This window comes from Amblyomma maculatum, chromosome 2 (genome assembly GCF_055883805.1).
Source record: "Amblyomma maculatum isolate TAMU_Amacu chromosome 2, ASM5588380v1, whole genome shotgun sequence".
Lineage (NCBI taxonomy): Eukaryota > Metazoa > Arthropoda > Arachnida > Ixodida > Ixodidae > Amblyomma > Amblyomma maculatum.
The window spans coordinates 116532379-116676557 of NC_139345.1; the positions used below are offsets into that span (position 1 = coordinate 116532379).

The 144179-nt window shown below is 44.7% G+C and overlaps 4 protein-coding genes across 4 annotated transcripts; 2 read left to right on the plus strand and 2 right to left on the minus strand.

Annotated features, from left to right (window-relative positions):
• Nucleotides 1-12611: 12611 nt before the first annotated feature.
• LOC146199648 (uncharacterized) lies at nt 12612-13834 on the minus strand. The gene is made up of 2 exons (XM_084592164.1): nt 13430-13834; nt 12612-12965 (listed from the first exon to the last, which is right to left on the minus strand). Exons 1-2 carry the CDS (start codon nt 13832-13834, stop codon nt 12612-12614), a joined length of 759 nt encoding a protein of 252 aa, XP_084448290.1.
• A 23409-nt stretch (nt 13835-37243) lies between these two features.
• On the plus strand, nt 37244-62929 carry LOC146199649 (cholinesterase-like). The gene is made up of 8 exons (XM_084592165.1): nt 37244-37295; nt 38189-38467; nt 41031-41155; nt 46621-46961; nt 51361-51595; nt 52488-52676; nt 55295-55578; nt 62514-62929. The coding sequence occupies exons 1-8, from the start codon at nt 37244-37246 to the stop codon at nt 62668-62670; spliced, it is 1662 nt and encodes a 553-aa protein (XP_084448291.1). The 3' UTR covers nt 62671-62929.
• Nucleotides 62930-72389: 9460 nt separating this feature from the next.
• LOC146199650 (uncharacterized) lies at nt 72390-74802 on the plus strand. The gene is made up of 2 exons (XM_084592794.1): nt 72390-72568; nt 74502-74802. Exons 1-2 carry the CDS (start codon nt 72416-72418, stop codon nt 74784-74786), a joined length of 438 nt encoding a protein of 145 aa, XP_084448920.1. The 5' UTR covers nt 72390-72415; the 3' UTR covers nt 74787-74802.
• Nucleotides 74803-79848: 5046 nt separating this feature from the next.
• LOC146199651 (calcitonin gene-related peptide type 1 receptor-like) lies at nt 79849-107030 on the minus strand. Its single transcript, XM_084592795.1, has 17 exons — nt 106998-107030; nt 100076-100211; nt 98392-98502; nt 97110-97195; nt 96201-96363; nt 95994-96113; nt 94306-94412; nt 93735-93826; nt 92992-93118; nt 92741-92894; nt 91351-91417; nt 89192-89258; nt 86513-86598; nt 86003-86135; nt 83957-83998; nt 83257-83346; nt 79849-79923 (listed from the first exon to the last, which is right to left on the minus strand). Exons 1-17 carry the CDS (start codon nt 107028-107030, stop codon nt 79849-79851), a joined length of 1689 nt encoding a protein of 562 aa, XP_084448921.1.
• Between the last annotated feature and the right edge of the window lie 37149 nt (nt 107031-144179).

A 144179-nucleotide genomic window follows, 5' to 3' on the forward strand; every position in this document is an offset into this window, starting at 1 on the left:
TGGCAGAAGATAACAGGGAACATTTTGTTTCCTGGGCCACCCTTTTTTGCACACTGTGCGCAAGCTTCGACACACTTCGTCTTTTGCTTGACCTTCTTTTACTCTTTTCAAGAAATCGTCGCCTGTTTCTAAACCCAGTAAACAAGCTTTCGAGTAAGCGGTTACCTCTGAGACAGTTAAACAGCTTTCCACTTTCGTACGAGCTAACGGCGAACGTGAAAGAGTATCAGCAGTGGTTAGCGATTTGCCTGGTACATATAATACAGAAAAACTGTATCGCATCAGGCGCAGACGAAAACGTTGAATTCTTGGCGGCATAGCGTCGATTGCCATGTGACCCAACAGCGACACCAAGGGCTTGTGGTCAGTTTCAAAAACAACTTCCAGACCACGTATATACTCATCAAACCTTTCCGCTGCCCACGTCAACGCCAGCGCTTCCTTTTCGATCTGAGAGTACCGTTGCTCGGTTTTGGTGAGCGAACGAGAAGCGAATGCAACTGGTCTACGTTGCCCGTCTTTTTGCTTTTGAAACAAAACTGCTCCCAGACCGAAAGACGATGCGTCAGCTGAAAGAGTGGTTTGTAGCGAAGCGTCGTACAAAGCCATGCATTGCGCTGAACAAATGAGCTCTTCTTGGAACGCTTTTTCCTGATTGCTGTTCCAGACCCAGTCCCTATCCTTGTGCAAAAGAACACGCATGGGAGCAGTCACTTGGGCTAAATGTGGCAGGAAGCGGCCCAAATGATTCGCCATGCCCAAGATGCTTCTAAGCTCAGTAACGTTTCTGGGTGCTCTCAAATCTTTTATAGCACCGACTTTCGCTGGATCAGGATGAATACCTTCTTCATTCAGAATGTGACCCAAAAAACGCACTTGCCTAACCCCGAATAAGGATTTCTCTTTGTTTAATGTCACATTTGCCCTTGCTAGGCGTGTGATCACGTTACTTAAAACGCTCATCGTGTTGAGCTTTGCTTTCGCCAAACACTACGACATCGTCCATGAGATTAACGACCCCCGGCAGGCCACCTAGTATCTCAGACATTCTCTTTTGGAAGTACTCCGGAGCGGAGGTAATTCCAAAGGGTAGTCGCGTGAAACAGTATCTACCGAAGGGCGTTAAGAACGTGGTTAGCTCTTCCGAGTCTTTACTGAGTCACACCTGGTGGAAGCCTGAGTTGGCATCGAGCTTTGAAAACCATTTCGCTCCCGACAGTGACCCTAGAGCTTGATCCACAGTTGGTAACGTAAATCGCTCTCGAACTACGCATTTGTTCAATTTAGTGAGGTCTACGCAAACTCTCAGGTCTCCCGAGGGCTTCACTACCGGAACTATTCCGGCGCCTAAACGCTCCATTTGATCTATTTCGCGCTTCAGGGACTGCCTCAGGGGAATTGGTACCCTGCGTGGAGCGCTTATGGCATGCGGGATAGCGCCGGCTTGTAGCCTGATGGTGTACTGCCCTGGCATCGTACCTAGACCGCGGAACATTTCTGGAAAACGCGTCTCGTACTGCAGGTTTCCCGACTCGACCGCGTCTGCAAATTTCACGATACCTAAGACCTCAAGTGCAGGTAATCCTAGAAGGACGTCGCGTAACGAACTGACAACGTAGCATGTTTGATACACTGTTTTCTCTTTCCATGCGATCTCTGCTACGAATTTGCCTAGTACGTTAAGCTTACTGCCTCCTGCACCTTGCAAGATTTCATCGGTTTTTACCAGTCGGGACGGTAATCCCGGAAACGTTGATGGCAATACTGACACTTCAGCACCTGAATCAACCTTTGCAAAAATGGGCACAGAATTTATGCGCACCTGAACAAATCGCGCTTTTCTGCATGCATCTATTGATCCCACGAAAGTCTCCAGTTTCCTGGTTGACCGCTGAGACGCGTAGCTCTCCAGTTTCCTGGTTGACCGCTGAGACGCGTACCTTTCGTTGAGCGGAAGCCGTTGCTTTCTTCAAGCAGGCCTTTGCGAAATGTCCCTTCTTGCAACACTGGAGACACTTGGCAGCTCTGGCTGGGCACATTGTCCTGGGGTGGGCGTCGCCACTGCAGAAAGGACACCGCACCTCCGGCGTTCGTTGCCCATGCTGCCGCACCTCCGGCGTTCGTTGCCCATACTGCCGCACCTCCGGCGTTCGTTGCCCATGCAGACGTCCCTTGTGCCTCTGTTGAACCACCGCGTCCACATTGGGGTCCTGGTCACGAATTTCCGATGACTGATGGCTGTGTTGTCCTCGTAGAGTACTTTGCTGCTGTTGGACGCTTTCCTTTAAGCGAGCCTTCGACAGCGCCGAAGCCAGCGTGAGCTGAGAATCCATTTGCAAAGCTTCCGAGAGCTTTGCGTCGCGGAGCCCGACAAGTCTGTCTCGGATCATCCGTTCTTTTAGTTCACCGTAGTCGCAACGTTCCGCCAAGCCATGTAGCGCAGTCACGAACTGGTCTACCGACTTTCCTGGCATTTGTACGCGTCTGTGAAAACAGGCGCTTTCGTACACGATGTTCCTCTCTTTTACAAAGTGCCCGTCGAACTTTTTCTTTACGGTTTCATAGTTCTTGGCGTCTTCGTCAGATAGTGAAAACGTTTTGAATATGTCATGAGCTTGCCTCCCCATTGTGTACAACAGCGTTCGTACCTGAGTCTCCCCGGAGCATTCGTTGAGTCCCGTTGCATATCGGAAGTCGTCGAAATGTTCGATCCACGCCGGCCACTCTGACGTGCGGTCAAAGTCCAGCGGTGGCGGTTGCTGCAGTCCATGCAGCCGCATTGAAGGCGTCTTCGACATCGTGGATGGAAGGTGCCTGGCTCAGTGGGAAGATTCTTGACCATCTGACATCATGTCGTAGACGGCCACTTCTGACACCATGTCGTGTTAGCCCAGGCAGGGGGGGAGGGGGGGGCGCAGCCGCACCCGCGCCGGAACGCTGTCCGAGAAAGCAGTCCAGAAACCGCGCTCCCAAGCGACGAAAATGACCCCCGTTTATTATCGCACTCCGCTTTTATACACTTGCGCCACAGATCCACTATTGCAGTCGCAGCTGCCAGCCAAGCCAAGCCAAGCCAAGCCAAACCAAAACAGATGATAACAGCACACAATCGATGCGCACAAATGGTAACCCGATGATACTCTCTTTGGGAATGCAATTTGCGGTAACGAAGTATAAGCAACAACAACGTCCATAATTTTCTAGACCGGCGTAGACCAGTCTTCTAGGCAAGAATCATTTGCAAATTATTCCGAATTCGGAAGTTCTGACATAACTGTAACGCTGTGTTTGAGTGCTCACTTTATGCACGAACGGCACGGAATTTCAAGCAAGTACGCAGTTAGCGCCCGCTATATAAAAAGCGACTCAGTTGAAAATAAATAAAAAAACCAACAACATAAGAACGGATTGGGCATGGGGCTGACGCGGAACCCGAAAACATTTCAGTTGGGAGGCCGGATAAGGGCCACGAAAAATATATTCTGATTTGCCTTTGATTTGTCATTGGTATCGGGCGGTCACAATGAATGTGTCCTAGCCTAAACATCAGTTAAATATATATATATATATATATATATATATATATATATATATATATATATATATATCGTTTCACATGGGACGGTTATGTCAGAATCAGCCTGCCAGGACCCTGGCATTCACGTAAACCCTATAGGCCCCTAAGGTACGTTCATACGGCTTGGGTAAAGCGGGGCTTTATATGTGGGCCGAGGAAGAAGAAAAAGAGAAGAAGAACGCTCGGTCATCCTCAGCTAATGTTTTTGCTCCATATTTGGTTCAGCATGCGTTGAACCTTTCTAATTGTTTTGGTGATCGATACTGCAGCGAAATCCGGCTGCCCTTCTGCCGTCACAGCCCAGCAGCCTCGTGCGGCAAGCAGCAGTAAATGAGCGGAAGAAAGAAAGGTTTCACATTTTCGGCTCCTAAACAGAGATAAGAGCAATCTTGTAATTTTTTGCTATAGGTCCTGTTTTCTGATAAAAAATTAAACATCTTCCATGCAATATATGACCACAGGGACTCATGGGGGCGTATTGCATTTCCCGAAACCTGCAGCTACGGAAGTGCCAGAAGCGTCACTAAAAATAAAACACAACAAAAAACAAGTCAATAAAGCCATATCTTTTGTTAAGTATACAATGCAGTACATAAATATAAATGCATACACAGTAAAATAGTTTGCTGGATTAAATTTCTTGCAATAATCCGCTGATTATGCAAGTTGCTTCTATCGTGCCATCTTTTGGTATGTTGAATCAAAACTAATAACAGTGCATTTAAAGCCCGCAATTCACGTAGCTTCTGCGGCGCAATGGATTAACAGTACTTATAGCAGCATTAAAACATGAGTTCGAATGCCGGGTGTGCAGATTTTATTTCTTTTTGTTAATTTCAGAACATTAAAATAAATTGCTAAAATCTTTCCTTAGGTGTGATTCCCTTTAGTTTGCATAATGGGATGTGTTTGATTCTTAATAGCCACAAAGCCAGCCGTCAACTCAGCCAGGAGGGAACGGTATGACAACGGTTACTTACACTATGCAGTTACCTTCACCGTAATCAATTACTGCCTTCAGTGAGTCTATGTTACCTTTAAGTTGCGTTCAAAGAGACCTCTCAGCAAGAATCGCAGTTTAACACGCTGAGAGACAACCAGTAAGGAGGAAGTTGCGGGACCCTACCATTGAGAAAACGAAATTGCGCCGCGCCAATATCCAAGTTAACTTATTCAACATAGCAAAGATGGCTTGACGGACGCAACCGATGTATTAACCTCTCTACTGTAAATAATTTTATTCCAGACAACTATTTTATCAATAGTCCATTCCAGTTTGCGTACTGCGCTGTATGCTCGAACAAAGCGTAAGGCGTTGCCGACTTGCTTTCTGTTGTTTTATTTTTTAGTGACCTACTCGGCACTACCGTTGCTGGAGTTTTCAGGAAACGGCAATATGCCTCATGGTGTTCACAAAGCCTTTTTCACTCTTTTTCAAACCATACGCACGTGTCTTGTAGAGAATTTGATCCCAGATATTCGACTGCATTATAATCAGTTGGAAAATGAGGACGAGCATCATCAACTCGATTTTTATCCTCCAGAAGGATTCCCGGTTTGTTCAGTGGCAGAACTGTGGCAAAAGGGAAAATATTACGAAGCGCCTTCATTTTCTTCATGCTGCTGTCTACGACATGGCAACAACAGCATTTGGTTCGAGCAGTTCGTAAAGGAGGACGACGAGGAGCCAGGCCCGAGGCGTCGCAAGGAAGAGCGGCGGTCAAAGAGGGAGCACTGAAGCTCAGGCCCCGCCCATGACAGCAACTCCCCAGTGAAGTGTCACAGTGGTAAACACTTACCGAGTGACATGCAGAGCACTGGCCGGCAGGATCAGGCGGGTGCAGAGACGGACTTGCAGCTTCAAAGGTCAGCAGCTCCCGTGGCGCTCGGGCCCATTGATCTTCAGCTGAGCGCGATGACGCAGCCTCAGCTCAGTCCTTCCTTGACACCCAACGAAACAGGCTTCACCAAACCCCCGGATGAAGCCGCTCAGCTGAATGGCTCTTCAGTAGCAATGGAAGGGAGCCAGTCAATAGCTCCTGACCCCAGCAGTGCGTCGGCCATGTTGGTCGCTTTGCCGCAGACGTCACCTCGAACTGGTTTGAGCGAAGCGGGAAACGGCGACTCAGCAAGGGACGATCAGGGAGTCACCGGAAGCAGTCCATCCCGTCAAGAGAACGAGAAAATTTGTTTTATGGAAAGTGAAGACCAACCTGAACCCGAGGACCACCAGACGGAAAACACGCAAGCTTCCACATGGAGCGCTCCGTGGCCGCGTCGTCTTCTGGGCCTGGACGCGTCCGGTCGCTCGCATTGGCCCGGGAATTCCCCTCAAATTAACGTCTTCTTAACGAGGAGCAATTGGCCCGGCGTCGAGTTCCCCTGGATCAGAGGCAGGCAGTGGGAATCATCGGTTCCGCCAATTTTCATGACTCCCGAAGAGAGCAGCTTATACCTCTACGAGCAGCTTCTCCATGAGCGTTCTTCGGCTATCGGAAACGAAAAGAAGAGGTCTACGGCGTGCCTAGGCGTATTCATTTTCTTGGTGTCCTTGTTCTGCGTGTGGATGTTCTGTGTCGCTGGCGAATACCGGGCGCCACTGGCGGGGCCTCCTCCGAGCATCTTCCCCGGTTCCCAGCTGGCGCCCTTCGACCGCTCCAACGGCGTGGACATTTCTGGAGCGCGTTTGCCAATAGATGCGGCTCGTGCAGCAGAAATAGGACGTGGCGGCGAACCGCCTTCGCCTCACGACAATGCGGCGGATCCGACCAGTGTCGGAAATCATAAAGGAGGGCCAGAGCAAAGCACGGACGCCGGAGGAATCACACATCGAGTGGACCCTAAAGAAGGTGCCTTGAATCCTCAACAGCGCGGGAACTAGACGAGCCGGATATTTGACGCTGCGCATGTGCTAGCAGGATTTAGTGGTGAGCAAATGCGCTTCTACGGCGGTCATAGTAGAAGCTCAGATCATCCGTCTACGCCCAAAAAGAAGGCTAATAAATGCACGGAAGGCGGATGTTCCGAGTTTCATGGCATGCTGGCTTCCTTGAGTGAATAATGAACACTATGCGGCTTATAAAGTGTTAAACTTAAGTCGTAATGGCTTGTATCACGGCAATCAACAACGAATTACAGCCTTGGAAAGTTGGTTGCTGGCGAAGAATTTCAAAACAGTAATTTCTGCAGTTCATAGGCCACACTTTGCTGTAATAATAAACAAGATTCCTTACTTGCTTGAATTGACAGACATCAATGAAACGTCATTACCTGATAGATTATCTGCTATATGGCAAAATATCGTAATTTTTGTGTGGCTCAGTGCTTAGGGCACTCGACTTCTGAACTCAAAGACGCGGTTTCAATCCCGGCTGCGACTACCCGTTTTCGAAGGAGGCAAGAAGCAAGACGCCAGTGCTCTGTGCGATGTCTGCACGTTGAGGAATTCCAGGTAGTAGAAATTTCCAGAGATTCCACACTATGGTGTTCCTCGTAACCCGAGTCGCTTAATTTGGACGTTGAATTGCATAAATCAATTTCTTTTGCTTCTACATGTTCTTAGAGCTAGGATATGTGAAATTGTTATGCACATTGTCCGCTTTGCAGGAGGTTGTAGCGCGCACTCTCACGAATAACAAAGTGCAGGTCCCTCGGCGTGCACCATCTACCTTCTAGCAAAATAGTAGATGAGTCTATCTCTTGGAAAGGCAGAGAAAGTGGAGTATCTGACCTGCAGCTCTGCGCTTGGGACAGAGAAGAAAGAAGGACGCCATGGACGACGATGCGACGAGACGAGGTATGCAAACATACACAGGCGCGGTAACTTGTATCATGTGCACAATCGCGAGTCGAGTCCAGTGTTGCTCTATAGAAGCGAGAAAAAACCCGCATTGCCTATAGAACGTCCTTTCAAATTCACCGGCCAAGCGCCTAGTAAGTCCTCCGAGAGAGGCTTGCTTTGAAAACGCTTCAAGGAAGCGGCTGGCGTTAGCATTTCGCGCTTATACTGGGCACGCCGCTAGCACACCGGGTGTTTCATTTTAGCACATAAAAAATTTTCAAACAAGGGTAACTGACATTAGGTTAATTTTAGCCCTGGGCCGATATGCGGGGTACGGTGGAAACCGGGTAAAACTCGGAAGGCTTCAATTAGTTCAATAATTAACTAAATACGTTATTTAACCTTTTTTAACTTTCATGTTACGCGTTACATTGCATTCGCAGAATTGGAGCTCGTCCTCCAACTAGTATAGCCGCGAAAAAAAAAAAGATTTTCTTGAAAGAAATTGCAGCGGGAGTTACAAGGCCTGGGAATCTGACACCGATAGGTGATTTCACCCATGAACACAACGCCAGCGGCGCTTACGGCGTGGATCTCTCGGCCAATGCCCACTTTGAGGCCACACTGCAAATGCAATGACTGGGCGCATTGGGTGCCGACGCGGATGCTACCAGCAAGACCGTGGTCGAAACAAAATTGTCAACGAATCACCATTCGCCCGTCTGGCTCTCTGGTGATGCCAGCAGAAGAACGAAATCTCTGGGTGGACCGATCTATGTCACAAGCGCTATGCTGGTGTGTGAAACTGCTTACCAAGGTGAAATTTGAGAGCCTTATAGCGCACTCTATATTTGGACGTTATCGCTTATCAAGAATGATTGAGGCTTACCAAGAATACTGGAAAGCGAATATAAGCGTGTGTAAAAGTATTTGTCTGCTAGTGGGGTGGAAAGAAGCCTATAAAATGGTAGAAATATATGTTATCTTCTACGAACTACCCTAATGATTTTTTTTTGCTCTGAGTACCACGCATATTGAGCTGCTACAGATGGAAGCGGTGACACGTTTCGTTGCTATAAAACCTGTACTAAATATTATGGGGACACTTAAACTCCGGTAGCGTTGGCTATCAGCCCACATATGACCCACATGTAACGCCCCACTTTAACCAAGCCGTATATGAATGTGCCTGCGTGGCCTATTTTTTTGCGTGGCCTATGGGTAAAATTAACGATCCTGAAACAGGCTGATTCTGATCGCCCTCCCATATGAAAGGAGAGACCCGAGTTGGCAGCTCCTGCCAGACATAATTTGAAGAGAGAGAGAGAGAGAGAGAGAGAGAGAGAGAGAGAGAGAGAGAGAGAGAAAACTTTAATTGTTTAACGGAATAGCGTGGGTGGTTTCCTCAGTCCAGGATACCATTGGCCTGGGTTGTCTCCCGGGCCCTGGTGAGCAGGCTGAGCTGCTGAGAGAGACCCGTGTGGGCCAGCTCTGCCTCCCACTCCGCTTGGCTGAGCGCTCGAGCTTTATATTTCTCTAATTGCTCTTTGCAGTTCCATTTCATGTAAAGGATGTCCGAGACTTCACCCCATGCAGTTCATGTGTTATTTTTAAAATTTTCAGGCCAGATTTTGTGGTACTTTGCTAGGTTTGGGAATGCCCTAGCCTGCATGTTCCTCCACGTTATTGCCTCCTGTCTGCTGAGATCTTTGTGCGGTTCTGCGTATCGTCTTCTTTCTAATTTGAAGTACTGTATTAGTTCCGCGTATGTGAGAGGGGTTGAAGGCTCTGGGGCAGCTGACGCGGGTGCCCGGAAAGTATGCCCTCGGGCTATTCTGTCGGCAGCCTCGTTGCCGTCGATTCCCTCGTGTGCCAGTATCCACATGATTGTGTGCTTCATTTTGCCCGTCTTTTTTTCCTGCTCCATTATTCGGTGTGCCTGTTTGCATACGCGCCCCAGGAGGAAGGCACGGCAGGCCTTTTGGGAATCGCTCAGTATTATGTGTTTTCTACCGTGGCTGCTGGCGTGTTTAACTGCAAGGGCGATTGCGACTTCCTCTGCGTCTTCTATGTAGTTATTGGTCTTGATCGATGAGCTGGTCACCTCTCTTCCGGTGTGATCAACTGTGGTGGCTACCGCCGCTTTTCTCCCCACATATGGACTGGCGTCTACATAGAGTATGTCGCTATTGTTTCTGACGACGTTGTTTTGTATGTGGCGACTTCTCGCTTTTCGTCTTTCGCTGTTGTGTAGGGGGTCCATGTTTTTGAAGCAACCCAGTCAGTGAGCAGTCGTGTCAGCTCATGCAGGAAGGAAACAACGTAGGAGAGGCCCTTGCCATTCCCAATGCATTGGAGAAAGTGTGGCGGAAGTGACGTCAAAATTTAGGGTTAGCCAAGTCGGGCCATTAGCAATGGCGACGCTGTTGCTATGAAAACTCGGGCCACTAGCTACAGCGTTTCTAAGTGCCCTAGGTACGTGAGCGTCGCGGAGAAAGAAAATGCGGAGGGTAAAGAAGGAGGAGAGATGATGCAGCGTCCGGTCGCGGCGCGGCCGCGCCGGCTTCACAAAAAAAAAAAAAAAAAAAAAAAAAAAAAAAAAAAAAAAAAAAAAAGACGTCAGCGCCCCTTCCTCCATGTGTCAGCTGCTACCGCCTACCAGCGCCATGCTCATGATTGTTCGCTCACAGCGCCAACGCCAGCGCCGACGCCTAAGCCAAATTTTCGGTGAACGGGGCGTTTAACTATAAGAAGCTTGGCTGTAACTAACTGGCTACCGTGAGAAGCCGTGCAAAGTGTACACGGCAGTAGTTAGTGAAACGTGATTAGAAAGGGAAGAAAAATATAGATGATAATAAGGTTCACTCTTAAATGTATCACACTTTAATGCATGGCTCCCGTCTGCGACTCTGCTTGCGGTTCTTCGTTAACGCCCGTGTAGTTTTTGCTCTCTTAATTACACATTTTTTAATTTGTGCCTATAATATATCACGCATTATTATTAGCCTAGAGTCGTAAGCTGCCACGTTATCGAGATACCAATCGTGAGCGATCACCTGACATAGATGTAATGTCCCGCTTTAACGAAGCTGCGGGAACGTACCTGCGTGACTTCTATTTTATGATAATGATATAAACCGTATGAGAGTCTATGCGATTTAATGAGATTTTATTAGTTTTTTTCCACGTAGAACTTTTGGTTTTTCAGTAGGGTTATAGGAATAGTAGTAGTCTCAGTGGGCGTACAAGATCATTATAAAGTTTTTAATTCCTGTCCCATGCTCCTACCTCTGATCAGAACAAAGAGTTGGCCGCTCCTTTCAACTTTGTGATATAAGGGCCATTTTTTAAATGTGCACCAGCTACACCAGTGCAGCAAAAATTCATTGTAGGTATAAGAGATTTCTTACACATGTGTAGCTGGTGTAGGTTAAACAAATGGCGCTATTATGTTGTCTCGTTACGTCACAAAACCCATCGACGAATCAGCGCCCTGCCGTATCACCTGCCATGTACTGCCTTCCAGAGTCATGCCAAATATTTTTCGATCATGATGACGACAATGCCTGATTTTAGGCAGAACGGGGCTTTTAACGCTGTCGCAGTAATATACTTATGCAGGTAAAATATGTAGCTTGTTGCTAACTGGGCAATAAGGCTTGACTTGCCAGTGAGCCTGAAAGAATAGTCTACCTATACCGGCACACCAGTGCTCCGGAGTTTGCCGAGCATGACTACGATATTAAAAACTCTCGCATTCGCACATTGAAAGAGATCGGACAGAAACTTTTTTCGCGAAAAAATCGGCACTCCTTCTGTCGATGCTTCTTCATTGTTGTAGCTAATTGAAAAAGAAAACAAGAACAAAAATCAAACAGGAAATGTTCGTGGTAAAATTGCGAGTAATCGTCATGAAGGCCTATTCACGAGAGAGGGGAAGTGGGGACAGGGAGACCGCATTTGGACGCCAATGCCATCTTCACGTGCATACTCTGATAAGTATAGCAGCGTGTGTCATATTTCTTGCCACAACATACAAAACCGAACGCATTTCGGGAAAAGTTTTTTTTATGCTCTTCTGTTAATTAGCGGCCTGGCACATGCGCTTGCCTTCCGAGAGCTTATATTTTTGACTCCCAAAATATCTGAAACAAACGAGCTATAGGTTAGTTCTGGCTGTGTTCTAAAATTCGCTCTTCCATTCAGCTCACGCACAACGCATAAACAAACATAAATAAGAAAGTTCTTTTGAAATATATCATTTTGTTCTTGTTTCCGCAAAGGTCTCTTATAGGGTATTTGGCGAAATGAGTCTAGTCATAAAAATAACAATACCATGTGAATTCAGTAAAGTGTTCGTCGTCGATTGTGAGGGGAGGGTTTCATTGGCGTAATATTTTGATAGGCTTAAAACTTTCTTTTCTTCGTGTCGCGTCGCTCATGTCATTGCATTTGATCTGCGTGAGGGGGACCTCGACTCCCTAAATAGCGTAACGTTTGCACTTCTGTTTCGACCATGAGTGCATATAACTCCTGGTCTATACTCAACAGAAAATTCTGCTCCTGTTCTGTGATTCTGTCCAAATAGCAGGCACTTTATTGCAGTTCTTTTGAACATATAAAAAAACAAGGAGTTGCTGCTGCTTGCTAGAATTCAGCTTCTTTATGCACTGCATACTTTTTTCTACCATAAAACACAAAAAGCGGGGGCGAGGGGCACGTGCAAGTTTGTGCTTAATAATACAGACCGAAGGTGCATAACCGTAGTCATTCTTACCATGGCAGCGCGCATTTTAACGTGTACCGTAGCCCGTGCAAACTTGGGACTGAAACACGTGCACTTAAAGCGGATCTTCATTTCTGGTGCTTGCGAAGGTTTAGATTTTGGGTGGCGCAGGCGCAGTCACACATTGGCACAGATTAAACTTGTTGCTCATCCATATTACTCGTTGTAGCCTGCGGATGTCAGTTAAGAATCCTAAAATGAGGCCTTGCATGTGGTGACTCAAAACATATCGCAGCAGTGGAAATTGCGTAAAACAGGGAACGTCAATATGAGATGCATCATTTTCAGCGCCCGGTGAAACTAGAAGCAGTATAGGCTTTTTTTTTTTTGAAATCCTGGTGACTTATATTTCACGGCCTTGTCCGATGAACAAAACATGTTAACGCGTTACGGTTTTATTGCATGCTCCCACTGAGGTTCTTTACAAAAAGACGCTTTATCATCAGTCGTAATATCCGAAGATTCACTCAGTGGCTCGTAGTCGCCTCCCTGGAATCACTGGTGGTACGCATGCGTGAAGCATTGCCCTCGTGGCCAGCTGGCAGGTTTCTGCCGCGGTGTGCTTTGTGCGCACCGTCCCTGTTGGACGGACCAGGCAGGCCGAAGGGTGGCGGGTTGCGAAAGCTGGCGTCAGGGAGCAGCACGATCCGGAGGGTGGTGCGGTCCAAACGGTGACGCCCGGAGGTGCTCAGCACGCGTGACCCGAATACGACCATCACGAAGACAATTCCCACAAAGAGAATCAACAGGTTGGCTAAGAGCCATTGCCACCAACTGAGACCCTTTGTTCTGCGATTCCCAGCCTCTCTGTTCCATTCACCCTGCGTGAAGAAATGTTTGAGAATAAAACAGCATTTGGACTAGAATAAAGTGGCCTAACTGTCCGTCGCATTATGATGGCCTGGGCGTTTGCATAGGTTCACACAGTTGCTCGGCTGTAGTTACGCGACATTTAGGCATGCAGCTATGTCAGTTTGTACATAGAGTTTCAATCAAGTTCAAGTTCTAGCAAAACCTTCCAATGTGCATTCATGAAAAATAGAATTTTATTCCATGACCGATTTTTATCCACCTCCGCATCCCCACTTGGAGCCAACTCCGAGTAGCTTGTATCAGCCTTGTTAAAGCAAATGCTTGGTACCATATTTTCTAGAGCTTTGCTCTGGAGGCTGGTGAAAAGCCTGCCGAATCTGAGCCCACGTCTTGGCAGGATTTGGGAATCCTTGGTCCAAGCGGCTCTCTAGGAATTACAGCAAGCTTGATTACAAACCATGAGAAGTCGTACCTCAGATTCTTCTTCGTCCGAAGGAAAAAAGGCATTGGCTAATGGCGGGGGCTGGTTCCCGCTGGCTAATGGAAACGGCCCGTGGGTAGGGTAATCCAGCTTGAGAACAGCTGTCCTGACCACGCTGTCAGACGGAATGTGGCCGGTTGCCTTTACTGACGAACACGACACTGGTACGGGTCGGACGACGAGTCCGGTCTTAGTGGCGGGGGCCGTACGCTGGGACTGCTGTGATGAAAGTCTGCGGCGCTCGTAGGAGTCGACACTCTGGGCTGACGGGCGAGCCTGAGGAGCTCTGTACTGCTCGCCACGTCGTGCCAGTGAAGGCGGGGCCGGAAGCCTTGCAGATAGGGCATAATCATCGAGGTCCTCCGTCTGTGAGCTTGTACGCTCGGAACTGTTCATGTCGTTGCTGTGGCTTTGAGGAAATGCATAACTCGGCTTCATTCTTGATGATGATTCAACCTTCTTCGTCGACCTATATTCTTCTTTTTCCTCGGTCAACTGACTGAGAAAGCTTCGGTCCTTCGCGATGTCTCAGAAAATAAAATTACCTGCCGTGGTGATGAAGTGGCTAAGGAGCTCGACAACTCTGCCCAGGGATGCGGGATCGAATCCAGGCCGCGACGGCCGATTTTCGATGAAGACAAAAAGCAAGGTACCAGTGTGCTGTGCGTTGTCAATGCACGTTAAAAAACATCAGACGAATCATTTCAGGAACCCTCCACTACGGCGTCTCTCATAGCCAGGGCCACTTTGTGATGTTAAACCCAATAAACTAAACCAGAAATTAAGATTGAAAAACCGGAGGCACAATTTAGTCTCATTGTTCCAAGTTCAAAACCTTGTCGGGGATGAAACAACTTTTGTGGGTCCTAACTGAAAAAAAAAAAATGCTATAAAAAAAAGGCTAAAACGCTTGACCATGCAGCTCTGTACATCAGTATCTACACTTCGTATCTATCTCTCAATACAGCGATTCAATCTATGAGCCCGCGCACAGAGGACGTGGCGAGCGCACAGTCTGTGTAAGGTGTGAATGGCAGTTCACAATGCGCACGTGGATGTTCACCATGCGAGGCAGTACTTTATTTAGAGCATAGTTTATATCAGAGATCTTCTCAGGAGCCAAAGTGATCCCTCTAAATAGATTTGTATAATGGATTATCTTTCAAATTCGAAACGATTTTAATCAACCGCTCCACCAGGTGGGGCTAGGTGGAAGAGTTTTTTAACATATGTCGTACAGTTCCTGCCAATCTGACAATGAAGAAAAAAAAAAAGGGTATAACGAATCAATGATGGAAAGAGATGGCGACCGACTAAGAAGTAGAGCAAGTGGCCATTATTTTCTCCACAATGAGCTGAGGAGTGAGAATTTGAAAACGTCAAAAAATTCCTGTTTTTATTGCAAAAGTTTCACGCTAAAAAAGAAATCACAAAAATAAATTCCGTCGCAGGAAGAATAGTCGGACAAACGAAGACAACCTTAATATAAGTACCCAGAATCATAGGTCTGATCCCTCATCCTTTTTGTGCCAAACCGGAGAAACAGTATCCGGGTCAGTGTTTAGTACACTCTTAATCTGGTTCTACCTACGTTCCGGTTATAAGTGGAACTTTGAAAAATGTTGCACTTATAAGCGGAACTTTTTTCAAAGTTCCACTTATAACTGGAACCTATGTGGAACCAGATTAAGAGTGTAGCTTAGGGCGTGGGATGTGTTTGCACTTATGCATGTACACTTTCGCACTAGCACTACAAGTAAGTACTTGTGAATTGTGAATTTGAGTACTTGTGATTCTGAATATTCGATTAACCGGGCGGAAAATCTTATGACACCACAATAGCGCCACTCGTGACGCGGCATAGTTAATCAACCTAGCATTTTTCACATGAGCTCACTTATCATGCCATTATACTCCCATCAATCAGTGCAGCGTGTTGCACCTCTAGTGATGCACTCCCTACGCTGCCACAGGGAGGTCGCAGAACCTGAGTCGTGCTCACTCACAAGAACTTAACGGACATCGTCTGTTGTAGAGAAGTTGTAAACGAAACTGAGACCTTCATATGTTTCTCTCATGTGTGCAAACAAATGAGATAGCGCGGTAGTGTGTAGAAAGATAAAAGCAAGCGTGGTGTTAACGGCGCCATTAAGTATAGTGCAGTTCTCGCTACTTATTTTTATCTTTATTAAGTTTTTGAGGCTTATAATTACAAATGATTGCGAATGATTTGTCTATTGCTAGCAATAAAATGCGCATATAGAACACATACAAGACACTGCTCATTATGTTCATTACATGTGCACTGTGGCGACCACATAGTCGAGTTGCAATAGCCAGCCTTAGATTTAAGGCTGTGCTGGTAAAATAATTATGTGTTTGTGTTCGGCAGTAATTGTTCTTCTGATCAGCAGTCGAATTTGGGGGCACCTGCATGTTTATGGTAACCAATGACGCTCGAATATAGTCGATCATGTTTGAGAGGACTTAGGGGGCAATATTGTTCATAATTCCACCACCAGTATTACACTCGACCACATCGGTTCCTTCAATTTTTCATATTCAGTAATCTATCGATTAGGGAAGTTACACCGTAGTGGGAATTTATCGTAGTGGAGCATTCGGGAAATAAGGACTTACGAACAACTTGCTATGAATGGGCCCAATGAGCTGTTAATTGTTTTGCATGCTTTACGCATAAAAAAAAAAAAAACAGTTTGCGCGTGGAGATTGATACAAGAATCTTGTGTAATGGCAAAAGACAAAATAATGCTTTCAAAGTTAATGTAGTACGAACCTGGACGTACCTTCAGGCACATAAAGTTACGATCGCGCAGACTAGAGCTAACGGCGCATTGATAACACTAGGGGTAAACGAACTTTATTAACCAATGCAAGTTAACCGTGACAAAAATATCACCGGTCCACTCGCTTCTCTGGACCTCTATACGTTTGTTAGTAATGCCTGCTGTTACGTGGGAAGATTACAAGGTTTATGAATCTGACAGAACTTGCTATTTCCCCGATTTAGATTACGCAGAAAAAAGTGTGCCATGCTCTGTGTCGAAGAGAACACTTCATGGCCCAGAGAATTGTGTGCAACAGTTTAGGACTTCATGTTGCGAACGCGTTTAAATATGCATGTTTCTGTTGAAAAGAACCCATAAAAAATTGTCTTTCGTCGCAGCATATTTTTTTGCAGTTATGGCCATGTGCTTGCCGTAACAACACACATTTTCGCAGTAGCAATGCAACTTTTTGATGGCATTGTGTTGTCTTCTGTCAAAGAAAATCTACAGAAAAGTACTAGAGAAAAATGCTTCAGCACTAGAGAAAGAATGCCGCAATTTGTGAGAAAAATCTGTCTTAAATTAGGCCGTCGAAATGTGAACGAGGTTCTGTTCTTCGTTTTCGACTAGGTTGGGGCATGATTTAAAAAACATGTCATGCTAGTGTATAGACAAATACTCGATCTTTATAGCTTTCCAGTGACAGCTTCGCTGATGAATAAATCCAGCTTTCTCGGACGCCGCCTTGATTTGCTAGGAAACTGTGGAATACCGGCGCTTATTGTTATGAACATAATGTTGGACATGGTCTAACCTTTCGATGCTTAGCTGAATTTTGTTTATAAAGTTTGTCCTTCACATGCACCGAGTAGTGAGGACTACCATAGAAAGCCAATAAAGTGCGTTAGGGGTAATAAATATGGGCAAGCTTCCCGAAGGTTTATCTGCGGATATATTGACTCTTATTGCGCAACCTTTCGTTATGTGAAAAAAATTGCATTCATGAAAAGCGATCAGGTGAAAAAAAAAAAAAAAAGAAGAGGCTTGTGCAGAATGTTCGGGTATTATGGCAATAAACGTTATTAAAAAAAAAAAGCCGTAAAAGAGGCTTTCGTTGACAAGTACTCGTGGAAGCTCTCTAATCTTTCAGTTTCATTCCCTTGGGCACAAACCACAGTTGCGTATCAAAAAAATTGGCAGTGGCTTAGCTTGGTTATAAGCCTGGTAATTGCGAAAGCAATAGCTGTGGCTACGTCTAGGTTCAGCTGGTGGTGTAGCTGGTTGTGGTGCTTGTGGTTATGCTTATGGTTATGCAGTATATCACTCTGGCCACGGCATATGGTTCAACTGTTGTTTATTGCGGGGTGCTACCTGGTTATTCTATGTATAAAGCGAGGCAAGGAGTGCCGTGGATGCAACGATATACTTGGTTGTGGGTGAGGTTAAGACAGAATGTACAACTGCCGCTCCGGCACCGGCTGCAACGGCATTCTTTACGCCAGCAGAAATGAAAGCATCCCTGGAGACTGCGTTGAATCCACCTGCCGCTAGTCCACCTATAGTATCCAACGTCGCACCCCCGGCGGTAGCTGCGGTAGGAGGGGGAGTTAGGCCGCGGTTGGTAGCTACCGCCTCGCGAGCCGACGGCGCGAGCTGGGGGTCCTGTTTTTGCGGCAGATGGGATGACGTCACTCCGGCTGTAGCGCTCCCTCACGGAGGGAGCGGGAGTCAGGCCGCGGTTGGTAGCTACCGCCTCGAAAGTTGACAGCGCGAGTTGGGGCCTCTGTTTTTGCGGCAGATGGAATGACGTCACTCCAGCTGTAGCGCTCCCTCACGAAGGGAGCGGCAGTTAGGCCGCGTTTGGTAGCTACCGCCTCGCGAGTTGACGGCGCGAGTTGGGGACCCTGTTTTCGCGCAGCTGTGCTTGGCGGCGCGCCAAAGGTCACGCTAAAGGTCAATGGTAGCTACCGCCTCGCTACGCGAAGGGTTGAAAAGTGAAAGTAGTATTGCTTTCGCAATAAAAGGTGGACGGCCGTTACTTTTCGCGGCCACAAAAGGCTATTTAAGCAACCGCATGGCCTTAGTGGTAGAAGTGGTCATTACGGAGAGGCACAATTTTTTCTTCACTTGCATACGAATGCCTCCGCTACTTCTGATTCGTGCCATCGTGCCATCGTTACACCAAAAGGGCTTTTACATATTAACCAGCCTCTTAGGCATGTAGTCACCTGATACGTCGTCAAAACGTTCAAAATGCACGCAGTTATATACGCTTCAAGGTATACATGATTACCCGGCATGCCCTGCGAATAGGCACCTGTCGTCTGGCCATTAGTGTCCTTCACGTGGACACGAGCTAATTACGAGTGAAGAAGAAGAATAGTCCCAAGATCAGATATAACGCCATTGCGAATTGGCTGCGAGAAATTTATCACCAACATCCGGCACCTTGTGTCCCGTGCTGCCTGCGTTGCAAAACGTTTGCCACATGCAAGATCTGCGAGAAGCGCCTTTCAAGACTCGAAGTCAAGCATGCACCCTTCGATCTCGGATGACCGCCGGCGGAGTAGCAGCAAAGGGGAAAGCTACGCCAGCAGCGCGATATCCATGACGGTACGAAGTATTCAGGTTTCTGCGGAGTTCAGATATTCGGTGTTTTAATCGTCGCTTCGGGGTTTTACCTCTCTTCATTCCAAATATCGCAATGAAAACGGAAGCAGGCAGTAAACCAGACGGCTGCTCAATAACCCACTGCGGTGGTCTAGCGGCTTTGGGGCTCCGCAGCTCAGCCTAAGGTTCGTGGTTTAATCACGCAGGAAGACGAGGCATGACGAAGACACACAACACGAGTGCTGATTCGCAACTGTTTTCTATTTATAAAAAAAAAAGTTTCTGTATAAACGCGTTTTCATTATTCGCCAGCCACGAAAAAATAACAGAGAGAGAAAAAAAAAAAGCTGACATTACTTCGTTTTCACCGGGTGGAAGAATTTAGGGAGGTTATATTTTCGCCGGATGAATAGCTTATCTCTTCATCTTGGAAAAAGTTGGGCAGAAAAATAGGACGATATGGGACACATACGAGCGCTGACTAGCAACTGTGTCTTTCTTCCTTTGTCCGGCTTTTTTTTGCGCTACTTTTTTTAAGATCAATAGAGAACTTACCCAGCAACATACCTTGGAGCTGACTCTTTTCTCATTCAGTGTAATATAATTTAGGAAGCAGTTTACGGAGGGAAGTATAACCAATACACATCATGGGCTTCCTGTAGTAATATAGCTATAGAAATTGAAGCAACCAATGTTTGCGAGCTCAGTTGCGACGTAATTTCTTACAAACATCTACGAGCCGTCTCGTAATGTTCTCGTACACTTAATTTTGGTTACACATAAATGTCGCCAGTTCAGATAATTTATCAGGAACCAGACGCTATCAGATTGCTCTATGTGGAACGCTACACTTATGTCGCGTCTCTGGCCCTCTTTTTAACTGGAACGTACTCTATTTAAATGGAACAGTCGTTTTTTCAACTTCAGCGCGTTCTACTTACCTGCAACGTGTTCGAAAGAAACACTGTGGCGTTCCAGATAAACCCGGCAATGTCCAAAAAGAAACAGCTGATTCCACTAGAAAATTTTCACTTGTGCTTATCCCTCAGAGAAGTTGGCACCATTTGGAATATGGACCATGCCCACTGGTGCAACAAAAGGAGCAAACACAATCGGGTTTACGACTCCACAGCGCACTGCATACATTTGATTCCAAGTTTGAGATTTTTTATTATTGGCTTGACATTTAGAGCAAAGACATTTGCGTAATGTTTGGCACTGACGAGGACTATAGCAAAGGAGATGAAAATATTAGGCTTGATTTGGATTCTTTCTTTTATCTTGTTTATTGGTACAATTCTAATTCCGTACACTGATGTCGTATGTGTCTCGTATATTCTGGGGCTGCAGATTTTTATTACATAAATTTTATTTTTATTTTTTTCCCGGCTGTTCGTAACCGGAAAAGGAACTCTGCTTTTAGAGAAGCCGCTTCGAGTGCTGAATTAAAAACAAAAACAAAAACGTTTTCGTCTGCCAGACGACCCGCAATGCTGTTATGATTCAATGTCGAAGAAGGCCAAGTAAATATACATAATCCAAAGAGAATTGAGGGACAAAATATTCGTGCACATTATTTCATGCACTAGAAAAATGGTGTTGGACGGTTGGCCACCCACATTTGAAGAAGGTCACCATTAAATTGCCAATATTAACTGTAGGTTGAACACTATTTTTGGTTAAATTCGGACGAGGTCAAACTTCGGGTGTCCATGTGGCCGAATTTTTATGATGCGGGCAAACTCTCTGATGACACGTTCTGCGGAAAGATACTGCACATAAGGTCTGTTATACTAACGAATTAAAATAATTAAGGCCTGCAGTATTGCATGGGAGCCGCTCATTTCATCGCCTGGGTTCGGTATATATGCGCGCAGACACTGTTGTGCCACGGCATATGCGGTCAGCTGCGAGCGCGCTGCCGGTGCTAACCGCGGAGACAACGGCACAGCGCACCGGCACTCTTTACGAAAGTTTCGCCTTTATATGCAAACGCGGCTGGCACGATTGGGTTCGAACATTAATTGGTACTCCGGTTGAGGCACTCTGAGAGTTGTGTATGACGCCCTCAATATCACATTCGCCGCAGCGGCGACCTTTCTCAACGCCGATGGAGGCTAAAGCAAGCCGCCGCGTGCGTGGGTGGAAATGAAACCCTCCATTTTACAGGCCAAGTTGCTTTGTTGCTAAAACTCATAAGCAAAACCAAATAAAATTATTTGGTGTCGAGATTCGGTCTGGAATGTGATGCTCCTAGGACTAATATAGTCGCCTATACGACGATGTAACCGCTCTGAACACTGCAAATTGGTTTCCTGCCTCATTTCGGCTTTTACTAAATTTGCAACTAATTTTGGTACTATATAATTATAATTTGCGAGAAGGTATTGAGCTCGTTGTGCAGAAAATTATGAAGAACATTTGAAAACAAATGAATAAATATCTGTTTCTACCCGTGCCAACAGTTGGATACTGCACAAGTCTGCAGAAACCGCCGCACATATTTTCTCCGTTTGTATTGCATCTTTTAAATGTTCAAAGCCTCACTTCAAAGGAGTATGCAAGCGGACTATTCCTATGTCCTTGCAAAGGAGTATGCAAGGACATAGGAATAGATTGGTGCATAATTGCAAAGTACTAAAGACTGAAAAGAATAAACAAGAAGTGAATTAATGTAAAGCAGAGGATGTGACGTCACGCAATCGGAAGTCGAGTAAAAAATGACATAGGAAGGGCTTGGCGCGCAATTTGAAAGTACCAAAAACTAAAATGGGTAAACAAGGAGTGAATTAAGCAACTACAAGCAACCAGAAGCAACCAACAGCAGCATCCATGATTTCGCGTTGCTCCAGTGCAGATTCTGCAGTGCGCTTTAATTTTTTTAATGTTATTATTCTGCTTTGCAGGGAGATTTCCAAATTGCCGGCTTCAAAAAAGTCAGTGCGAGCGAGATGTTGTTGTGGCTGTAGGAAGAAGGAAAAGAAAATGCGCGGGTCTGCTACTGGCTCTGTAGCTGAGCCACCTCCGCTGCCTCGTGCAGACAGAAGAGATTGATTGATTGATTTATAGGAAGGGAAAGGCACGGTAACTGTCTCACTTGTTTCCTGTGGACACCTCAACCGCGCCGTATGGGAAGGGAGGAAGGTGGGGGCGAAAGTGGAAAGAGAGAAAGAGGAGCAGTGGAGGGCTACGGAGTAATTTCGACCACCTGGGGATCTTTAACGTGCACTGACATCGCACAGCACACGGATGCCTCTTCGTTTCGCCTCCATCGAAACGCAGCCGCCGAGGTCGGGTTCGAACCCGGGTACTCCAGCACAGTAGTCGGGCGTCTTACCACTGCACCACCCCGGCGGACAAAGAAAGAAAAGGAAGAGGGAGAGAAAGACGCGCGCCGCAACAACAGCCGTCGTCCACCACCGAAGCGGTGGTGGGTGCAATGACGGCCTACAACCGATAAAAATTCGGTAGCAGGCTAGCCCCCGCCGCAAGCGGCGGTGACCTACGTGCCCCAGCCCCATCAAGCGAGATCGCGAGCGCGCGCTCCTAGATGCAGTTCTTCGATCTCGACCCATGTCAACATCGACAGATATCGTGAATCATTAACGCGTCGTGCGCAGCGCATTGGGGGTAATGGTGGCGCAGTCGGCCATTTTTGTGTCCACCAAAAGAACCGGGTGAACGTACGTATCAAGTGCTGTCGCGCACGCGCGCGGTTCCACAAGCATGCAGTAGCATCCGCAGCTATGGTTTATTGAGCTGTCGTGGACTGCAATAGTCGTACTAATCGTACACGGTGCAAGCAACAGAAGGTGAAGAGCTGCGCCAATAATAATAATAATAATAATAATAATAATAATAATAATAATAATAATAATAATAATAATAATAATAATAATAATAATAATAATAATAATAATAATAATAATAATAATAATAATAATAAACTGGTTCACAGGAAGGTAAAGGCGCCGTATCTGTCACACTTGCTTTGTGGACACCTGAACCGCTCCGTAAGGTAAGGGAGGGAGTGAAAGTGAAAAGATGAAAGGGGAGCAGTATTGGAGGGCTACGAGTAATTTCGGCCAGCTGGGGATCTCTTTAGCGTGAGCTGACATCGCGGAGGTGGTGAAGGGTGGCAGTTCCTGGCCCTACGGGGCTGGGACGGTAGGTCAACGCCGCTTGCGGTGGGGGCTAGCCAGCCACCGAATTTTATCTGTTGTAGGCCGTCATTGCAGCCGCCACTGGTTCGGTGGTGGACGACGGCTGTTGTTGCGGCACGCGTCTTTCTCTCCCTCTTCTTTCTCCTTTCTTTTCTACTTTCTCTTCTGTCCACACGAGGCAGCGGAGGTGGCTCAGCTACAGAGCCCCCTGTTCAGAGGCCTCGCTCCGCGCTGGAAGGGCACGTCGGGCGATACGTTTAGAAGCAGAAGAACGTCTGTGGCGCCTGCAGAAGTAGACTTTCGTCTGCTTGCACAGATGCCACAGACGATCGTCTGCTTCACGTTTTTTCGCTTTCCTCGCGACTTCAAAGTGATATTGTCTCGGCTTGCTGCTGCTCAACCTACGCTTTGTTTCATTTCAGTAGGCGGTGCTGGCAAGCACTTTGAATATATCCTCAATCGCCGATACGTCATGCAGAATAGTGTACGGTTTGCTAAACGCTATACTAAAATATCTATTTATTTAGAACTACCGCCTACCATTACCGCGCGAACGTCAATGCGCATGCGCAGGTCACGCTAATGACGACAGATGGCGCCCCGTTCCCGCATCAGTTCCCGCATACGCATCAGCAGGAGGGCGACCCGCGCGTGACAACGAAAGCGGCGCGAAGCGCTTCATCACGATGAGCCAAGGGCACGTTCCCGATGGCCACGAATCAGGGCGTCTTATCAACCACGCGATTTTGTTTTGTTGGCCTCCTCAGTGCTCTTCCTTTCTTGTCGCACCTAAATCAGACGAAAGCTCACTGATTTCGAAGCCCCTTTAAAATGGACTATTGCGACTTCGGCATCTAGTTCCTATGGTCCAGAAGGCAGTGGAAAATTGATGTCAGAAGCGAATGAAGAACACGCAAGGTTTATGCCGCCACGACACCCCGCAGCCTGCCTAGTGCCTAGGTAAGTGCTGACTGCTTGAAAACGTTGCGTTTTGTTTGAAATCGCGATGGCTTGTCACAAACAGACAGTATCGTTTCCCTAACTCGCGCAAACCAAGACCCCTCGCACACATTCATGATATGCTGTGGGATGCTAGTCGGCCTTTGATTTTTGCTCGTTGTTACAAACTTTTCGCAAAAGCAGCCCTACAGAAAGCGCAGTCTGTGCTGTAAGCAATGAACTAAAGGCTGCCGGATGGAAGTACGCAGCTTCTATCCTGGTCGTGGCGGCCGCTTTTCGATGGAGGCAAAAATCGTGTCTCCCACGTGCTGCGCGAAGTCAAAGAACCCCTCATGGTACAAATTTACCGAGGTGCCCACAAAGGCATCCCTCATAACCTGTGTCGCGCTGCTGTGTTAACCCATGTAAGACAAAAAGAACACCGAATTGCGCAGACATATTACTATGCTGTTGGGCTCATTTTACTCTGATTAATTTACTATTGGGTCTTTAGGATTAAAGTTGTACCCCGTTGGGATCTTAGTCTATTTGTGAATTGGTCGTTTATATACCACTCAAGTACAAAGCGTCATCTCCTTGGTAACTCCTGATTTAGTCGATAAGTGATATTACTTGCATGCATGTTGTTGTCGTTATGTACATTTTCACAGCTGTTTTACATCTCGTTAGTGTCCGTCATTCTAACACCACTCTTCAAATAATATATTGGCCAAGTTTGGCAGGAGATAAGCGGGCAACGAAGAGGTCGCTGCACTGAATGACACACATGCATGTGGCTTCAAACGCACCTCGGCGTTTGAATCCCGGCCTCGGCGGCCACTTTTCGATGGAGGCGAAAAGCAAGGCGCCCGTGTGCTGTGCGATGTCAGTGCACGTTAAAGAACCCCAGGTGGTCGAAATTTCCGGAGTCCTCCACTACGGCGTCTCTCATAGCCTGAGTTGCTTTGGGACGTTAAACCCCACAAACCAACCAACCATCAAACGCACCGTGGAACTGTTGACCAATGCAACATTGCCCTTGGAATGGTGTATTTTATGAGGACACTCGCCTGTGGCGCATGGAACTTTACCAGGCGAGGTAAGTAATTTCTGAGCGACAGCTTATACAACTTGTTCGGCCGAGAAGCCATCGGCGTTTTGGTTGTCAGCAACGCTTGTCGGAAATAACCGAGGGCTGCGTTGGAAAAAAAAAAAACGTATCGTAGTAATTTATCATTGTATTGAGTAATGGTTGATTGTTGTGTAATATGCAATGGCAATTTAATGAAATCATTACAATGGAATAATTAGGAAAATTAAGAAGTTATCAAATTGAAAGTGGTTGTTCAATTGTGTCGAAATGCCCAAAATGAAAAGGCGATGATTGATGATGGTAATCATGAATATTTGTACTGTCTAATTGATTATTAAAATAATTGAAAAAGAGGTATTCAAAGCTGTTAAGTTGTCAAAATGGTCATAATGAGAAGCCAGTAATTAATGATGCTAAACGAAAAAAATTAGTGTGGTTAATTGATCGATTGTTATAGCTGAAGAAATGAAACCTTTAAAAAAGAGGGATCAAAGTTGCTCAATATGCTTACAATAAAAAGGCAATGCTTCAATATGCTAATGAAGAAAATTTAGTGTGTGATTGATGAAATAACCATTTTAATTATTCAAATTCGAAACATTGCTCATAATGCCAAATTGCACAGAATGGAAAGCTAATGGAATTCCTGATGCTAAATATCGATGTACAAAAATTAATAATAAATAAAAAGAAACAAAATTTATGAAGTACAAAAAAGAAAGGTACAAAATTATCAAATTTTGTTTGCTAAATGGAGACTCGTTCTAAACATGGTCAATAGGTGATAGCAGGGAGGTGCATGTTCTGCTGACAGTAATGAATAGACATTTCTAGTAGAGAACCAAGGATTCAAAAGTTTGTACATTGCTGTCCATGATTATTGTTCGATTTCAGCTTACTTTTGAGCCAAAACTTCGTTTTGAGACTACGGTGGACATACTGGAAGCCAAGCTCATCGAAGGGAATCAAAAGCTACAGTTTGAAGACTTCTTTCTGACAGCTACCTTTGCCCCAAAAGAGCTGCGTTCCATCTCATCACAGAGGTATTAAATTCAATAAGGCTATTGAAGGTTTGAAATGCAATACACATAAATCGTTGCATACAAAGGAAAATGTCACGAATATTACTTTGCATTGTGTACCCTTCCAAGTGGCTGGCACAGAGCCTTACTAGAGAATGCAATGCATAAATACCAATCTTCTGCCGCTAATATTTGATTCTTCTTGCTTAAATTCAGTAGTAGCAAGAAAGTTTCTGTATAGAAGTGCAATGCATAAATATGAACTCAATATCTGTTTCATGTACGAGAGACAGTATATACAAATATACTGACTTGTATATACCAGCACGTAGTCGTCGCAAATAATGCTAGTAATTGATGATCTTATTTCCATCATTCTAACCGCAATTAAGAAACATTTCTATTTTTTTCGTTGAAGGGACCAAACTCGGATGGAGCTTCACCTGGATCGTGTATTTCTGTGACAGAGGAAGAATGGAGTCATGTGCGGGAAACATGCTGTTCGCTTAACAGCGGGAACTAGCATTGATCAAGCTTTGTTCTTGTGTTTGATGACGCACTTTATCCTCGCCCTGACATACCCCAATTCTTTTGGCCAACCTTTGGGATTACTTCAAACCGTAGTCTGTGAATGTCAGCCAATTGGGATCTATCTCATGACTTTAAAGCTGAAATCTGTTTTAGAGAAGCTAGAACTAATCTAGGTGCAAAGTGCGCGCTGATTACGAAATGTTCCAGTGCCACTGATGTATTATCGTGAAAGCTAGTCACACAGTTTAGTTGCTAAGTTAAATGTTTTATTTATTCAAGGTCTACACATTTTTGATATGCTGTGGCTAAGATACTGATTGCTTTATGAGCCACAGAATGGGCACCAACAGCAAACCTAAGTGAGCAGTTCTTGGAGTCTGCTTTTTTTGTTAACATAAACAACTTGGTTTACAGATTATTGTGCAAGAGCAATTTTTGCTCTGCAATGTGGCAACCTTTAATGAGCATGATCGCATGTGATGAGAAATCTTTGGAAATGCTCAAGAAATCAACTGATACTTGTGACATACCTTGTGACCAAATTCTGTGTCACACACACCTTTGTATTCTTACTCAAATTACTTCAAGAATAGGTACTTTAAAAATTCATGTCACCTACTGGTTCAGAAATATACAGCGCATTAGTGACAGGAACAAGAAATGGGGACGCATACACAGGCACTGTGTTTACATCCCTTTTTTTGTCCCAGCCACTATTGCACTGTATACGTCTGTATCATGAACCAGCAAGCCAGCCACTGCATATTATCCCCATTGTTTCCTTAATTTTCATATTTCCTCACGTTATTCTTTCAGTTATTACTTTCATGTTATTTATTCCCCTTACGGTTAAGCCACTATCCCAGCTCGCCTTGTGCCTTTTCAATGATATTGCATCTCATGGCTTGAAATTACGAAACACACCGTAAATATCGCTTTATCGCGTAGGAAAAATAATACAATCTAACGATAAACAATATTTTATTTAATAAAAATATGCACACATTACTGTGCGAACCCCATTTCAAGGCTTATTCCTGATGTCCCCCTCTTCATCTTTGCAATTCGCGGAGATCATGAATATTTATGATTGCATTCGTTCAACAGTTTTCTCACATTTGTTATAATTCACATGCAAGCATTAGTAGTGATATGACACAATATTTGTGTCTGCATATCTTTTAATAAAGGGCATCATTTGTGCAGCTTTCATTATGTCGAAATCGAGTGTCTCACTGCACATAACGGTTGTGGTTCATAATAGTTGCATGCTTTGGTCTCAGACGTTCTCGAAAACCTGTTTCCAAAAACTATAATTTGCCTTACGCGGAATGACAAATCTGATTACCTGAAAAGGAAAATAAAAAGGCAACAGCAGCAAGGAAATGTAAAATGTTTTCTTAATGTCTAAAACAATGGAAAGCCAAATTTATTTCTTCTATTTAAAGGCTCTGCCCGGCGTTGAGGGGTGGATTGTAAAGGTCACACAAGGAAGCGATCAAAACACCATTCTGTTCCTTGCCGTATGCGTAGATTTGCGACAGTTTAATTTTTATTCTAATTTTGCTGTTCTGTAGGCTTTTATGGGCGCTTGTATATCAAAAGTGCAGCTTAGCCTTGCATGTTTGTCTCCTGCTGTTGCCTCCTTATTTTATTTTCCAAGTTATGGGTTCTCACTACTGAAAAGCCATCCTTAAGAAAACATCATTTCATTTTTTGCTCTGCTCGTCTGCCCTTGACCCCATTTCTTCTTTTTGAGGCAAAACGTACATGAACCCTTCCCGTGATATTCGTAATGCCCAGCTGAAGAGAAGTCATGTCTAAACGTTGGCTTGCGAACTGAGGCTCACTTTGAACCATTATTCACTTTTATACTGTGCACTGTCTTCTGCTGATCGTTCTACCTAATCAACATAATTCTAATTATTTCATTCTACTATTCACGAAACCCCTGCACGTTAGTTTCCTGTGATTTCAAGTACTTCAGCAGCAGCTAACATAAGACAATTATGACCATATGTGGGGTCACGTAAACACTAAACACTGTATACCTCTCAGTTTATAAGTAATGTCGACGGTGGAAACGTTTGTCTCACATGTACAAGAGCTCTTGTAATGCAGTTAATTGCTGCCTGATACTGAATCAGTATCATTGCCCCCAGCACACCAAAAACTGCAGTGTGATTGCACTCAACTGCCAAGCACGTTTGGCTCCCCTGTTAGGCAGTGATGTCGAGCAGCCATCGAGAAAATCAACGAAGTTGGACACTCCTGCCGGGCATCGACTTCAAGAAGTGAAACTATCGAATGGCTCAACCACCAAGCAAGTTGGGCACCCCTGTCAAGAATCAATGTCGAGGAGAGAAGCCAGCAGATAGGTTGAAACAACGTCCAGAATACGTGGAACGGTTTTCCAGTTACATGCATGCTCCACATAAAACCCTTCAAATTCAACGGGAACGTTGTTCTGCATATACAGTCTAGCTTTATCTGGATCATTGCCCCACATATATAAGCGGAATTAAAAAAAAAGTTCCGCTTACTAACTGGAACTTTATGTGGAACCAGATTAAGAGTGTATGAGTGCAAAATACGCCGTCATCTACATATCGAAGCACACTTTCACTGGCTGCTATATAGTTTTTAAATATTCTATGACAGCTTCGGAATTAGGAACAATTAAATAATATTCGTCTTTCGAAGGCTCCGGGTGCCTAAGACAGCTAGACACGAGAAATTGCAGTATGCCGTGTTCAGACACGAGGGAACAAAATGGAATTTTTTGAAGCATCTTCACAGTAAAGAATAACTGCAGGCGCCTTTTCTATTATTTTTTGACGGCAGCCGATACACGTGGCAGGTCCTTTTCTTCCATAAGCCGAACAGCACTTGCCTTGCTTTTAGTTGTTTTCAATTATATAGACTTTAAATTCTTTTCTATGGCTGCGGCTGCTGTTTCATCAAAGGTCCCAGCTATATATACTAGGAAGCTGTCTTCCTTCAGAAAATCATGATTATGAAGTTGATAGGTACTGTGATATTCATGAGCTTCCTCATGCCATTGGGGTAGCCTTCTTTTTTCTTTTTCTTCCTGCTTGCGACGTTTGAGTCCAGATGCTTTAACGGGAGATAGTTCTTGTTAACTCCTTTTGCTCGCTACTTCGCTTGTTAACTACTTTTACTCGCTAGTTTGCATGAAGTGATGATCTTCCCGGCTGTTTCCCGCTCCTCTTTTTCATTACGATGGTAGTGAGAGGGGAAACGAAGGAGATTTTGTTCTGCAGATGCAGGCGATAATTGATTTTATATTTTGATCTTGGCCTTTTTCAATTGTACGCCAAATGACTCAAGCGCAGAACCTGTTTGTTGGTTAGGTAAGTAATTACAATATAAACATACCTCACTGAAGTCGATCGTTCATGCCTGTTCCGTTTCTTGTCGAGAGATGAGCGCTCACATTCGCAATCCCGCATGACTCAAAGCTAAGTCGAGACGCTGATGGGAAGCTAAGTTATTCACGGACAAAGAGTTACAGTAAGCTTTTTATTTTTTTTCCTTCGCAACAATGTCACTCTTTAGTGACCAGCATTGCGTAGTGGAGAATTTCAGAGACGCTTTATGCACCCGCAGTTCTGAAGCATAGAAGAAACGTGAAACAAACAAAACACATTACTGATTCCAGATTTCGTAGTCACCAAAATTCTGCTGCAAAAGCATATTTTACTGAACGCCAAATTCTCCCAAGCATGTTACCAGTGCTTTCGCCACTTCATGTTGTTTATAAGTTCGCTCTTCCTGCTGTCTGATGTACCAGCTGTGTCGGTTAGCTCACTGACTACCACGGAGTGGTCTGAGTTCAAACTCTGGACAGGATGAAGTTTTTATTCGACGACGAAGTTTATGACAAAGTTGTATATAGCTTTCCTTTGAGTAGAAAGTCCTCCGATAAATACTTGCTCTCCAAGCGGCCAGATTTATTATTTTGTGCGCTTATACTGGGGCATGCCAATAAAACATGCTCTTCAGTCTCCACAATGCCGCAATATCATTATTTTAGGATTCGTTCAGCACGATATCCAAGGCGCGGGATCGAATCCCGGCCTCGGCGGCAGCTTTTCGATGGAGGCGAAAAGCAAGGCGCCCGTGTGCTGTGCGATGTCAGTGCACATTAAAGAACCCCAGGTGGTCGAAATTACCGGAGTCCTCCACTACGGCGTCTCTCATAGCCTGAGTTGCTTTGGGACGTTAAACCCCACAAACCAACCAACCAATCCTTGTTTGATGAGATCAGTATTATTGAATTCGTTAGATTTTTCTACGTGCTCATTTTGCCTGCTTCTCTGCCAAAAGCTAAATAAAGCTATCGTCCAACTATTGGAGAGCTCCCAGAGGTGGATAAGATAGCAATAAGGGAGCAATTTCTCATTATCATCCACGCAAGCGCATCCATGCTTATACTTGATTGGAGAAATGAAAAGCTCTACGGGAGATGCGGACTTTGTGCCGCTTCCTAAATGGAACAGGACTCGACAGGCGATTTTCATGCAAGTTACGTGTCTGTATATATTTTCATACCTCATCTCACCACGTGCTCAAACATCATGATTATATTACCTCTCACGTTTCAATTTAGAGCAGCAAGCCACACAATGCAAATATTTTTACACTTTTTTTAGGTGTAAAAGAGCGCTCGAGTACCAGGGCTCACACTTACCTTAGTGAAAAACTGCAAGGCAGAGGTAAGGCACGGCGGATAACCATGATGAGTTTCCGGTTGGCTAACCTATGTTGTGTAAAATGGAAGAGGGGCATATAAAACAAAGCTAAAGAGATAGAAATTTACTCTGAAAGCCAAAAATGGATATAGCAGTGCCCTGATCTTTGAATACCGCGCGCTGCGGCCTCAAGAAAACACAGCACTCGCTTTTCGACGCCTAAGGACATTTGCACAATGAAGGATGCTCCACAGTGAAGCAGTGCTGCTCTACTTGCAGGGTGTTTGGCCGGCGACTGCGTTATACCTTTATGGGTGTAAAATATTTAGAATGTATGCTCAACTTTCCCGCCGATTTATCGTCCTTTCTAAGCAATAAGTTTATTTATGTCTGTGAAAAAAAAAAAGGTGGTATAGAAGACAGAACACTTATCTGTAATCAGTAATCTCTGCATATATTATTAGTCGCTATGAAGATGTGATTTATCTTCGTTTACTGTCATTGCAATGTTGACATGAAAGCTCTTCAGCATAGGGAAGGGGAACTCGTTTACTTTTTGTCTAAATGCCGGTGCCGTTTAGTCTCTGGTTGAACAAGCGGTGGGCCATTGTCATTGGGCGCGCAGTGCCCGAGTACCGTCCTACAGCGTACATCTTTCTAAAAGCGCCTTCCTGTTCGCATATGGCGGTACACCTTCGTTCTAGACGTATTTGAGGATTCAGCGCCTCGCGGAAGGCTTTAGTCTCCCTCCTTATAGTGCGAAGTACTCGCGCATTTTGGAGGTATGAACAACGAATAAGCTGCGCGTGTTAAAACTACTAGCACTGCGTGGTGCAATAGTTCTTTTAAGAACTTCTGTAAGCTCGCCTTTCTGGCACATACGCCGCCAGTTCTGAATAGAAAAAAAAAAAGGAGAAGAGAGCAAAATGGGAAGTCATGTCCTAACAGCTGTAGCGACGCGCACCTTCTTCATGAAAAGTCCTCGCTGAGTTGCTCTTAACTAAAGCCAAATTTACCGCGCTACTAAGTACAGAATTAGCCTGCATATAAACATAATGACTTAGCACTCGTGCACATCTCGAGAAAAGAAACAGTACATGCGACGATAGATAACTGTCGCGACTGCAAAGAGTAATATCTTCCTGTCTACGAAGCGCTCGCGCCTGTTACGACTACGGTGTATGTTGAACATTTGCCTTTCGACTTGCAGGCACCCTTCACCATGAGAGGAAACATTGGCGCTGTTCAACCTACAAGGTGGATCATGGGGCCGCGCCGCACCTTGGTGTCCGACCGGTCTGAGTGGCTATTCTCGGAAGGGATCCACTCTTACTGGAGCATGCGCTCGGGGTTGGATTCCAGGCTTTCTTTGCTGTAAGAAACACGACTGCATTTGCATATTTAAAGAGGCAGCTGACACTGGATACCATTATCTCAGTTTACAGTACTCGCACAGGAGCACGCGGAACATTGGGTCACTTTGCTCTAAATGGCGCTGCTCAGAGGACGGTAAAAGGTGACGTCACCATAGCTCTCCTTGCCATTTCTATTAGTATATGATTTGGCCGGGAAAGTAGAATACCGTTAGAATGCGCGGCTGACCATGTAGGGCGGCATCATGGTATCGCCATGTTGGGAGCTGTTATCATGGCACTGAGCGGTCTAACCAGTGCAAATAGACCGTGATATTTATACGATCCTATAATATTAGCCTAACTAATGTAATCATTTCTATTAGCTTTTCGATACGCTGTGTTTACTGAACTAGGTACGTAAAACTATATAATCTAATGGTTTTTCGAATGTTATACATACAGCTGCACGTTATCCGTGCAGCAAACAGGCTCCTGTGAAGTATAAACCACTAGGTTTATACTTCATGCGCATTCCTGTAACTTTCTTTTATCCTTCGCTTTTATATCCATTCACCCCCTATCCTCAGTGGAAGGTAGCTTCTTTCTTCGCTTTCTTCTTCCTGTTAGCCTCCCTGCCTTTCCTCCTCCTCCTCCTTATTTATCATCGCTTACTTAGTTTGCTATTGCTTATCGCATTAATCGCCAATGCAACAGATCAGTAATTGTTAGCTCTCATTGCAACGGCTATTAGTGGCCTTCTACCGATAAGAATGGTTTGCAGTGTGCTCAGGCGCCTTTTTAAAGGTATTACAATGACAGCGAGAGAAGGCGGAGAAAGAGAAAATGAAGGGGGAAACCAGCAATAGGGGCGAAAAAACAAACAAAAACAAAAACTAGAGGCATTTTGCCGTCACGCGAATACAAAAATGGGGAGCGAACACAACAAAGAAGTGGATGCGCGCTGATAAAGGGGGAAACAAGCAATTCAAGAGGGATACGGGGCGTCTCCATGGGTGTACACATTTGCTTTAAGTGCAGGTATTTGCAGCGCCTTTCGGGCTGGTGGGGTGCAGCAACTAGACACAGGTGTACCATAAGACAGATAAAGCATGTAAAAGGCATCCAGGAAGTAAAACAGAGGAAAAAAAAAGAAGAAAAAAGAAAGAAAATGAAAAAAGGAAGCTAAAGCGGTAGAGATAAATGAAAATATCACTGTAAGGACCCTCTACCTCGGCTGCACCACCCCCTCCGACGTCGATGACTGGCTCGACACCTATGGACGCTGCAGTGCCTACAATCGATGAGTCGATGCTCAAAAATTTATCAATGTTTCCTTCTACCTCACTGAGGTCGCCAGAACCTGGTTTATTAACCGCGAACCCCATACCACTAACTGGACCACATTCAAGCAGTAGTTTCGCCAATACTTCGCGGACCCGGCAGTTCGGACTGAGATCGCGAAGAACAAGCTCGCTTCCCACCTCCAAGGTCCTGATGAGTGATATGCGTCTTACATAAGGGCCATACTTGCACTTTGCCGGCGGAACCTGAACGCGTACACCACGTCTTGAAAGGAATTAATTCTGTGGCTGATTGCACCCTAATTGCCCAGAATCCTTCAACTGTTGATGCCATTATTACGACCTGCCAACGCATCGACCAGCTGCAGTCCTCCCGGTTGCAGCCCGGCATCGCTACTGGCCCGACCTCTGCTGACCTCGATCTGCGGGCACTGATTCGAGCCATCATCCGCGAGGAGCTCCAAGCGCTCAAGCCTGTCTGTCGACACGGGTGCGATCATTCTTCCGTAACTTCTAATGACGCCGGTCTCCGCAGCATCATTAAAGAAGAAGAGTGGCAACAATCACCCAACCTATGGCATCCGACCCTCCTGCACCCCTCCCAGCACCGACTTACGCGCACGTCGCAGCATCGCCCCCTTCCGTTCGTTCCGCCGCCCCGACTGGTACCGCCCTACAATCACATCAATACAATGGCGACGGCTCAACGTGCATCACCCTATTACACACCTTGGCGCCCCTCGCGACCAGTCTGCTACTACTGTGGCATTAGAGGACACATATCCCGCTTCTGTCGCCGTTACCTTCAGAACGATCGAGCGCCGTGGTTACGACGCCTTCGAAACTGACCTGCCTTCAACTTCGTATATTATCAACGCCGGTCTATTCTCAGCCCACCTCGTCGGTCCTCTCCGTCTCCAGTGTCCTCGTCTGAGCCTAGTGGAGCCCATGTATCTCGACGCCGCTCCCCATCCCCATACCGCCGCTCAGTTTCTCCTCTCCGTCCCGCAACAACTCTCCCTGTCCGCCATACGGAAAACTAAATGACGCAGTTGCCGGAGGTCAAACTGCACTCTGCGAACTTACTAAAAGTCCTCCTGATTGCCCGTACAATATGATTTCTGTTTTCGCTGAAAAATTATTGGTCGAAGCTTTGATTGATACAGGGGCTGCAATGTCTGTTATTTACGCTGATTTGTTCTACCGCTTACGAAAAGTGACGACACCATATGATGGACCTGAAATACGTGGAGCCAGTAACGTTCCTCTGCGCCCTTCAGCAAAGTGTACTGTACGAGTTGTTATCGACGGCGTCCGCCAGCATGTGCAGTTTGCTGTGCTCTCACCTTGCGCGCAACTGATTATTTTTGGATGGGATTTTTTGTCAACTGCTTCAGCATTAATTTCTTGTGGCGATCGTGTCATTCATATGACAGACTGATTTTGCATCTGATGTTCTGAACGACATTATCCCCTTAATGCCGCAGCGCACACTATTTTGCCTCCTCAGTGCGAAAAACTACTTACCGTTGTTTCTGACCGCATCACTGACGGAGACGTACTCATCGTACCATCTCATCGTCACCATGAACGCGGCATCACCTTCCCGTCAAGCGTTGTCCGGTTCCGAAATGGCTCAGCGACAGCATCGGCTACTAACACTTCACGTGAATTCCTCGTGCTCCCAAAAGGAACTTCTCTGCCTTGCATGGTGGATGTTAAACCTTTGTCCCTGATGGTGCTCACCGCCCCTCTGCTTCAGTAGCGAGTTTCGACAGACGTCTCTATTTCTGTTCTCTCAAAGACTATTAATCCGAACCTCATGCTTAACCAACGCCAAAGAACTGCTGACATTGCTTTGACATCACCAAGCCATTTTTAATGCCCCTTCCCCAGCCCTGGGACGGACTAGTGTTGCACACCACCGCATCTTTATTGAAAGTAACTGTATCATTCGCCGATGGCCTTATCGGGTTTTTCTCTCTGAAAGAAAAGGTATTGAAGAAAATGTAAATGACATGCTCCGTCGCAATATTATTCGTCCCTCAACAAGCCCATGGTCCTTTCCAGTAGTATTAGTTAAAAAAAAAGGACGGGTCGGTACGCTTTTGTGTTGACTACCGTGCACTCAACAAAATTACCTGCAAAGATGTATACCCGATGTCACGAATTGATGACGCCCTTGACTCTCTTCAAGGCGCTGAATATTTCTCGACCTTGGGCCTCCGTTCTGGTTATTGGCAAATACCTATGCACGAAGATGACAAAGGAAAAAAATGCTTTCCCAACTCTCGATGGACTTTACGAATTTAATGTTATGCCCTTCTGCCTTTGTAACGCACCAGCGACATTTGAAAGAATGATCGATACAGTACTTCGGGGAGTAAAATGGAGAACCTGTTTATGTTACTTGGACAACATCGTTACTTTTCGTCAACGTTTAACAACCATCGTACGCGCCTGAATGAAGTTCTCACATGTCTCGCTTCAGCAGGCCTTCAACTCAACACTAAGAAGTGCCACTTTGCACAGAATGAAATTAAAATATTGGGATATCTAGTTAGTCATGACGGCATTCGTCCAGACCCTGAAAAAAGTATTGCAGTCCTGAAATCCGCTCGTCCTCAACGGACTGCAGATTTGCGCAGTTTCCTCGGCCTGGTATCCTATTTCCGCCGTTTTATTACACATTTTGCAACTATCGCTGCTACCCTTTATGAACTATACTTAAAGCACGCAGCGCTTTCGTGTGGACTGCACAGTGCGAAACTGCATTCAAGAACCTCGAGCATGTCCTGATATCGGATCCTGAAAAGCTGAGGCTGAGCACCAGTAATGACCGGTGCAAGCGCATTGACCTCAGTCTGCCAGTACCCGCTCTTCAAGTCAATTGAGGAGAAGCACTGGGCATGACGAAGCCTGTCGAGCGAATCGTCGATACGGCGCAGCGGGTAGACGTCTTTTTTAGTGATGTCATTCAACTTTCGATAATCAACACTGAAGCGAAGGGTCCCATCCTTTTTCTTTACCAGCACGACAGGGGACGACCGCGGGCTATTAGACGGTTGTATGACGCCATCACAAAGCATCTCCTGAACCTGTGTCTGAATCGCTTCACGTTCCGTCGTTGAGATAAGGTGCGGCTGCTGGCAGATAGGGCGGGCGTCGTCGGGAGTAATGATGGGGTGCTCCACAAGAGGCGTTTGCCGTACTTTCGATGAGGACGCAAAACAAGCGCTGTACTCTAGTAGGAGGGTCCGTATGTCACGCTTATGTGTTTCCGAGAGATGCGGACTAATGTCAAGACGGCCAAGGTGCACAGTGCTGACAGCCTCAAACGTAAAACATTCAGGAACATCTAAGGAGTCGGCGAATGCGATGGATGTAGCACGAAAACTATTCCAGGATTTGTTGGTGAAGTTAGTCACCAGGAGCTCAGATCGGCCATTGCGGAGGTGAATGAGGCTGCGCTCTGTACAGGTGCCGTGGGTGAGCAAAAGAGCGACCCGAGTTCGCAGCTCCTACCCGTGGCATAGGGGTAACGGGAATTCAAATGTCATGGCAGGCTGATTTTGCGAAAGCAATACTATGACAGCCAAAACGAGACCTCGCGTGGCCGCATCTACGTCGTGAAGGGGCGTAGCTACGGTGTCCTCATAAAAAAATCAGCCCACCATGACATTTGAATTCACGGTATACCCCTATACGGGCAGGAGCTGCCAACTAGGGTCGCTCCTTTCATATAGGAGGGTGATATCAGAATCAGCCTGCCAGAAGCATCTGCATTCTCGTTACCCCTACGACACACAGGCACGTTCATACGGCTTGGTTGAAGCGTGACTTTATATGTGGGCTGGTAGCTTACGCTCTCGCGTCATACCCTCAAAGGATGAGCTTAAATGTCCCCAATAATGTTGCACCCGACACTGATAGAGCGTGATAGGGGAATAACGTAGCAGGCAAAAGATGCTTCCGTCATTGCTTTCGCAATTCAACTAGGATTAATCAGAGCTAGACCGCAACTAATTTTTTTCTTTATGAGGAGACCATAGCTACGCCTCTTCACGGCGTAGCTGTAGCCACGCGAGGTCTGGCTTTGGCTGTCGTAGTATTGCTTTCGCAACAAAAGAAATCGCTGCTTCGCATCGATTGTGGCAAATCGCGCGCGCTTTACTTCACGTCTCTCAGGCATGATGTGAAGACATGCGACCTGGTGTGCGTTGTGGCCTTAGTATTGGGGATCTCAGTGGGTGTGGTGCTGTTGACCACTGCTTTGAAGAGTCGTCCTGACGTCGACGCCTCGCGAATCGTGTGGGTGGCAGGCCTCTCCGGCTCCTACCGGGGCACAGTTCTATCTGTGGCCGGCGCGCCCGTGAGCGCCTTCTTGGGCGTACCGTATGCGGACCCACGCACTCAGCGTTTCGCCGCCCCCATCCCTTGGTATCACGAGCGACAGCGATACGACAACACCGCGCCTGCACCAGGGTGTGCCCAGGCAACGCCGAACTTAGGTAAGTGCAGCCGGCTGCGCTCGTTCGACGCAACACGCTGCGGTAGCTTAGCGAATGTTGCATTCGGTTGCTACAGTCAATGTCGCGGGGCCTAACCTGAATTCAGATGGGTAGAAATAGGGAAACTTCCTGGCGCGGCATGAGGCCAGTAGAGTTAGAGAACGCGGTGAGGGGTGAAAATCCCAAGCCTTCCACTACGGCGCCTCTCATAACTCACATGGACCTTTAAGACGTTAAGCCTCACACGCAGTTCCACAGCATATTCGATTGTTACGGGTAATATTGCCTACACAATTCTGTGAAAGTACTGTTGTCAGGATTGACGTGCTTATTCTTCGGTTACGGCGCCTTATTAGGGCACACAGGTCTGTATTTGCTGTATTGTTAATCAGGACATTTCCCTTTGTATGCATCGTAACGTGTTGCCTGTTGCGAGCTGCTCATGGAAGACGAGGCCTTGTCAGGTTACACGCCTTTTGCCTCGTCTTCCACTTTCACTTGAAAGGAAAAAATAAAGTGAACTGAACTGAACTGAACGTGGGTGGGCGAAATCACTCAAGAGTCGACTCACTTGGGATCACCCGTTCACATTTAGATTAAGACCTGAATTGTGAGCCCGGGCTAACAATCAGATAATGGGCTCATTTGTGAGTGAGCCCGGACTCATGTTCAGATCGAGATCAGAGCTTTGAGGTCGAACTCGAATTCAGATCAAGATTTCAGTCGTGAGCTCCTGACTCGGGCTCAGATTGTTAATGACTGCGACATTGCAACTAGCGTGGAAAAACACAAAGGACCGCGAAAAAAGGTACCGACGGGACAGCACGCTAGACTGTCCCTTGGTATACTGGTAGACTGTCCCTCAGATCATAACCTTTGTTGCGGTGATCAGCGCCTCTTTTTCTTCATTTTTATTCATTGCCTTTCTCCTCCTCAGCGGAAGGAAGGATATGTTTATTCCCGCGAAAAACGATACTAGTGGGCACTATGGCTTGGCGACTCTCTCCGTGGTGGGTGGAATTGAGATTTATGTGAAACGTCTTCCTGCGTGCACTCCTTGCTGTATTGTACGCATTTTGCCCATGATGAATGTTGCCACTGATATACAACCTAATATATATACGGGATTTTTCAAGTTATTCAAAACTATTTGTTTATGTGTGCTGACAAGCTATATCATTAAATATTTATTGTGTTTGATATCCATAAGTAAAAATAACATGTCCCGCTCCACCTACATGAAAAATGATCGACCAAACCAAAGCATAAAATCGAGGCTTCCTACCTAATGACAACTAACTTTGTCAGAACCACTTGGTGTCAACAAATTCCTAAGCTCAGCGAGTGAGTGAGACCAAACAACTCGAGTCGAAATCAGTGAACGCAAGTGAGTGTGGCCAGATGAGTCGTGAATCGAAATGAGTACGTGAGCACAGGCGAGTCATGAGACGAGAGTAGTGACTAAGCCAAAATGCGATGCCAGTTGAAGTGAGTTGCGATTCAAAATGAGTGACTGAGCTCAAACGAGTCAAGTCAAAATGAGTCGTGAGTCGCAACGAGTGGTTGACTCTGAATGAGTCGTAAGTCGTAGACGCCAGAGTGAGTTGTGAGTAAATCAGTTTGAGTTCACTGAGCCCGAGCGTGCGTGAGTGAGTTTTGAGTGAGTCCACAGGCTAGCCAGTATTTTCGGAGTGAGCAGGAATGAGCACTTGTGATTTTGCCGATGTAAGGGCCTCAGCACATATAATTATAGGCATCGTTGCAGGATGGTCGAGTAAGCCCGTAGAGGCAAAGTTCCTTCAGCGCTCGTGCTTATCCTATGCTTAATTTCAGTTAGAAGTGATACTTATTCATTATGCTTAATTATGTGACACGCTACTAAAGCGGGGACAGCAAAGAGAATTACGTGAGCGAACCTAGTCTTTGCGAAAATTTGAATGCATAGAACGTGCATGGAGAGCATATCTGCACGTATTAGCATTGCACAAATGACGTCACAGTCTCGAATGGCCTTTCTGGGATAAATGTAACATTGGGTGTCAGGTCATATACAATTTCCAATTTTAAAAGCATTGTCTACTGACGGGTTGCCTAAACGGGAATGGCGATGTAAAATGATGCAGTATAGATTTTGTATGAGACTTCGCGCACATTATGGTGTGAACGGTGCTTATATATAGGGCCAACGAGAAAACGACAGCGATAAAATATAGTACCATCGCGTAGCAAGTTCACACCATTTTATTGTTTTCGACTAGGCTAACAGCACATTTTGAGGCTTCATCAACGGGCAGCACTCGTTGCACTACGTACATGCTGCAGGCGTTAACTTCGTACCTCACTTGAGATAGATAAAATGCCTAATTTTCAGGAGTTATATTAAGGAGCGACATGTTTATGAAGAGACGAGCAACCTAAACTCCTTGTATCGTTTTATTGAACGGCATATTAGTGATAAACATCTGAGGTGTTGATTACGACCATGGTGGATACACCATGCCAGTATGATGAGAAACGAAGAGACTCTTATTCATAACTTTGTGTCCTTTTGAACAATTTGTAGATGGAATGAACTCGAGCACGTCGGAAAACTGCCTGAGCCTCAACATTTGGTCCCCACTGTGTGCCAGCTACCCATGCAAGGGAAACAGGACGGTCGTCGTCTTCTTTCACGGCGGCTTCTTTCAGGTAAAGTTCCATTTTCACCCTTGATGAATCGTGCTCATTACTAACAATAGGCGGCCTCACATTCCTGATAATCAGTCTAAAAAGTTGCCTCCTCGCGAGAAGTCATAAAGTCCGCAGAAGTGAGAACATCTGCAGATGCTGTCTTGAAATTCTGGTTACGGCGCTCGACTATACTGTTCCCAAGGATGCGGGATCGAATCCCGGCCTCGACGGCCGCTTTTCGATGGAGGCGAAAAGCAAAAGGCGCCCGCGTGCTGTGCGATGTCAGTGCACGTTAAAGAACCTCCACTACGACGTCTCTCATAGCCTGAGTTGCTTTATGACGTTAAACCCAACAAACCAAACCAAACCAAACCAAACCAAACCAAACCAAACCAAATCAAACCAAACTTTTCTGAAGGAAAACAGAGCGCTGTGCTGAATTAGTTGCAAGAAAGAAATGTACTGTCTCTGTAAAAGGTAACTAGGGAACGGGGCTAGACTCTATCCGTGGCGCTGATCACCCCTTAAGCTTTAAACGGGTCTTAGGCAACGAGAATCCTTGTCCTATGTTTCGATAGTTATTGGTTTTAGGAACGCTGTACAGACTATGGCTGAGAAGCAAACGCCATTTCCGGGTTGCTTCAGGTAAAGAGGGTTCATTAGTACTGATACGCTACAAGTAGAGACAAGAAAGAGTACGATTTAAACAAAGCGTTAAAATTACATATGTTGTCGAAAGAGTCGCTGTTTCTGCGTGCCTCTTATATCCGCTTTTAACCATTTTATGATCGCAATATGCGTTCAGAGGTAAGCTTTTAGGGACTCCGAGAGAAGAAATGTAGTCATACAACAAGCCTTCGCGAGGTCATCTATCCGCAGGACTCGACTGTGTTGAGAGTATTGACAGAAGCAGGACGTAGTCACGTGAAGACTGGCTTCTTTACTGCTGATAAGGTAATAGACTGCCGCTGACCTTATATGCACTTTAAAACGAAGTATGTCCTATGCATGGAGATATTAGCTTGACTGTGCGCGTCGTTTACTTGTCCTTTAGCGCACAACATTAGAGGCCTCATCTGAAGAAAACTCGCTTTATTTCACCTAATTCCCATTGGCTAGCGAGGGGTGTGACGTCGCGCACGACGTCATCTGAAGCTCGTGGCGGCGGACTGCAAGGGGGCAAGGGGAGGGGGGGGGGGGGGGCGTTTGGCGTGAAGCGCCAGTCGGCAGCTGTGCTTGTTTATGAGGTGACTTGTGTCGACGGCTCCGTGCATCTATTTGGCATGGAGCCAGAGGCAAGGGAATCTATGTGAGCATAGGCGAGACTGTATAACAGTGGTCTCAAACATTTATCCTTACGCAGTCCGCGACAAGAAAACTTAAGGCCCGACCACATGGCAGCGTTTCTTCGGCGCCGCGTCGGCGTCGCGGATATCGGCGTCGCCGGAGGTGCAATTCTGGCCCTTGAAGCGAGACGACGCTGAAAGACGCAGGTATCTGGAGGGGCCAGATCTCAGCGTCGACGCCGAAAATTATTCGCAGGTGGGGACCAACGACAAGCCACGCATGGGCAGCTGCGGCACCAACCGCCAAAGGCTCAACTCGTTTCCGCAGAAGCAACAGCTCCTCTTTTTGTCCGCGTGCATGCCTGCGCCTTTTGATGCCCTTGCCTCCCCCACCCTCCCCAGTAAGTTCCCGCCGTCGCTGAATAGGACGATTTTAGCTACGGACGGGGGACAATTGTTCGAACGTCCAGGATTCTCCCACGCCTTGCCTTGCAGACGCCAGTTCGTACGCCGTCATGTGTTTGGTCGCCCTTTCCGGCGCGCGCCGAGCGACGACGCTCATAGACGAGACGCTGACGAGACGCCGAAGAAGCGCTGCCATGTGGTCGGGCCTTTAGGCCCTCGTGGACCAGGAGACCGAAACTACCAATACAAGCAAAAATGAATGTAAACGAAATGAAAGCGATGATTACGAATAAAGTAAACAAAAGTTAACCTTAATGCCATGTTCTCAGACCACATTTCACCTGTTTTTGTTTGTTTGTGGAAAGGAAAAGATGCGTACACGTGCTCCCTTCTACCTAAACGCCGGGCAGTCTCAGCTTCAGGATGGCTCAGACAGAGTTACTGAGTGGGCTAAACGGCTAATACGACTATCACTTATTCTGTAAAAATATATCCGGAGATTCAGCAGAGGGCAGGGCTGTCCAGCGCCTTACTTTTGAAGGCAGCGGACGCCCGTCCAAAGTTCTCGCAGATTAAGAGACCAGTGCTTCTTCATTTCCACAAATACCGCATACCACACCCGCGGATGAGGCCTTGTAGATTTTAGTTGGAACGCGAGTCTGGCTGTAAAGCTGACTATTGAAACCGGCATGTGCTTTCGGAATAAAGGCTAAACATCTTAGAGCTGGCGAGCCGGTGTCTGAGACGTCTGCTCAATGCCACGTGATGTAATAAACCGTCCTCTCAAGTATTCTTTTTCTCATGCAGCCTGCCCATACTTTCACGTAAGACACACCTTGAACAAATAAATGCTTATCATTTCGGAAAATGCGGAGCATATGTCATTTTCGCTAAATATGAGACCTTTTTCGGAAGCGAGCTTTTGAATGTTTTTTTCTTCATATATTGTTTATAATTACGATACCAATGAAGTATAAGTATTTAGAACATACCTGTGCAGGCTACTAGTGTTTTGCTAGTAATTATAAATAAATACACCCCATTTGTTTTAAAAATGACATTCTGGCACAATTGTTGCGAGCGCAGGAGAAACAGCAGAATCAAAATTCTGCTACGCATTGAAAACTTGATCACTTCTATGAATATGTTTACAAAGGTATCACATAATTTTCTAGAGTTTCTTCAATTACTTTGAAAATGCGCCTCATTGCTTTGCCATAAAAAAGTACTAAATACTCGTTGCGAGCATAGGAAAAAGCTTCAGAAGCAAATTTTCAGTACTTATCGGAAGCTTAGACCATTTATGATAATAAGGTCATAAAAGACACATTACATTGTTTCATAGTTGCCTCCCATATATCTTCAAAAACGTAGCTCATCGGTTTGGTTGGTTTGTGGGGTTTAACGTCCCAAAGCAACTCAGGCTATGAGAGACGCCGTAGTGGAGGACTCCGGAAATTTCGACCACCTGGGGTTCTTTAACGTGCACTGACATCGCACAGCACACGGGCGCCTTGCTTTTCGCCTCCATCGAAAAGCTGCCGCCGAGGCCGGGATTCGATCCCGCGTCCTTGGGAACAGTAGTCGAGCGCCGTAACCACTGCGCCACCCCGGCGGGGTAGCTCATCGGTTTTCTGTAGCAGTTTTAAGTATTGCTGTGAGCGCAGAAAATCTATCAAGAACATGTTTTTTGCCACATATCGGAAGCATAGGCAATTACAATCAACACGAGTATAACAATGCTATATTATCCCAGAGTAGCTTCACTATCGTCCAAGAATCCTGTAGCTTCGTTCTACGTTCTGAGCGCTCTCGATATCCGGTTGTTTTGCATGTGTTTCGACTAGCATCATTCAATATACTTTGTCATCGAACTCAACGCTATAAGCACTGCATCTTCGCTGTGCTTTGGGCTCGCAGAGAATGGAAGGATTGTAACTCTGTAATTTTCGGTGAAACGCTCTGTAACCGTGAACACTTGGCTAAGGGCACGTCGTGGATGGCTTCATGTGACAGTAGTACCAATGTTTTTAAAAACTGTTTTGCTTATTCTATAGTCACTGCCGTATGCTACTATCCCGAGTAAAAGACGATAACTGTTCCCTAGAATACAACGATTTTGTACCTAGATTGTTTGGAGGTTCTTACGCTAGGAATTCTTTTAAATACCTTTTTCGGTACACCACTGGTGGCCTTGGTGCCAATACGACAGAACGAAAAGGCGTACCTAAACGAATTTGTCTACGTGCGTACGCGCTTCTGTGCTTTCTTGCCAACGCATATATGTCAACACATCGCCGCAACCAGTCTGATATACTAACAGTATGTAGGCTTAATTGGCCTCTGATACGGTAATATTCTAACTCAATAAATTCATCGAGATGGTTTTTATGAGTATTCGAGTTAATTTAAAAGCTTTGGAGCTAGGCTATTAATCACAAATAATTTTTGAAAAAGTAGTCCTGGCGACTGCTTGTAACCGATTAGTCCGACACCTCCCCGCGCACTCCCTCTCTGATGACGTCATCGGACTTTCAGGACGCGCCAACTTATTGGAGGCTCTAAAGTGTTGCGGGCGGTACAGGGACAGATGGGGCGAATAGTTTTCTGCATTTTTCATTGCGCGCCGACATGAGACAAGTTGAGCGGGAGAGGAGGAGCACGACTTTTGATCGCAGATATGTTCGATGCTAATGAAGCTAGCTTAAAAATGTTTGCTTTGCGGAGAGGACTGATGGGATACTTCTAGCTCGTGCACGTTTTCGTTATGAGTTTAAGCTTATAAGCTTAGTTATGTGAGCGTAAGAATTACTATTACTACTGAACCTTAAAACAAGGCAGAAAAAGTCTACTGACAATTGAGAGGCCACACTTATGCAAAGATGGAACAGCTATGACATTTACTTTCTTGCCACAAGTGGCCGGGTAGGTGGCCAGGACCCGTTTGTATCTAATTTTATTCGTGCAAGGCTTCCTGCAGCTTCGCGTTACTTTTAATTTCTGCGCTGCAAACTTGGGCTTGTATATCGTTAGGCTGTAGTGACATTGGGTACTTTGTGGAATAGCTGATAATTAGCCTTTACGAGGCCACGTCTAGGATATGTCTTAGGTTGTCCGTGAATGACAGAAAAGAAAAACTGTAGTGTTTTTTTTTTTTTTGACACCTGACTACGGTGCCGGATTACCCGGGTTCGAACCCGACCTCGGCGGCTGCGTTTCGATGGAGGCGAAATGAAGAGGCGTCCGTGTGCTGTGCGATGTCAGCGCACGTTAAAGATCCCCAGGTGGTCGAAATACTCCTTAGCTGTACACTGCGGCTCCTCTTTCTCTCTATCCGCTTTCACTCCCGTCCTTAAACCGTGCTCCCACCTTCCTCTCTTCCCTTAGGCGCGGTTCAGGTGTCCAAAGAAACAGCCCCGCCGGGGTGGTGCAGTGGTAAGACGCCCGGCTACTGTGCCGGAGTACCCGGGTTCGAACCCCACCTCGGCGGCTGCGTTTCGATGGAGGCGAAACGAAGAGGCGTCCGTGTGCTGTGCGATCAGCGCACGTTAAAGATCACCAGGTGGTCGAACTTACTCCGTAGCCCTCCACTACGGCTCCTCTTTCTCTCTTTCCACGGGTACTCACACCTTCCTCCCTTCCCTTACTGCACGGTTGAGGTGTCCACAGAAAGACAGTTACCGCGCCTTTCCCTTCCTATAAATAAATCAGTCCAGATAAATAAGTGTGACAGATACTGCGCCTTTCTCTTCCTGTTAACCAATCAATTACTTGTCTTTTGCTGCTCGACAGACGGGCAGCAATAACAATCCGCATTACGACGGCCGTGTGCTGGCTGCCCTCGGCGACGTGGTCGTGGTGGTTCCCAATTGGCGGCTGGGCGTGCTCGGTTTCCTAAGTCTGACGCACTCCGACGAGGCCCCGGTCAATGCCGGCCTATTGGACCAGGCCGAAGCGCTGCGATGGACTGTCCGCAACGTGGAGTTCTTCGGCGGCAACAAGTCTGACCTGGTCGTCGTAGGCCATGGGTCTGGCGCCTCGTCTCTGGCCTACCACCTGATGTCGGCTAGCAGTCAGCATAGCTTGTTCAATATCCGCAGGGCTGTCTTTATGAGTGAGAGCCCATTGACCAGGTTAGCCTGCATGTGTTCCGTGTGACTTAGTGTACAGTCTGCGTATCATTTTCACTGAGCGAAGGGAGAGACGTGCATTGCTAGTTTAGATTTTAGATATACTGATGACAGTGAGCAGGATCGTTCTGAAGTTTAATAATTCTACCGGATCAAGGAAGGAATCCGACCATAACATTTTTTTTTCTATCGCTGACGAAGTTCCCTGCCTAATGGGGGCCTTCCTGCTTAATGAACTGTCTTACCTTATATCGTCTTTAATTCGCTGGAATGTAGTGGAATATTAAACGAAGAAAAGCTGGTATAGTAGCACATTTTTTCAGATGCAGTTTTCAAACGTAAAACAAAATCTTGTAACACTTACACTTCGCGTCTGAGGGCATGACGGTACACACACATATAAAGTCCCGCCTTAACCAAGACGTATGGATGTGCCTGCGTGGCCTAGGGATAACCTGAATTCAAGGGTCCTGGCAGAGGCTGATTATGATATCACCCTCTCATATGAAAGAAGAAGTCCGAATTGGCAGCTCCAGTGAAAAGTAAAGCCAGGCAACCCTACTTCCAGCCAGTGTGCGGGCATGTCAGCTGCCAGACACTAGGGTGCCTCGATGTTGCCCGCGCGCGCGGGCAACATCGAGGCACCCTACCAGATACCGACTGCCAGCTCCATGCTCATTGTGTTTCGCTCACAACGCTAAGAGTGACACTGGCGCCGAGAACGGATATTCGGTGAACTGAGCCTTTAACGGAATCGCGCTAAAGAACCTGCATATTTTCCACAACAATAATATGAGTTGTAGCCGAAAACATTTCCTCAGGTATTACGCAACCAAGTAGGCGCCAAGTTATACGATAATTGTTTTCTTAGATTATCTGATTTATTGAGATAAGTGACATGCGTCAGTAACAAACCGTAATATTCCCAGGCTCTTCTGCCTGAACATTTTCTCGGCGTGTATGTGTCCCGAGATATTTGATACCAGTCTGACAACTCTCATCGCGGGTAGTGAATGCTAGGCGGTAGATATCGGCGCAGTACCCTTTCCGAATTGATGCAGCTTTTGCGTACGACATTTCTTCGAACAACGGTGTTCTATACAGAGACAGGTGCAGCTGATAGCTGTTCATCTTGCGTTAGCGAGGTAAAAGAAATGCTGTTAAAAAACAACCGCATCGTATCGTTGAGGAGTTTAGCACTGATCGTTACCATTAGTTATGTGGTTTCATATTCGAATTGAAGGTAAATTAACGTATGCAGTCGGCTGATGGCAGTTTTTCAATTTTACACCTGTATTCCTGAGTAGAAACTTTTTTATTGTACCTTACAGTACGCCCCACATCTGCTGCATTGTTGCTGGTACGCTAAAGGTTCTCTATCGCAATCACTGCCGCCATTGCTCGCAACCGGCTGTTTATCACCATTATAATAAGTATCATCTTCGGTTGCAACCGTTGCATTTCAAGTTTCTTTAGCTTTAGAGTTTTACCAACAACGCTCGGGAACCACGCAAGCCAAGGATTCAAAACATACAAGCAGATGAGCTGGATTGGTGCTCTTGTTAACCGTCTAGTTGATATCAACTTGTGGTTGTCTTTTCAAATAAATAGCACACAGTTGCATAGGAAGCATGAACCTACGTTACAGTGGGGGCCATATTGTGGTGCATGAAGCGCGGGCAAAGGTTGCAGGCATACCTATTCGGCTTATCGTTATCTGGTTCGGCTTGAACTGCTGAAGCAGTGCTCTGCACCAGAAAATGGCGCCAGTGACGTCACTTCAATGCGCCCTATAGCGGTCAATGCTGTGAGTTAATAACGAGGATAACAGATGACAGCTGTCGCGTATTTTAGGTTCCCCAGAGAGCGGGCCGCGAAAATAAAAGTATGCTGATTAGAAACGCAGTTGCGCCTTGCATTTTATGAACGTTTAACTGCCATTTTGTCGGACAGATCCATACCTGAGCGTTGCGTTCAGTCGTGTGCCAGCAGTTGTAAGAGCACGAACAAGATTTAAACGCTTTACCAATTTCGAAAATGTGCAGGAGTTCGTAAGTCAACCGGCGCTGTTGTGAACCGGACAACTTGTCAGTCGCTGAGTGTGATCACGTGCAGGGCATAAGGCTCACGTGTACCTACCGACAGCGTTTCTTAGCAGAAAGGTCAACCGGATGTCAAGACACATTCTGCAGACGCCTAATGGCAGGTACACGCTCAATTGTCATCGCAGGAGGCACACCCCTAAACTGCCGTTTGTCTATGTGAATTCGTCTCCGCTTTGCTCAAACCCATCGTTGGTGTTGTGGCTGTGCTTCGTCGTCGGAGCGAAAGGCACAGCGCGCCCGTGTAAATGAACATACGGTTTCGAGATTGCGCGGCCGAAAAAGCGGCTTGCTCGCCTCGGGGGAAAAATGCAGGGGATGCATCATTCTTAGTAGAAACATAAATCGGGAAATAAGGGAAGGAATGAAGTAGAGAGGAATAGAAGAAATGGAAAGGAAGCGCCATAGCTTAGGGTCAATTTCAATGACGTGGTTGTTTAACATGATTTGCCATCGCAATTGCCCAGTGGTGCTTTTTTTCTTAACGCGACACTGCAGGAAAAGACCCGTTACCAGATATTGCGGTGTTAGCATAGTCGGCGTTGTGAGAAAAAATCCCGGGTGTGGCGCTGACAGGTGGTAGCTGGAAGCTGGCAATGCCGGGCACGGAATCTTCAATGGTTTGCCCCACTTGATGAGACAACGTTATATCAGAATTACGTTGAGAGCAACTGCCAAATATTGCCGCTCATTCGAGATGGGACGGCGGAATAACAATAACACTTCCAATGCTCTTGGATGCCGATTCGGGCATGTTCATACGGCTTGATTAAATCGAGGCTTTATACGTCGGGTGGTCGCCTACGCTATCAGGTCATAGCATTACTCGAGGAGCTTAAGTTTTCTTTTGTTATTTTGTTTTTTGCATTTCGGCTGCTTTGAAATCCGCCTGGCATGAGTGTTTTTTTACGGTCCTCGTACTTGGGCCAGCTGAACAGCAGGAGCGCTGTTGCAGAAGCTTGCTTGAAGGAGCTGGCAAATAATTTGTGGCACTTTCCCTCTTTTTGGCCTTTCCGAGTCTGCCCCATGAATCACCGAAGTCCACCTTTGCGGCATGATTACACCCAACCACAGATGCACACACACACACATGTGAACACACGCCGCAGTGACGTTTTTGCCCTATTTGCTGTTGCCTGTGCGGACAATGCATATGAATCCGTAATCATCACTCCTCCCAGCATCTTCCTTCGTAGGTCCACCCTCTGCTCTCTTTCTCCCTGCTGGCCGCAGTACTTACTTAAAGGCTGTAATGTCAGGATGTGGAGACTTAAGGGAGAAGGGGGAGTATGCTTAGGTGACCAGGTAAAAGAGGCTGGGCGAGAGGCAGAGAACGGCTGCATTGCAGAACATGTTGCTTACGAAGACCTGGAAATACATTAAGGCGAAATTGTTATTGGTCCTATTAGAAGCGGAATCCGATAACGTTGTTAAATGCAAAGGATGTTACCAAAACCTGAGATTAGCCAAGCAAAACACCTTAACGTCATAACCCGGAAACCCGCCGCCAAATTAAAATGGGAAATTAGAAAGTTTAGGGGTGGGTACCTTTCAATTCAGAATTGATTACAGGAGATTGCTTGTGCTTAACGGTGGATCGCGTCAGATGAAGGGGGTATCTCGGTGAATTATTGCGGATTGCGCCAAATAAAGACCTGCTGTTGTGACATTAACGTGAATTAGTGTAAGATGAGGGAAATATAGAATGGGTTTTGTTGGTTATAGAGTCGATTACGTCGGATTAAATTGCAGGAGGGTGGATGACGTTGGATGAGGTTAGATAGATATAGAAAATAAGAGTAAAATTTGCTGAATTTTGTAAGATTAGTGTAGATTGTGGTGAATTATGGGTCAACCCAGAGTGAATTGTATTGATTACTATGGCTTGCTGTACCTCAAGTGTGGATTATAGGGGATAGTAGTGGACTACGAGGAAATAATTTAGATAGGTTGCGATGAATTTAGGTGGAATGAGTTGGAGAACAGTGCATTAAGAATTAACTGTGATAAATAACGGTGCTCAAGATCTGGATTATAATGGATTAAATTACTGTGTGGTAGATCATGGTAAATAAAGTGAATTAAGTAGATTCTGAATGATTGCGGTAGATTAAAAGCAGTCAGCCTTCTTTCGCCTTCCCAGCACGTAAGTAGTCTAAGTGTCCTTTGTTATTTTATGTTTGTGTCTAATGGCTGCTGCTTTTGACGCTGCAACCCGCTGGTTGTGCTTCAGATGGTTGGTAATCTAACTGCCGTGGTGTAAGAGCAGCGACATGCCCTAGACACTTCGCTCTTTGCAGGTATCCGGTGCACACCGATCACGAGATGGAGGAGGGCGCCATTCTTCGCACAGACATCCTGGCACAGCTTTTCTGCAACCAGGCGTCACAGAACTACTCGTCGCTGCTGGAGTGCTTGCGTAATATCCCCGTAGAGGCGCTGTTTGAAAAGCCGCCAGGGGCGCTACGAGAGCTTCCGGCCTTCTTTCCCGTGCTGCCAATCATGTGGTCGCCCAGCACGTGGAAAAAGCTCACGGTGGGTGTGCTTCAAATGCGCTTCACGAAGATAATGAAGAGGGTACTTCATCCTCTCCTACTTTAAGGCACCTCTTATTAAAAAGGCTGCAAATAATCGGTTCATGCAGGCGTCTACTTCGATGCTTGGCAAACCTACGGTGACCAGTACATAACGAAAAGGACAAGCTCAGAAGCAAATAGAAATACAGTTTTTCAGCATACAAAGAGGGGTATGCGTGTAGTTTTTAAACACGACAGTGCATTTTTTGTATAAGCTTTAACTTCTTTATGTGCGCCATTTGTTCGCTAAGGTCACTGTTTGGTGACGTCTAACAACGCCGTTGTCAGGATTACCTCCCACTGACTGGCACTGATCAACACGACAATTTTATTATTGCGAAATTTATGTGCGCTAATTCAACGAATCTAAACGTTGGGCATAGTTTTTGTTGGAGGTATTGACCTGATAGCTTTTTATTGTAGAGCAGACTTGAGAATAGCAGTAAATTTTGGCTGAACGTATTGCAATGAAGTCAAAATTAGTGTTGTTCGCTCCATGAGGCCGCGGGGGCAATGTTAGCTCAACTTCCGTCGTTAATTTAATTACATTGTAATGAAGACAAAGAACACTCAGCGCCACGGCATGTCTGTCGCCATCGCTTTTCTACGGCGTCCATCTTGTGCGCTGCAGCTGCGACCTGCGGCTGGTAATTCGACACTGCTGTGCCCGAAGTTTTGACAGCTTTAGCCGTCGGACGAAATAATTAACTTCTATTTTCAACATACGCAACTATATTGTCACTACACAGCTATGGAAGCGTTACCGGAGTGCTATTAATGACATTACTTGTAATGCAGCCATTGATTGTAGTGAAAATAAAAGTAAATCGCCACTCCTTTGATACCCCCAGATACCTCGGAAAACGAGCGTACTCCTAGGCTTCTCGGACGAAGAAGGGCTGGCCTTGCTGCTTTTCTTCTACCGCTCACTGACACTGCACGAACGACGAGGGCTGCTCGAGGCGGTACTCCCTGCTCTTCGCTTGCTCGGCTTTCCGTCCTCTGAGGCTGAAGCGATCCTGGATCACTACCGCCGTCAAGTAGACATTTTTGTCATGATGCTTTTAAAAGCTTTTCAAAAGATGCTGACTCATATATATGGTCATACCTTAAATGAACTTCGAACATTCTGATCGACTTTCTTCTATGGTTCTTTCAATTTTGGTGCTTGTGTTTCATGGCAATAAGGTGTCAAAGTGGCTAATTTGTGGCATTTGGAACAAAACGCCCCTTTCCTGCAGAACGGGAGTGCTCCGGTGAAGCGTGAAGGTGAGAAGAGATGTTGACACACTGGTTGTGTTAATGAATCTGAAATGCTATGAGCCCTGAACATTTTAAGCTGCGAAAAAAAGGAGGCATCGGAGTGGTTAGGCTGAGAATGCAGCTGGAGTTTTGACAAGAATTATGGTGAGAGTAGTAAGAGTTCTGCCTGTTAAAGATGGAGGGCTGCGTTATTCGGCAAAAAATGAGGACTAACGGGGCTCACTAGCGATGCGCAGGATAGTGTTGAAATAAGAAAGATACTGGAACCTATTTTATTGATGTTGCTAACTCGCGCCTACGCAGGGGTACCCTGAGGCTTTATACCGAAATCAAATGTGCATGTCCGTCAGAAGATATGTGCATTCATTTATTTATTTTATACTGTGACTGGTATCACAATAGGATTGACAATGAAAATATACAGGGACACACAACTACATTATTTAGCTTTGTATATATTTTTGTACTTATATCTTTGTGCATATATACATAAAGTATATATTTTAACTTTGCCCCAAACTAATCATCCAGGTTAGGAATTTGGCAGCTATAACAGGCATCATGTGAGAACAGTGAGCGCATATTTGATATCTCTCTATCACTAAATTAATCAGTTAATCAGTCTATTATTGAGTCAATGGTTATAAGAGTCATTGGACTCTAGACAAGAGTAGGACAACGCTAATTTCTACTTCTGCACTCAGGAAAGAGAGACTTAACGCTTTATTCAAGACGAAGGTTGGTTGGTTTGGTTGGTTTGTGGGGTTTAACGAAGGAAGCGGCTTTTATTTCGGCCACCACCACTGTCGCGTTGCGCTGAAACGTATTGAAGCAAGTGCAGAGGGTGTGCAGGAGGCTACCACCACCCTAGGTTCAACTAAGGCACTGCGATAGTAGAATATTTCCTGACCATGACAACCGAGATAAGGATCGCTGAATCGTAGCTGAGCGGTGAGAGGACAGACGATATACAGAAGAACTGAAATGCTTGCACAGGCAAAACCCTGAATTCCTTGTAGGCCAAATGAGGATGTACTGGGTGCCTAAAGCATGTGGTAGAATTTTTAATATAGAAATTAGAGGGGCTATTGATTTCTCTGGTAGAGCAAGCGAGCAGGTGTACTTAACCTATGACAGCCACTCGAAAGACGCCGGCATAATGCGAACAGATAAAGACAAACACTGCGATGTTTCTTCGTCAAGTCAATAATTAATTAAAACTAATCAGTCTTATATATTAATTAGCCTCGGCGTCTGTAAAGGTGGCTGCCTTCTTTGTAAAATGTTGGGGAATATTTCTTTAAAACTTGGTGGCATGTTGGTCTCCATGCCTGTTCATAAGAAGGCAGTTGCTAGACCGCTGATATTAAGGCGCTATGCTCATCTTAGCCATCAAGGAGCATTAGAGATGGTCTCGGGTATCGTGAGATTCACGCGGCGAACTGCGGTAGTAGCAGAATAAAAGTTGTGTGTCTGCAATGAGATCCGAGCCACGACGAACTGACTGGTCACCTGCGTCCAATGTACGCGAAAATTCGGTAGTTAGAGGGGGAAAGATTTCACAGGGAGCTCAATTACCGGGCTTATCTTGCTAGACCTCCGCGCTGATCATCATTTCGTGTTGTCATTTGGTGAAGTATGTACCACGTTGGGGGCGGGGGGGGGGGGGGGGGGGGGTTTAACATAAATCAGGTATTCTGGGCAGAAAACAGAGCGCTATGTATTGGCCATATGTGAAGTATGGGCGCTATTATGTCGATTTCCTCTTCGCCTTCGGTTCGAGGCTCGAGTTTAAAGGTTAGGCGTCAGGTGAAGATTGACGATAAAGGCGACAGACTTGGTGGTAGTGCAGTGTGATATTTTGGGACATTTTAAAGCAACTTAAAATGCCAAATCGATGGTAGTGTGTTTTGAATCCATTGCACGCGTATGAGTTACGATGATGACTTGATTCCCAACGCAAGAGAGTTGCAGTGAACCATCATGGCTGATCGCATAGCGCTCGATATAGTGCTTTCGTTCAGTGCTCGGCGAAGGTGATTTGCTGGAGCCACCGCGAGTTCTAACAGCGGGCTCGGCGCTGTCCTAGCCATGTTTTTATATTTTTCTTTCTGTGGGTCACAAAGGTGTAATGTCAAATCGGCTTCGGAAGTATGGTTTTTGGGAAAATGCGGGAAAAAGCGCTAACGCGGAAATAAGAATCTGGGCTGGCTGCAAGCCAAGATACGCTCTGAACAGGATGTCTCGACAGCTTAGATCGATTAATGCTAGAGTAGCGATAATCGACCTCGGCGATGGGCTCGACTACGTTTCATTTTTCTTCGCCGGCTGATTACTGATTGTAGGTTCTTATAATGTAGAATTGTTTTCTTTCTTTACTCTTCGCGTTTTCCAGCGTCCTCAGTACGGCACGGATGGTGACTTGGCCGAGCACTTGTTATCCGACCTGCTGGCGGTGTGTCCCGTGCGCTTCTTCGCGGAGCAGTTTCGTGCGTGGGGCAACACGGTGCACGGGTACGTGTTGCACCGGGCTGATTACGGAAGTCGCAGCACTAGGGCGCCGTGGGACTACGCTGTACGGCTTCTCTTTGGCTCCCCGTTACTGCTGGGCGCAGCCCCTGCGGAGCAAGCTTTGAGCCGGCATGTGATCTCGCGCTGGGTGCACTTCTTCAAGTCCGGGTAAGGAGGTGTCGAAGCAGCATAGAAACAATGCACGTGAAGGGTTTCACACTAATCGTCAGTGGAAGAGGCGTGCCTTGTTACAGTACTACGAAACTTGTCACGTGAACACTGTCACCAAAACCATGAACGCGAGGACTGCTATGATATCATGGATCATAATATCATAGCGGATGTGATCGTACCGCTTTGTAAAAAAGGGTCCATACATACATACATACATACATACATACATACATACATACATACATACATACATACATACATACATACATACATACATACATACATACATACATACATACATACATACATACATACATACATACATACATACATACATACATACATACATACATACATACATACATACATACATACATACATACATACATACATACATACATACATACATACATACATACATACATACATACATACATACATACATACATACATACATACATACATACGTCCCGGTGTCCCAGCTAAATTTAACCAAGGTTTTAAAAATACTTCACACTAAGAGCTATTCAGAGTCGCCTATGCAAGTTGGAAATATTTTTTTCGCTGACCAAAGTCAAATAATTAATTAATAAGAGCTAACTGCCTATATTTAATTCTACGTTTTAGAGAAAAAGCGTCAAAGCAAAAGCTGTAGAAAGAGCCGAATTAACGGTGAAGAGGGCCCAGTTCAAAAAAATTAAGGGGCCCCTATAACCCCCTTTACCTTACCCCGCCCCTGTTATTATGTTCGAGACGTGAAGCGTTTTAGAGTTTCCTACAGAGAACACATGCCATTGTACTGTTATTAATAGTCCACGGACTGTTAATGAACAATGCCTGATAATATACTATCCCGTAGATCAAATGGACAGACTGACACCGAGACTGAGTGATTCTAGGAAATGACAGGATACGGAAGATCCTCCATCAGAAATCAGAACGCTCTGATTCGTGAAAAATAAACTCCTTGAGTAGATATTTTCTTGGCTAATTCGATAGCGCATGACGATTGGCTGCGTGTGATCCAATCGCCAATCATTTAAAATTCCTGTGAATTCATTCAGCAAGACGAATTGAAGCGAGTCTAATCCCCGTATTCACGAACCAACCTTTACCTTCCCTTTCGAGGTTCTCACCTTTGCGGCTCCTTATCGCGTTTCAGAAACCAGCCTTCCCTTTAAACTACACCTTTAGCCGGCCTTTCGGCCTCGGAAAGGGAGCGTTCGCTAAGGTAGCGCCTGACCTACCTTCAGCAGCTCCTTTATACCACGGTACCGCTTCGGTGATCGGTGGAACGAAGCTGCATTTACAAATATCATAATTTATAGCGTGGTTTCAGGAGTACCGGAGTGCCGTCCGACGAGGCGTCAACAGCGCTGTCAAACACCCCACGATGGCAGCACCTCCTCGACCGCCGTAAACACCGCCGTGGTAGCCCCTCCTCCCGTAAACCGTGCGCGAACGACACGGCGGATCGCTAGCGCCGATGTCCGAAATAAACGTTATAAATTTGTTGGCGTCTGGAATACTGAGCCGAATATCAAGAATGAAGCACTCGTGAGGATCGTTGACCAGCAGCAAATTGCTGATATGAGCGATAGCCGCGATACAAGCAAGTTTCTGCTCAAGCCAGCTGCCGCCGGTGCATTGCGGTTCATTCGATCTGCTTGTACTAGCTCTGCGATTAATGCGTCGCCATGCAGACATAATCCTATGATTCTTTTACTATGGCAGAACAGGTCAAAAATAAGGCAGTTTCATAAGTAGACGATTTACGTTAGCGTTGATGAGTTCCAAAGCGCCGACCGCCGCGGCTTCGAAGCGAAACAAAATTAGGCCTAGCGACGACTAGGGACGGTCACGCACGGCGCCGTCGTGCGCCACGCTCTCGGTAAGTGTAACGTAGCTCAGCCTGCTCGCTGCATCCCGAGCTGAAAGCGTTGCAAACTCGTGTACTTTCATGACAGAGCTAAGGCCGCACATTTTTTTGACGTTCCGTTCAGCAACAAGCCGTTCAAATGATGCTGCAGGCAGGACGGGGCTTCAGTACGCAGTCGCTGCGCTGTCGGCCGTAACCGAAGACGTCGGGCGGTAGAGTAGACACCGCCTGTTTTATGCATCGATCTTTAAACGTGATGAAGTTGGAAAATGAATAACATTGTGAAGCAGACCCGTTCGATACGCTTCGCGCACTCGGGCGCCGACGATCGAGTAGCCTCCGTCAACAGACGCCTCGCAGTTAACGACGCAAACCGAGGTCGCCAAGCTCGGTTTGCGATAACCGCGGAACCGCAGTTTGGTCCACCGCAGCATGGTTTCGCGTAACCGCGGTTAACCCTGCCCGTCCGCTCCTGTGACTGCTGATCGTCCTGTGCTTCTATGGTGCAGGGACATTTCAAGTTGCGACAGATGATCCCGTGCTGTATGCCGTACCATCTGCGTACTGGTGATCTCGCAGCCTGGTTTGCCGTCTGCATGCCCCTGTCGACTTATTCTCAAGGGAATATGCAGACAATAAAATAAAAACGATACTCGCGGAGCTTTACCTTAAATTCTTCTTAAAAGATAGGTTGGCGTTCGCGCAATGATAACCACGATTCCACTTGTACTACGTTTTCCGGCTAGCAGACGACGCGCACACTGTCTTGTAGTACTGTTGACAAGGTCTACTAGAACGCCTCGCTCATTCTCCGTAAATGAGCGTCTTTTTTTTTTTTTTTGGTTCCCATTTTGAGACCACACAAAAAAAAAAAAAAAAAAACGAACGCTCACACAATGCAGCACGAAGCACATGGCAGCTCTTGCATATATTTAACTGCAATTTCTAGGACAAAAACAAGCTCTGCGAACATATGCTGCTGATTGAAACATTATTATTTGTTTAGCCTCGCTACCATATCGCTTACAACCGCGCTAAGGCGCCCCTTCCGGAAGGCTGCCCTAAGGTGGGTCTTTGAAACGCGGCTTGGCCTTTGCGTTACCATCCCCTTTCCGTTACCTTTATGAAGGTCGCCTTTGCAGTTGCAGGAAGGTAAAGGTTAGGCCGGTTTGTGAATACGGAGGTAAGGCAGTCTTTCTACAGAAGCTGCGATATTATGTTCTATATGCTGACCTAATCTACAGCAAATAGTGTGTATTACTCTAAATGTCATAATGCGGGGAGCTAAATCTTTTCAAAAAAGTGGCACCTGTAGAAAATGATAACGCTACTGAAATGGTATCAAAAGTGTTTTACCAAGCTCAAATTTTCAGTAATATATTTAACAGTTATACAGATTGTCTGCATTTACAAAGACAGCCCATTTACGTTTTGCACACAATTTCCACTCTCAAAACGAAGGAAGCACCTTTGTATGTACCGCAGATGTTTGCTGCATTTACAGAATAAATTTACATTTAACGATGTAGCGTTTGCAGCTCGTTCCACTCAGAAGATGCCGCTGCCGCCGTAGACGACGGTCAGGAAGGAAGCTTTCTTTGATAACTCAAGAGGCAGTGCCCTACTTTTTGAAGCTAGATCAGGGTGTCTTAGAACACGCAGCTACAAAAAGAAATTTAACAATGAAGATGACGCATGTGCGCTAAGTCGGAACTCCAGTGAAACAATTGACCATGTTATACTCGAATGTAATGGTGTCCATCCGGAAGTCGATGCCGGCGCAGGCACTCTTCCTGAAGCTCTGGGGTTTAGAGATACTAGTGGCCGGGTGAATAAACCGGTGGTGGAAGCTAGCAAAAAACGACTGGAAGATTGGTGGCTCAAAAGCAGAAAAGTGACATAATGTTGGTAATGTAGATACAAAAATTCAATAAACAGAATAATGATATCGTTGACCAATCTAAAACAATAATTAAGATATAGGGAGAAAAATGGGCACGATATCTACTGCTACCACCCCGTTTCAAAGGGGATGCTCCTATATTCCATCCATCCACCCACGGTCGGAAAATATAGGGTGGGCACTGAGTATAGGGTGGACACTGAAGCTCTACCTGGAAGTGTATTATGGGACAGTTTAGTGACTCCTAATTGCCAGCTTCCTATGTAGATTCTAATTCGTGTACATGCACTTTCCTTTAAAATAGGTTGAACAGTAGTGCTATCGCGTTTACAAGGTGAAGCTTCAGCGTCGCCCTAGTCTTTTGAGGAAACATTACATGTTTTACAGAAAGAAGCAAATGTAAGTTTCAACATTTGACAGGAATTCAACTTTTAAATGGGGCATGCATTCTTATAGCCTGTCTACGTTTTTCCTTCCACTCTTAAGCAAGCGAAGAAAAGTATTTACGTTATAAGCGTTCTGGAGTCTTTTGCAGGTAGAGTTCCTTGATGAAATCTTCAATATTGACCCGCCTGAGAATCTCCGTCTCCGCTCTCAGCCCGGCAAATTTCTCATACGGCTGTCAGCTATGAGTCGTCATAATCTCTAAACAATAATTTATTGGCTTTGTTACAGCTTTCACTGCTTACGCTCGGCATAATAAAACACACAACTGACCTCAACAGCAGTAATGATAGATGTCAGTTTGCCAGCTGGTACGAGCTGACCTCCAACTGAAGTCAGCTAGAATCTGTTGATGGCACTTGACCACCAACTGAGACCCTCTCACTGTCAGCTAGTAGGCGTCCTGAGCCATTTAATCCTAGTTGAGTACCGCTGGGATCGGCCGAACTCAAATGAATCTATTTAAAACTAGCTAAAGCTATTTGGATGTTTAATCTATCTGGGCGAATACAAAAGTTTGTGCTTTGCCTGGTGAACAATGAGGCTGACTTGAGAAAGCCTACCGTGCCACGAACAGATTTTGAAGCATTCAATATTGCAATACAAAACCTCTAATTTTAATGTTGCAAAATCAGAAACAAATATGATTAGACTATTTTTCGGACAAAACTTTGAAATATTCACTTTTTTACTACTCTCGGGGGCCCCTTGGAACGGAGGGCCCAGGTTATTTGAACCTTTTTAACCCTGGATCATCCGGCCCTGGCTGTAGATACCGTAAAACGGCTAGCTACGCTGCTTCAATCAAGCTAGGATATACTAAAGTGATCATTTTTTTACTATCCGAAAACAATATCTGGCGCAATAAAAAATTCCGTGTGCACTCGAGCCTACACTGCAGAAATGCGAAAGCCTGAGCGTTGCTGGTGCACACGGTGGATCAGGTTAGCTCTCATTATCATTATCAACATAATACACCGTCATTATGATTGCTAACGCGATCATTGTCATTGTCACTAATTGCAGCTCGTCATTGTCATTGCTGCTATCATCCTCACGGTAGACAAGGAGAATTATGATGTGCGTTTCACGATCCAGGGCTTGTCGTAATTGGTCAAAGTGCTCGGCTGGGGATCCGTGGGATGGAGGCTGCATTCCCGATGGAGATCGGATTCTTATTTTTTCGATGATGTTACTTTCGGTTTCAGGTGGTGACGTCATCTGATTGGCAGCGATAGTGTGACCGAACGAACGCAGACAGTATGAGCCATTAAAGGCTTTCGCCTTAAAGAAACTTCGAGACAGCGGTGCCACTTACCCGCGAGACACGTGCCAGACAGCAAAATCCGCTTTCCTGTGATGTGCTGTTTCCGATGAAGCTTGACGAATTATTTCTGGTCTCGTGACATTTTTAGAGACCTATAAATAGAGCTTGCGTAAGTCGTAGCGTGACGGAAACAACGTAGCTAAGCGTTTTTCGAGGCATTCTACAATTGCTGCATTGACATTTTCTTCGTCAAGGCAATAATTAAATTTAGCTAATTAGTCTTAACATATTAATTAGGCTTGGTGAACGAGAAAATACTGCGCATTAGCGTAGGCGAGACTGAACAGCTGTAAATTGTTTTCACTAGGTTAGGGCTCATTGCAGTTGTTAAAGCAATGGTTATATTGATTTTGCTGGGACACCCGGAATATATGAGATTAGTCTTTCGAAAATGTTGTTGCTTGTGAGTGCATGTGAATGGTTATGCGCACAGAAATAATGAGCAAAATAAGGGATTGGTGATGAGGCGAACGACAAAATGTATGTACACGAAATATAATCCGGAATGGGAGCCGCAGATGAGAGCTATTAAATTGTCGCGTCGCAGCCTTAAAAGTATTAGACACCTAATTTCTGCGTACGGGTTTTATCCTCTGTAATGATGCCGAATACATTACTGTTGACGTATCGGCACGTCATATTCGCCTACGACTGCTGAATAATTTACAATCGAATTTCTTTTCTCATCTGTTTCGATTTCGGTTTCAACAGCCGAGCAATGGCTGTGACGTCACAGTCAAGTCCAGGTCACGCGATGGGATAAAAATACAGCGATATAATCATTTCGGTGTCATTTGAGTTCACTACAATGATAAAGCCAGCCTGCCTCAATAACTAATCACTACAAGTGAAGAATGAGCGATGATATCGCTGTTTTTCATGCCGCCCATAAAGACTTTATTGTGGCACCACAGTCATCTCTCGGCTGCTGAAACCGAAACTGATAAGAAAAGAAAATTCTATTATAAATTATTTAGGGGTCGGAGGCGAAAATTGCGTGCGGATCAATATACAGTAATGACTTACGCATCATTAACAAGAAGAAAAATGCCACCAAAATTTGGTATTTATAGTCCTTTAAAGGCGGAGCTTCAGTTCCCCAGAATGTTTTTTAAGATCTCCCGTTGTTTGCTCCTGTTCGCAAAAACGCTTGTCAGTTATCGGGATGCTAATCTGTGTTAGTCTATAAATTGTGGCGCGTGAACTGAAATTAATAATTTAAAATTAAGAGAACGTGCTTTTTTTGCTCCATGAAATCTGCAGCTCTATATTCTAATTGGTCACCGTTCTTGAATGTATGTTCTATACCTTACCTATGGAAAAGCAACGGGGCCTCTAAATTATAAATCAGTTTTTTTCGTTTACTTTTTTTGCAGTGAAGTCAAGGCGGAAGAGTATTCAACCAGCGAGGGAGAGTTTGCTGTTAGCATGATGCCTTTATCGGATAGAACGTCGGCCTGGGTGCCGGATATGCGTAGAGACGCCTGCGAGAGGCTCAGACCCTTCTTCCAAGCTTTTATGAGCGGCGCCTGATGCACAAAGCCATCGGAAGTCACCGTCTTGACTGCTTTCTTTAAATGGTCGCTTAATTTGCGAATGTTCATTGATATTCGTCGTGATTTTCGCTTTCCTTGTAATTTAAGCTACTTACACGATAAATATTTTAATGAATACCTTCTTGCTGTATAGCGATATTGACACGTAATGTACATGCTGTTTACAATTTAGCTTCTGCTGCGCTGTGTCTATCGCTCGAGATTATCTTGAAGCAACTTTTACTTCGAGAAGCCAAGCCCAGTTAAAAAATTGGTGAAGGGCTTGTTTTTGTAGGACCTGAACCTCTCATCGTTCATGTAGTTATTTAAGTTGACTTGTATATATATTTTTCATTCACATGTAAAGGTTTCCTACTGGATGTGTTCAATATAACATATATATTTATTTTCGAATTGAAGATAAATGAGTATACTGCCCTCGAACCATGCCCGCACACCTTTACTCAGAATCTAGTGAAGGCTGAGGTTTATTTATTGCTAGTCGCCTACTTTTGTCGATAAGTGTTGGTTCACCCCCATTCGACTTCGATTGCTTCACCATATCTGAGCGAGTACGCCTGATATTATTTTGAACAGGACGACTTTTTATCAATTTTCTAGCACCTTTTTATATGCCCCGAAATACAGTCGTGATCAAAAGTTTACGTGACGCGAGTGCGCGGAACAAATTTCATATCACTGCTCTCATATAATCCAGTCGCATGAAATTTGTCAAGGTCTGACGGGACGCTTATTATTCATTCGCTGGTGTTAAAAGTTAGTACATCTTGATATCGGCCGGCCACTCTCACAACGATCTTGCGCCTAAGCGTCTATTCGATATTGTTAGTTCATCGGAGGCGTCTTTGGAACTTCATTTAGCCAAAGTTAAATCGACATCTGTTGAGTTAATTATAGTTTTTAGTCGGCATTAGTGCTTCCTATGCTGGTAATTTGTTTTTAATTGCATTAGTTTTCGCTCCATGGAACGAAAAATGGTAGGGGCAACGTTAAGAGATAGGAAGCGTGCAGAGTGGGTCAGAGAAATAACTCAAGTTACTGACATTCTAGTGGAAATCAAGAAGAAAAAATGGGCATGGGCAGGGCATGTAGTGCGAAGAGAGGATAACTGATAGTGGCTTAGGGTAACGAACTGGATTCAAAGGGAAGGAAAGCGGAGAAGGGGGCGGCAGAATGTTAGGTGGCTGGATGAGGTTAAGAAGTTCGCAGGGGTGAAGTGGTTGCAGCTAGTATACGGTCGGGTTAATTGGAGGAATATGGGAAAGGCCTTCTCGCCCTGCAGTGGGTATAGTCAGGCTGATGATGATGATGAGTTTTCGCTCCTTTACTTGATGCGCGGATATAAAGCCGCTAGTTGTTACGTTTTGTATTATTTGTTATTTTATTAAGCTCATTGTTTTGCAGTTAATTAGTCGTATCTTTTGACGCCTGTGTTGCATAATGTTTGCATTTGTGTAACTACGATAATGATGGCTTCCCGAAAGTTGATTTCAGGTGCTCATAACGTGCTGCTACTGTCGATGCAATTGAACATCGTCTCCGAGAAAAACTTGGCATCTTACGAAGTGTCGTACATGGTTTGTTGATCTCGTTATGATGACGTGTCAAGCATGCAAATCAAGTATTCTTGATATACTTTCTCGGCAACGATCATAGGAGTTTCATGTAGTAACCACGTAGCAAGGGTTCTTCTACTCCGAGCATTTGAGAGCGCGACTATGTTTCCCCGAGGTAGAGTTTTCGTGATGCATCCGATAGGTGGCCTCATGTGATAACGCCTTTAGGTATACACGTGGCAACGTGTAGTGCGAAAGCACTTTTACTCTAGTAAGATATATTTCAGTGGTTTCGGGGTTCTGTCCCCCTAACGAATTGTTGCTATGACAGCAACCTAGCTTTGCTATAGGTGGCTATACTGACTTAATGTTATTAAGCATGACGACTATGAGTACCATAATCAAGGTCAACGCTAAATCTAACTAGACATAACTGACACTAAATAAGCCTGCGTTAGTCACAGATTAGGTATTGTGACACAAATGTGTCTTAACACGCATTGGTGTATTGGTGCCTCAGTGATCTTAGCTGAACGTGTTAGGCTTAACTAAAATGGGCAAAGCTAAATGTAATGATGTATATAAGGCCACATTATGGTAGCACGATTCTGTCTTTCTTTCTTTTTTTTTCCTTTCTTTATTTTTCTTGAAAATACAATAAAGATGTGTCCAACACTGTTTGGACCAGTAGCCATAGGCTAGTTATGGGTCCAAGAAATGAAATACAATGATGCAGACACTTCGTCACATGCATAATACAAACTAGGAACAGCGGGGAGTAGGATGTATACACCAATACAAATTCTAAAAAGCAAGCAGAACAAGGAACAATCGCAAGGAACAAGGAAAACACACTGGCCGTAATTACACTTTCCTTATCCCAATTAAGCTTTATTAGGCTTATTTAGGCCGAGCAGATCGAATTAAGCCTATTACGAATGCAATTTTTGCTTTATCATTAAAAACTTGCATTTAAGTATCGCTAAACTGCTGCCATGTTTGTCTACACGTTTGTTTCATGAAATGCATGCTAATGAGCATCTCTTCTAAAACTGCCTAAACATCTGGTACTTCCAAAACAAACGTCATTCACGCCATCATTGTTGCCCTTTATACATTGACTACATAAGTGGCAACACGTTCAGACGTTATCGAAGGCCTTAGTAAAACTACTCCGTGCCCTCGTCCGCCACTCGCTGTTGTATATACCTCTTGTAGACAAAGTCGCAGGCGGCGCTTCGGCTTGGTGAAAAGAGCATGCGCAAGGGCTTGTCAACGGGAAATGGAAAGCGGAGGAGGAGGCTATACAGAGGAACGCTGGTACGCATGACGTGAAAGTGACCTAATCTGTATCAGTCGAACGCTCTGAGGCGCACTCGCGTCCGCACTGCTGTTTCTGTTCTCTGCGTTCATAGCAGAAAACGGACATTGGCCTGGTTTCCATAGACGGTCGACCATGTGGCCTGAGCCATGAAGCACGTGTTCTTTGCTAGATTCGCGCAGCTGTTGTCGCTTTCAGCTCAACTCCATTTTTGTCAGTTGGCAGAGTGGTATTTATGTCCAGAAATCAGGCGTATGTAGTGGTCCCATGTCGCACCTTTGCCCAGTGGCATTTTTCTCTCAACTGGATAAGCTACTATTACAGCCCTATTTGGAAAACATTGGCTAGAAGCATTTCAACATGTTGACTAATTTGTGTGGAGGAGGAGGGCTCAGTTAAGTTTGCACAATATGTTTATGATCTTCAAGGTGCGCGGTCAAAGCATGTCCTTCAACGTGAGAATTTCTTAAGCGAACTATTTAGATTTTACTGATTTGAACTCGTGCTTCGGAGACGACCACGTATTTTGGGTTACATCACGGGTTGCAATCGCGTGCTTTACGCAACTGATGTCGTCACCATGTTGACGACGCTTTCCCAGAGCAGATTTCTAAGCTATATAATGACAGCTGGGTTTCTAATTTCCCGTCTCGCCCTCCTGTCAGATCGTGTTTCGGCTCGCTTGAGGAAAATGAACTCACTATACGATGATGATGTGGTGGCGCGGCGTAAAAAGGTGGCTGCGGTACCTCCACAATATATAGCACCCACTCAAGAAAGTCGCGGCAAAGTGTAATTTTGCTGCTGTCTTCACAGCTAAGGCCAAAGTAGGAGGCCCTGCGCCCCCGTTAAAAGCAGGATGCTTAAAACTGCAGAAAATCGTCTTCAGTGCACACAAAGCAAATTAAATACATTTAAAAAAAGAATATGGCTTTATTGAGTTCCGCTGCCTTGCGGACGAAACTTCTACGGGGAGACAATCAGATATCTAAATACGCGCCTGACTGAGCAAACTCCTAAGTGGACAGGGCGACCTGTAATATCGTATTGCATTGTGAGCCTTGTAAATGGAAATCGAGGGACGACCTGTGTTTTTAGATGCCTGATTGCCGCGACACTTGAGTGGTTTATGGATAGAGATCTGTCTGAAATAGTTGAGGCATCAATATCGAAAATGCTAAGCCACGCATGTGGCTAAAACCGCAGGTTAACCTTTACCATAAGGAAATTGTTGTTGTTTAGATTCAGTAGAACAACGATGATCTTCATTTGTTTTTCTGCCATTAAATGCTTTGGTTGTTTTGTGCGCACGCATCTCTGCGCGAGACTTTATTTGCTTCTTTCATTCAATAAAATTTCAGTTGTTCTGCTCTTCTCTTCTCCTGTGTTTTCTTATGCCTGGTTTTATGATGAATAAGACCTGCCATCTCCCTCTAGAGAATCAATGCTATCCCCTGCGAAAATCAGGTTCGCATGCATTCCGGCTATGTTGTGCCTCCTGAAGCTGAGGACAAAATGCGCCCACGAAAGAAAATGAAAACATGCGTAGTAATGAGACGACTAGCGAGAAGGAAATGAGTCATTGTGAAATTAAATAGGAAATATATTGATAATGATGTTAAATAGCAAACAGGCGACAATGAAATTACTGATAAATAATCTATTCTTGTGGAGTTTATCGCCCAAAAGCGGTTCTGGCTACGAAGACGTCATAGTGGATTGCTCCGGAAATTTTGATCACCTGAGGTTTTTTAAAGACCACCGAGATCGCACCGCACACTGGCGCCTTGCTTTTCGCTTTTATCGGAACCACCGATAAAAGCTTCCTTAACCACCGCACCACGCTTTGGGTTAAGGAAGTTAGTGATAGAGATAAGAGTGGCGAGGAAATAGTGATATCGGCATTAATATATATATAATTGGTTCACAGGAAGGGGAAGGCGCAGTATCTGTCACACTTGCTATGTGGACACCTGAACCGCGCCGTAAGGGAAGGAATGAAGGAGGGAGTGAAAGTGGAAAGAGAGAAGGGGGAGCCGTAGTGGAGGGCTACGGAGTAATTTCGACCACCTGGGAATCTTTAACGTGCGCTGACATCGCACAGCACACGGACGCCACTTCGTTTCGCCTCCATCGAAACGCAGCCGCCGTGGTCGGGTTCGAACCCGGGAACTCCGGACAGTAGTCGGGCGTCTTACCACTGCACCACCCCGGCGGGGCATATCGGTATTAATGATAATTAAATTGGTGATGAGGAATTAGTGATAAGGATTTCTCATTTCGCCACTGCAGGTTACCGCAGTGATCTCAAACTAATTTTAGGCGGTAGAAGGAAATGTGGCACTAAAGAAGTGTTAATATTGCTTCCGAAAGTATTGGTGTGTACTTAATATTCCGTGCGCATGTTTGCATTTTTGAATGTTGCCGAGTTAAGTGTTTCCGGTATATTTTCGGCGTTATTTTTTCGATTTTCACTGCCACCTTTCTGACTGAGAGATGCAGTGTACCTGACAGACAGTTTTTTTTCTAAAGTTGTTTGCCTATACAGAGCGGGTATAATTGATATGGAGCCAGCAAATTATATGTTTCGATGTAGACGCAATTAAAAAAAATTAAGTTTATTAATTTCTCAATGAAGGTAACAATGTAGGAATATAAGAATGGTAACAAAAACTCGTCAAAAAGATTGACCTAGACTTTTCAGAGCGCACAAAACGAAAGCGGGTGACATCACTAGGTATACCAGCATGTATGCTTTTAACAGAGCTTCTATAGTAACCTTAGCAGTGGGTAGCTTCACTTCTACGTCTCAGGTAAGTCTGATTTGTTTGGTGTCAATGACCATGTGCTGTGCGATGTCAGCTAGCGGTCATAATGAACAACCCTGCCTTCCGGCGTCTCCCATTGCCAATACATAGCTTTGGCGCATTAAAGCCCGTATGCCTTACCATAGCATGCTATACTATAACCGCATCATATTACGCGATATCATGATGCCATAGCCACACTATATACCGTAGCATTTCATAGCATACCATACTACACCCGTACACAAAAAATCTTATCATATAATTCCATAGCATACCATAACATACTGCTAATCGTTTCATATACTATTCCATAACCGTACCATAATATAACTATAAGATACCCCCATACACATATCATAACACAACCATTCCCCACAATACATAACTATATGCTATGAGCTTCCTCTTCAGCCTGGTGGTTGGGGTCACACTTGTGATGGCGGCCTCCGGCTTCAGAAGACCTCGTGCAAGAGGCAAGGCGGTGTTTCGCGACAACGACTTGCCCTACGATGCAGTAAACGTCTAGCTCACGCTGCCCGTCCATTGTGTCACGGTCGTAGTCAAGATCAGTGCTGCGTGTCCGTAAGTACGCATAATTATATACATAGATGCGTCAATTTTCGAGATTGAATAAACATTTACTGAATGCCTTAAACAGCATTGTCTCATTCCTGGCTACAATTCCGGGCTTACGCAAAGATCCTGAAAACATAATGCTTGAAAGAGAAAAAAACAATCTTCACGAATGCATACTGTCAGCCGCGGTGGATTTATGTAATCCTGTTTATTAAGCAGACAATTGCTAGCAGTCATTAAAACCACAATCTGTGATCGCGTTTCATAAGGACCAATTATCAAGTTTTCATCTGCATCCATTTCTCTGCTCAAGTTGGCCGCTGCTGTTGAGTGGCGTCTTCGTGGTTATCAGACGTCATTGGGAAGCAAGCGGGTCATTTTATTATTGGCGACAAGACCTCTCAATTGGCTGTCTGAGATTACTATCGCTTTTGACTGCACGCGTATGGTGCGACCCTAATATATATTATACTAGAAGGTACAGCCGTCAAGAAGTAACGTTTGCAGGTATAATGTAATCTACGTTACATATAAAGGTATCGGACGGAGCCTTTTGGAAGTTTTCAACGTGCATGCGTTAACGTGAAATCATGAATGTTTCACAAAATTCAGAACGTAGACCATTCACGCGGTTAGACTTCTCACCCTGAAGAGCAGAAATGACCGATTTGACCAATTCTAGAGTAATGAGCCCCTCTGTGACGGCATGATGCTCATGAGAATACCGCAGTTGCAAAGGCCGTCAAAGCGCGAAATTTTATTCAAAGGAATCTGAATTCCTCACCTTTTATTCGGAAAAAAATTGCGTATATTGCATTAGTTTGACTTGTCATGGACTCATAGTTCACACGCACACAGATTATAACACATACAGAGGACGTATAAGTTCTGTGTTTTGAACTTTCGACTTTGATTGATCAAGTAGGATAACAAACACGAAAAGTGACATGAAATGAGAAACGTTCCCTATTTACCGAAGAAAACATCGCTTAAAATTGCTATTTCGAATGTATAATGAAGTGTGGTTTTAACTAAGCACGCTATTTATCTAAAAGAACCATCTGGTCATCACTGTAACATTCGTGAATACAGGAATAGAACAAACCATTGTCCTATTTCATTTTTCGTGCGGCCCATAACCGACTGCCTTGTAACCAAGTGCGATGCACCGATGAAGGTCTGTTCGTTTTTAAGTTGCAGCATCATTGGACTTACATCCCCTAGGACAAAGCGGGATATCTCTAAACAAAGGGGGAGAATCACTACGCTATTTGGTGACATGGAAAGTAGCTGCGCAGGTTGACATCATCATCATCATCATCAGCCTGACTATACCCACTGCAGGGCGAAGGCCTCTCCCATATTTCTCCACTTAACCCGGTTCTGTGCTTGCTGCATCCACTTGACCTTTGCGAACTTCTTAACCTCATCCGCCCATCTAACTTTCTGCCGGCCCCTTCTACGCTTTCCTTCCCTTGGAATCCAGTTTAATACCTTAAGCGACCATCGGTTATCCTCTCTTCGCACTACATGTCCTTCCCATGCCCATTTCTTGTTCCTTATTTCCACTATAGAATGTCGGTAACTTGAGTTATTTCTCTGACCCACTCTGCACGCTTCATATCTCTTAATGTTACCCCTACCATTTTGCGTTCCATAGCCCTCTGGGTTGTCCTCAACTTAAGTAGAACTCTCTTGGTTAGGCTCGTTTCAGCCCCATATGTGAGTACAGGTAAGTTGAAACTGTTGTATACTTTCCTCTTGAGCGATGCCGGTAAGCTGCTAGACATAATCTGCGAGTTCTCGCCAAATGCGCTCCATCACAATCTTATTCTTCTTGTTATTTCCTTTTCATGGTCCGGATCTGCGGTTACTACCTGTCCTAAGTAGGCATATTCGCCTACTACTTCCAGTGCTTTGCTACCTAACGTAAACTGCTGTTCCTTCCCTAGGCTGTTGAACATTACCTTAGTCTTCTGCATATTGATTTTCAAGCCTACCTTTCAACTTTTCCTGTCTAGGTCATCAATCATTATTTGCAGTTCATCCCCCGAGTTGCTTAGCAAGGCAATGTCATCAGCAAATCGCAGATTACTGAGGTATTTTCCATCTACCCTTCTCCCTAACTGCTCCCATTCCAAGTCTCTGAATACTTCATTCTCTGAACACTGCAGGTAGATATATTATATCTATAACAAACAGAAGCGCGAGATTGAAAACACTGTGCCCTACCTTTAGTATTCGTCCGCATTTCTCTGTTCTCCTCCTGCTTCTATCATGGGTCTTTAATTGGCCTCGTTTCTCTAGCAAGACTATGACTAGCAGCTTACCGGTATCGCTCAAGAGTAAAGTATACAACAGTTGCATCTTGCCTGTACTCACCTATGGGGCTGAAACGTGGAGGCTAACCAAGAGAGTTCTACTTTAGTTTAGGACAACCCAGTGGGCTATGGAGCGCAAAATGGTAGGTGTAACGGTAAGGGATAGAAAGCGTGCAGAGTGGGTCAGAGAAATAACTCGAGTTTGTAATATTCTAGAAGAAATCAAGACGAAGAAATAGACATAGGCAAGCCATGTAGTGCGAAGAAATGACAACCGATGGTCGCTTAAGGTAACAAATTAGGTTCCAGGGGAAGGAACGCGTAGCAGGGGGGAACAGAATGTATTAGGCGGGTGAATGAGGTAAATAAGTTCTCAGGGGTGAAGTGGATGCAGCTAGCACAGGACTAGGTTAATTGAACGTGTAGGGGAGAGGCCTTCGCCTTGCAGTGGGTATAGTCCGGCTGGTGGTGATGATGATGATGATGGTTTCTCTCATTTTGTTTTATGTTTACCCAGAAATGCTCAACACCGGTCGCTGAATGTATACTTTTAGTACTTTCGGTGAATAAGTTCCAGAAAAAAAGCCAGGCTGACAAAGTAGTAAAGGCAGTTCAGTCCTCTTCCCCTCAACACATTTTATTTTTGATCACGTAAATATTAGTAGAGAATCCTAGCTATAACGCAGTTTTTGGCCAATCTCCCAGTGTTGTGCGTAATATGCGCTATTTTGCCAACGATAGCAACAATAACGACACACTCCAGGCGGATGACGGATAGCTGAGTGCCAGAGGGTCCTACGTGAACTTAACTCTGTTGCTATGTATATTACACATTAGAATTGTTATGTAAATCTGTATTCATACTTTTGCTAGTCTGCCGTTAGTCCAGAAACCGCACCAGATACTGCTGCTGGGTCTAGTAGCATTCTACCGTGCCATTTAGAGTGCGTAACTCTCAATGTCCAGCAAGTTTCTAGCTCTCTATTTAGCGTTATTATTATACAAGTTCTCTTTCACGCAAGACAATATTCCTGTTGGAAACATCTAGGCACAGACCTGTAACCATAAGAGCGTTAAAGCGGAGAAGAGGAAGAAGACCGTTGAGGCTTGCATTGACGCCTACGACCGGTAACCTGCAATGGATCCCGCCATGTCCTCGCCGCAGCCACACGATCAAGAGGCGACACCCAGTGATGACGTCGCGCCTACCGACGTCCCGTCTGCCATGCGTCGCCAGGCAGCATCATCTCAGCGGGTCGTCCAGCCTGTGCTGTACTGCAGCGATTTGCTCGTAAGTCCGTCACTGTGTCGGCCACTAAGTTGCGACAGAGTACTAAGGCTTCCTTTTCTTTGACTACGCTTTGCGTAGCATGCTTGTGGGTATGCGTGAGGTATCCAGTAGCGCTCGAATAGAATAGCAGCGATCCGTACCTTTAAGGGAGCGAAATAAAAAAAAATAATAAAAAAGTAATATATGCTTGCTTGATTGCGCAAGCACTTTCGTAAGACGTACATTTTTACACAGAAAAGCAGTAATCGAAGTGGTTTGCGTGGTCTGTGCACTTTTGCGCACGACTGTACCTGTCACAACAAGCACTGCAATTTACCTTTTTAATTAAGCGAAACATACTGTCGAGCACTTCGCTTGGGACCCACTTGGCTGGAAAAGCCGGTCTCTTTTGTGCGGGCTATCGTTCATCTTTTACTTTGTGTCGAGTGTCCTCGTGGAATTCCAATGTTGGCTCAGTGGTGGGCCAGCTAGCCCATTGCCAGCGTATAAGAACTGCTACTTATACCGTGCCTACAGCGTGCATCGTAAATTAGGCTGAACATCAAAGGTGAACGAACTTAAGCCAGGAACCGAGGAGAGAAATCTTTTTAAAGCTCTGATGTTCTAGTTCTGTTTAGGTATTAAAGTCTGACTTTTGCTTGGTGCTCCAGTTTGGCACTCACAAATCATTCCTGGAGATATTGGCGGTGTTGGGTGATTATAGAGGACGCTCTCGGGAAGCATTTAGGCAATTTAAAAAAATAATCAGTTCAAAATAGGAAAAAAAAAATATTGGCATGAACACATTTTCTGCGGCGGTGGGAATAATATACTGCAAAGCTCTCCTAATTCTCAACATAATTAATTAGAACTCGCTGCTTAACTTCTGATTTTTGCAGTTGGGTGGTTAGTTCTACAATAGGGAGTTAGAAGGCGTGAGCATGACGATGCCACATCAGTTTTTGAAACGAAAAAACAAAACAAAAAACTCATATTTTGAAGCCCTGCAGCGCAAAGGATTCCGACACCTTTTTCGTAAGAAACCGAGACAGACCGCAGAGAAGGGCAGAAGGCGGGGTACAGAACCGACATGCGGTGATGACGTGACCAATGGCTACGGCGCTCAGTTTGGTCTACCAGTGTTATTGCACCACGTCGAGTACATCCCACATCAAAATTTTCCAGCCCAAGGGGTTTGCTTCCGAGTTCTGCAGCGCGCCCAGTTTTGGATTCTCCACAATTATATTCTCTCGGAAGCAAAAAGGCCTCGTGTCCTCATTCTTCCCTAACTTTGGACTACCAGATATGCTAGGGTGCCCCGCTAATCTATTAAGGCAAACCTCTTTTGGGCTGCATGCTTTTGACTAGGGCTGTGCATTCTTTTTCCGCGCAGTTTGTTGCAAGGGAAAGATCAGTCATTTTCCGCTGCGTTGGCGTTATTTGTAAGAGCGACGAAACGAAATGAAGTGTATGACACGTCACATTAGAGCAGGTAGTTCGAATTTGGCGCCGTTGTTACTCCATCACGTCATCACCAGACGTCGCTTCTGTACCAAGCTCTCTGCACGTCTCTCCGCTCAGTTTCCGTCCCGTACGAAAAAAAAAAAAAAGAAAGTGTCGAACTTCCTTGAGCCACAGGACTCAAAAGAATGAGTCCTCCTTCGTTTCTAAACAGATTGGCACCGTCTTTTGCTCGGCTTCGGACTACATAGGGGCACGAATCATCCAACTGCGTTAAGTGAAAGATTAATTAGTGGATTTTAGTTCATTAGCTGAGTAATTAGGGCATGTTTTCAGCATGTTGTGCCCGCCGCGGCAGGGAGTTCGTCCCCGCAAATCATTATTTTCTTGTTTTGAGCCAACTATTTTTACAAATTTACCTAAGCCTTCCCTGAGACCCTCAGGAGAAGCGCATTTGCGGGCTGTGAAGAGCTCGCCGTTTCCGTATTCGCAGGCCACGGACACACCACCGCGGCAAGGCGCACCGGCCAGCCATGGAGCAGGTGATGGCGGAGACGTCGTCACCGTCGGCTTTCGAAGTAGGCGCAGAAGCAGCCGCGACTCCGAGCGAATGCGCACAGAAATGCTGGCGCTCGTGCGTTCTCCGCTGTGCTGGCGTCCATTGGTGGTCTTCCTGTTCAGCCTGGTGGTCGGAGCCACGCTGGCGATGGCGGCCTATTGCTTCAGGGGCCGTCGCGTTGTAGGCACGGCCATATTTCGTGGCAACAACACTTCCTAGGACGCAATAAATGAACAACGCGCTCTGCTTAGAGCTTTCTTGGCGAGGCTGGAGAAGCCATGTGGCTGACAAGGTTTCGTCAGCTGCAAGGTTTCGTCCTGTTGTCAGCTGCTTGAACCGCAAGCACTTTTGTAGATTGAGAAGTGCTCATTTTCTCAAACAATGGGGTTTTGAGCGATTGCTCCAGGAGGCTGCTTTTGCGCGCAGATTGCTTCACATCCTACTTAGAGGACGTGTCGGCTAAGAAATTAGTCTGGCTGTTTGACAGCTACTGCAAAACCTGCGTTATTATTAAACACTGTATGCTTTCGCGAGAAATGCATTTTCAGCGGCTTCTTAAATCGGCAAAATTTAAATTTACAGTGCGTTTGTTCAGAATTATTAGTTTGTGCAGCCTGATTCTGTGTAATTTTGAAGCATGATGGGCGGTTTAGAAGGAAGTTACTTTAATTCAGCATGAAATTTCACTTCTCCAATGACTGCTTGTCGAGAAGGAATCTGTGATATCTTGGAAAGTAGCACTTTACCTTGAAAATGTAGTTAAAATGAGTTTGGAGTTTTAGAAAATGTGCTCTTTTACATGCTATATTTACTCGCTTCTAAGCATCCATTTGTTTCACGATCTGATGGCCAGAATTGGGAGGGGAGTTGGGTTGTGAAAAGTGCGTAGGTACGTAAAATCTCAAAAGCGCCCGTCCACATCTCCCTTCCTCCACGTTGCGATACCTCGACTAGACGGGTGAAGGAGAAAAATATTTGGCGGTCAAATGTGACAGCATATTCCGTACACGTGACTACAGTTAACATAGGGTTCCAGTTGTTGCCAGCTCTCTACAAACGCGTTCCGACTTTAATGCCGGTTCTCAAACAATTGACACCAAACCAAGAAACACTCGCCTGCGATGGCCGAGAAACCTGCTAAGCTCCGCCTACACCGGGCCCACTTGACAACGTACTGATAAAGCTATCGGGTTCACTTTCGGCCAGTTCTCGGTAGGGTGCCTCAATATTACTCGGCGTTCTGTGCCACCACATGAGGCCGGGTATGACGCCACGTCAACCAGGGACTTTTCCAGCTCCGGCTCGACAACACAGTGAGCAAGAGCTTTGACGGCTTTAGATACGCGCTCTCCCTTACTAAAAATGGAGTGCTTAATTCGTACGAAATGTTTTTAGAGAGATTTGAGAAAAGAAGCTAGGGGGTGCTCAGATTCGCTAAAATACGCTAAGGGACAGAAGGGGGGGGGGGATGTCTTCGAAGAATCTTTGCAATAGTAGTTGGTTGGTTGGTTGTACAACTTTTAATTCCATCGGAAATGGGCGTCCTCTTCCCCGCCCCCGGCACGCTTGCCGGGGAAGACGGGGAGTCGTGCGCCCGCGGATTAGAGGCTGGCAGGTAGCCCTTGGCTTGTCGCGACCTCTTCCGCCAGGTGGACGGTGCGGTGCTGGATCGCAGGGTCCGCGCTTCGCAGCAGGGCATCCCAGGCTTCTCTACTTGTAATATTTTGTCCTATCCTTGGGGATTGTGGGCACTCCCAAATTATGTGGTCGAGGGTCCCTCTCGCCCCACAGTGTTTGCAGAGATCATTGTCCCTAGGGTCTGGTAGCGCTTGAAACGGCCAGACTGGGTTCATGAACGTATTAGTTTGTAGCCGCCTCCACGCGACAGCTTCTCTATTATTTAGTCTAACATCTGGCGGGGGTACCAGTCTACGTCTCAATATATAATGGTCGATGATTATTGCAGACGACGAGCGTCTGCAATAATAGTTGTAATTTTTCCTCGTATTAACGGGTATGTGCGACAGTGAAAACATAAGCGTGGCAATCTGGAGGAATTCGCAAATATTTTAACGAGGTAGCGTTAAAGGTCCCGTTTGCCAGGAAGCCCTGCGTCGGGGTCGTTGTCGGCGTAGGCATTGTGAGCGAACAGTCACAAGCACGGCGCTGGCGGGTGGCAGCGCACTGGTTGCGCGTAGCGTTGCATGACGTTATACGTCTTGGCAGCAGCTAGGGTCTCTCTTTTCATATTGTAGAGTGATATCAGAACCAGCCTGCCAGGACCTTGCATTCTGAGTCGGACAGGTTACCTCGAGGCCACGCAGGCACGTTGACATGGCTTCGTTAAGCAGGGCTTTATAAATCGCGTTGTAGCCTACACTATTGCGTCATACCCTTAAAGACAGAATGTCCTCCCGTAATTTGTGTTTTGCGCATTAGAGTGCCAACACCTCGACTAAATCTTGGTAAAGAATGCCTTCAATACACTCTTGCATCCCTTCTAAATAGGTATATCCCCAATAACTTCGGTTTGTTTTCTGTTTTACATCAAGTGCTACGTAATTTGATTTTGAATAACATGGTTTAACTTTCATTACGTATATATATTGCTGTTTCGTGTATTCCCTGGTGTTTTCCTGATGTGCTTGTTTTTAAAATTGCATAAACTCTTGTGTTGGCTCCCTGCCAATCATTAGGATTGTAGACTCGTCAAGCTGCCCAAGAGCAGCTTTTTTCTACGATTCCTCAATCTGTAGTGTTAGATGTAAAATAAACTTTGATTTGATTTCATTTGAAGTTGTGTATCACATAGAAGCATGAAGGCAGCACGTTTATTGCGTTATTACTTTTCGTGGTCCGGAAAACTTTTGCGAAACCTTTGCTGTGCACTGCGTCGACATCGTCTTAAGACAAAAATGTTCATGCTTTTAGTTTCTTCTTTATTCACAAACTAGCTGTAAATTTCGTCCAAATTTTTATTTATTGTCGAGTAATATAGCACTTTTGATGAAGAATTGCTTACAGATCTGGTAAATTTCCAGTTCATCCCAAAATCAGCATATTATTCGCTTTGCGATTCATAGCGCGAATGTCTCTAGTTACATATTCCTTCCGTCAATGATCGGCATCAGATTTAATTGGGAATTTCACTCCTACAGTCTAGAATACGAGCGATGCCCTGGATGCAATTATATAAGATCGTGTCAAAGATGTCACAGGATGCGCGTCATCCCTGTTTTCAATTTTTATTTCGTTTCCTTTTTATCCAGCATACTTCCGCCACAGTGGTCTCGAAGAGTGCCTTCCCTGAAGGCTTCCACAATTGATCCATTCAGCGGTTTGGCGTACACCTCCTCTAAACTGTCAACAATTTGCATCTTCTCTCTGACAGCTGGGTTCCGGTTTTCATGTAACGACGAGAAAGGGAGAGCAGATGACCAAGAGAAGCGGAAATCTGAACAGCGCATTCCATCTTTGGATAAAGATGCAGATGATTTGCTTTAGTATTAAAATGGACTTACCCGTCCCTTGCAGTTGCCTAGAAACCGACTCAAAGCTATAGGCACACGCCCATAGAGCTATAGCGCTCTGCAAAAGGCGAGGATGAATTTTTTAAGAACAACCATCTCCAGCCTCAAGCAAGCTAAATGATCTGCAGATACAAAGGGTAGGAAAAAGTTAGCAGACATTTGGCATAAGTAAACATTGGTTTTCCTAGAAAGTTTCACACCATGGTTACGCTTGGTAAAACTCTTTAGCAGCATGATTTAATTGGCATCCGTATGACGCGCTAACCAGGGCATCATCACAACTGGCGTCCATGGCTAGTTATGAGTCGAGGCGTGGTTGCTTCTCGTTCCAATACCCATCCACTGACGTCATGGCTGTTTCTGCAGCGCGATTGTGTGACGTGACATCGTCCACATAATTAATTACTTGCTTCACCCATTTCCTCTTTCCTCAGCTCAAAGTTTGAAACGTCAAATGTCACTCGGAGGTCAACGGGTCAAGATCATGACGTGACCTTGTGGCGTGACACCAAGCTCGTCCACATGTTTACACTTCAAGCAGTTGGATGTTTTGGGGAAATGAAGGAACAGTAAATTTATAGCTCCTCTTTGTCCTGTGGCTCCTTAAAGGTCAATGGCTAGCCCACGCCGACAAAAGGAAAGGAAAGGGTATCTGTCAAATATTTCTGTGGGCAGCTGAACCACATAGCAAGTTTGCTCACCTATTCCATGAAGCTTAAATGAAGGTCGACCTGAAGCGCACGCGAAGACCGGCTCTACCAAGCGTGGTTGTTGTTGTGATTGCAGGAAGAAGGAAAAGAAAATGCACGGTCCTGCTACAGGCTCTGTAGCTGAGCCAATTGCGATGCCTCGTGCGGACGGAAAAGAAAATAGAGATAAAAAAAAAGAAAAGGGAGAGAAAGACGCGCGTCGCAACAGCCATCGTCCACCCCTGAAACGGTAGCGAGTGCAATGACGGCCTACAGCAGATAAAGATATGGTGGCAGGCTCAGTAAGAGGCTTTCCGTTTTGTAAAATTGAAATGTGTTATGCAGCTATATTTTGAATTTTCCCTTTCTAATTCCTTCGGCCCATTCGAGTACGGACGAGTCCGGATGTAAAGCGTGCGGATGTAAAGCGGATAGCAATAAATGGTGCACAACTATTATTGAAGCTGCCACGAAGGAAACCAGAAACATTTCGAGTGGGCTTTATTTTCCATTTTTCTTTCACGTTACCGGCCTGGGAAGGAAAAACAAGGACAATGTCGTGCGGCTGCTTAACGACAATGTTCCGCATTTTATTAAGGCGAGCGTGACGCGCAGGCGGCCTATCCACTTGCCGCATGCCGCTCCGTGACTGAGGAAGACTAAGAACGACGCCGGAGTGATAAAATTTCACACGCATTATTTCTTTCTTTGGGAAGCGTTTGACGACGTTATGCAGCATTCTTGTTTTTTGTTTTCCCACGTATGCGATGCCATGAACTCGGCTCTTAGGTAGTGTAAGCCGCACGGTTTTAAACTGCTGGAAATACGTATAGCTTACGTGGCGTAGTGCATTCGGCGAGTAGGAAGCGTCTTCCTGGAAACCGTTTAGTTTCACGGCACACTCGCGCTTTCTACAATGTACGCTGTCCACTCGGCCAAGGGCTCCTAGTGATGCACCTCTTCTCCCTTGTCGAGTCTCTGACGAAACGCGCGTCATTTGCTTCAATTGACTAAGTCGTGCTGTCGCCGCCTTGTCTGCAGTGGCGGCCCGTTTTCTTTGGTTCACAGCAGGGACTGCTGAACAGGGTTGGGCGACACGGGAAGTTTCCGGCCGTCAGATGCTCGTCTTGACAGAAACTGCAGAAGAAAACGATAATCTGTAATGAAATTTGTCCTACGTTAAGGGACACTGATTACAAATTGAAGCGTGCTGGTATAGCAAGGGTACCGCGTTTAAATACAGGAGACGCCACTTTCACCAAGGACTGTATTTTTCGTAAGCTACAGCGAGCATTTCGCGATGGATTTGAATAATATAGCGATAAAATTTGAAGTGAAATTGATCTCGGCTTTAATGTGTCTTTGCTACCGTGGAAACGTGAGCATACCCGCACAAAGGCCTATGATAATTTTTACTTATAACTAATTTCACGAAGCTGTAGTTAAACCTGAACGCGTGCACACGCAGTGTGAACTGCATTTTTCAGCCATTCTCTCTACTGTGGGTTTTCTCTCGCAAGCCACCGCCACATCTATAGCTATGATGATACACACCCAGAACAATGCATGAAACTGGCGCCGAAATTTATGACTCTATGTGTGATAAGCATGACCTCGTCTTTTGATGAGAGCGCAAGCTGTGAGGTATTCGGCTTCGAACGTGGCTGCATTCTGCAACGTTTCTCCTGCTTTTTAGTTTATGCCAGAGTGTGTAGCTAGAGAGAGAGAATACACATGCCTGTACATGACAGGCTCGAAAGTCCGCATAAATTTAGACGTAAGGACATAGGAATTTTGATTATATCTGTGTTCTTTGTTCACGCAACGCTCATGACATTTGAGTTTTTTTTTTTTTTTTTTTACAGAAACGCATTAGGTATGAGAAATAAATTACAGAAGTATATTGCAACTAGTTTCCTTCATTATTCTGTTTGTTATAAAGCACTCGTGGAACTAACTTTTATGAGCTGTTGCATAAGTACGGCTTTTGAAAAGCACCGAGAGGGTCTAACAACTTCATGAAATATTTCAGTCTTGTTGCTTCGTCCAAAGGAACTAAACTGGAGCGAAAACAAAGCTCCACAAGAATGAACCTATGTTATTGGTTCTTCCGGACACATTTTCTCAACATAATTTCGGCGGAGTTCCGCGCAGCCAGCTATGTATTGTACTGACGACGCAGATAGCCAATTTAGGGTTTCACCGATCTCTAGGTGTGGTTCTCGACAGCATCGTCCTTTATAGGATGATGGAAGAATGACGATGTTAAAAGAAGATGAACAATATAAGCAGTGCTGGCATATGTGCAACGACAAAAATAAAAAGAAAAACGAGCATTGCCGGCATATTTTAGTGATTGGAGCCATGCGAATGATTTGGAATCCTGCCTCAGGTTGTTTAGCTGTTACTTCAGCGAAGGTGTATCAAATGCTTAAGCGAAATGAAGGTTTAATTTTACTTATCTGTGTTACAACAATGTCATTTTAGGAACAGGCTGAGCAAACATTGCCGCCACGCGTGGCTGTAAACTATTGTGGATCCAACTTGTTTACTTCGCACCACTAATGAACGGCTTATGAAGTGTTCGCCATGGCGAACACTTCGTTTACACCGTCGCTTGCATACCGGCCTTATGTGCAATATGGAAACTTGTCGGTGCGAAAGTTTCAACGGAAAGATTTCCAGCTTATAATATTCTTTCCCTGCCTGCTGCCCTCACCTGCCAAGAAAGGTGTGCACTGAACGTAGAGAGGGGTTGACTGTGAAAATGAAACCACCTTTCGTTTTCGGTACGGTTCGTTCCAAGTGTGCGGTGTGTAACGAGCACGTCAAACATTTACAGTCTTGGTCAAATGTTCTGAAGCCAATGGATTTTCTTCTCAGCCACAAAATGGAGCCGTCATCACACCATCATTAAAATCAAAAAGACATTTAAATGCTAGGGAATTATTTCTTATAACACCTATAAACTGCCTCGCAGCATTTCACGGCCCTTTAGTCTATAATGACACTTCATTTTGCGACTGAGAAGAAAAACCTTTGGTTTCAGGACTTTTGACCAATACTCTGCATATATGTTCAAGTTTAAATGCGGGAACACTATAAGCCTCATGGAGAGAAAAAAGATCCTCGTTGATCGTACAAGTAACTCATAGGCTGTAAGGAGGCGACATCACTAGACCGGAAGAACTAACTACATAAAGGGCATTAACAGTTCCTTATGCTACCTCATTATAGAAAACAAAGTAATTATTAGCTGTTCTTGCGAAATATTGCTCGGATTTCTTATACGGCGCTATAAAAACGATGACCACAGTTGCTTGTGGCCAGAGGGGATTGAAGTGCCTGAGGTAATTACTACAGAAACTAGGCAGGGCCTAAAGAAGAAAATGATATGTCCCAGCCCCATCAAGGATGCGAAACAAGCTTTTTAATCATGACAGGCACAGTCATTTCTACAAACGTACGAGAGACGTTCGTATTACTGTCATGAAGGAACGCAGATAAAGAAGTGAGTTTCGAGTGCAGTTTAAAATTTATACAATATTTACTACCCAATGCCATGCCCTTCTACCACTTATGAACGAGCCGCTGTAAACATCTGCTACAGGCCTCCTCACACTTAAAGTGGCGGAAAAAGCTCGACATGAACAATTCCTTCCTCGGCGTCCTAAAAATGCTTCGCGTGCGGTGGTTCTCAGTCGGAGGGAAGAGGAACAATTCACTTGATACTGGTGAAGGGAATATGGACAACAGGGCAATGTTTTGCATTCTGAGAATGCCGCTTGTGTAATCGCCATTTGCAAGTAGACGGAAGCATTTCAGAGTGGGCAGCAACCTTCGACATGGGCCAGCTGTCGTCCAGTATTTATTCGATAGCAGTCTGCTGGTCAGCCACCCCCAGAGCCTCCGCTCTCTTACAGCAATGTCAGGTTCACTGTTGAGCCACGGTCAGCCATTCCGGTTTTGCCATGAGGGCTTGCTTGACCGAGATAAAATAGCCTCCACCATTTTATTACATTCGTACAGGCTGCGGCATTGTCGCTATGCACCGCCATTATAGCTCGGTGAGGACGTTTTTTGAATGCCGGTCCTTCAAATACAGAAAGCGAATAGTTGGGAATGCTTCCCACTTTCGGATGAATGCCTCGATTTTTGGCTTGATGCTGCAACGGAATTGTGCGGTACTGCATAAAACAACGTACGTTTTCATGTTCCACTAAATGTAGGCTCATGATGCCTTTCATGTGCTCACTTTAGAGATTGATGGCAATACGAACTTTATGAATGCCGCACATACGTACGGCTAACAAAAACAAAAACAACAAATATTCTAAGTAGCCTTTTATAGCTACGAGCAGAGTGCAAAAAAAATAAAAAATAAATGAACTCCGCTCCAGCCCAGGAAAAACTCTTTCAAGTCACAGGCGCACTCGAAACCATTTTAGGTGTTTTCAGGAGGCAACTCACACTTATGCTTGTGCTAGCGTAAGACAACCTTCGCCATTGATTTCTTATGCACGGAGACTGAGAAAGGGTTTTGCGAAGGGCCGCCAGAACCTGTTGGAGAGAAAAGAGCAAGAACTCGTTAGGAATTCACGTCAGCAATAGCGACCTTGAAGAATATGCTTCAAGCACACTCGTTTTCTACTAGACTGTTAGACCTAAAACCCAAAGAAGGAAGCTTACGCGTCTGCTTAGTCTCCAGGCTCAGTGCCAGATGAGCAAGAAAAGAAGGAAGTCGCCGCGTGAAATAACGACACCGATAATTCTCTTTCCAACCTGACGATTTCTTCACTGTACGGAATAAACTGTTAGTTTGCTGAACGAGTCTTAATTGCAGCGCGAATGCGTAAATCGTCTATTGCTAGAGCTTGCGCCAAGAAAGAAACAATAATGATACACAATGATTAAATATTTTGACAGCACATTAGAGATGTATCGTTCTATTCTTGTGTATCGGACAGTGAGTGCCACGTTTAGCAAAACGTGAAGTAACGTTACACAAAACCCGAAACAAAGCAAGGTGAGATTTACGCACAATGAAAGTGATCAAATCGTACTGATTTTTTTTTTCGAATTTGCAAAGAAGAATTGACACTGACAGGCTAAATATCTCGTACTGCTAGCAATTGTGGTATTTGATTAGTGATATATTGTGCTCACTTACCTCTCCGTTGAAGAAACAAAAGAGGAGGGCGACGCAGAGACCCTAGATAGAATAAAGTAAACTAAAATAAAATAAAACAGCAAATAAAGTTTTCTTATGTATCAATTTAAGGAAACGAAGGGGAGTGCAAGCTGAGGAAACTGTTAGATTTTTACTGGTGAAGAAAAAAACATTTATTCAATGATGGTCAGTATTTCAGTGGGCGCAATTCAGTTGATAATCAAAACGGGGCTCTTTGTAAGTGCAATAATTTTGAAACTCATAAAAGGAGTCGTATACAGGGTGTCCAAGCTCACTTCAGCCAAGGGTTAAAAAAATAAACATTTTATGTGGGCCAGAAAAAACATACACACCTGCTGCCCATTTGGCGCACCACAGGATTTTTTTATTTTGCAATTAACTGATTAGTAATTGAAATAATTTTTCTAATGTTCCAATAATTGCATTTGGATAATAAATATGATTCGCAAAGTTGGAGAGCACCTTCTGAAACCCCCCTTCCATTTTTTTCCGATAAAGAAAGCCTCACGTGTATATTTTTTTCGAAGCTCAAAAGAAAGCCCACGAAATATTAAAAAAAAAAATATCATGTGACTAACGCCTGCTTGCGCCCCGATTATGGTTCTCTCAATCGTGGTTTGAGTAAACAAAATTAGCTGCGGCTGTAACTCGACCGCCCAGTTCCAGCGGTAGGCTGATACGCTGGCAATGGTAGCGGCGAGCGTGGTGAGCTCGCTGCGACCATCATGTGCGCCGACTGCCTGAAACGGACGAAGAAACCACCGCAGACTTGTCGGCCTGTCGCTGCAGGCTAGGGCGTCACCACCGAGATTTTGACAAGGCCTGCGCACCCCAGCAGCCTACGTCAGGACAGGCGGATGGCCGATAAAGTACCAGCCAATGAAGGTGTGAGCGCGGATCTGAGTCGAGTCACGTGGTGTCCACTCGCCACTTTACCCAAGCCCGTACGCGCAGCTTCATTGGCTGTTACTTTATCGGTCATCGGTGGTGATGGCTAGGGCCGCAGCTGATTTCGGTCATTCAAACCATGGTTGAGAGCAGCACAATCGTGGCGCGCGAATGCGCCAGTCACGGGATATTTGTGTATTTCGCAGGCTTTTTTTAGAGCTTGGAAAAAAGGTACACGTGAGGCTTTCTTTATCAGAAACATATGAAATGCCGGTGTCAGAAGGATCTATCCAACTTTGCAAATCACATTTATTGTCTAAAGACAATACTTAGTGAATCTGAAAAATTCTAAATACCTAATTAGTTGGTTGCATAATAAAAACTTGCCTGTGGTGTTCCTGATGGCTGCCAGCTGTATGCAAAAGGTTGTTCCGGCCTACCTGAAATGTTTTATTTTGCAACCCCTGGGGGCTAAAGTTAGCTTGGACACCCGGTATAAGCAACGTAAAGGCAGATTTGCCTCGTACTTACTTTTATTGATGATTTTGCTTTGAAAAATAACTTTCTTGCGTGTCAAATTCCACTTTGTACGGTATTGGGGTTTGTGATTAAATCGCATGACCTCGCTTTCAGTGCGCAGCAGGTAGTTAAGGCACACTGCTGCGCCGGACACGAGGCAGCCGTGGCCGTGTGCCAACACTGAGACGTATTTCTCAGTATTAGCTATGGTGAGAATAGATAAACGTGATTATTTTTTTTGTAGTTCACTTCGATCGTCAAGCAGTACGCATGGTGCGAACCTGCTCCGTTCAGATTCTTGTCAAGCTAGAATAGAACGTGCTGAGAATCACCCAACACACGTGCTTGTGATTTGTCAAGCCATTGACTCGTGACTATGTTTATCTGCTACTGCATTTGGAAAAACCCCGCAGTGGACGGCTATAGCACTTGACGTGCAGCCACACCAGAGAGTCTCTTTGGGCATAAGACAGCTTTAAATGTGATTTTTCCGACCCAGTATAGTCCTGTCATTCGCGTTAGGCGGGGAGTACAGGCATCCTCCTCACGCGCTTCACGGTCGCCTGCCTGCATATGCACAGAGTTCACGCGACAACAAAGGGAAGGAAAAATGGTCACCTGCAGGGAAGTGACGAGAGCAGAGAACACCTCGTACACCAAAAAGATGCGGTCCCTCTCTGGTCTGAAGGGCGTCACCACGTAGTGCAGGCCAAGCAGGGGCAGCAGAATGAGCGTTGCTCGCGCGGCTTTTCTGACGAAAAGACAGACACGCCGCATAGGAGTACTGGCAGCTTCAAGTAGCAAGTCGCTGGTAACGCTCCTTACATACAATTTAAGGCAGTAGTGGTACTTTGTCGATTACTGAGCGGGGACATCTATCTCACTATAACCTTGCAGCCTGATTTCATCGCCCACAGAATAACAATGGTAAAGCCACGCAAATGTTCGGGTCACCTTCATTGCATTCACCAATAGCATGCTCTGTGCCAAACGCAGCTAAGTTAGAGATTCTTTTCATGGAGATTGAGGAACAACTCATTAGTTTGCTTTTGTCACAACTTTTGCGTATTAACTTGACCTTCAGATCAGAGAGTTGTTTTCAAAGGTCGATGTGTTATTTCCGCTCACCTTATGCTTTCACTGTCTGGAGAATCTACAGCTCGTAACTTGGTGACCAAGACTCGTACGATGTTCACCAGGAACGCAAAGCTTAGCTGTGGAAAGCAACAAAATATCACAAATCAACATATGGCATTCTCGTTAGAGACAAGTCAGTTGTGAAGTGCACGTGACAAATCTGACAGGCTGAAGCCCCCTTTGTTCAATTATGCGCTCTTTCTAGGAATATTTCAAGAAGGCAGGGAAGCGATTCCCGAAACCAATGCCCTTTAGTCGCGCTTTCCCACATACATCAAAATGCATCAGTTCTACTAAGAAGGAAGAACGAAGAATATGTTTAAGAATATGCGAGCTCACTACACTTTTATTTGTTAGCGCATGTAAATCGAGTATCATTCGGGAAACTAACCGTTAATTTCCAAATGCGGATGAGGTCGGAGAGGATTTGTTGCTAATTGCAGCTTTAATCTAATACTCCTGCCACACGGTGAATTTAACACCATTTCTATCGAATGACATTTGTTTGCTTCCACACGAGAAAATATAATGACATTCGATGAAAAGGACATTTGGCATCGAATGAATTTAAGGAACTCATTGCCCTGTGATCACCGAAGAAGTGTCTTATCTCGACACCAGATACTTGGTGAGAATATATCCCAAAATAAGCTACATTAGTGCCACAGACATTATAATACTACTGTGCGCGTACAATTTTGTAGTTAATTATTAAATTATGTCGAACACGGCAAATGGAATTGCACAAAGCTGACACCCTCTCTACCCGTCAAGCCCGTAGAAACTGTGGCGCGTGGGCCCACCTGCCCTGCCTGCCGCATGCAGGCCCGCTGCGCCAGCGCAAGGAGGTTACATATAGAACTGAAGTTTTATATGACCTCCTGCCGCCAGCGTCAAAAAGCTTGCTGAAATATTTTGACCCCTTAATAAGATAAAGGAATGTCTAAAATAATCTTCATACTGAGCATCACTGACCTGGAACGAATTTCTGGTAGGAGTGATAACCGCGGCACAATCAAGTTTCTGCTCACATCTCCGTGGCAGCTGCCGCCGGTGTGCCGCTGCTCATTCGGAATCGTGCTCTAGCTCCGCTGCTAAGGTGTCACCGAAATTATCATATCTTTATTTTACTATGAGGAAATTCTACGAACAGAGCACGGCCGTAGTCTGTAACTCTCGCGGGCAGCACGGTAAACTCGCTGCGTCCGGTCTGGCAAGCCTTGCGAATTTGTCGTCTACTTTCATGACATGGCTGAGGTCGCATATTTTTCAACGTACCGTTTAACATTACACTGAGCAAGCCATCTGCCAAGACCGATGGGACTGTAGTATGCTACGTCGTCGGGCGACACTCGAAAGCTCTATATATAAATGAGCCCTCGGATGGCACTATAGACACTGCCTATTGGGCTGCTTTTGAAGCTAGCTTTATAGTCTGCAAAGTGTACGTTGTTGAACCTGGCCAGCTCGTGCGCTTTTTGCACATGGCCGCCGACGCACACCTTCCGTACCATTCCATCAACAGACGCCGGCTGATGGAGTCGCTCAACTTCGTAATGAATAGTAGTGATCAATAGATTACGAGGCATGCAAGACGTGAATATGAATTCAAAAGCTGTTTTCGTTCGCAGCGCAATCATTTTCGCAACATATTGAGTTTCAGTTTTTATCCGTCGGAATTTCCATCACTTGCAAATGGCACAGCTCGTGCAACAGTGCTTGGAGAAATGTAATTTGGTGGGAATGCCATTAAAATTGTCGTGTGGCGTGAGCACAAGTCAGTTGAAGTCTTAATGACTCTAAAGCGCTTTATCCGCGATTATGGTTGCCGCTGTTTGATTCCGCGTTTACTTCATGATAGTACAGTATTAGGTGCTATTGTTTTCATGGGTATAAATCTATACTGATGTACGAAGATGTTCATGATAGTACAGTATTAGGTGCTGTTGTTTTCATGGGCATAAATCTATACTGATGTACGAAGATGTTCATGGTGGTAAAGTATTAGGTGCCATTGTTTTCATGGGCATAAATCCATACTGATGTACGAAGATGCCGAGACCGACATCCACCACTTGCTGTGGGGCTGCCCAGCACTCAAGCCAACACAAATCCGGCACCTGAGCATAGCTGGCCTTTCAGCAACCAATCCTGCCTCATACGTCAATTGGACGCAGGGACCTCATCATCGCTCACTTCTGGACTTCATAAAATCAGCAAACCTTTTTTCATTCATTTAATCATTCATTCATCCTTCATCTCTTATCCTACTGATGCCCTGAGGCAATAAATATCGACTTAAAAAATATCTGAGGTTGATTTTAACTGTCTTTGTCGAATTTAACGCCAGCTGTGTACCTTGTTCGACTACCTTCAATGCCCTTAGAGACTGCTAACCATTCCGCTCTAACCAAGCTGCTAACCATGCCACTCTAAATGAAGTAAGCACAAATTCTGCTAATTTTGTAAGATTCTATCTGATTCTGGCAGAAACTTCTGTATTTGTTCTCAGAGAAAGAAGCGGTAAAATACATGCAATGCGGCAATTTGGGTTAGTTACGAATGCTGAAGGTCAGTCAGTCGGTAAATTGTTTTACCTTATATATCCCACTTAGAGTTTTCGCATAGGCAAATATGATTTCAACGAGTGTTATAGTAGAGAAATCTTACCAGGATGGAAAGGAAAACAGGAACGCTAAGTATATAGGTGTACCAGATGTCGTGCTCAACCCAGCACCTAAAGAAAGAGTTAGATATCAGTCAAACGATTGCGCCAAAAACTTGGAAATGATTTTGGTAATTTAAAATGAGGTGCCGCATAGCAGAATCACCAGCAAAAATGCTACCCTCTTTGTAAACTTACTATTCATTTTTCTGTTGGAGCATTCATTTTTCTAGCTGATCATCGCTTACTCTCTCAACCAGCTTGGAAGGTTGAACGCTCTGAGTCATCAACGTAGAGACAAAAACGCTTTCTCTCTTCATATCCTAGCTGGAAATACTTGTGGCCACTATTGTGTTGTGACGAGTGCCGGCAGGGATGATTCCTAGTCATTCTGTACGTTTAGTATGTAGACCAAGAAAACATGGTGATCTTTATGTCACTGAGCTTCTAACGCCTTTTGATACTTACGAGCTCTGTAAAAAAACCTCGTGTGGTATTTTCTAGCGGGCAGCGTGTCACTTTATCCCTGAGGCCACGATAACACCAAACATGGTTTGGACGTTTACCTCCCATTGCGTTTACGTAGATGAATCATGAAAGCTTTTTATTATTATCGAATGCTCCAACAACAATTGTTAAAACTTCAGTAAATACCGTTTACGCAAGGGAAGTTTCGCTAATCAAGGTAAGAAAATGACTAAATTGCTGAAGCGTTCACCGTACTTTTATGGTCCCAAGTGTACATATGACTGTTTTTGAATTGGCTGGCTTTCCTGTGGTTTTAACCAAAAAAAAAAAAAAGCACGAGCTTACATTCCAGCCAATCATCTGAAGGGAGGGTCTTGCACACTGTCTTAGTACTATTCAGCACATCCATGGCGGACCAGGACAAGGGCGGTAAAAAAACAGGGCACACGGTTATTTATAAGAAACGAATAAATTTACTTAAAAATAAAATAGAAAATTTTCGTTCTCCTTCTTTGTAAGCTTTAAGGAACATATTCGGACTCGTAAAGAGCAGTCTGCCTGATGAGAGCGTTGGGTGTTTTCTGTTTTTAAGAGAGAATATGACTACACAACGCTGGCTTGTAACGAGCTGATGTTTTGTGCTGATGAGTTTGTGAAAGGCGTACCGGGCTGTAGAAATGGTTTTATTCAAGAATGAATCCGACCACTTCCAAACATGACAGCTATTGACAGTCAAATTATAGGTACTGCACCTGCCAGAGGCAAGTTTTTCTATATAGGCAGTCTTGCCCATGCATATAGTTCTATCTGAATGCCAAAGTGTCCCGCCTGAGATAAGCTTAAAGACCGTGGATAAAAATAGCAGCGGTTCAGCTATTCTTGAACCAAGTTTCACGAGAGTAAGCCATCTGCTGCAGTCGTATTCGCAGCTCCGGTTTCGACATTTGCTTGCTTCCCGGCAAATGGCTAGTCTTGATTTTCGTTGATCGATGGGCTCGGCAGTCTGTCTGGCACGGTTGCGATCTGTTTTTAGCAAAAGCGCCTTCCTCTACGCCACGCCGCTTGATAGATTCGCCAAAAATTATGCTCGCGGACCTCGCTTGTATTCACCCCGACGACGTGTGTGCATGGCGTATTTACCTCTTTTAAATTAAGGAACGATTCCGATGAAACTTCACAAAGACGACGACGTTCACTGCACAGCGCGAGAATGTGTTGCAGCTTGAAATTAATGAAGACTAAGATGTTTGCTGCATAAGCGCGGGAGTGTGCTACATTTTTACACGAGGCGTGATCGGCTGCGGCGATAGAATATGCGGTCGTGCCTGGGCCAAGAGAAGCTGGCCTGTAGGTTTCGGCGCGAGTTTGAAACCCAGTTGCGGCATTGGCTTTGCGGCGAAGCTATGACCAGGCTCAGATGATAATGGCGCATGCGCAGTAGGTAGCTTACGCGGGTAAACGGCCTTGGAAAACGAAGACGACAATGTTTGCTCCACAGCGCAAGAGTTCAAGGTCAAATGTTCGTAGCCAAATGATCTTGAGGTGTGGCAAGAGAAAAATGGAGCCTTTGCTTTAAATGGTTTTTGAAACGTAGTATCTGAACTTAAAGCATTATTCGGCCTGGATAATTCGTAGGCCTCAATTTCTATGAAATATGAAAAAAAAAAGAATACATAAAATATGTGTTGATTCTCACATTGTTGATGCATCAGGATCCAAGCCTCGAACGACTGCATAACTAATGGTAGGAGCTAAGGGAAAACCTGCAGAAAAAACGCCTTCTGTTTGAATAAATACACATGCATGGCTCCCTCCCTGTGCAAGTGAGAATGCAAAATGCTAACTTAGTGCTTATGAACGAGACACCGTTAAGTGAGTACTATGGTACCCATAAACACATCGCTTTCATGGAAAAAAGAAGAGTGTGGTCAAAGTTGGGATCATAATTGAACAGAAAACCACATTAACAATATTTACTGAACAACTTGAGTTTTATAACTGGTGGCGCTCAGCCAGCATTACGCCAATGTAGCCAGCCTGGAAACTATTATCATGCTAGGCAGCAAGCATATATACATGTAAATGACGGGCTCGTTATGATTTAACTGCGAAGGAAACCAGCATCCAGTGACACCGCCGAAAGCGTGGAGATTTCTCTGGTGTGAATCAATAAGAAATAATAATGTAATAATATAAAATACAAACATCATACTTTGGCAAAGCTGGGGCAGTGAAACTTAATCCAGTGAAGGGCACCGACTAACATGTAATTCTATTTTAAATATGCACAAAGAAATGTTGACAGCACCTCTCCCGATTTTGCACTGAAAACCTGACGCGGAAGGATATTCCAGGCAGATGCCATGACAGGAAAAAGTATCTCAAGTTGTCTCTAACAAATCATATTGCCAGAAAGTGCCTAATATGCTTCCTATGACTTATGCGTGTTTTCGCTTTATTTATGCATCTTCCATTTTTCATCAGAGCTACACCACTTATAATTGAATATAGCTAGTAGAACACAGTGTGTCGTTTATTTTAGACTTCGAGGGAAACAAATGGGCTTTGACATAATGAGGCATTAGATATTCATCCGTCGACATCGGCAGAAAATAAAGCGTAACGCCGGTATATGTACCTGCTCAAGATTTGAGTTATTTTTTGTGGCATGGGACCCCGAATTTCGGCTGCATGTCAAGTACGCGTCATACACGCATCGTACAAAATGTTTTTTTTTTTTGTGACAGTTGAAGTCTGCTGCAGGACACTAGGTACACAGGCTTATTGTTTTGTTTCCTTTCCCACCATTGTTCCACTATGCTTTGTACAGCAGAGTTTTGAAGCTTGGGTGACGCCGCGATATGACAGAGACCGGGAATGGCAGAAAGAAGACAAAGACCAGGAAGGGTAATGGCTCCTTGATTACGGGCCAACGCTTTAATAAAGGGTGCCTTGATTTAAGCCTTATTATTTAACAGCAACAAACAGCAGTAAGTTGAGGCCGTTATTCTTTCCTAGCCATTATCCACATCCCACCCACTCATCATGCTCTGAGTTGCAGCGAACGATGAGCTGAAAACGCTCACCCCAACCGATGAGCAGGAACCATTTTAGGATCTTCTCTTCGGCGATGAAGGCCAGCACTAGTAGCGTGTGCAGGTACAGGCCTTCGCAAAACATCCACAAGTAGTTGCACAGCAGAAAGTACTGCGTCAACACGTGCAACACCTGGCACCACACCTGTGAGGGAGTGTGACAAATGATTGCTTCCTATAGTCTCAGATTTTAGAATGTGGCTTAGTGAAGCCATAACAAAGTTTCCCCAATCCTCCCTCACCGGATTGTGTTCGATTACGTGGGTTCCTGCAACGACTTGGACGTACCACAATATCCAGCAAAGGTTGCTAATGACAAAAGATGCAAACAAGTTTTTATGTATGGTGATCCGCTTGCACCGCAGTGATCTGCAAGAAAGAAGAAATAAGGACATTTTACTGAGAATGACTTATAAGCGTTAACAAGTGTGCAGGAATAAAAAGGTACTGTCGGCACGCGTGTCTGGTCACCTACTGCCTTTCCCTGCCATGCTTCTGAAGGGATGACAAAGCGACAAAGCGGCTTATAATCAGATACCTGGATGATCAAACTACACCTAACTGCGAAAAGCCCAGAACAAAAGACTGAAAATAACAACGTGTAATAATTGCCAAGATATGCCTTAAAATTGTCAACATCGAAACCACTGTCTAAACTGTTTGGCTTGCAGCAAACGTAGTACAGAAGTTTTCCGGGGAAGTAAATTAATCGTTGAAATTATCTTTCGTGTCGAAATCAGCAAACGCTTTTCATAGATATTCAGCAGACATTTTTCACGCTTTTTTTGCCTAAAGCTTTAAATGCTTTACATTTAATAATTGTTGAAGACTCATACAATATTTCAAATTACATCATTGTTTGCATTATGAAGTGCCTTTTACGAACAAATTTGGGGCACTATATACACAATCATCCCTTTGCATGTTCTGGAATTCTTGTTTGTCACGGCGCTTACATCCCGGCAAATAAATCGAAACAACTGACCTGTAATGAAAAAATATGAAGAGGGATGAAATGAGAGCCACCAGCGATACTGCGTACCCAGCCACGTAAAGTGAGTTCACCAAGTTTCGGTACTGAAAAATAATGGTGGTTATGCTTGTTAAACCTGTGTTTCGGCGCGAGTACTCATTATTGATCAACTCGCACTAACATACTGCATGCTGTTACACGCGTAAATATCTTACTGCGACTATGGAAAGGTTCAACTCGCTCTAACTGCCACCACTGAATTTAGTTGAAAGGCTTGTGCATGGGAGAAAGCCGTTGCAAGCTTAATCGTTAACTATGCAAAAAGCCAGCGCTGCTAGCGTTTAATTACTGCATGGTGCTATTCGAATAGCAACCGTCAACAAAGCGTTGGGCATGGGTTTGTCAACGCAGGTCGGTCAGAAGTATTTTGAATGCAATTGAAAAGCAAACTGTTGGCTTGTTCGGACAACAAAAGAGCATTTCCAAATTTTTTTCTTTTCGTAGGACCAATGAAGTTGAAGGAATAGTTGCAGCCCTCAATTATAGGAGTTTCTGAATGAAAATAACGGCTTTTTGTACAAACTTGTAGATCGTGGGTGTCGACGCAAGCCGTGTAGTTGGACCAGACATTTCCGGTGATTGGATGACGAAACCAGGTTCCATTGGATGTGCACACCTTGTGAGCCTGTCCTAAGTACAAAAAAAAAAAAAAAGGTTTTGTAAGGCGGTTAGCGATCTGTTTGCGCTCTCTTTATAAATACATTTTATTTTTGTATGTACAATGTTTGCAGCAAATGATTTATAAGTATTGCGAGTGTAGTCCCCAGGCACAATGTGTAGTGTAATATTGAAACATATAATTGTTCAGCGATATCAGAGACTAGCGAGAACGCCTAAGTGAATTTTTACTTGGTTCACGAATTATACTTGTAATAAGACTGCACGCACGACAGTAAGGCTCGTGAAAACTTTTTGTGCTGGTTTATAGTTCATACACCATTAAACTTCGTCTGCTAAATTACAATTTTGCTTTGGTTTACGTGGTTTAAAATCCAAATGCGAGCTGGATATGGTGGACGCCGTTGTTTAGGGCTCCGGTTAACTTCTATCTTCTGGGGTTCTTTGACATGCACTGACATCCTACTGTACAGAAACACCTTGCGTTTCGGCACCATCATTTAAACGCGATCGGCTAATACTTCTAACGTTCAAACATTTAGGAGAAAACTAAGATTGCGCTTGTAGTCTATGCGCCATTCTTTTCACAGATTATTATTTGCGCCCTTATAACAGTCTCATGCTCAACCGACTAACATTTTAGCATGGAGCGTTTATGCTCAAGAGCTGAAGCTAGAGTTCTCAAATTTCGATTTCCCAATGTCTTTAGTGTTCGTACACTGAGCCCGGCAACACAATGAGCTTTGTTCAGCCACTTTCATCTTGCATAAAATCTATGTATGATTGCCATGTTTAAAATGCTCATCACCCGTTCTGCTAATCACTGAGGAATACGTGAAGGCGTCATATCATACTTCATGGGAGAATTGTTCATTGATTTTTGTTGATTATCTATATTTTACCTTCATAATACAGAAAAAGTGCATAAGAATACATTTTCTCTCTCTCTCTCTCTCTCTATCTCTATCTCTCTCTCTCTCTCTTTCACATTTGGAAGAGCTTGATGACCGCACATCAGCAGCGTCAACCACGAGACGAGATCACGAGAAAAAATTTGTGGGGCGTTTATTTAGAAATAAAACACCGTAATAGGAGGAACATCCTGGTTAGAATACAAGGCAGAATATAGAGAAGTAAAGAGCTGAACTTAATATACAAAATCCGCCAAAGGCATTCATGAAAGAAAATTCGGGGCACTTACGAAGTGCTTGAACTCTATCGATCAGCTTTAGGCCTGAAATGCTCTCGGCATATTGCGTTTGCATATAATCGTACTGTATTGCAAGGGCAAGGGACTGTTTCATTAAGGTGAAAAACAAACAAACAAACAAACAAACAAACAAACAAACAAACAAACAAACAAACAAACAAACAAACAAACAAACAAACAAACAAACAAACAAACAAACAAACAAACAAACAAACAAACAAACAAACAATAAACAAACAAACGAAACGTTGAACTATGGCATAGTTCGTAAACTCCGTAAAGCTGTTTTCTACCTCCAGTGAAATTTATCCTTGCAAGTCTGTACTTTCGCATATCGTCATCTCGCGCACTGCTAAGAAAAGGCAATGAACGAAAGAACATACTGTAAGATACAAATCCGGCCACGAACTGCGGGCAAGGGGCGTATGCCGTACTTCCCGGCAGGGTGTCATTCCAGCAGCTCCATCCATCCCATGTCCCGGGGCAGATGGATGCGTTAGAAACTGTAGGAAAGGACAGTGATATATGCAATCCGTTTGCGGGCACAACCTTAGAATTCTTTGGACAAAAGGTGGCACCGCAATCTTTACCTGAATGTGGAGGTGGCTTGAGTAAGACGTGCTCGATGCAGTCCTTGAAGCGGTCTGTTTTGCCTTCCCTGACAGCTTCCTCTCCGCTTTGCGAACTTTCGTCCCAGGGAACGTCGTCACCGATGTCTTCGGCTATTTTGTTCAGGAGGTCCAGCCTGGAATTCTGGGAAAACCAGAAAGTTATAAAAAAATAAACAGATTGGGCGCCCGATTTTTTTCCGCTGCCCACAAAGTAAAGGGTCTTACAAAGAGAAAAGTCTGCTCTTACAGAGAGATAGTTGTTTCAAGGGCACTGCAGTATATGCATATCATTATATACCGCATCTACTCTTACGCTGTCTGTTGCTTGACAACGCACTCATACGGACAAGCCAAAAATATGACCAACATTTTGAAGTGAATCATAGAAAGTAATTCACAATAATTACTGAGAACAGGCTTCCGTTTCTCACATATATACAGTTGAGGCACTTTACGCACGTTTCACACTTGTGCGGTGGTGGAAACGTAGCGACAACCACATAAATGCGAAACGTCGGCATGTAGTACGACGCCATGCCTTAAGTGCACAGGAACAAGGAACATAGTTACAATGAACATTGTGGCGCAAAAGAAAATGCTAATTACCTTCGCTGAAATCTGCTGTGCCGGGTATTTATATGTGCAGTTTTACAGGGACTGGGTACATAATGCAAGAAGCAAAATTTTACGTGTTTTTGAGGTAACTAGTGCACCGATATTTGTGGGGTCGCGATGCAAGCTCCGAAGACAAGTACTTTGTGTGCGTTTGTCTTTGTGATAAATGCGTTGTGTGACGAGTGTTGCATGCGAGCGCAGCCAAATAACAAACGAAGTACTGCGAAACATACCTGATATCTATTAGCGAAAAGTGCATCTAAAGCCGCTTACCAAATACTGTGAGCTGGCACAAGCAGCGTAGTCTCCTGTTTCGCCCTCCCAAGAGCCATTCATTAGGCAGTGGTACTTTGATGTCGCTGTTCAGAGAAAACGGAATGGGATTCTCAGCGTGGAAAGCAGGATGAAATTTTATAGCGAGTCACAATATGGAGTACTCACATTTGGTTTCTGAAGGCACATTTTATAGCATTATGAGCATGAAATGCTTGCAGGGGTTGAGCCAATCGTGTTTCTTCTGCATTATGCCAAAAGCGAGTGCCCGTTTGTGCCGTTCAGTATTGAACATTGGGTTTACATCACAGCTCTCATTAAAGTTCACGCATAAAGGACAAGAACGCGTGATGCTGCGCGCCAGCCTGGAATAAAACGAATCTAATATTTCGGAATGAAGGGTCGGTGCTCCCATAGGAAATTACCAAGAAAGTCCACTTATATTTGCCTAAAAGATACTGCGTAGGGATATTTCTAAGCAGACTTTGTTGGACTCAGCTAAAAGAAAAAAACATTATCACTCATGTTGACTTCAATGTACTTAGGCTTTCACACCTGAAATCAACAAACGTAAATGAGGGCACGTGATGGGTCAATAATTCCTCACGCAAGAAAAGTGGTTTGTTTAGGCTATTCGGGCAATCCTGAGTTCCGACCGTCACTGGCTAGATTTCGATGTGCTTTAGAAATCGTTGTGCAGTAATATTTGACTCTTGTATAAATATAAATATGTTTGCCTAGCAGCTGTTCAAAAAACACTGGGATACTTTCCAGATCATATAGCCTTGTGAAAATTGTCAAGATTTTAAAGTGTAATTTTGTCTTTGCCACTATTTGCTCCTTGCCTAACATCTAAACTCTGATCAACGCTTACAGAGAACGTGGAAATTATTTTTCTTTTAATTAAAGCCATCATTGTCATATAAATTTGCGCTGAGTATCAGGTCTTACACAGAGATAAAACTTTTCAGATACTTGGTGTAGCACAAAATGTGGCACATCTAGTTCCGTATAACTGAAAGAGCAGTGCTGTGGAAAGTAGTGACATTATTGGATCATACGTCGAATTTCTGAAGTGTTATAGCGAGACGGTTGGTAAGCATATCATCCATAACAAACACGATTCTTTCGAAGAATTCCCGCCAATGACGCGAACCTGAGCATTTTCCATACCCGAAAGAGTTATCCGTTGGAGTCTAAATAAAGGGCCACATGCAAAAAATTGACTACGATTTTTTTTTTTTTGCGTTCGATTTAGGTCTAGAAGATAAAAGGCTCTTACCGGAGAAATTCACTTGCCCAGGCAGGTGATCCGGACATGGCAACCAAGCCGTAGCTTCAGGTGGTGTCGGAGGCCAGCAGTGCCACCCATCGAATCTCCAGTCACATCCACCTAGTGGGTTCGGCAAAGAGACACCGAGGTAAAGTTCTTCGGCAATATTTAAGTTCTGAAAGACTTTTTATAGGAAATAAAAAAATTGTGGTCATGTTTCAGAGCTTCACATTTTTTTCTGCGTATGAGAAAGCAAAAATACAGAAAAACCTATGCACTGCCGTTCCACGCCGTAGCTAAAACCTTTCTAATTAATTCGGAAAATTCCTGCTTTTTGCTTATTTTTCCCGAAGCATCTTGAAAACTTTAGCACCCACAAATTGAGTACAGATAATTTTATACCACAGGCTTTCTAAAAACAGCTTTTAAGTGTTTTTTATTGCGCAACAATTCTTTCTTTGCCTAATTTTACTGCTCAAGCGTTTTTGAGAAGAGGAAAAATTTTTATAACACATCCGTCATCTTCGGCCATGCATTTCTCGAGGGATAGTGTGGAGTTTTATTGAAAACATATTGTGAGCGCGGTGCCAGAACTTTCACCTCTTTCACCTGTACATACGCACCATCGTCATCATTAATCGGCGTTCGCAAGATCACGCGTAGCGTTCCAGAATGTGGCTGGAATAAAGACATTTGTTCGAGCAGTGGCTCACAAGTGGCACCTCCGCCACTTGTGAGCCCTTAGTATCCCAAGCTTCTCGCTTTATTTACTTTGACGAGGTCACTTCATAGACGATGGGAAGCACTGCGCAAGTCTCGCCTTTTAAATTAATCCATCTTAATAAAATCTTGCATGCTGCTTCGCTTAACCAATATCAAAATGAGCTTTTCGAGCTAATACCAGTTTTTGTTTTAGTTTGAAGATACGTTTCAAATTGAGTAAATATGACCTGGAAGCGAAAACAATAGGGCGACTTTGTTTGCCTCTATAGTGACCCCTTCGCTTCCCGTTTCTGAATACGGCGCCACAAGGCCCCACAAAATCTTTTACTTTTACCAGAGCTTTTTGAACTCCCGATGTAACCGCACTTTATTTTTATTTGCTTTCTGGCTTATCGGAATTCGGGATGCTTCTCGAGTTCGAGTTACACCTACAAAAAAGCACACGCGGCTTCATGTATGGTGGATTGCTTCACGCTACATTTGGCTAAATTTTGGAATTATCCAGAGGCGAGATTCCAGGTGAGGTTATCCGTTAGTATTACACCGAGGTATTGGTATTCTTTGACTTCGGGAAGGTTCCGGGTGAGAAGACTATATCAAAATAATGACTGTTCTTTTCGTTAGTGATCCGTATAAATACTCTCCTGTCAGCATTTAGGTGCTCAAAAATAAACAATACATTCTTCGGCAGAAATTGCTTTGCTGATTACTCGTCGTAAAATCCCAAAATTTTATTATTTCATTTTTATTACAAACAAACTTGAATTTTCCTAACTTCTGTTTTAGTTTAGGTAACAGTTTTTACACGTCTAAAGTTATGCTTTGAAATTTTTACTGGGTACAGGCTTAAAAGACACGAGCTGGTAAATAGTAAAACTGATACCCCTTCTTAGGGGCTTCTTTTTTCAGCGGTATGAGCTAATTCCGATCCAGATAAGTTCTAGTGCTTTTACGTCAAAGAGAAACTTACCTGTGCCATTCTCGCCAACTTGAGAAGCAGGTCCCTTCCCACATTCGTAAAGCATTTTCAGCTGTGCTAAAACCCTCTCTGTGTCAGAGCTGTTCAGGCTCGATGCGCACCAGGGTAGCAGCCAAGCACACGCCAGCTTAAAGAAGGTAAGAAATAAAAAAAGAACTGCAGATGAATAAGAAATAAGAAAACCAAACACCACAGATGATTAATACGATTTACACGACCTATATGTGTGAGCGTTACTTTTTTTACAGCATAATTACATTTTGTGTTCTGTGTTTATATATTAACGTCCGCTTTCGTATAATTTATTGCTCAGAACCAGTGCATTTTGCTGCCCAGGTTCTTCTGCATGGTGAGTCGGAGTGTGTCCACGCATCCGTGCATCAACGCGGTCATTCCGCCCTTCACTCCTCCCTCTCCTTTTTCAGGGGCACCGCCTATTACCCTTTTCGCATCGCTGCTTCTCCCTCTTTCGGCAGCAGTGCGCATGCGCATCGCCTAGGAGTAGGGCGTCTGACTCTAGGTGCAAGGCTAACGGTGTGTTCTGTTTCCCATCTCCCCTTTCCATATCAAAGCAGCTGCCCAAGTTGGCAGTTCCTTCCAGCTGGACCGTGCCATCTGATCTCGTGACGTCACATAACCCTCTGACCAATTAGAGTGAGGCCATGTCAACGGCCACGTACCACCTGCCAGAGGCGCGCTCGTGATGTTTTGAGGATGCAAGGCTTCGAACAGTCGGCGTCGATGCCACCAGTAAATTCTTTTTCCGAAAGGAGGGTACTAGCACCCTTTAATTAAAAGGAAATAGTACTAGCCTATGCGCATATGTTTATTCCGCTCATTGCTGTAGAATTTTTCATCGGCTGCAAAAGACCACGCAATATAGAAGCATTTATATGAGCGGAGCTGCTACTTACTGCTAACATGCGTATCTAACCGTGAACCAGATTTCTCCGCAACTCGTGGGACGCAGCACATATAGAACCTCCATCTAGCTTTCTAACAGCGGTGCAAGATGAACTTACTCTTCATTTGCCCATTTCAGCTATCACTATAACCGCAAAGAATCATGTAAGTTGTTGAAATATATACCGGAATTGAGTCAAACGAATGATTGTCGAGCGTCTTCGTGATTCTTTCTTTTTTGTATCGCGAGGTTTTTGTCTCCCGAGGTTTTTGTCTCCAGAGTACTCCTAAACACCCTCAATAAAGGTCAGTTTGAGATGGCCATGTTTTTGTTCGTTCATTTCGTTTCTGCGCTTGCCTGAACTTTCAGTGGGTTTCATATTAGCGCGACCGACCATTCCTGATTGCATGACGGTTTTTCTCGAACTTGTTGCAAATTGATCGGTGAGTACATGTGGCTACTTGACTGCGAGCGATGTGCCGGAACCGGCCTGGATTAGAACTTAGCTTTGATTCCAACTTACGGAGGAAGGTTAAGTGGCAACACATGATGTAAACCAATTCGCAGCTGTTTCTCACACATTCAAAGAAAATCAGTCAGATATATTTTCCTCGAAGTATGCAGCAAGTGGTAACATTAAAGTATGGCACATACATCAGCTGCATCAGGAATGCAGTATCTTGATCAATGATGTTCAGTGCGCTTAATAAGCAGATGTCTTCAGCGGGCTCAGGGAAAGCGTGTAAAATCCCATTCGAAATGTAGAAAGCTGCCATCCACGACGGCTGACGTTTTGGAAGGCATGCAAAGAATGATTTGTGCTAGTCTGTACCATTCACGATGGTAAGCTGCTTGTCTTCTTTTTCCTTCGTCGTGGGGTTAGCGGTCCCCGTATTAGGACGCCTAAACACGTCGTCTGGCACCTTGAAGCAATACACAGGCGAGGTACAATAAGAGAAATGTAGTTGGCTCTCTCATGGCGTCTAAGCACGCCGGAGCGACAGGTCGAGGTTCTGAGTGTATAATGTCTGCTCCGAGGTATTCAACAGTGATGGCGCCTTTGGCGCTATATGAGAGCATTCGTCGACCAGAAGCCAAGATGCCTTTCTCCGATAACGCGAGGTGTCCATGAAGTCGCATTCAGAGGGAAGAAAGAAGCGCTTAGTAAATTCTAGGAGCTCCGAAGACTTTTCACCTAATGATTTGGAGAAATTAGTTGAATGATCGCTAGCCGGAAGCCTAACTACTACGAAGCTGCAACAAACGAAGACGACAAAAGTAACGAATAACAGCTCTAACTCAAGTGTCCAACTGTTAGTAAGCATAGGTTCCTCTTCATTAGATTGACTTTTGAGATCGCATGATATAGCCAGTATAGATACATGACGAGGCTGTTATTCGGAGGAAGGTTACAGATAGTTATAAAAAGAGCAGAAAATAGCTCCTCTGCATGTTAATGGCCGGCAGAAATTTGTTAGTGTTTATTGATTTGTTTAGTATTTAGCCGAGAGTTGAACTAGCTGAAAAGCAAATTCTGTAGTCCTCTACGAAGTGTTACTTTCGAAGCACTTGCGATGACCCACACGAAGACAAGCTCTATTGAAATTACTGGGTGGCGGAGAGAAGTATAGCTTTATTCTCCTCCTAAAGATCCTGAATTGAAGAAACAGCTTCTATTCTGTCTTCTACAGCCATTTAATTTTTATGCCAATAGAGTGAGCTCCATACTTTTGCGCTACGCAGAATATAGCTTTCGCAGACGCGCTAGAGTTTTCTTTTGTAAAAGCAGCAGAGGAAAAGGATCTAAACAAAAGTAGATGTTCTTAGAGCAGGATAGATCACGAATACTTTCTTTTGCTGCGACCGACGGCACTTTCTATATGTGCGCTAGCCTCTGGATGGGCACAGATGGAGTCATGTCGCTTACGAATAGGAAGACTAGCATTCGTAAGTATGCAAAAAATGGACACGGATGTTCACCCGTTTATCCAGTTGCATGCCTTCTCATCCAAGCAATGAACGCATGAATAATACGAGTGGCATAAAACAAAATCCGAACGTGCGTCTGGTAAATGACTTGTTTACCACCTCGGGCGCCCTTGACTGTGCCGAGAAGATCGTGTACAAAGGTGCTAACGTCTTCATATATTGCGGTCACTGGTCGTGATCTGCGTACAACGACTTAAGGTACTCGTGCTCTGAACGCTGATGTGCCAGTGGTAAAGGAAGCCAGAAAAAAGAAACGGGAAAGACGCTGCTGCACCCGTCCTTTGAAATGTTGGCTGCAAGATTAAAACTGACAGAAAAAAAAAAAAGAAAAGGAGCTTATAGGCTAATTTTTACTCTGCGAATTCCCCCTCCCTTGCACAGGATATAACTTATATAGGCACTGTCAAAGTGATATTGGTCGCGTACGTCCCGTCAGATTTTTTATTTCTTGAGTATGAGTGCAAACAAGTACAGCGGTCATAAAAGTCGGTTTTATTTGTGTGTCAACTATGTTATATTTTAATTAATCTGATTTAGGATATTATGATTTTATAAATTGTTCGGAAGGGCCATACCTTCGGATGCACGGGAAAATCTTGCTTTTAAAGTTTGTCCTGAGCTCGTGCCGGGTAATTAAAACGGCCACAGGAAATCAATGGGGCACGGTTTTGACAAAAAAAAAAAATAAATAAAACGAACAAACAGAAAAATGCAAGCTTCTCAAGGGAAAATCTGCGGGTATATCGACTCTTATTGTGAAGTCCTACGATATGAGAAGAACAATGCGTTCAGAAAAACCATGCGGCACTTTGGAAATATGTGTCGGTCCAGAATTTCTGGGCATTAAGAATTTTGTAGTGGAAAATGCATCCTATGCAGAGTGGGCTTTGTTGTTATGGCTTAATTGTTGCTCAATACTTAACAAGTTGGCCTCTTTAAAGGGACAGCTTTAAAAGTCCCGTTCTCATGAGAGTCCGTCGGCTTTGTGAGCGAAAAATCATGGGCAATACCTCCGCCAAGTGGCTGCTGGAAATGACATTGCCAGGCTCTGATTAGTCGTAGGTCTGTGCGACGTCATGAGACCATGTGACTTGGTCGAGTTGCAGGCGCTGCCAACTCGAGCTTCTCAATTCAGATAGGAGGCTGAGGGCAATCGAATCCTCTGGGACCATTGCATTCCGATTCAGGCGCGCTTATGGCTTCGTTAAGTGGAGCAAGTATGTACAGCGGTCGTTCACGTAATATAGTTGTTTACGAGCACTGCCTAAAGCGTTTTTGGAGATAATAGAGGCCCAAATTAAGGTACTGGCGGTTTGGCAACGTGCACGTCCGCAGACAAACATCCACAGGAGAGCCGCGGACGGAAGCCGTTAACCCTGTCACGTCATAAGCTTAAATACGCCCCCAATTTCATTATTGAAGCTAGAATTGGAGCCAGTTGGGACAGGAAATAGCGAAGGAGGAGAGACGAACTTACAATGGGTGTAATAAATCTTGTCGATCGGAGTCTTAAACATGCAAGTGTCTTGCGATAACAACATAAATATTAATAATGCATAACTTGTTGAATATATTGATGTATATGGCGGAAGCTTTCGATCCTAGGCAGAAGTTTGTTCCCACCTCGCATTGTAGTTTTTCCTGCAGCTGCCGCTTTTTATTCTCTTTTTCAGGACACGGGAGCACCGGTTCCAGACTCAGAAATGTATTCCTAGGAAACATTCTTTTACTCCTTGCCCTGCGTTTTTCTCTCCCACCCACCTCCCTGTCTTCTCACTGGCTTTTCTTCTTCGGAAGCGAAAGCATATTTAAACCACCGCTATTGATGATGACGCCGCCCGGACGAAGATAAGACCCTTGTCGAAACGCCACAACACACATAGAATCGGCATGCAAATTTATAGATTTTAAAACTGCTTAATAAATCGAGATAATGACATTCTAGTGGAAATCAAGAAGAAATGGGAATGGGCAGCACGAATACAGGATAAGCGATGGTCGCTAAGGGTAACAAATTGGATTCCAAGGGGAAAAAAAAGCGTAGCAGTGGCAGGCAGATAGATGGCCAGATGAGTTTAAGAAGCTCGCAGGGGTCAAGTGGATGCAGCTATCACAGGGCCGGGTTAATCTCAGGCAGTTACAACCCAGTCCTACAAGAACTCAACTAGACTACATGCTATCAACTCAGATTCTTTCTCATTTAAGTCAGCGTTGTGCGGCCATTATCGCATGGTACGGGCATGTCAAGAAAAACAAGCCATAGTGAGGAGAACCCAAAGTGGACAGGTTGCGAGTAGCCCTGTCCAGCTCCGACGTCATGGTCCAAAGGTTGGTTGCGAGAGCTCGAAAAGCGGCTTCAGCCAACGCAGTCCAACGAACTGAGGGCCAGAACCACCCCGCCCTTAACCCCCCAATTTATTTTTCTTTAATGAATATTTTCTGCTAGTAATACTACTCTTGGCCCACGCGGATGATGCCACAAGCGCTCAATGAACTCTTGTCATCCTCCCATTATATCACGCACTGTAACTATTGCAGCTATAGAAACACACTATAGCATTGCAGTTATGGTATAAACTCCTCATGACACAGTAACAGGGTTGGAGCTCAGCAGCTACTTGGATGGCGAGGAACACCGGAGTACGCTAATCACATGATGGAAAAGTAGCCGACAGGAAGCATTATACGGCACTTAAATTTCTTCGGTAGCCTCTGAGTTGGAAACTACTTTTTGCAGTATAAGGACAAGCTTTCCTTTGCCGTGTTTCATGAGGTAGTACATTAACAATACGCGTACATAAATTCCCTGCACTAGGGTCCTAATGCAGAAATTATTGAAAAGCCCTGAATTCAAGCAATGCAGATACATTCAGCTCTGAAGGAAAGCTCGAACATTAAAAGAGCTCAGAGCATGGTGTGCCTGGAGGTAAAGGTTCCATAGCAGCGTTTTGAGGAACTAGGTGGGATAGGGATTAGTTGCGTGTTTTGCAAAGACTCCGCACGTGTTTGCTGGGAATATTTCGGAGATACATTTACTGCTAATAAACAAGAAAGTAAGCTGCTATCTGCCAGTTTCAGTGGATAACACTGGTAAGCATTTAAAAAACAAAATCGAACATCAGTGTCCCAAGCAAGACGGCTAAGTAAAAGGAGGACTGTAATTTCGCAACCCAGGCATTGTAGCATTTGCCCCTGTATGAAACAAAAGGCAAGGCTCTGGCCTGACTAGGGAGTAGTACATTTTAGACACAAAAGCTGAAATGTCGGAGATTTTATCCACCTATAGATAAGGTGGCTCAGTTTATCAAATACATCAGCACTATGGTGGACTGCTTCTGGGCGCCCACTAAAGGTATAATATCTATCGTTTTAAAATTTCACGATGACCTCGCGTATGTTTGCCAACTTTGAGTGCTTCGTGTGAGTTGGTCTTTTGTGGCTCGGTGGTGCAGAAGGGACAAACGCGAGCCAGCGAAGTTGCTGTCTGACGTGTACGAAGCGCCTCTTCTATCCTATATTCCTCACCGGCACATCCACGTAGCAGGGCTCATAAGATATGTTTTACAAGAACACGGCGAGAACAACGTCTACGTGCGCCAGCGAAACAATCACGCAACTATGCAAAGACATGATTAAGAGCGTACTCCTTCATTTGTTCGAGGCGTCGATTTTGTGGATATAGTAAATTAATTCCGCATTTGTCCATCTTCCCAACTTCTCCTGCCCCAAGGTTTTATAAGAGGTCGCCTAGTTGATATTTATCTTTTTGTGTTTTATTACATCAGAAGGCGAGAAGAAAGAAGAGCCCCAAAGTGAGTGAACACCATTATCTCTGTTATGCACGACTGTCAGCTTCTTTGGAACGGCTGGCTGATCAGTATGTATCAGAGAGTATAGTGTTGTAAGCAACGTCCCTTCATTTCGCGTGTTTATGAGTTATATGGTCGGAGTTTCAGATTATGCTGGCGGAAATAACTATAAGGAGCCCAAAAAATAAAGTACTCATTCAAAAGCTCTCACCATTGTAAGGGAGACTTTGTTGGCAGTCTTCATCACTTCACTTACAGGTCTGTGGAAAGTTTTGGAAAGATACAAATTAAAATGAACGGCGTTGAATAATCAGAACGGGGGAAAAGAAAATTGAAGATAGCAATCTTTCCGCTTTGTTTTGTAACCAACAAAATTTACGAAATTCAAATCTTCCATGGCGACAAGCACTTTAAGAGCTCAGTATTTGCCTCAAGCAAGTCCCATCTTCCACAACGCTAAATAAAACGCGTTTACACCCCGCAGATGTCTTCTCTAAGGAGATGCATTATAAATGATTGCGCGTCATGACACTAGCATTCAGCCTCCACCGAGAGCAATACAGGTAATTGTAGCAGCAAGGGTATTTATGCCCTTCTTACTTGACTTGAAACAACACAAAATCCCAGGCAGTCCAAGCTTCTCTGACGTCTTCACTTGGCACGGTAGGTGCTGTTGTGTAAAGCCCGCGACTGAGCACTTCTCGAAGCCTAAAAGTCTCGGATTGGCAGAGACCATACAACCGCACACAGCCAGAATAGCAGCGACTAGAGACCGGTCAGGTGGTGTATTCCCAAACGTGTTGCGAGTGTTTCAGTGGTCCGTATTTAAGTGGCTCTGGGAGTCAGTTAAGCCGTCCATGCTTGTGTCGCAGTACTCAAGGAGTTAATTAACGCCATCAATCACACGACAGGCGTCGGATTACGACCAGTTCTCTTAGCGACCGTTTTCGAAACGTCTGCGTAAATCGTGATTACGTCGGGGAAATGTTGTTGTGGTTTCAGTAGGCGCAACCTCCGCAGAGAGCGGGTAAGGCACGGGGCAGACCGTCGATGGAGAGGAATGCCTCCAGTCTGTGGCGCGGCGGAGACCGCGATAAGAACGTGATCGAGACTGCAAACCGTCTCGGCCGAACGAAGGAGAAAGCAAAAGCAAGGGGGAAGTTGCGACGGTATGACCGACGACAGAATTCAGAGTGAACTTTCCTGCCATTACGTGGTAGATGTTATACATTTCCCGCATGCCTACCAATCTTCACGTTTGAATTCAATGGTGTAGTGCTTTTGGCATTATTATCACGATGTTTATACGACGCGGTTTATGGATTATCGATTCAGATCGCATAATTCTTGAATTAACAAGCTGTCGAAGATGAGCGGTCTGATAAGTTGGATTATGAAGCCGAATATTAATAGAAAATTGATGAGTGCCCATGCTTAAAGACCATAACAGATGAAAAGGCAACATTCCTATACACATTGGCGCATGTTGATTGAGATGTTTCAGTATTTTCAAACTTGTTGACATGAGGTGCTGCATGTCTCTAAATGACTGCTGTTATTTAAAGTTTAAATTCATTTTAATACTTCGGTTTTCATTTTCCTCACGCAAGGTCGACGTCTTAATTCCGTTGTCCGAGATATCAGAAGCCCACGAGAAAGTTTAATTTCATATGAAGCGTTGTTCAATATATTATTAAGGGGAAGCAAATATTGGATTCATAAAATTTTGATATTTGTTTAACGAAAATCGAAATACGCAATATATTGGAAACGGACCACCATGGACATCTTGCTGGTTGGTTGTGCGCTTTTTAGGCCGGCATTTTAGGACAAATGTACAATCAGCTAACCCTTCCTTCCGGTAATTAGTCAACTTTCGACTTTCTCCATCGTGTCATATCCTAGGCTAAACTTTCAATATGACAGTTTTTTGTAGTTGTTGTTGCTTTATTGATACACTAGCACGCCACTACTTAACGAACCACTTAAGCACTGCGATCATCTGCGATGGAGGCCTGCAGACACTGCTCTGCCGAGCGCCGGTCCCGCACGATAGGCTGTGATTTTACAGTGCGCGTTTCGCTTGTATTTCGCCTCAGAAGTTGCTTGAAACATTGCGAGAGGTAGGGGCGCCTTGAACCAATCAGGATAATGCGCACAGTATTTATTTATAGTACCTTCAGAGTAAAAATACATTATAGAGGGGAGGGACGAACAAAAACATTGAACAAAGAATAAATAAAAAAGGCATAGAATAATAGTAGAAGTACAATTTCAAAGAGTCTGGCTAACGTACCAATCTAAAAGTATGAAACATTGTATGCACCAATAGATAGAAAGAAAACGCAGAACATAAATGAGCAATGATAAACTAATATTGATAAAAAAGGCAGGTAAATGGGGCTGACTACAGCAAGAACGTGAAAAACAATGACGTCATTCAGGAGTAGCTTACCGAGTTATTTAACGTATCTCTAATAGATGGTTGGTCTCTGACGTCTCTCACCCATTAAATTTGGGGGGAGCAAGACGTGCGTAGGGGCATAATTACTTATTATAGTGAACATGGTCCTGATTGGGCAAGGGCACCCCTGTCTCTTACAATGATGCAAACCGCTTCTCAGACGGTGTATAGTGACCTATTTTGCCATTTATACTCCCTTTTATCCTTCCCCTTCATATCCCTTCAACTTGTCCCCCCCCCCCCATTTCCTTCTTATTCTTCTAGTTTTCCTACGAACTGGGACTGGGTCATATGTAAGCAGCCCTGGCAGCGAGAAAATGTTCCCCACTAACGTTTTCCTTGTACACAGCGAATTTAGCGCCGGTGTTTAAAGGCGGAGAAAACCGATGGAGAGAAGACAGCGCCCAGCGAACCGGCGACTACATTATACTGATTGCATGAACGTCGAATGATGGAGTAGAGGTTATGCTTTGTTTCGCAAGTTATTCTTAAGGCTGAATCTCATGCACGTGAAAACTCACGCGAACGCGAACGCGACGGCGGCACGCGTCGCGCGAAGCCTTCGCGCGAACAGAAATGCATGTGTCGCTTGGCTCGTCGCTCGGATCCGAAATAGAAAATTTCGCTCGTTCGCCCGGATGTAACCGTACGTCACTGCCACTCATTTCGCATGCTTTCTTTATTTTGCTGTGTTGCATTGTGATTGTGCATTACCGCGTAAACATTTCGCTTTGTACGAACAATGGTGGATAGCCAAGGATTCAGAGAACGTCTAATCGCAACCGAAACAAAAGAAATAAGGGGTCACGTGACTACTCGAACAGACTACAGTACAAGTTAACACACATTCGATACGGTTCGCTGTAAATACATTTTACTTTGCATGTTGTCGCAAAATAACTTTGATTCTTGCAATCGTTATGACCGTTGTTGCATTTGGCAGTAGCTTTGCGGTGTACCAAGCCACACAACCTACAAAGAGCGTCGTCGCCGTTTCTCGGTTCGTGTGCATGCGTCTTCCCCAGTAGGCGACGGAGCGAACCAGGATCGCTTTCGCCGCGCCGCCTTGTCGCGTCGCTCACTTTTTCGCTCACATGTGTTTCCCGCTACGAACGGTACGGGCGATCTGGACGAATCATAATGTCGCCGTCTGCATGACACGTGCTCCTACACTCTAGTCACCGAAAGCGGCGAAGGAGGGCAGGAACACAGTAATGCAGTGCTTTCTTGCAAAACGCAACTTGCGTCATTCGCCGATCAGCATCATACCATCGTTAAAACTTCCACAGGGCTAGTAGGTAACGGCTTGCTGGAATAGTTTTCCTTGTGGTTTAAAACAATAGCAGATATATATATATATAGATGGCAACACACAGGGGACACCCGCTATCAATCTTGACCGTCGATCCAGAGTAAGCTGCGTTCTTGGTTTTTCAAAGACTTTGAAACAGTCTGTTAAAATTTCCTTATTTTTTATCTTAGCAAATTGAACTTAGACAACGAAATTTTAGCTTTTCTGGCGTATTTTCTTTTCAGCCGGCCGCCTTTCGTCTCAGTGAACAGTTACAACTCCTCTCTAAATGCCATTCATTGCGGTGCCACCAGGCTCTATTTCAGGTCTCCTGTTATTCCTTATCTTTATTAACGATTTAGCCCAATCTTTGTCCTGAAATATTCATCTTTTCACAGTTGATTCGTAGTATTTTGAGAAATTAACAGCCCGAACGACGTCATCATATAGCAAAATGATATCGACACCAATTACAAAAGGCATGATCTGTGGCTAATGAAATGAACAGTTCTAAATAAAAAGTAATGCGTGTCTCTCGCACCTCTACTACTTTCATCGTGTACTGTCTTTATAAACATGGTCCTGGAATCTGTTTTTTTTTTTGGGGTCGTTGCCGCGTGTTCATATCAATTCTATTCCTAAATGGTCATTACATATTAGTGAACTAATTAACAGCGCTAACGCCATGCTAGGATATCTGCGCCGTAACTTCTTCCTTGCCCCTATCACCATGCGTCACTAAAGCTATCGTTGCACAAATAGAGATCACCATAAAATAATATATCGGATTCATTCTAACACTTATAATAACGTTTTTATATCACCTAGCCAAGTATCGTTTTCCGAATTTAAATGATTTAATTGTTAGTAACCATTGTTTAGTGTTTTCATTTTACCGGTCATAAATACTACTTCTAGATACATATTCCTGGTTATATTTATTCTTTAACACGCTACAACAAAAACTGCACAAAGCTATTCCGTATCTAATTAGAAAGTTTTTTGCAGATTGATGAATTAATTTGCGCAAGAGGGTAGCTGAGAAGGTTTCAATGGGTGGCAGACGCTTGCTAAAAGCACGCAGATTTGTGCATAAATTGTTAAAGGGGGCCTTCCCTTACAATGTGCAGCCTAATACTATGGTCAAGTAGCTTCGCGTTGCTGTAATCTCGTGGCACCAATGAGGTGTCAGATTGATCAGAGTTCGTATAAAAATGTGTTTCTGGCGTGAGCTTGTGATGCCGAGTTTTATTAGCATTTTGTTTTCTCGTGAAATGCCAAATATCTGATGCGTCTGATATAAAAGCATTATTTAATGAAGATTGAATAGAACACCATCTGCTGCCTCCTTACTCCTCAGATGCTCTGCAGCCAGCTGACTATCAATGGCAAACTGATGAAAATAAATCTTTAAACTCAAATCTTCAATGTCATCTGTACTTAAAGAAAAAAACAAAGGGCCAATGAAAAGCCTTGGGGCACGCTAGTAATTTAAGTTTACCAACCTCCCCGCAGTCCATTCGGTTTTCAGCCGAACAGGGAAATAATTTCTCAGCAAAGATGCATGCGCACCACGAAATTTCTTTTTTATGAAGCTGGCATGACAAAACTTTTCAGCAAGAGACCGTATGTTCTTGTAAGGCGTAACAGTAATGTGACTAATTTCGGTGCTATCGAGGCCAGAAATAGTTTGAAAAAATATGGCGGTATATTTATTCTCCAGGTCAATGTTCGTCTATATTCATTTCAATTTTAATCACTCATTAAATATCTTGAAAGGATACAGCTGAAAATGAGTCTGAATAAAATATATATGTCGCTGTCATAGCTTTGCTTCTTGCATTTACGAGACAGTTATCGTTGCCTTACATGTACTTAGGATTGTCGGACTCTGTATTCTGACTCATGGTATGCAAAACATCGCAAGTGAATTGTTCGATCATTTAACGTTTTAAGATTACTTTCCAAAAAGCGGAAATTACTCACTTATGCTCTGAAGAAATTAAGACAAAAAACTAAACAAAAATCTGACGGACCACAAAATGGAAGCTGCATACTATTATGCATGGTTAAGTTGATAACATTGATGACTGCTTGATGCTAGGTATTCCCCTGAAAGCTCGTCACAACCGTAAGCTTGGAGTATTTATAACGAAGCTATACAATCGCGTGTCCTAGATCTACCAAGCTGATTACGAGCAAGTTTGTAGTCAACCAGCGCAACAGAGCATGTAGGATGTCTGAATGTTGCTTATTTCATTGTTTCTGGTTTGCTCCTTCAAAAACACTGTTGACCGTTGCTGTATTATGCATACTAGCTGTACGGCATCAACAGCGAAAAGCTGGTTTAGTAGCCTTTAAATGCTTAATTATTATTGCAAAAGCATTTCTTGCCCCATGAGTTGCGTCATCAGATGGTGTCACCAGACCCTCTCCTCATCAATTGACGTAATTGTGTGCAGGCGAGGAGTCGAACCACCATCCCTCCGTGTCCACGCTGAGCATGCTAACCACTGCTGTAGGCCGACTTCCGCCGAACGTGTCCATAATTCTCATTGTCTAGCGTAAGGGCGTTCGAGGACGTTTAGGGAAAAAAAAAATAGGACATAAAGAAATGAAAGAGGTTGTGGTTTGTGGTTTGTGGGGTATAACGTTCCAAAGCGACTCAGGCTATGTGAGACGCCGTAGTGGAGCACACCGGAAATTTCGACCACCTGGTGTTCTTTAACGTGCACTGACATCGCACAGCACACGCGAAATGAAAGAAATAAGAGTAAAAATATAAAGCGCAAGTAAGAAAATTAATAAAAAATAAAAAATGACGACGAGTCTAGTGCGATCTGCAACTCACAAAGTTTACTGCTCTAATCTGGCCCTAACACTGAAGGTGGTTGCTCCTTCTTAATTTCCAAGAAAATTAAAAAAAAAAAAACTCATAAGCTTGAAGAGCTTCTAGCTCCTATTGTGTGCAAATCCTGGGTGAACCGGTTCCTGCATTTGAAGACGAAACTGAAAGCGAACATGAATCCACACCTTGGAAATCATCCCTAACATTCCCAGATTTTTCATCGAATGGACTGATCGACGATATGATGGTCCGACATGGTGAACTGTTTAAACGAAATGTGCACCTAATACAATGGGTTTTTATATCATGCTTTTTTTTTTCTACCGCATCTTCTGTCTGAACGCTGCGCCAGTTAATTTCGCCGTATTTCGTCCGGAGTTATGGCTGAATGATTACTTTTTGTGGCCTTACCGCATGCTGCGTTGCGCAGATGTCCTCCTCCTTAGCACATTGCGCTCACTCAGCCGATGAAGCGCACAGACTGACGTTATCAGCTTCCTTGCACACGTTAGTTGCTTTCTTTTGATACATTGTTCTAGAACTTTGTCGAAACTTTCTGAAAAAAAAAAAATAAACTCTCCTGCCCCAACCGGAGGCTTGTTTACGGTGAAGCTAAGCACACTGCACATTGTTGCTCCTTTTTTCTTTTTGTTACGTAGTAAGTTTGACAACGGTGCTTACATGGTTTGACCGCTTATTATGCACAACCAGAACCGTCAGCTACGAGTCAGAGGAAGCGAAAGACGACAATGCCGTGTTTTCGCCAAAGGCCAGTGTTAGCGCAATCTGCCATCGTTGGAGGAAAGCGCCGTGAATTTAAAGAGCCGAGGCAAGCGTGGCATATTTTTGTAGGGATTTTAGGTGGCGCCACCACAGCCCTTTGCCGGAAACTCGGCGTTGCCGTATTTCGGTTTCTCAATTTCGTCGCAGACGGTTTCGGTTTCCCATTACGCGCGGACAAACGAGGTGAGAACCATAATCAAACTTACTACGTAACGTTAGGGGCAACAGTGGCCATGCGTAAGATTGTGCGCACTTTCACCGCAAACGAGCCTCCGATTGATATTTTGATAAAGACGCCGTATTAGAGGACTCTGGAAATTTCGATCACGCGGAGTTCTTTATTATGTACTGACATCGCACAGCAGACGGGCGCCTGGCTTTTCGCCTCCGTCGAAAAGCGACCACAGGGACCGCGATTCGAGCCTGCCTTCTTGACCACGGTAGTAAAGCCCTCACCACTGCGCCGCGTGATACCGTTCTCTCAACCGCGGTGGCAATAAGTGTTCTCAGTGGTAGGGTCTAGAGTTAATATATATAAGCAATCAAGTTGTGCAGCGAAGCCATACGTCTTCTTTGCAGGAAATGATCAGTCAGGCTGGAAATCAGTCGAGAAGGAATTATTTTGGCTCTCCTAATCGAAATAGGTCACCGTCGCTACAGCTCGTAGCCACGATTCATAATCCAATATATGCAGCCGTGGTGCCCGTTGGGTTGGCTTCACGGTGTTACATGGTTGCTTGGCAAAAGAAAAGGAACGCGGAACTCTGGCAAAGCAAAGCGTATATAGTAACTCTCTCCCTCTCTTTCTATATATATATCCTGTCTGTGCTCTCGATCAGAGCACAGACAGGATCAGTGTAGTGACCCATCATACGGCGCTGCGGCCGTTCGTCGAGGTATCTGGTGATTCGCGTTTTAGTCGCAGCATTTCAGCTCTAAGCGAGTCTCGTCTTCATCATCACCTGTTAGTTCGGCACTTCCAATCTCTACGCAGCGGTAGGACTCGAATCACACTTAGCGAGAACACGGCTTTGCGTGACTGCACATTGCGCGACATAGAGTGACAGACGACACGAAATAACACCTTGAGGTGGAGTACCTACTTCCTTGTGTCAGTATGCACTGATTCATGACCGGGTTAGATGCTATGGCGCTCCGAAGGTGCGCGGCCACGCGGAGTTGTGTTTCTGCTAAGAGTAATTGACCTTCTACATCAGCAAATAGAAATGCTCGCTTATGTCGCACAGACAGGCTTGTTTTTAGGCCTCCAAGGCTGCATAAAGCGTCGGTAAAAAATACGAAGGGCGGTCGGTGCTACGGCGCGTTAACCAGTTAAGTTAAGTTAAGTTAAATTGGTTCACAGGAAGGGAAAGGCGCAGTAACTGTCACACTTGCTCTGTGGACACCCGAACCGCGCCGTAAGGGAAGGGAGGAAGGTGGGAATGAAAGTGGAAAGAGAGAAAAAAAAAAAGCCGTAATGGAGGGCTATGGAGTAATTTCAGCGAACGAAGCTTTCTAGTTTATAGAGGAGGGTACACCCCCAAGCCGTGAAAACAGCTCGGGCAGGCAGGTGCACTGCGAAGATCAGAAGACGGCCACGGGGCCGTCACGCTTTTCACAGTGCTAGTGGAGGTAAGCAAACAAGCAGATGAATAAAAAATGATAAAAAAAGTATAACTCACCAGACGCTCTATCCGTGGCAGGTGGCTGTTATTTTTTGTTATCAGGCCATTTATTTTGCAACCGGAATTGCGGCTTGAACGCGTGGCGCCACCACGCGACTTCCATTTATTGTTTTCGTTCCCGGCGCCGATGCGATTGTGCTCCCCTGTTTCTTTTCGTAGTGTCGGGTTTCGGTACACGCTTAGTAAGGCGCGTGGGGCTGCTGTTTATGAGCAGCCTATGCTACCATAAGTCAAGCTGCCAGAGCACGCGGCGTTTTGAAAATTAAAAAAAAAAAAGCATAAAGCATAAAAGTAAGTGCTGATTAGTTTATGGCCGAGACGTGATCGCGTGAAACGCAATAAAAATTTTTACAGTGGAACTTTTTCAGGATGCACTTGAATAATTCGCAGAAAACAAAGATAAAACGCAAAACAAAATAGTTGAATAATTTTCGTAATCGCTTTGCTGTCCGCGGGTAGGATAATCATTTCGTTCGATAGAGGTTTGTGTGTTCTTTTCAGGATTACGGACTAAGACCGTTCAGAAGATTCTCTCACGGTTGCCCCTCGTTGGATTCGCACAAGTGGAGTCGCAATTTCTTTATACGCGAAGGCCGCGGAGCGTTAGGTAGACGCACATCCTTTCATAGACTTTGAATGAATACTGGGCAACAGAAAATGAGAAGAAAAGAGTGTCAAACGCAGATGTCTGCTTGCCGTCCTCGCTTTATATATTTCGATAATCTATTTTGCAACGCTCTGCCATGAAGTAGAGTTGCGGTGCTTTGAAAGCGTTTTCGCACATGAGGTTTATTTATTTAAACCTGAAAAGAACGTATGAAGAGGTATTAAACGGGGAAGGAGGTTGCAGGTTGTAATATGGCTTCGATTGATGACCTGATTAGCCATGGTCGAGTTTGTAGCACTACGTCTTCAGTTAAGTCATGAGATCCGCACGGGCCCTCTTATAGCGATTTATAGAATCAAATTGAGAAGGAAGTACCTCCACAGTTTGTGGCCAGTTGCTAGAAGAACTTGCGCAATAACATCGTGGGGAATTACGTGCAAGTTCAGGGTATCGAACCTGGAACCATCGACATTGTGTTCGCCGTGTGGTAAACTCGACGTCCTCGCAGATATGCCTGTAACTTCTTTCTCGCATTGCGCTGAACGTGCTGATAACTTTATTGAGACGGCGCATTTTAGGAGCACGCATCAAATTTATAAAGAAGTAGGGATTTCACTTTCTTCACAATTATCAAGAAAAAAATATACGTGATCAGGCGGAGTTCACGCGCAATTCGCGATTGTTTTTTTTTTCTTTTTTTTTTTTTTTTTTTTTTTTAGCCGAGCCCTAAAGCGTTGGTCCACTCATGGGCTATAATCAGAAACGATCGAAGGCATTATCGTCTAAAGTGATTTTGCATATTCAACGGCCTAAAATACGTAACTAGAGGCTCTGCGTCTTGTAATGCCCTTTTTTCTTAGTGAGAAGCTAGACAGATGTTATTCCAGTAGGTCTAATGGTTATCAAGAGGGGAGGGCTTCCAGAACTTTGCAGAAACAACTGGCGGAAAGCAGGGAACTTTCGTTTACTCGCGCTCATGCAGAGACAACATGGGCCGCTAGTTAAAGCTTTGGTTGGTGCCGGACGAATATCGCTTCAGCTAAGAATGTTAGGATTTTAACACAAGGCGAACCGAGTCGGACATGCGAAAGCGTTTGAAAGTATATAAAGGTCTATGGATACGAAAACGTGCAATGCACAGTGCGAGAGTGTGATGCAGACTGCACGCGGAGCGATGGGTTGCGGAATAGCCTCCTTTATAGACGAAGCTATGGCTGCGACAATTCCTTTTTTTTTGTGCATAATAATTTGTAGCTAATAATTTATGCATGGCTCAAGTACTTACAACGCTATTTCAACGTAATAATTACCATGTTGAAATAAAGCAAGCAGCGATAGCTATGGCGTTTCGTACCTGCTTCCCACGAGGCATTGCTGCAGTGAGAATACGCCGTGCAAACACGTTTTTTCTTTGTATTTAGTGCGAAGGCACTAGACGTGGAGAGGCAAACGTCTGATAATTTTGTTAGCCTCTGAACTCCTGAATTTTTGTCTTCGCACTAACAACTTCTAAAACTACACGTTCGTGCGCTTCAAAATCTGCAGCTTAACACAGCAGCTCGATTATTTCATGAGGAGGTACTCCTCATCTGCCTGACCATGAATCGCGACAAAAGTAATCGCGACGCAGAGCACAGACAACTTACTTGTGTCGGCGGCTGCGACACAGAGCCCAGACAACTTACTTTTGTCGGCGGCCGCTTAAGTCAGCAGTGCTGCGATTGTGTTTGCACCGAGCCTCCATTCCCCCATTGTGGCACTCTGATTTCACGCTGAAATGGCAAGAGGATCCCTTTTGCTACGAAGACTCAAAGAAAAATTTCACATTAGTGAAAAACGTACGGACTGAGTATCCACGAAGAAACTGGCGACACGAAATCGTATTTGACTAGATATGCGAGGAGGTCTAAAAAAACAAACACACACACAGATTTTTTGTCCTGTGAACGCAGTCGCACCTTCACAGCAACTTTCGAAAGGAGAGACACATTCCGGTATACGGAAGCGCTTGCCACATGCGCGAGCTGGTGGAATGAAAAAAGAAGCACAAAAATAAAAGACAGAAACGTGGCAAAGGAGGCGCAATAACTGAGCGTTACGAAGATCCGGCAGCGAAAAAGCGTCCACGGGAACGCTGTCGAGCGCGCAAACACATATGGTCGAAAAGCGGCGGCTAGAGAATGCAGACACTCCGCTTCTGGTTCAGTAGGTAGAATAGCGGTCGTTGGTTGAAGATGGAACTCTGACAGTTAACAGTTCACATACGTGGCTATAGCAGTTCCATCACTCTCCGGATGTATTTAACTTGCGTCTACTATAGGTAAATGATTACATAAGGCCGTCCTTGATTCTTTTTATTTATTCATTTATTTGAGCACGTACAAATTGCACCACTGGACATTAGTGTACGGGGGTACGCAAAGGGAAAGGCAAAAGGATTGTGAGCAGATGAAAATTTATAAAAACGACCCAGCAACAATGCTACTAAGAACATTAACAAGCCCTTGGGAAACGATGTGTAAGTCATGAAATGGTTAAAACGGTTATATATATAAAGCGAAAAAGTAGCATGCAAAACCTCTCTGTTAATAAGGGGAGCAGTCAATAGCTTATGGTGCATGGTACAGTCCCCGTAAATGTGTTTTAAGAGCAGCTGGAAAGCTGTTGTCATCTAATGAAACTATTGCGCTGAGAGGCTAGCTGTTCTATTCACTTATTGTGCGTGGGAAAAAAATAGATTTACATACAGATGTTTGAGAGGCAATTTCGAGTGTTTTACGGCTATGGACTCTTCTACGGGAAATGTATGTGAGAGGTGCAAGGTAAGCATCACAGCCAATGCCAATTTTTTGCTTCGTTTTTTTTTTTTTTTTTTTTTTTTTTTCGCGGGAAGCAATCCCGCCTTTTCCTGCTGTGGTTTCCAAGCGGTCGAAATTCTCTGTTACCGCGCGCCTAAGGCCCACTCTTAAGGCACGTGAATTGCCTTAAGCCTTTCACTTCCTTAATGCTGCTCTCTGCGTTTTCATACAGATACATTAATTTTTACGCTGAATGACACTTGCATGTTTATTTATGTTTTATCTTGCATCAACAATAGCTTCCCGTCCACAATTATGCCAATGCTTTATGCGATATCGTTAACCATTCGATGCAAAACAACAATCTCATTATTGATCCTTCCAGTTCGCGATGCAGATATCCAGCACGAAACGACGAAGACAAAGAAACAGTCGTTGTCGCACTTGTTTAGGTCTGGCAGGCTACTCAGGGCAGCAGCTCTATGTCGTCTCCGCGTAGCCAAGGCAGCAACATGCCGCACCCAGGAATATTGAGGAACCCTCTCTACGGGGGCACAATGGAAGAGGCCGTACAGGAAGTGGGGCCTACCCACTGGGAGTCGAACACAGGTCGCCGCTTTCCGCCAGTGAATGGATCTGTGATAACGTCGCCTTCCGAACGCCTTAACGTTCAGTGGCCTTCGAAGCTCGTAGAGGAGAATACTATAGGGCTATCTACCAGTTCATTTCCCGAATCTTCGTCCACGTAAGTCGCTTCATTTCGCCGATACATTTTGATTTCGATTCCTGGTACTTAATCAAGTCGTAAATTTTACGACTAGTAAGCTTGTGCTGCCAGATATCAGATGTCTCGAAGAGGCTATATCGGCCTTAAAAGGCATTATTTCGAATGGAATTTGCTTTTTTGGGCCATCGACGGAGGCACCAATGAGGCATCATGGGCGTCACTTATAGCGTGCGTCAACGCCTCCTGCCGAGGAGCTCTGATGCAATAAGCCTAAACAACAGATTGCAATGGAGCTTTCAAATAAAGGTTTCGATATTAAACGGTTAAATACGCCTCCAGCACGCGAGGCACTGCAGGTTCTTTGTGATAAGGACCATGCGGGTGCGTTCTCGAGCACAGCCAACGGTGTATTTAAGATCCTCGTCTCGTTGAACAGCACCTCTTTAAATATGTGGATACTATAGAGCACTTTGTCGGACACCTGCAGGGTGTCCATCACGTCATGATTACGGTCGTGCCTAGCATAATCGCTGGTTGGGCGTTCAAGTGAGCTTCTTGAACTGCTTGGTTTGCACTTTTTGCTCAGTTATGCATGCGGTGGGGTGTCCGCTGCTGGCGAAGTCCGTGCGATAGCAAGATAATTGTACCGTTCGGAATGGACCTCATTTTGACACGTTAGTACCGTGTATCTAGCTAAATTATGCTCAAATGTTCTGCAGTCTAAGTTACAGAATGCTGCGAACGGAAATGAACATGAACGTTTCGGTGGTGGCACATTTTCCCGCCTTGTTTGACTGCGGAATGTGTCCATATGCGTTTTTGGTTGTCGTGTTGCCATGTCATGGTATGTATGGGGCAATAAGATGTGAAGCTAGCTGTATTGTTGTGGCAGTTAAAGCAGTATCACAGCTTATATCTTGTTGAAAACGTAGCAAAAATAGCGACCATTGTTAAGTCGACAAAGTAATTTAGTGCGTTGTAAATTATAGCTTGTGAGTGTGCGCATATTTTTCAGGGCACATCTGAGCAATACTGCCGATAGCGCAAGCCTGGAACAGAGCATCGATCCTACGGACGATGCCATGACATTATCTGCGGTATCCACCCTGTCTACGTGGGGCCACCGCCGGAAAGCGGTTTCCTGGACGCGACCGTCGGCAATCGCCTGCCTGTTGTTCGTCGGAATGCTAGCGACTGCGCTATTAGTGAAGTATTCTTTCAGCAGTCTGTTGGACGACGAAGTTGCTGCAGGTGCCGATAAGTCACCACGGCGCTCAACGTCGCATTTGGAGCTGCCTTCTAAGCCGCGATTGCCGGACGACTCTGGATCCGAGGTCAGTTTCGGACACCATCGATACAAAGGCAGTGCCGACCACGGCGAGAGTGCAAAACGTAGCACGCAGGGTCCAGTGTGGCCGAAATATCTCACTGGGGAGATAAGCCATCAAACTTTCGCCGACAGTGAGACGCGTGAACATACTATGGTATCGTTTAGGCCGGAGTGGCTTGACGAAAGCCCCAGCAACAGCAGTGACGATACAGAGAAAGGAAATTCAACATCTGCGGATGAGTCTATAAATGGCAATGAAACCACTGCTGAATCAACAGCCGCAATGAATGCCTCAACTGAAGCAGATGCACCGGCTGCTGAATCAATAGCCGCAATGAATGAATCAACTGAAGCAGAGGCACCGTCCGCTGAATCAACAGACGCAATGAATGCCTCAACTGAAGTAGAGGCACCGGCCAGTGGATCACCGGCAGAGCAAATGACGAATTCAGGCGAGGTGGCAACCGAATCAAACGATGATCAGAGGAAGCGGAGGAACTTAGCAGACAGACCTCAAGATCGGAGGACCTACAGTACGAAGACAGGTATCATGCCCACAGCAGTGTGTACGAGTGACAGTGTAGCAACTGCCAAACTCACAGCCCCAGCTACGATGTCAACTGCACCAATGCGCTCGGTCACTGGGGTTAATATATCCGCTGACGATCAGCTCCGATATGAAAGAGATTTGAGGGAGGAGCTCCGGGATTACAGTGCCAACACAACAAAGGAAAATATCACGACTAGTGACCCCTACGAATATAAATTTACGACAGGGAGGAAGTTGGATGAGCTGGATCGGGGCACGCAAAGATCCACTGGTTTGGATGCAACTAGGGCTCAGCCAGCGTCACTCTTCAGCTCGTCCCTTCAGCCTGGAGGGTCGTCAGCAAAGGAGCAAAGCAAGATGACTGATAAGACTATCAGGACTGTGAAGACTCAACAATCAAGCGTGGATATTACGATAGCCCCTACGTTTAATGACACTTTGCAGTGGACAAACGGGACAATCCATACAGGGGCGTGAATAATGTTTATGAGGAAAAGAAACTAGCCAAGGTCCTTGATGCGAAATTGTGTAAAATAATGCGCGCATATATATACTCCTACAGGATGTTTTGCTCTACATGTCTTCACTTGTTGCTCCCCTGGAAATGCTAATATGATTCCCAGCATTTCATTTTTCGATAGTAGGAAGTAAACAGTATTTTGCGGAACACATTGAAAGTAGAACGTTTCTCCAATTTCACTGCAACAATCTTTGTCCCCCTATAAGCAAGACTGCGTGAGGAGGCGTCCTGAAATTCGAATGAAGCATTTTAGCTTAGGACATTCGACGTAAGAATTAAAAAATGATCGAAATATAACCAGCCCCTATGCATAGCACTAATTGATTACGAAATGCATATTATTCAGTCGAAACCTCCGCAGCCAGGCAGGCATTGTAAAATAGGGGTGGGGATAAGCCACATGGGAAAGTACTGGAGGATATCTAAGTATATAAGGGTTTCACAACAACCAAAGTTCTCTATAAATAAAAGGTATTAAGGATGGAGACACGATCTCCTCAGTACTATGCTTACAGGAAGTATTCAAACTGTGAAAAGGGGCAGTTATGGATAAGGATTTAAGGAGAATCTACCTTTCTAAGTAACTAAGACGACGGATTGCAAATGGTGATTACCTAGACAGGAAAATCAAAAGGGTAAGCCTACAATTAAGATGCATAAGTCTAACGCAATGTTCAGTAGTCTCGGAAAGGAACACCAATTTACAATGGAAGTTAAGCACTGAAAGTGAAAGCCGCTATGCTTACATAGGGAAGGCAGTAACCGTAGATTCGGACCACGAAATGGAAATAACTGGAAGAATAAGATTAGGATGGAGCGCATTTGGCAATCGATACTGGAAAGCTGGTAGTCGTATTCTGCGAGATTATGACTAGCAGCTTACTGTTATCGCTAAAGAGGAAAGTATACACACAGTAGAATCATACCGGTACTCATGGGTCTGAAATATGGAGGATAACGAAAATGGTTCTACTAAAGTTGAGGACAACGCAGAGAGCTATGAATGGAAAATGGTAGGTGTAAGATTAAGAGATAGGAATCGTGCAGAGTAAGAGAAATAACTAGAGTAAAAAAAAATTCTAGTTGAAATCATGTAGAAGATATGGGCATGGGCAGGACATGTAGCTCGGAGAGAGGATAACCGGTGGTCGCTAAGGGTACCAAATTGGGTTCCTAAAGTAGGAAAGCGTAGCAGCGGCGGCAGAAAATTAATTGGGATAATGACGTTAGGAAGCTTACAGGGGTCAAGTGGATGCAGCTATGACCTGGTTAATCGGGCGGGCCGGGCTAATTGGACGGGGGTGGGAGAGGCCTTCGCCCTGCTATCCGGCTGATGATGATGTTACTCAGGAAGGAGATCGCATTCGTGGGGCTTCTTGCAACGTGGTTGTAGTGTAAAGAAACACAGCTACGACTGGTGTGAACCAGGAGAGGATAATTTTGATGAGAACTCAGCTTGTGGTTTATGCGGTGCAAATGAGTAGAAATGTGTATACAAAAGCTGTGTAAACAACACTCTGGGGCCCAGTCGTAATGCTCGGATTGGCGCATTCTTGCGAGAGTTTTCGGCGCGCACGCTAAGTTATAAATGATGTTTATTTACGGTGAAGTAATCGTTAAGTGTATGCATGAGTTATCTGCTTAAAAATAAGCACAAAAAAGCGATTGCTGTCTGTGTAGCTGGTCTCAGTCGTGTGCGCGGATGCGGGGGTAGCGAAACGGAGATGGTAGTGGCCGTTGATCTTTCAAGGTACGATGGCCGGGTTATGTCACAAATAAGGTGTGCTCTATAGCGTCACCTCGTCTTTATTTGATTTATGTCTTAGGTTTTCAACTTATGAAGCAGCGGACAATAACTATACAGTCAGTAGAGTTGGCGTTGCACGACCCCTTCTTTCACAGCGCATATTGGAGAAAGACAAACACGAGACGGGTCACGCTTAATATGTACGACAACCAGCATTGCTTACAAATAATATGCTTCTAAACGTATGCTTTATAATATAGCATAAGCTCGTCGTTTTCAACTTCGTCGACAATCCCTAGACGTAAGTTCGGATCAAGCCCGATTCTCCGAGGATCACTAAGGTGGCATATTATGCTGAAGGCATCCGAAAGAATAAAAGTTATGGAAATTTTTTGCTAAACATATTCTAAACTTCAAAGCTAACACTTCAAAGCCAAATACCGAATAGTAGACGACACGGGGCTAATATGCTGTTGGGACGCCAGCGATCAAAGGTTGCCAGACAAGCAAGCTGTTTTTACAACGATAAAAAAAAGAAAGACTTATTTTAAAATAATTTACTGCACCGAATGAGCTCAAACGTCGATGAATATAATTTAGCTTATGTGGTCTGAAATGAAACAATGAATTTATTTTCAAATATTACCTGTCATGACCGATTTAATGATATTCTACTATCACAAGTGATTTTCTTTCTGAGCGGATACGGCCGCTGATAGACAGAGTAAATTACCAACATTTTGAACCTGGAAATGTGTTGGATCACTTTGCGTCATGACGGAGGGCTACAAGCTCGTGACTGGTGCTATTACGATGAAAAAAAGATAAACCCGAGCTGCGTGTTGCCTACACGCACCGTTATTCGAATTTCTGGCCTTCATGCTAGCACCTGCTGCTAACACGCAGTGCAAGCGTGACTACAATGAATTCGAACAGTGCAGCACAAAGAAGCCGTTACATTGGGATTTTTTCTTATCACCGCTGCACGTCAGCTTCAAATGCAGCCTTGAACGCACAAGACAACAACCATAGCGTGACTGAGCTTTCGAGCGGTGTCAGCGAGGCATCAGCCGTAGGAGCAGTGATATATCTGCTATCGTAGGCTCAAAATGATGGTATTATTATGATAAGAAACATTCTTGGCTTCTCAAGGGGCGCACCAGTAAAAAAAAAAAAAAATTCTAGGGGGCACTTTGGACCACTAAAGTGCGATGAGGTGAAAGTCTATACTGCGCGGAAGCCCAAAGCAACACTTTGCCCGAAGCCCTCCAGTGCGGCACACATTTTTCTCTTTTTTCACTCCCACCTTCCTCCTTTTCCTCACGTCTTGGTTAAGGTGTTCTCAGAGAATTATAACTGATCCCGAGCCTTCGTTCTTGTAAACCAATTTTAAACGCCGCTGATGCTTGTTGTACTGCGTCTGCTCTGTATTCTGTGTGGTGCGGCGTTCGAGGAAGCGCCAAACGAAATTCGCCGCACGGACGCCTGGATCGGACGAGGCCAGCCAGCTTAGTATATGCGTGAGGCGCCTGGTGACGTCATGATGACGTCACCACTTGTCATGTCATCAACGTGTGATGACGTCATACTCAGTAATTTCTGTCGTTATCATCATCACTATCACTAACTACCACCAACTATCCTTATCGGTCACTATCTACCACTAACTAGCGGTGGCGGTCTCCACGGCAACCGCGCTGTCATGATGCTAGACAAGGAGAACAAAGCGTGCGTTCCAATACCTCCTAGTTGATGTCTACTTAGCGGCTAGCCAGGCAGCCGCCATTTTGGAACACGTTCCAATTCTCGCGAAGCAGTCTCACGAAGTCTGCTTCGCCGAAGTCAATATTGATGCAGGATACTTTGCTGTCTAAATGTGGCGGACAGTGCACGGTTGGCGGTGAGCGAGTCGTGCTTGCGGTGGTTACAGTGGTTGCACTGGCTGTACGGTGCGCACGCTCTTTGCGAGCGCCGGAGTATGCCTTTACACGATACTTGAAATGTGAGTTGTTACGTCAATACTTGTGCTAGCTAGAGGCTATTCAGCTGCCTTCATGGTCGTGCGACTCATAGCACTTACGGCAGATTCTTGAATCGCACATGAAGAAAGCGCGTGATTGAGATTTTGGTCTTTTTTAACTTATGATGCCTGTTGCTTGAGTCTTGATGTTACCGGCGTACTCGTAGCATTCTGGGCACCTCGAGGGTCAGGACGGCTGCTGAACGGCACGCATGTGTTCCTCTCTTGCTATAGCAGCCGTGGCAAACTCTTCCTAGAATTTTCAGTTATTATCGGAAAAGGACGAATCCGGCCTTTTGCGCATATATTTTAGCCTGCCTGTGCATTATTAAAACGAGTTGCTGTCTTTGGTTTCCTCTCCTAGTGACTGCCGACGACAGGTGTAGGAGGAGGAATACCTTTATTCGACGAGAAGGCTTCGGGATTAACTCCATTCAATTGTGCCTTGCACTCCCAGAGTATGTGCGTAAGCACTGCTACGTTTGTCTGGCAGACCTTGCATGTGTTGGTGTCATATATTTCGCGGTAAATCCTGTTGTAGTGCAGCGGGTTCGCGTATGCATTTGTTTGTAATTTCTTCCACGCGACTGCCTGAGTTCTGAATACTTTGCTGCTGGGCGAAGGGAAGGTCCGGCGGGCCAGATAGAATGTTTTGGCCAAGTCATTAAAGCTCGTCAGCCCCTCTCTCCCCCTTCTTCGCCATGACTTTCACCGGCACGATACGCGAGACCTCGTGCTACGGAGTGAGCGACTTCGTTGAGGTTGGTGAGATGCGGAGAGACGTTCCCCATATGCGCCGGAAACCAAACTAGCTCGACTGTATTGTGCGATGAGAGTTTCAAGTCCTTGATTATTCGGTAGACTTCCGCGGATATTCTTTCCTGGGCGTAATTTTATATTGCCGTGCTCGAGTCACCGATAACGATCCTGCAATCGGGATAAGATATGGCAAGTGCGATGGCTAATTAGTCGGCCACTTGAGCATGTCGGGACTTTATACTGGCGGAGTGGACAAGCGTTCCGACAGTGTCGATGACCGCGACAGCGTATCGTCGATCGTCTTGATACTCGGCAGCGTCCACGAAGCGCGCTTCTCTCTCTACGCAGCAGCAGTTCCGCAGCAGGGCCGCGGCTCTGGCCTATCTTCTGCCTTTATTACACATTTCTCGGAACTTGTGCGAGCCGGATGCCGTCCCTGACGTTCCGCGAGATTACTTCTTCCTGCCCGTGTTGACGGTGGTAGCCAATGCCAAGCCGCCCGAGTATGTGTCGTCCAGCTACGGTTGTCGTCAGTCTTTCTAGCTGCGAAATGTGCTGCGCTTCTGCGAGTTCGTCCGATGTGTCGTGGATTCCTAATTATTGCAGGAGTTCTGTGCTAGTGGAATCTGGCAGTCCAAGCGCCGTCTCATATACGCTGCGTATATTTACGTTTATTTTGTTCTCCGTTTTGTACCATTTGTGAAAGGCAGCCACGTAGGATATATGACATATGACAAATGAGTACCACGACTCGTATCAGGCTCTTCTCCCTCATGCCACTTCTCCTGTTGGCGACTCGCTTTAGTAATATCATTTAATTGGAAGTCTTGTGTATAAGCTTATGGATCGTGTCACCATTTACGCCGTTGGATTCTATGATCATGCCTAGAACTTTGATTTTTTTTTTTTCACGATGGGGATGGTTGCGCCGTCACTCTTGTTTAGGCTGCTTTCTTCAACAGGGAGAACAACAAAGCGACACCTTACGTTGCGGAGAGACATCTCCGTGAGGAATAATAAACTAGCTTGGCTAGGACAATTGCGGAAGTTTGTTTCGCAAGGATTACCCATTGCAATGTAGACGGCACATATCAGAATCAGGTTCCTAAACCTCACGCTATCCAAGAAGACACAATCTATTTCTGAGGAGTCCGGCGTGGAGTGGTATTTTGCGCGCACGGCTTGGGATAGGGGGATAGTGGTTTCATTCCAGGTGGAGACAGATTTTTTTCTTATAGTGTCAGTCCTCGTGGGAATTTCCCGCGGAAACTTCCGTCGACTCCAGCCATGAGTCAGTGAAGGCTTTGGCTCAAACAAAAAACCGCTTTCTTAAACAGCCCATGAAGAAACGCATAGCTTGTCCAGCGGCTCTAGGCGACACAGGAAGCCAAAACGTTTTGAAGAATCGGCCTCATAAATGGGATGTGAGGCCGGGCCATGACACCCGCACTTTGATCAGAAATACGTCTAGCGCAGGACACGACGTCGGAAGAAAAGAAATTGGAGGATCTGCGCTTTAACATGAAACAAATAATCGTGGGTGAAAACACTTTCCGACCCCTTCTTAGCGAAATTCTTGCGTGGATTTTCGTCGGCATGATTGAAGTCAGATATTTCACGCGCGGTCGAATACAGTGCAGACTAATTTCTACAATGTTTAAAACAGCGCCTTTTATATGTTTCGCGGGTTTTAAAACCACGTAAATGAGTCACCTGCCTGGATATTATGTGAGCACCAGGCATTTACCCACTGAACGAAAGAGTGTATCCGCGTCAAGAGTTTAAAGAAAGAACAATTTATGCACAGCAGCTTATTAATTTTGTAATTTTGTTATACTGTTCTGACGTGCAAAAGAATAAAGCTTTTCAGTTAACATGTAAGAACGTATTTCGTGGACATAAGAAAAGCAATTTTCTCAGAAGATCATATAGGCCATGCGATGGCTTTTTAAACACGGTATGTGCCTGATGGACTGAAAATCGGCGACCTTCAATATAGTGTCATCTGTTCGGTAAATTTTTTGAAGCCTTGCCAAGATTTATATCTCCTTATTAATTAGACAGATTAGCGAATATATCTAGGACACAAACATAGAAGAAGACAAGACAAGCGCTCTTCCTGTCTTCTTCTTTGTGTCCTCGTTACATGCACTATATTTTTTAATTAAGCATGGACAGATCAACTATCCCAGCTTTGTACCTTGATTTTATATTTCCATCATTATCATTATGCCGCGGTCCGAGAGCCAGCAAGTGTACCTTTCATTATTTGTATCTTCCCTTCTCTTCTATGTGGCAATCTGTAATGTTCGACGCATGGTCCGGCTCTGAGAAGAAAAGACGAAGACACACTTTCGGTAAGTCGCACAGCCTGGTCATAGATATATAGACGCTTTATTGTTTCGAAAACGTTATATCGAGATAGTAGCGGTCGGTATGTTCAGTTTAGGACGTCGATTGCTTCTGCTGCTTCTCGAGATAGTCGTATTGGTGTGAGCTAGACAGAGCTACTTCCCCCTGCTCGCGTGTGGCGTGCGCTGTTTGTCCTGTTAGCATTACCAAACAACCAAATTTTGCGTTTGTTACTGCAGTAGTGCAGGAAAATTAGATCTGGAACGTCAACGCCGCATCCATAATAGTCATGCCAAAATATTCGTTATTTGGTAGCATCAACGAATGCATTTCACGCCGCTATGACAGTCTGTTAAGCTATTTGAGCTATCAAAAGAATGTGGAGCCTTGAATGCATTTCCACTTGGCGCGTAACAGCAGCACTTATTTGCAGGCTATAATACTGCGAACAGTTCTACATACCAAGTGATAGTGCTTTTGGTATGCAATGCCTCACTAGAAAATGAGACTGCTGTTGACCACGTTGCGATAAGTAACCATTCGATAAAAAAAAAATTACAAGGGTTCAACGCTGCTGAACCAAATATTGAGCGTTCTTCTTATTCTCTTTTTCTTCTTCCTCAGCCCACATATAAAGCCTCACTTTAACCAACCCATATGAACGTGCCAGTGGCTTATAGGGGTAACGTGAATGCCAGGGTCCTAGCAGGCTGATTCTGACATAACCGTCCCATGTGAAACGAGAGACCCAAAGTGGCAGCTCCTGCCAGCTTGGGGTCGTCTACGGGGGTCGTCTAAAGGTCAAAGGTCAAACGTGGTTACCGCCGAGACCACGCTGACGGCTTGAAAGTGCGAGTAGTATTGCTTTCGCAATAATAATAATAAAAAAAAACGCTTGCTAGGAGCTGTTCAGAACTGATAGCCCAGCTCATTAGAAAAAAAAAAAAAAAAACTATCTAAGGCTGCCGTGAGCACAAGCTTTTCCTCAAAGCCTCCCAAGCTGTTGTCACTCGGTACTATGCTTAAAAACGCAGAAAAGAGGTGATCTGTACATGTTAGTACGATTTCAAGCATGGTGAAAACTTCGAGTTTGTAGCGATTGAAAAAGAAAAAAACACGTAAAGTTATCAATAACAGAGCGACATTCATGTGTATACATTCTCTTCAGATAACGCTCTTATGCGCGTTGTATCAGAGTAGTCTTAACAAAATTTTACGTAGTACACTTTCACTTCTATCTTTGTCGTAAAGAAAAGAGAAACGCCTGGGATACGTCTTGATGGTCGCCTACTTTGTGCAGTGGCGCTATCTTATCTCAAAGTCTTTGCGGCCCCGCATCCCATGTTCTGGAGGAGTGTGGTGGCCGTGGCGTCTCGCACGCTCTTACTGCAACGGATTTGGCGCCATTGGCTGCTAACGTTGCTCGAGGTGGGCTTCGTGACACTCTGCTTCTATATGATGCTCGAAGCCGACGTCCCGGAGCCAAGGTCCCTGGCTGACCTGCGCAGGATGGAGTCCAGTAGCCTGGCTTTAGGGCACACGTCTGTACGCCGGGTGCTGTACACGCCCACCACTGACTACTCCGACGAGCTGGTTAGAAGGGCATTCGCTTCTGTCGACGATCCGTACGTCAAGTTGAGGAAGAGCTCCGTCGAGAAGGGCAGACGCCAGGTCAAAGGTAGGCAGGCTTAATTTTGCCCAGCACCGGAGTGCACAGTGATATATCCACACAGCTACTGCAAACACTGCCCAGTTAATGCTGCCAATCGAACATGCATACCTTGTCATTTCCGCCATTTGCAGTCGATTAGTCTGCGCACCTAATCGTCATCAACACAATATTAAGTGACAGTCTCTGTGAATGTTAGCGTACGAAAAAATATTCGATGAGCGACAATTTCCCAGAACGGAGTTATCAATCTACGTTTTACTAAAAAAATGTTTTGGGTCATATTGCTCGAACGTGTCAACGTTTTCTCTTAATTCTTGTATAAACTTCGATAGCTTATGTAAACCTAGTAAAGATAACGATACCTAGGCTGATGCTTCATTCGACAACACTCTTTCAGGTTGTAGTTCCGGCCACACCTGCGGCGTTCTCATTAATGAGCTACTTATGCGGCCAACGCATTATACTGGAATAATCAATGAACGCCAAAAGTCGTGTAAAAATTAACATGAGCACCCTTCAAACGTTTTCACGTGAATTGAGCTGTATGTTTTTGTTTACACATCTGGAGGTCTCCATCTGCGAACCTATAATAACCTGCCCACGCTTGTCAATTCTGTGCTACATTGGTGGGTGCTCCTAGAAATAAAATATCAGCATAAAGGCACTAAATATATGCTGAAAAGGTCGCTTCTAATTCTTGTAGGAACTCAAGCGATAAATTCTACCACGGAAAAGTTTAAAGCGGCTCAGCACCCAAGTGATTTCTACGCCGGGAAAGTGGACAAGTTTGCCCTGTTTCAAGAGTGCGAAGGAGCTTCTTCGAGCGAATCACGCATACCGTGCATCCTGTTCCACGACGCGTCAGGTGGCACGAACCTTGCATACAGCCTGCTCTTGTTCGTCCCCGACATCGAGTTTTTACCCGAGAAGTTCCCTCTAGGTCGAATGCCACTCATAAAGCAGATGTTTTTGGACAAGAGGGTATTCGGTAAGAAGCTCATCTCCTTCCTCAGATTTGGACCGGATCCAATGACGAATTACAAGTGTAATTACTAAAAAAAAAGTAATAAAATATAAACTGGCATTCGGAATTTTGGAATATACGAAAAAAACCAGATACATCGCAAGTGTTTAAATTCACCGTAGTTTCACTGCACCGTGTGGTGCGCTTCTCCGAAATACTTCACTTTGTTGACGACTGTGCAGTAAAGGAGCCTCGAAACGCGACGGGGCCGTTTTGTGAAGAGGAACCTTATAGGTGATGATGGCCCTCCCTATAGTGTGCGCAAAGCGAACAACTTTGACGAAATTGGGAAAAAGGCGTTCTCACTTCTGTTTCATCTGAAATACAGAATTCAGGTATTATCAGATAGAATTACTGTGATGGAAATTGTTTTCGGGTGTTTATTGAGGCCCATTCGATAATGTGAAATTTCGGGTAATTCGGACCTTTTCTCTTATACTATAATCCAAAACATGTACTAAAATTTACAACGGGTTTTCAGTACGGTATGCACTTTTGCGAAATTGTAGATTAATTTTATTTGGAAATTTCAAGTAAATTCTGAAACAAAGAAAGATGAACAATGCTTGCTATCTTTGAATTTAATTTTTTTTAATGATCAGATACTCGATTTTCCAATTCATTTTTTTCATAGCGTATTCAGTATTTAGAATTTCCATATTTGCACAACACCCTACACTACGTGGATATGACAGTAACATGATAGCGGCTTCCAACTCCAGTTCTATAAGGCCAGAGGGCATCATACCACAACATATTTTTTGTGCACAGAAGATACTGTCATTGACCCACTTTCTAAGTATTTCACCCCAAAATCCCGACTGCCAGACCTGAGAAACCTTCATGTGTGCCGATTGTGTCCCCGATAGGCATTCGTGGCATTGAGGAACGAGCTCCACACCTTCTGCATACCGGGCGAATGCTCAAACCACATGGCCACGGCTGCCGGGTCATTTCATCTCTTACCTGTTTTTGCTGCGCTCTCCTGATCACCCTATATTACATCAACAAAGTCATCGTCGTTAAATTAGAGACAGAATAATCAATTCTCGAACTTAAAAAATGTGCGCTAGGAACATCTTGAGAGCTCTATTTCAATATTCTAATGCTTTATGATACGGCTTTTGACTGAAGGCTTTCTCCAGCTAGTAAGTTACTGAGCCCAAGGAAAGCTGAAGGTCATTAATGGGTATCTGAAGACTACGCCTTCTTCCTCGTAGTAGATTGCGAGTACCATGCGAATAAATTGCCAATATGAAGTTTCTCGCTGGTTACAACCACCGGAGCTATCCACTTCATCTATTTCAGATGCGGCATTCCGGTTCCAACAGGCGCTGGACACGGCGCACATAAACATGCAAAGAAACATGAGCACCGACGTACCTGTGAGCAATCCCATTGCTGTTGGAAATAGCGATACGGGGCGAAGTGCGCTCTGCGGTGCACGTTGCGCAAATTTTTAATTTTGGACTTGAATACTTGCAGATGTGTATGTATCCGTAATTGCTTGCTTTATTAACGCTCAAGTACATCAGGTTTCTACTGTTATGCTTCCTACACTATACTTCTACGAATTTTTCTCGGTCGCACTGGAATAAATTATGCGTTCTTGTCGGACACCACGATAACCTTTCTCGGTACTGTTTTTATCTTCTGTCCTGAACAGCGATAGCAGCATATTAGAGTTTAGTTTCGTCGCTAGAAAAAAGTTTATCTCACGCATAGCATATTTTCTTGCGCCACTGTTCTATAAATCGGGTTCCAAAAATTTAACAACCCATTTTGACATTAGTGCCATGCAGATTTTTCGTGCACTGGGGCACACATTTAGACTGCGGTTGCGAAGATGGTGTACATCTACAAACCACAGTTACAAAGGTAAAAATGTTTAGCGCCTTCCAGGTTTATATGCAATAAACGAGAGTTCTTCATTAAATGTTTGCTGCTGTTCTGATATAGTAAACCTTAAAAAAGGGGGGGAGCAGTCTTTGACAAATGTTTTTGTATGTAAACAAAATTGAGTTTTTTGACAAAAGTATTGTCTGCAATCTTGACGTTCATGGCGCATGCTGTTCTGATTTTGAATTCGGTGCGTCACTGAATCCGTGCAGTTCACGGAAATAAGAAAGAATGGCAATAAACCAGAAACAAATTTGGTACTATGGCTTGGAACATGGAGAGAACATTTAAAAGACGTACATACACAGAGAACAGGTAACACGTTTTAGCTTGCAGGAAATCAATGTAAAGAGTCGCCGGTTCTTGTTTATCTCTATAGTTTTGTTTTGGGCTTATAATTGCCAATATCCTTCTGCAAATTAAACGAGGAACTGAATACGGGTTTGACTCTTTGGTACGAACTAAGTGTGTATGGGCAGCTGCGCCTAATTTCTGCATATAACCGCATGCCTATTGACGAAAATTAATGCGTTCATCTTGAATTACTCGCAGCTCTACCACGTCTTCGCACGACAGTTGCCCGACCCGTTGCCCATATCGGACGCGGTAAGGTACCGGAACGCATTCTATATCATTCTGACCCTGGCGTTCTCGGCTCCTTTCGTGGGGCGAATTCATGAGATTTCCAACGAACTGTCTACGGGCCTACGGGTGAGATGCCTCAGTTATTCCGAAGACCTAGCCTCTGAAAGTGAACATCTCGCATTGAGAACTTTCATGAAACTGTGAAGCCACAAAATGGCTTTTTAAATATAATTCAATTATCTGACGTTCATTTCTGCGATAGTCCTCTTATGAGACGTTGAATGCGAACTTCACTTGCCTGGGATAGCGATTTCGTCAGCTCTCGCGTAATCCGTCATGACTTGGATTGAGGAGGCATTATACATCAGCTACGTTGGAGCAAATAAATGTCCAATTAAATCTTTGACTTCGGTAGCGTGCTGCTCCTCACTCGTGTCAAGAACTTGAAACATCCGCCTAAAATCAATGCATGTTCGTCTTGCTGCGGCAATGATTTTGAGGCGAGGTTTTAATCCCCAAGCAAATACTTAACCTAAAAAGCAATGGGAAGAAAAATGTCAAAATCGGACGCGAAAGAGCGCTGATGATCCAAATTTTTATTTTATTTTTTTATTTTTCTTAACGAAACGTTTACGTGGGAATCTGAAAGGGTAAGAAAGAGTTACTCTGCTCGTGGTCTCTGCAAACCAGTGTTGACCATCAGTTTGCGGAAGGTGTCTTTAAAATGAATGAAGGCGATAAAAGGTGATGAATTTTGTTGCGTACATTCGTAGTGAAGCTTAGACTCAATACAGTTTACTCGGTGCCGCTAAGTTGCGCCGTTGCGGAACATTGATGACCAAATGATCTCCAAATGCTAGCAGATGGCTTTGTACCGCAGTCAGGAACCGTCTTCTAGAATTGTCGAGCTCTCTTTGATCTAGAATGGCGCTGTGATGGCTTCATTTTGATGCTCAGACGGAAATACTTTGGATTCAAGACCTTTGATCAAGACTACACATATTGCACCAACTAGCAAGAAAACTCGCTGTTGTGAATATTGCCGGGAAGCCTTGTGCTTTTTGTCCCCGCTCAGCACCTCCGGGACTCAGGTTTATTCTTTGTAACACAAGATGCGGGAAGGTTTCACTAAAATGGTCGCAGTAACACGAGACTTCTTCCGGATTGTTCTAGTTGCGTTTGGAATTTTTCTCTTGGTGTCCCCGTGTCAGCTTTAAATTGAGCACGGCAGAAAGGACAAGGTTTTGTAGTTTGACACCGACTAAACGGATTTGCTGCTATTGCCGTCACCGAGTAGTGCAGTTATCTGTGGGCGCATCCGTCAAGTAAAGTGTTTCCTTTAAGAGTCCTTCAATGCCTCCCTGACAACGGAACTGGCGCTACCATAACGTCACGATATTTTGAACGCGTGAAGTTAGAATGTGCTGTTAAAGAAAGAAGCATATCATTGACATTTCGCAGTTCTGTATTGGAAGGATAAGACCAGACCATCGACGAATGCAAGTCTGCTGTGAAATGTTTAACCTAGGCGAGTGGGTGGAGCGAATTTAAGTGTTTGGTATGGAAAGCGTACTGCTTCAGATTTAATGGTCGCCTGCGCAATTCGCATATTCTAATGTGCATATGTTTATTTATTTATTTGTACATACTGCAGCTCTATCTGAAGCTATAGCAGGAGCGGTGTGGGGGAGTGCATATTTTAAGAAATGACAAAAGGAAAAGAAATAATGTACGGTAACCATAGAGTACAATATCAACAAAGAATCGAGCAAACAATCAAACAAACGCAGAAACAAACTAATCATTGAATTCAGGTTATAAAGACAGTGATTAACAGTGGCTGATCGCCCTAATAAATTCATGAAATGGGAGGGAACGATGTGATCCAGGTATTTTGTTCCATGCCTCCATCGTACCAGGAAAAAAAACCGTGTTTAAATGCATCGCTTCTGGCAAAGTAGGTGCCAAGGTTTAGTTCATGATAATTCCTTGTGGATGTGTGATGCGCTGGATTAATATAACTGGTAGATGACAGCCGATAATGACCACGTACGGTGCAGTAAAGAAATTTCAAGGATTCAACTTGCCGGCGACTTGATAATGTTGTTATCTGCAATGAAGGAATGGCGATACAAATGGTTGACTGCAAAGGTTGATTACAAATGGACGAAACGACAGTGGTGAAATTATATTCATTCGTGTTTCGCCTTTCAAAATTTTTGACGGTTGTATGCACGTTAACTTCCGTATAAATGTCACATTCCAGCGTTTTATATATTGTTTTGATGGGATATAGGTAGATTGCTGCCTTTCGCGTCCCATGTTTTACACCTTCATGATGATAAAATTTGGACATATCAAGTCGAAAAAAAAAACACATAACGATGTCAAAATACGGTGAAATATTCTGCAGTTCTGATGTTTACGACAAATTTTCTGTCGTAAATGTCATATTTTTCGGTGGTTGGGTAGTACTCACCTGTAGTACTATATATCTTTTAGTACTTTTTTGTAGTCAGTAGCTCCCTGTAACTTTTCTGTTGTAACTACGGAACATTTTGATGTTACTACGAAAATTGCTGTGTATCACCACAAGTTCACTGCCAAAAAACACACACAGAAACTCTGTCATAACAGAAAAGTTTCTGTAGTTTTTTTTTTTTTTTTTTTTTTTCAAATCGGTTGATTTTCCGCTGTGAATGCTCCAGCGTTGAGGAGGCTCAGAGGTTAATTGGTAAAAAACAAAGTCTTCAAATATTTGGCGTCTTAGATATTTCTAAGAACGTTTCCGGCTCCAGTGCATAGTTACGGAGCATTGTAAATTGAGCTTAGCAGTTCACACAATAGGCGAGTAACACACAGCTATCACGCTACGCAGCAAAATTTACATGGCATTATATGAGCACCATACATAATTCATGACAAGGGCGTTTCTCGAAGGAACGTTTTTTATGATAACATTTGCCTTTCCATATCGCAAGTTCCACTTTAACATTCAATATAGCCGCCAATCTCCCCTCAAGGGGTTTGCAGTTTCGTGTTATTAACAATTTCGCTATTAGTAAAAACCTTTCCTGTTGGTTAATATGGTAGTTGTAGCTACTCGGTGAGAATGATAGTCAAACTTTAAAACAAAATTGCTTCGAATAGGAACATCAGTGCATTCCCTTCAATGTCATCATGACAGTATTTTGCATCATTCCACAGCTGCTTCACAAGTAAAAATCGTATCCAAAATAGCTTGACCACCAAAAGCGCAGTTGAGAATGTGGCAGCTGCGAGAATAAAGGTAGAATATATTGAGTATAGAAGACAACAGTCATTCATATTTGATAAACAGCAATTGAAGGAGATGATTTCTTACGAAATAATGGAGTGCTTTCTAAAAACAAGTTGGGGGTGGAAGCTGGGTACACCCGCTTTTGTGGGTGCGTAGAGCATTCATTCACTGTTTTTGACAACGCTCGAAATATGGCCTTCTAGGTTTTTAAAACCAAAGTTTGTTCTGCAGTGTGCACGCTACCACCTCGCACATTTACCTATATAGCACCTGCTTATTCGTGCATTCTCTATACAAGACTGAAATTGTTCAATTTTGTAGGTTGTTTTCACTTGTTCTCTACAGGACAGACAAATCGGTGTTGGACTATCCTTGGGCGCCTTCTGGGTAGGACATTTCTTGTCTGCCTTCACGCTCAGTGTCGCCGAAAGCGCTTGCGTGATGTGCGTAATGCTCGCCGCTGAAATGAGGGGCACTCAACATCACTACCTGAACTTCTCGGAGGCGGGTCTGGTACTGGTGACTTTTCTTGCCTTTTCCACGTCGCAAACGCTGCTGGCCTTCCTCGTGTCGTCAGCCGTGCCGCTAGGTATCTGTTCCGCCGTCATCAATGTAACTTACATTTCGTCTTTCACATTTGGCAAACTGCACAATTAAGCTTGCCAGAATCTCATTCCAGGTTTCTTGCTATACCTTATTCTCTGCACTGCGTTGTTCAAAATGAGTGGGGCTGAGTTTTGCACAAGTAGGCATGAATTCTTTTCTACGCACTAGGACATGACGTTTTCCGTTAGTCGCAGGACAACAGAGATGCGCTTTGCTGAATCATCGTACTTCTAGCACAAGGGGTTCGGAAACTGCAGCTCACACAGCCCTGCGCTGGAGTAGGGTTTTAGACCTGTTAAAACAGAAGAGATAAGACAGGAGCTGTTCTGTAGAACGCCACAGCTGCTGGCGGATATGAAAATTCCCGACATTTACCATTGCGGCAAACACTGTAAGGATGTCATCTTGGGTGAGGCAAAAGGATGTAAGCCTGAACGTACATTAATTATGAGTAGGAACGTCAAGTTCCGAGAGCGGAGCAGTGCTTTATGGTGGGCGTGTGAATGCACAATCCTGCCTCCACATGCCACCCTTGGGTTATGCATTGCCACGCATGAATGCTCTTCTCTTCACATGTCATGGGCTTCCGGCGCTATAGGAGCAATGAGGGAAATCGGTGATGCGGTACATAAATCATCGTCGATAATTGTCATCAATCCTCAAGAAATTCAAGAAATTTTTTCTATCTTCTTAGCTATCAGCTCCGGCACCGCCCCTGTGTTTGGTAACTCCGCCCGGACGGCATCACACCGAGATGTGGCCTAACTCATGTCGCACCCATGTCTATATGCGCTGGGAAACGTGTTTTGTACATCGAAACAAAAAAAAAAGTTGTGCATGAAGAGGCACGTTGGGTGCGCTTCACATTTATCTTGGGTTGTAAGCGGGCCTCAGTAAAAATAGAATGGCCACTGGTGCGTATCTCGTAGAATCTGAGAGTGTGCGCGGGTAAACAACAAAGAAAATTTGGTTGCTACGGAATTATGCCTTAGCTAGTGTTTGATACGGAGACAGATGCTACCCAGAAACTCAGTCTAGTGGATGCCGGTGAGGCAAACCAGACAGGAGAAGTAGAAAAATGGTTAACGAATGTATCGATGACGGTCTCCATCAAGTAGTTTTCGGAGCACATAGCTTAATTACCACGTATTATTTAGTCACCGCTGCTGACGTCATAATTTAATGGCATTATTTGATAATTTGCAGATGTATGAAGTTTTTACAAGCAGCGACTGACTATTGCACTTCACGAGAAGTGGTATTTGGGCAGTCGATTGTCTATATGCAGCGAGACTCTTCTATTCTACAAGCATGTTCTGCGTGCTTCGCGGTAGCAGATTTTTCATGGTGCTATGTGCTTTCGGGCAGTGTATGCAGCACTGCGTACAGTAGACAGATTTAACGCCCTGGTATCTGGCTCAGAGTGTATTGTTTGAATCCGGTAATTTCATTCCTGATTATTGGTCAGTTTTCATGACGCTGTATTTCTGACGCCGCCTCACATCTGCAGGGGCTCCCATCCTTTTCCAGATAAAAATTCAATACGCAGAGAAGCTATTCTCCACGTTTAACTTAACTAAGATTTACAAAGCACTAATAGGCCTTTCACAACATCATAATCATTTTTATTAGGGAGCGTTTGCCAATAAACAATTCCCAGTCATGTTATCTTACAAAGCGGACACCTGGCACCATCTCCACAAGAATACTGTAAACACAAGTGCCTAGTTTCGGCAAAAGGCGGAGGAGGGTTCGTTTTTGGTTGCCAGGTGCTGCGGCACCATACCTACTCGATACCGATATTTAGCTTCCAGCCGAGCGTGTACCTTCGTTGCCCAAAACACATATGCCAGCGCTCTTAAGGACTAAGCGTAGCCCTTAAGAGTGCACCTTTGGAAATTGTATTGCCAGTTATGTTAAAACGTTGGAGCAGAAAGGCAGCACTGGCTTCGTGGAACATATGGCATATTTTTGTTTCCTGATTTGTTCTTCCCTTTCAGTGATGTGGTCAGAAACGATTGGTTTTCTCGTATTCACTATTCTGCCATCTTGGGAAGGAATGGACTTTCTGTTCGACTCGCTCGGCTCGTACCTCCGTACTAGTAGATTATCAAAGCTTCGCCTGTGCTTCTACCCAAACGTAGCCACCGCTATGGCCATGAAAATCATCGGCGCATTCAAGGACTTCAGTGGTAAGAGCTCTCCGATCAGCAACAGAAATCGCAATGGCGTGAATTTTCACCCATGTCTATCGTAACAGTTTTTAACCATGGTCAGAAAAAAGCCTTTGGACGCGACGTGCTCAGGTACATAGTTTACAAACAGTTATGTCTAACAGTGTCGAATGTCCACGGACCTGAATGCTACATACAAAAGCGCATACAAACAAGCCTTCCAACATGAAAGACTCACTTTAGCTCATCTCCGTGCCCGTCTTTTCATTTCTAAAACTTGATGCCTCGTGGGCGCGCTCGAACGTCACGTTTCAAATCGTTTCTTGCGTACTTTGGCTTAACTCCAGTTTCATATTGTGCAAACCTGCAAAGAGTATTGGGAAATAAATATAATAAAATTAAATATAGCACTATTGGTTTTTCACTGGCGAATAATAGCTTTTGCTGTTCCCATTACCATGTGGAAAGACATGGCATTGCAGCTTCTGTGCATTCTATATTGATAGACTTCGGTTGCCTTTTATAATTGTTTCAATAGAAGTAGCCCCTTCAACCGGCCACTCTTTAGGTGTTGCATCTGCTTATAGTTGCCGGTGCACAAACCGTCCCTAGGCATATTCGCCTCCTTCCGTGTCGTAAATAATGCCTTTACAAAACAATGAAAAATAGGCACTCTATTTTTATTACTTGTAGAAATTAGAGCACCAGTTATCATTGCGACTTCCGTCGCTTCCAGCAATTTGTCATATTTAGAATAATGATTGGCTGTGCAGACTTGTAGATAGTCTACAAGTCTGCACAGCCATGTAGCACTTGTTCCGAAGACAGCATTAATTTCTCAGTCACTAAATTATTTTATAACTTTCCCGCATTGATTTTTCAGGAAAGGTCGATTGGGGAATTTCAACCAAAAGAGCTTTAGACCTTGATAATGTCACCCTTCTCGAGATATGGTTAGCGATGCTGTTTGCCAATTTTCTCACCATAATTCTCATCTGGTGCCTACCGTATGTGTTGCCTTGGGCAACGGCTACACCACAGCATCCCTTTTTCTTCCTTTCGGTGAGTTCATTCTCAGTCTTTCCTCAACACCTTCTTTACCGTCATGCTAAGTACGTCCAATGCAAAAGAGATGCCTTTCTCACTTATCTCCAATTAACCCTTTTCGCAGCAGGTGCATTTTCTTTGCCACTTGAACTTTCTAATTTCATCCTGGAACCTTAATCTTTGATTTTGCCTGATAAGCTTACCTTCTCTCGTAAGTCTTACCTGATCAGATAATCCCAGATAAGAATAGTTTACGTGTACTTTCGCTCTCGCTTCATTCTGTAAAAGAAAATGCCAACACATGCAGATATTTTTCATTTCTGCCTTCAAAAATCATAATTTTTGGAAACGGAAAGTACGGTTCGAAGAAACTGTCACCGCAATACTAATAACCAGTGACACGAGATACAGTTTGAACGTCACATATTATTTTCGGCAAATACGGTAGCGGTCTACGCTGTTAATCAAGCATGTACGTGAAGAGCATACTCTTTCCGTTGTTTCAGGCTGCTAGATCTCTGACTCAATGAAGTCGCAACGATGTGTACAGAGTTCTCAATTTACCTTGCTGGTTAGGTATATTTATCTTAGTAATTGCAAATACGACGAAGCCTCCGGGAAGGACGGCGTGTCCTTGACCGAAAAGCTATATGTCAGCTTGATTTATGAAGTAATGCTGCTCAGTAACATTACAGGGGCGACGATGACGACATCTGTTGTCCATGGTCAATAGTTTTGGAGAGGCAGCGGAGAGCACTGATCACTGCAATTATCGGGTCATTTATTGCCTCTAAGAGTATCAAGCAAATCAATAGACAGCCAACCTCATCGCCGTAAGCTGCCTCGCTGTAAGATACCTCGTCTTCCTAAACTACGTGCGCAGAAATATAGAACTGAATCCTTCAAAACCACGGTTGTGAGATTTCACGTGGACAGGTGGCGTAAATACCGGTGCTGTGCTTCACGATCTTCCTTCAGAAATTTATTTACCACTCGATAAACAGAATGCGCCCCGGTATCTCTTGTTGGACAGGTGGCGTAAATACCGGTGCTGTGCTTCACGATCTTCCTTCGGAAATTTATTTACCACTCGATAAACAGAATGCGCCCCGGTATCTCTTGTTGCTGCGAAAACTAAGTCAAGTTGGCTCGGTCTAGAGAAAAAGAAGCTTACAGGCCTCGCATCTCTTTTCGCCACTCTAATAAAGTATCTTGCAGCGATTATGTAGATGTCAGCTCCCCAATGGCGAGCAGTGTTCGATCACGCGGAATTACGCTGCCCCGGCCTGTACACATATGTTTAGTAGGAACTTTAAAGAATCTGCATGTTTAAGTGCATTGTACTGAACCACCCGCTTCCCTCTTGTTAATATTGTTACGCGGTGATATGACAAAGAATAACGAATAAATGATATGTGGATGACATATTCACTAATATCTGCCAACGTAACACAAGCCCCCCTTTCTCCGTCTTGCTTAACATTAGCCAAAGCCACTGAGTGATTGTCTCGATCACTGGCTGGACATCTGAGCGATGAGACGACGATGTATGTTAGTAAAAAACAAATTACAAACAAGGACCAGCTTGACAGCATAATGAAGGAGACGGTCTCGTAAAGCCACGACTCCGGATCGTAAATCCAAGCTGTCGCCACAGACCGAAGTATAGTGCTCATGAATGCGTCGACAGACGGCGTGGAATTGAGGTACCGTTTTGTATCCTGCCGTTGTGGCGTCGTAGCTGCAGAGAATTTGAAGGGTCTTGTTGTAGACATCGCGTTTTTGACCTCTGACCCTTATTAATGTGGCAGAGTGGGGGCAGGGCGAGGAAGAGCTACTGGTGAGGTTGGGTAGGCTCGGTCTGTGGCCGAGCCGGGCTACGGGTTTGAGAGACGCTCGGACGACGACAAAGGTGAGCTGAAGGCGACACAGTTTTAAGGTCGGGATGAGAAGACCGTCCGCACCTCTACCATGATGTGACGCGATGATAAGCCGAATAATAGATCTATAATGATGACATGATAATAGAGATACGCTTTAATGTCTGCATGCCTAGCTCCATCGGCCCGTCCCGCGCCACTTCCTGTTTTGTCACCTTGAAGAACGTAGCAACATTAATAGCTGGTATTTATCCCAGTTTTTTGCCTCGTTTAAAATGTATAACTTAATGACAAGACCGCAAAAATTTATACTAGTATCTCTGTTGCGAAGGCATTGGAAACCTTGGCGTGCACCACTCGGTATAGTTAAAGAGATGGTATATTTCTGCTTTTGAAAGGTTCCATGTATGTACCTGTACTGCGGTGCACACAGTTGGAAGCGCCGGTTCCTATGAAAGTTTGCATACAGTGCCACAGAAATTCACGCAGCTCAAAATGGCCGCTTTCGAACTTTGTCAGCGAATCATTGAATTCAAAATTAAGGACCGATAATGCGTGGCGTTTTAATGAAAACGACAACTGAAGAGTTCTTTCCGGCGCACTTCACAGTGCGGATGGCCATTCTTACAGTTCTCAGTGCTGAAGTTCCAACGAAGCTGGGGTGCGTAGAAGTATGCTGGCGCTGACTGAACGGAAAACGGGCCTATATTCGGTAAAAGATGAACAATGCAAGCACAGCAACTAA

Bases quoted from the DNA above. Each gene is read 5' to 3' on its own strand.
- LOC146199648 (XM_084592164.1), bottom strand. From the start codon at position 13,834: ATGAACAGTTCCGAGCGTACAAGCTCACAGACGGAGGACCTCGATGAT. The intron at 12,966-13,429 runs GTACGACTTCTC...TTCTTCACGCAG, and splicing joins CGGACGAAGAAGAATCTGAG to GGTGAATGGAACAGAGAGGC.
- LOC146199649 (XM_084592165.1), top strand. From the start codon at position 37,244: ATGCGGACTAATGTCAAGACGGCCAAGGTGCACAGTGCTGACAGCCTC. The intron at 46,962-51,360 runs GTTAGCCTGCAT...CGCTCTTTGCAG, and splicing joins AGTGAGAGCCCATTGACCAG to GTATCCGGTGCACACCGATC. The intron at 52,677-55,294 runs GTAGACATTTTT...CGCGTTTTCCAG, and splicing joins TGGATCACTACCGCCGTCAA to CGTCCTCAGTACGGCACGGA.
- LOC146199650 (XM_084592794.1), top strand. From the start codon at position 72,416: ATGGATCCCGCCATGTCCTCGCCGCAGCCACACGATCAAGAGGCGACA. The intron at 72,569-74,501 runs GTAAGTCCGTCA...CCGTATTCGCAG, and splicing joins TGTACTGCAGCGATTTGCTC to GCCACGGACACACCACCGCG.
- LOC146199651 (XM_084592795.1), bottom strand. From the start codon at position 107,030: ATGAAGACTGCCAACAAAGTCTCCCTTACAATG. The intron at 97,196-98,391 runs GTAAGAGCCTTT...TTCTCTGAACAG, and splicing joins TGGGCAAGTGAATTTCTCCG to CGACATCAAAGTACCACTGC. The intron at 92,895-92,991 runs GTGAGGGAGGAT...ACTCCCTCACAG, and splicing joins ACGTAATCGAACACAATCCG to GTGTGGTGCCAGGTGTTGCA.